A 144,179-nucleotide genomic window follows, 5' to 3' on the forward strand; every position below is an offset into this window, starting at 1 on the left:
GTCGATTTTTGTAGAATTCGTAGCTCTATTACTTCTCTTGATGCGTCATAGAATCCCCCAACCAACCAAAATCTGCCACGTAAACGTACTGGAACTGAATCTGAGGACCGAGCCAAGCTATCATGGAACAGAGCCAAACTCAAGGACCGAGTCGACCTGGCCGAACCGAGCCAAGGGACTGAATCCGAGGCCGAGCACTGAAGCTGAGGCCAAGGCCAAGCATTGAGGCCATGGCTGCCCGAGGCCGAGGCCGAGCACTGAGGCCGTGATAGGGCATAAAATCACCTCACCAATTAGAAGCTGCCACGTGGCCGACCTAAGGTCAGTCCAAGAACCGAACTGAGCTGAGCAGGAAATCGGGTCGCCCTGGTCTCCGATAGGTCACCTGATAGAGCCGAGCTCACACAAGTCAGCCATAAACTCCTGACCTAGCATACACAAGACAGCCTAGGCCGAGCTGACTGCCGAGACTGACCTAATAGGACGACCTCTCATGCCGACCTCCCAGGCCGAAGTGACTGCTTAGACTGACCTACCAGGCCGACCTTCGAGGCTGAGCCCTCCTCCACAGAAGCTACTATAACGCCCCACCAGGGATCACGGGGCCACGTCAGCACATCCCGAGAATCACGGGATAAGGATCAAGCCACGATCCCAACGCAATACGAAATCACACTTTACATGGACTCTTACCTTAATAAGAGCCTGACCCCGAAAATAGCTCTCCACTCCGCTCTACGCGAGAGAGCCTTCCAAAAGAAGGACTCCTACCATACTAGGACTCTCCCAACCGCCTCATCTCATCCTCACTCTATAAATACCCAGGTATGCAGCACCATTCCTCATCTTGCTTTCACTATGCAGTTATGCTGTTGCATTGTAGACCTGACTTGAGTGTCGGAGAGTCCTTGGCCGGAGCCACACAGGCTCTCTTGTGCTCATCGCTTGGTTTTTACAGGCTTGTCCGTGGGCGAACCGGGCATTAGAAGTTTTCACCCGCAACAGATTTGGAGTCGTCTATGGGAACAACATCAGCAAGTCATCATCGTTTCTACCAACCTCAAGAGCAGCAACAATGGTGCACACGAGATCAGGTCAACATGGCTCAACCTCTCGAGGAGATGGGCTGCAACCTAATAGGCAGGCGAGACAATCGCTACCCCCGGAGACGTCGCGGCAAGGGCCGGCAGGAAGACCCCCATGAGGGGAAGGTGCTTCGCGCAATGTGGGTACCGCTGTCAATCCCAAGCCCCCAGTGAATGGGGGCAATGGGGGAAGTGTACTAGACACGGCGGCGGTAGACCAGACTCAGGCCTAGCCGAATGGGCTGAACTTTGCAATTGCAGATGCTTCAAACTAACGAGATGCTGCAAACCTTCATGACTCAGATGGCTCAGGGTGGGCTGATGGGTTAGCCACCGGTAGTGCCCCGGCTGGCACCCGCGTGTGTCATAGATCAACAACAGCAAGGTGGTCGGCAGAGGGTGGAGCTGAGCCGAGCTGCGTCATCTCATCTCTGGGGCCGAAAAACTCCCCCTCCCTGAGCTAGCGGGGGAAATCGGCGGGACTAGTGAGGGCACCGTCGAAGCCCGAGGGCCGCAGAGGACATCGAGCCAGTCGGGTCGGCTGCACGGAGATCGGTCTTTTCTGGGCAACTCGGTGACAGTGAAGGACCGAGGAGACACCAAGACTGGCATGAAGAGCCCTAAGGGCAATGCACTACAAGGGAAGAAGAGGATTCTCGCCATAGCCCCGGGCGACAAAGTCCACTTCGCCGGAAAGATGGACAAAGGAGCCCACATGAGTCTGACCACAAAGATGACAGGCGCGCGAGGAGAAGTGATGTTGGTCGAGCAGACCATAATGGCCGGCCTTGTCAACACGAGCGAGAGGATCAGGTTGGACGACCTCATCAGGATGAGCTGGCCGACCAGAACGACCGACTTCAGCAGGAAAAAGCGCAAGATCCTATCCGAGCTGAGGAACAAAATGGCCGAGCTCAAGAGTCTGAAATGGAGAAAAAGCTAAAGGAGTTGACTGAGCAAGTTGAAGGGCTTAAGAAACAAGCAACTCCGGATGCCTACTCACTGGTCGGGCGTCACCCCTATCAGCCTGAGATCATGACAGCACCGCTTCCGGTAGGGTTCAAACCACCTCCCTTTGACCGGTATGATGGGACTACCGACCCAACCGACCACATCAACTACTTCAACGCAATGATGACCATGTACGATGGGACTGAGATTGTTTCTTGCCGAGCTTTTCCCTCGTCCCTAAAGGGAGCGGCAACTTCTTGGTTCTCATGGCTACCGTCGAACTCTATTACAAGCTTTGTCCAACTTTATCGAGCCTTCGTCACACGTTTCCAAAGTAGCATGAAGCATAAGAAGACGACAGTGAACCTCCTCAGCGTGAAACAGAGGTCGGACGAGTCGATCCGATCATACGTCTGCCGATTCAATAAAGAATCCCTGGATGTTAGAGACCTGAATGAGGCCACAACTCACACCGCGATGAGCAATGGACTTACACATGAAGACCTGATCAAGGACTTGGCTCGAAAGCGGACCAAAAGTATGGCCGAGCTCTTTGACAGGTGTAACGAGTTTGCGAACATGGAAGACGTTCTCCAAGCACGCAAGGGGAATGAAAACGAGGGAGAGAAGAAAAGGTCAGCGATCGATGACCGAAGGGATGAAAAGCGGACCAAGATTGACCGCAGAGTCGAGAGCTCAGACCGAGCTCAGAGTCCCGAGTATACTCCCTTAAACACGTCGTGGAAGGAAATTTTGATGCAAATTTAAGACGATGGGTACATACCCCGACCTTGACCGATGCAAGCCAAGTCATCCCGAATCCCCAACAAGTACTGCCTATTCCACAAGGACGAAGGCCACGACACCGAGGAGTGCTACCAGCTGAAACGAGATATCGAAGAGCTGACCAGAGCAGGGCACTTAAAGTGGTACATCAAGGGGAGCCGAGAAGAACGTGGAAGTTGACGACCCGAAGACCACGATCAAAGGAAGTCCGAGCCGAGGTCTGAGAGCCAGAGGACTGAGCGCGACGAGGACAAGATCCTAGCCGAAAAGAAGGATGACGGATCCGGGCCAAGCAATGAGAAAGGAGCTCCCATAGACACCATCCTCGAAGGGCCCGGACATAAATCCACCCGAAAAGCTAAGGCGAATGCGTTATTCGTCGGAGTCGCGGAGATGCCGAGCAAAAGACTGAAGGCGACGATCTCCTTCTCTGAGGCCGACCTCGAAGGTATAAGTTTACCTCACGATGATGCTTTGGTGGTACAGGTAGAAATAGTGAGGAGACCTGTTCAACGGGTATTGATCGATACGGGAGCATCCGTGGATCTTATGTCGCTGGACGCTTATCGACAGTTCTGCTTCGGGGATGAGGCGCTCAAATCGGAAGGCACCTCACTCCATGGATTCTTGGGGGCCGTCGCCATGATCAAAGGGTTGATAGACCTCCTGGTCACGTTCAGGCAAGCTCCATACCAAGAGACGATCCAAGTCAAGTTCATGGTGGTACGGTCGGTGGTGGCCTACAACGCCATACTTGGTCGCCCATCGCTCATCGCCCTCCAAGCTATCATCTCGCCAATACACTTGAAGATGAAATTCCCCATGGAGAACGGCATAGGAGAAATCCGAGGTGATCAAAGAGAGCTCAAGAGTGCTACGCCACCTTTGTCAAGCAAAACAAAGGAAATGTTCGAGGAATGGCTATGTGCATTGAGCACCTCCCTGAAGACTAGCGGGATGAGCTCACCGAAAGGTGCGAAAAGCTCGTGGAAGACCACATCCCGTTCTCCCTTAAGTGACGAAGACCCAACAAAGACGGTACCGAGGCCTTGGAACTCAAAAAATTTGAAGAAATTTTTTTAGTAATTTTCTTAAGTATTCTGCTCGGCACAGCTCATGACAAGCATTTATATATTCGGCTTCGGCCTCGACATTCTTAATTCAATGAAATAAAGTTTTTTCTCCACTTGCTTAGCGCACTTGCAACATGTCGGGTGGACCAAGTCGTAAGACCGATCCTCATAGATCTGGCTGACCTCAAAGACCGACCCTCATAGGTCGACAACCAAGTCGTAAGACCGGTCCTCATAGACCTGGCCGACCTCAAAGACCAACCCTCATAGGACGGACGGCAACCAAGTCGTAAGACCGGTCCTCATAGACTTGGCCGACCTCAAAGACCGACCCTCATAGGTCGGCAACCAAGTTGTAAGACCGGTCCTCATAGACCTGGCCGACCTCAAAGACCAACCCTCATAGGACGGACGACAACCAATTCGTCGGCAACCAAGTCGTAAGACCGGTCCTCATAGACCTGGCCGACCTCTAAGACCGACCCTCATAGGTCGGCAACCAAGTCGTAAGACAGGTCCTCATAGACCTAGCCGACCTCAAAGACCGACCCTCATAGATCAGCAATCAAGTCTTAAGACCAGCCCACAAAGACTGGCTGACGTCTGAACCAACAAGAGCAAACTCTCCCCATGGCCGAGCTGAACAAAGTCTAAGACTAAGCTAAGGCATTACGCTCAGCTATGGAGGCTGCTCGGCCATAACATCAAATGGAACAACATACACAAGGAAAAGAAGACTAAAATTGCCGAGCTAAAACAGTTAGACAAATTTTGAGAAACGAAATTTTCATTAATTAAAGAGCCGACTGCTCGGCACAGTACATAGAGAGGCAGCTCGGCCCGGTACATACCAAAAAAAAAAAGGAAGAGTTCAGCGTGATTCAACGATCCAAATCAAAAGACGGTCCAAAATCCCGAGCATCATCATTACGCCGAGTAATGTGGCACTGACACCCCAACTGACAGACCGTACAACGTCAAATCGCCGAAGGAAAAGAGCTCAGACTTAGCCTCGAAACAGAACCGTTAAGCGAACTGAAAGATGACACTCATCAAGGACGAGCCGAGCCTTAATGAGTGGGGGGGCCTGTGATACGTCATAGAATCCCCCAACCAACCAAAAGCTGCCACGTAAACGTACTAGAACTGAATCCGAGGACCGAGCCGAGCTATCATGGAACCGAGCCAAACTCAAGGACCGAGCCGACCTGGCCAAACCGAGCCAAGGGATTGAATCCGAGACCGAGGCCGAGCACTGAAGCCGAGGCCAAGGCCAAGCACTGAGGCCACGGCTGCCCGAGGCTGAGGCCGAGCACTGAGGCCGTGATAGGGCATAAAATCACCTCACCAATTAGAAGCTGCCACGTGGCCGACCTGAGATCAGTCCAAGAACCGAACTGAGCTGAGCAGGAAACAGGGCCGACCCGGTCTCCGATAGGTCACCTGACAGAGCCGAGCTCACACAAGTCAGCCATAAACTCCTGACCGAGCATACATAGGACAGCCTAGGCTGAGCTGACTACCGAGACCGACCTAACAGGCTGACCTCTCATGCCGACCTCCCAGGCCGAGGTGACTGCCGAGACCGACCTACCAGGCCGACCTCCGAGGCCGACCTCCGAGGCCGAGCCCTCCTCCACAGAAGCTACCATAATGCCCCACCAGGGATCACGGGGCCATGTCAGCACATCTCGAGAATCACAAGATAAGGATCGAGCCAGGATCCCAGCGCAATACGAATCACACTTTACATGGACTCTTACCTTAATAAGAGCCCGACCCCGAAAATAGCTCTCCACTCCGCTCTACGCGAGAGAGCCTTCCAAAAGAAGGACTCCTACCATACTAGGACTCTCCCAACCGCCTCATCTCATCCTCACTCTATAAATACCTAGTTATGGAGCACCATTCCTCATCTTGCTTTCACTACGCAGTTATGCTGTTGCATTGGAGACCTGACTTGAGCGTTGGAGAGTCCTTGGCCGGAGCCACACCGGCTCTCTTGTACTCATCGCCTGGTTTTTGCAGGCTCATCCGTGGGCAAACCGGGTATCAGAGGTTTTCACCCGCAAGAGTCAATATTGTTTGGTAGTTCTACACATGTTTATGCTCGATTCGTTGTGGAGAAGAACAGTATCAGTATTCTCGCACCAGAGAAGCTCCGTTCCAACCACGATGGATCGATTGGAAATTTCTGCGTTCCTGACTATGGCGGTAGCTTGATGGGATCCGTTGTTTATCCTAAAATGGGTACCAAAGGCTGTAGTTCCTTCGAAGGCAACAACAGTTTTAAGTCTCGGTCTTACCTTCCTAATATTGTTCTTCTCGATCGTGGAGGTAATTAGTTGATTTCTATTCCACTTTCTGGTAATCTGGATTTTAGTGATGAACTGGGCAGTAATCATGACGGGAAGTTGTTGGTGTTTGGGCTGCCGTTGAACACACGTTTTTTTTTTTTATTCCAGTGATTGTTTGTTGTTTATTTCTGAATTTCTATTTTGATTTGTTATCAGTCATGGAGTATCAAGTAATGGGTAGATTTTTTTTTTTTCCCAATGACTTTTGTAGGATTGTCTATTTCTAGCATTATCTTTTGGATAACCTGCCTAGAGTTAACTCCTCTGTTTTTCTGTTCTTTCTTTCTATTTTTTTCTCCTCATTTGGATTCTCTCTTTTCTCTCCATATTTTGCGATTGATTTGATTGTCTGTTGACCACTAATTTATTTTTTTGGGATTTGCAATTCATAATCATGCAAAGTTCATGTTCTTCCGTGGTAATTTGTTAATTTAAGATATATAATAGAACATCTCCGTAACTGATCATGTTAGTTTTCATAGGATACAGTAGTTTTGTATTAGATTTCTTATATGTTTCTTCCCCCCTGTATATTCTTTCCTTTTCTGCAAGTTCCTTGTACATCAAGATACTAGTACTGAAATTCTATTTATTGAGAACACTTTACCAACAGAAGGTACGGTGGAATTCCTGCAATTTGCATCAGTTTCTAATTCTTGCATAGAAAGAAACCTTCCATATTGAGTATCTCCTAATAATTTGTTGGTGTCTGCTATTTCTTAATTTCCCAAAGTGAGTCTTATTGATTTGTTCCATTTTTACCCTGCAGAGTGCTACTTTGCTTTGAAGGTATGGCATGGTCAAGAGGCCGGAGCTGCTGCTGTTTTAGTTGTTGACAACATAGATGAGCCTTTGATAACCATGGATTCTCCGGAAGAGAACATTGATTCCGATGGTTACATAGAAAAGATCAAAATCCCATCAGCTTTGGAAAGTCGGTCCTTTGGCGAGAGCTTGAAGAAAGCCTTGCAGAATGGTGATGAGGTTGTCATAAAATTAGATTGGACAGAATCGATGCCCCACCCTGATGAGAGAGTTGAATATGAATTCTGGACCAATAGCAATGATGAGTGTGGGGCCCGATGTGATAAGCAGATGAACTTTGTTAAGAATTTCAAGGGTCATGCTCAGATTCTTGAGAGGGGTGGTTATACCCTATTCACACCCCACTACATAACTTGGTACTCTCCAGAAGCCTTCATTCTCACCAGACAATGCACATCTCAGTGCATAAACCACGGGAGGTACTGTGCACCTGACCCGGAGTAGGATCTTGCTGCAGGGTATGATGGGAGATGCGGTCTTTGAAAACTTGAGACAGCTTTGTGTACACAGAGTTGCCAATGCGAGCAATCGGTCTTGGGTTTGGTGGGATTTTGTGGCAGATTTTCATATCAGGTGTTCAATGAAGGAGAAGAGATACAGCAAAGAATGTGCTGAGGATGTCATGAAATCACTTGGTGGGTGCTGATATCAGTTATATTGGTGCACAAATAGTTTTATTTTTTCTTCCAACTATTTCCTTTTTAATGTCTGTCATGCTAATGGTTTTAAGCTTATGCATCAGATTTGCCAATTGAAAAGATTAAAAAATGCATGGGTGATCCCAATGCTGATGTGGAGAATGAAGTTTTGAAGACAGAGCAAGACCTCCAGGTATTTTTCTTTTCTGTAACTGTTCTACTTTTCATTTATTTCCCCTATCAAAAATGGAAGAGGTTCTCATTAACTTTCATCTTGTATGAAATGTATTTCAGAAAGTAATACTTGAGTTTAGATTTTCTGTCTAAAGCATAGTAGACTTATGAATTTATTATTTGCATTTCAAGAAATATCTCAGCTGAACATGTCCGCTGTGTCTTAAGACATACCATACTCATAAATTTGATATTTTCATTTGAATGATAATTAGTCTCATTGCCTTTCTTCTTTTTACATAATCTTAGGTTGGTCGAGGATCTCGGGGTGATGTTACCATCTTGCCAACCCTAGTCATTAACAATGTTCAATATCGAGGTTTGTTATGCATCATTCATGTTGAGCTAAATTATATTATTTTATGGTGTTATCCTCCTTGTTTCTTCCCCATTCATGATGCATGCATGAGGATCATATTCAGAAATGTTATGGAAGACTTTTTTTGGATTATGAACTTATCTGTAAAAATGAACAAGTTGATTGTAATGAGTAAATACAAAATCATGCCAGACTGGGTTATGAATTTATCAATGTTTTTTTAGTTGTTAGAAAATTTTCATAATTCAGTTCATCAAGTTTCATGAAGTTGATTTTGATTTAGTCTTCTTTTGGTTGGGTGAGGGTGAGAGTTACGCTGAGGCTGAGCTGAAGACAGTGTTTCTGCCCATACCTGTGATGTTAAGATTCATGGTCTGTAACAACTAATCACAATATTTGCCCAAAATTTTTTTATCTCCATGTTGCTTCATGTCTCAGAGAAGCCACAGACAAATGCATTATTCGTTAACATATTTGATATTTACTTCTTGCTTCTGCTTTCTATGTTTCAGTAGATTTTCATCAATTTGCTTGACTTTCCAAGTAGACTAGTGTATTTAATTGTGATATGTTAATATTAGTTTTCATACTTATGGTACAAACTTTTTATATTTGAACAACATATCAGGATTATTTTGCTTGGTGTGCAGGACGACTGGAGAGAACTGATGTGCTGAAGGCAATATGTGCGGGATTTAAAGAGACTACTGAACCTGCAGTTTGTTTGAGTGGAGGTCAACAATTCTATTCCTTTTTTTAGTCAATACTGATCCCTGAAGCTTATCTTTGGATCTACGCGTTGACATTTTATTGGCTTTCTATATTTATACAGATATCGAGACTAATCAATGTCTTGAAAGAAATGGTGGTTGTTGGGAGGATCTGAAATCTAATATTAGTGCTTGCAAGGTATTCAAGTTAGATTGTCACATGCATGTTGGTTTGTTTGGTTCTCAAAGTTGTGTAGTGTCCATTGGAACAAAATTTAGTGGTGTTTGGTTCTAATTTGATTCTGGAGATTTCACATACTGTGATTATATGCTCTGCTTCCCAACACACCTAATTCCACTTGCATGAACACCTTTCTAGATTAAATTCTAACAAAAATTTCGTTCACTTCCACTTGTTAAACAGATATGGTATCTCTTTTCTATTATATGTTGTAGCCAAAGTGTGTCTCTGTATAAGTTATGAGCTTCTGATTTTGGGTCAATTTTCTTTGATTAGGATACTTTCAGGGGCAGAGTTTGTGAGTGCCCTGTGGCTAATGGTGTTCAATATCATGGAGATGGTTACACATCTTGTCAAGGTACTATTATTCCTTCTGTTGGTGTCCCATTATGGTAGTCTAACCTAGGCAGTATATATATTTGTTATTTTCAATTCAAACAATGACCAGTATATTGATACATTGTGCAAGGGTTTCTCTTATGAAATGGACATAACATATTAATTGTAGCCTCTATTTTGTTGTTATTGGTCTCCCATGGCAGCATTAAAATGTTCTTCATATTTATCCTCTACATGGATAACATAAATCTGTTTCCTTTATGGTCACAATAAGAGTTTGCACAAAATTTGAGTCATCATCACTCATCACTCATCATTGTATTATCGCTAGAACTCTTGAATCATATGTTTGGAGTCAGCTATGCAAATTCTGTCCCGCTATACTGTAATAGCTAGACAAATTCCATTAACATGTCGGTTGAGATATTCCATAACTACCAGGGTGGTGTCTCTCCACCTTTCTTCATCTTCCTAGAGCCTACAACCTGCACCAAAAATCTGATTTTATAAATCTATCAAGGTTTTTGTTGCATAGGGTCATACTACTTCAATCAACTGTCATCATTTTTTTTCTTGGGCAACTCAGATTTCAGTTAGACATGCTTAATCATAATGGTTTGGTGTTTTCTGAGACTTGCCACTTATCCATATCATTGTCCACATCTCAACTTATTTCATTCTCTCTCTACATTTCTTGGTTGCCCAACATTGTACTCCCTAAAGTACCCAATAATGTGGTCTTCCTATAAAACTTCCTCTTTGTTTGATTTATATGCATTGATCACATATGGCTTTGGGAATTTCCTCCTCAGCTTCTCCCCATGGATGATCAAAATTATGTGGTGAAAATGATTGTTTTCGGGTGGTGTCATATCCTTTTAATTGTTATAGCTTCTTCTTTCTCTTCTAAATGCTATTTTTGCGCCTCTTATTTAATGAAGTGTATTTTCTTTCAGGAATAAAAACCCAGGATCCAAATTCCCGTAGGCACTAGTAGTACTTCCTGACTTTAACTGTGATTTGAAAATTCAATATTGCTCTATTATTTCCATCACTTGGATAAAAGATACGAGTCTAATTAAGGCTTTTCCAGGATTACTACCCACTTTAGTCTGTATTATTTGAATGGTGATACTCATTAACTACTATATAAACACAAACAATGGAACTAACTTTGTTTTTTTTTTCTCCTTAACAGCGGTAGGACCTGGAAGGTGTGCTGTCAATAATGGTGGTTGCTGGTCGGATAGTAAAAATGGAAAAACCGTTTCAGCTTGTTCAGTTCTGTGTCATTTTCCCTCATCTTTTTCTCTTTATTTTTTTAATGGTCCCTGCATATTTTAGTTAATTAAACATCAGTCAAGTTCTATGCATGATTAATTATACTCCAAGATATCTGATTCCTTCCTCTCCCTATCTTACATAAATCTCTTGTTTTCCTAAAATAGGATTCCGAGTTAACAGGGTGCCAGTGCCCATTAGGCTTCCCCGGGGATGGTCATACATGTGAAGGTACTTTTCTGATTTTCATCTATCTTACAGGATAGTTCTGTCTCTTTGACATACCATTTCTCTCATCTTTTATCCAAGTATTCATTATATCCCCCTTTCCATTGTGTAGATATTAACGAATGCAAGGAAGGTCTTGGTTGTCAGTGTGATGGTTGCACTTGTACGAACACATGGGGTGGATATGACTGCAAGTGCAAAGGGGACCTTCTTTACATAAAGGAACAGGACACATGTATTGGTAAGGAGAAAGCAGTCAAGTGGGAAAACCATAGCTGCAGGGATAGATTATATGTTATAGCAGCTAGTTTATTATGCACTCCAGATCTAAATTTATACTGGAACTAGGATTCCAGATCTCATGGTCCCGAAAAATCTGAAGGTTCTTGTGTTTTTCTTCTTTTTGTGTGTGTGTGTTTAATTTGAGTATGTGATTTAACCTCACTGTAAGTGCTGTTGGGCCTAGCATCTTTGGGCTGCATGTAAAATATCTCATGATGCCTTTTCCTCTATTTGACAGCTAAAAACACATCAAAGTTTGGATGGTTCGTTTCTATTTCTGTCCTAGCTGCTGTTGTGGGGGCTGGTATAGCAGGTTACATGTTCTACAAATACAGGCTCCAGGTATGTCAGAAGAGATTTAAGAGGATATGAGTTAATGTTATATCCCATTCAAGACTCTTGATGAGATATTTGATTCTTGGTCCTTATTTTTTTCTCTTTTAAATGCAGTCATACATGGACTCGGAGATCATGGCTATCATGTCACAGTACATGCCAATTGACAACCAACAGAACGAAGTCGAAACCCTACGGCAAGGTTCGTCAGTATAGTGAGGTAATGCCTTTTTCATTACACTATATGATGTTTTCTTTTGGCTGGACACAGTATCATGTCATGGCTCTTATCTTCTAAATTAATTTTCATGTCCATTGCTATTTCCCTCACATTGAAATGTTTGCAAATGGTGGGATGTTTGTAGAAAGAAGAGTTGAGGCAACTTTGAAACGGGTATTGGAATGTGTGGGGGAATGGATGATGCAGCGGCCAAACATTATGATTGATCTACCATCATTAGCTGCACCAGGAAGGCAAGACTGTTCTTCCTTCACCAAATCTATACAGGGAAGATATTGTGCATTACCCTGCATACAGGAAAAAAAATTCCACTCTTCATAGAAGTATTTTTTGTTCTTTTTGTGTAGATGAAACAAAATAAATCCAATGTTAATGGTAGGAATAAGGAATTTTATGGTTTTTTAATAGCAAGAAATTTTACAGGAAAAGTGGGGAGAAAAATGAATGAGGTTACAGTTTGCTTTGTGTCCAAGTCTGAAAGTGGATTGATTGAGACACTGATGAGTGATGAATGAAGAACAATGCATCTCAGCTTTGGCTTTCATTCACTTCTTATCTTCATGTCTTTTCGTGTTTTTCAAGTTTAAACTGGGCTCCAGTGACCATAAAAAAGAAGCTAATGTTTCATCTTCATGAAAGCAATTGATGACAGCCAGAATGTCACCTGCTGTCAAATGGGTTTGCTTAAAAACTTGGACACAGACCACAGGTTCTTGGATCAGAGGTTACCTGAGAATTAGTTCTATGGTAACGTAATGTTTGAGGCAACCATTCAGACTTTTCTCTGTAACATGATGACAAGGTAAAATACAAACCACAGAACCTGTCAAGTTTGACCAAAAGTCAAAAAAGAAAAGGCCAAAAAAAAAAAAAAAAAAAAAAAACCAGATAACCCATGAGGTCTCTATCAATTTAGAGAAAAATAAAAAGAAGAAGGTTCTTCCACAACAAGATATTCTTTTCAATATAAGACTTAGTATATTTTCCCTTTATACACGATGAAGAGAGAATCCCTTAATCCATGGGATTTGATCCTCCAATTAGATTTGGTAAAGGATATTTTGCTTGGACGTTTGTAAAAGGAGTTAGAGTTATTGATAACATTCACCATTTTAGAAGTTCAATCAAAACATCAAATCACCTTGAAAGAAGAGATTCTTTCTTCACCCGAGGAAACTTTTTTTTGGTGGGGGGGGGGGGGAGTGGGGGGGAACTTTCTCTTTCAATACAAGTGCCTTGCAACACTGTAAATTTTGTTGATGAAGAAAAATACAGAATGGGGATCCAATTGGATATATCTCAGATCTGGCACCTAGACCATTCTTTGGTTCTGATAAAATTGCCACATGTCTTCGTAATCCACTATTTAGGTGGGTTCCATCTAAGAGGTCAGGTGGAACAAAATTCAAGTATGAAAGGAGGATTCAAACATCTATTTTCTTATTTATTTATATGGGTTTTAGATGGTTTTGAAAATTAACAGTTATGGTTAAAAATCATCTCATTGTGGGAAAATTATCCTAACCTCCTTTTTAAGAAAGTGGCCTCCTTTTTTTTTAAAAGTGACTTAGAGAATCGATTAACTTTTCAAAAAGTTAAAAGGTTCTGAAGAGGAGAAAATAAGATCACCAATAACTCTCCATTTCAATAGTGGTACAAATGGGGTACTTTTTTAAAGAAAGAAAACTTTGGATCAGATCATTAATATCTAAAAAAGCTTCATAACATATTACACACTCCCTATAAACCATCACTTGATTGAACATGAGAGATGGTTTTATGATGTCAACCTGATCTACCATATCTTTAGTAATAACAGTACATAAGTTATCAACTCCGACTCCCCAATTATATATAGATCACATGGGATTCCATATTAAGCGTAATTGTCACGGCATCTAGGTGAACCTAAGTGTTGGAAGGGATCTGAATGTCAAGACGACACAAATAACACGTCTTTCAAGTTAAGGATACTTGGGCGATACATTGACAACTATGATATTAAGTTCTAGCTTTTAAAACAAATCTCATGTTCTAATGTTGGTATCCTTCATGAAGGATGTATACATGAAACGTTAAAGAACATTCAAAGAAAGTATGCAATGCCGATTCTCATTTGCAATCCATCTTTTAGTACTTTCCACACAAAAAATTCTTAAAATGAGGCAAGATTGCAAATTTTCATAGAGTTTTCCAAATTATCTGTTTTCATACATATTTTATGAAATCAATTTTCTTTGGATTGTGTTAGAAAACTGAAATAAAAAAGGAAGAGGAAAGAGAGATGGCCTGAGTCAAACTAAGTCGTTCTGTCCTTAAGACAGTATTTTCACTAAAAAATTATTGGAATTTTCTAATAATAGTGTGGGACTTTAGTCCTACATCGGTTATGGAGAAAGAGTTTATCTTAGCTTATATGTGATAATAGTCTTTTATCATATGTTTTGATTAGAAAAGATTATATGGTGCACTTGCGAGCGAGAACGATGACCGTCTGAGCGCATCCGTTGAAGGCAACCTGTTTTATCTTAAGAGGCAGGTTTGTTGTAACCCTTTGCACTAATAAGATGTAAATACTATCTTAAGAACAGAACGACCTCGTTCGACTCAGGCCATCTCTCTATCCTCTTCCTTTTTTGTCTCAATTTTCTAACAGATTGCATTCAAGTGAAAAATAACTGATTAGTGCTTAAGGACCTACTTCTAGACTTTGGGCTAATCCATGAGTTAGCACAGTCATTGTGGAATGAAGATTTTTTGTTTTTTTTTTCAGAAACAATATTAGTTTACAAACTCTCAAATAAATTTTTTTTTTCATGTTTTAGGTTAGCCCTCATATGAATAATGTCGCTCACCCACTCCATCTTTAAACTCTTGACTACAACCATCTGTTTTAAAATCAGCAATACATTAATCGTAAGTCATCATTTGGGGAATATCTAGATTTGACAACAATCTAGTTTGTTGATAACTCTGTCAGCGTTTGTTGTTGGTCCCAAGCCAGATAAAAGGAGGAGAGCTGTTGCGTGTCGACAACCAATTCAAAAAACTCTAACCAAACCCTTTTTCTATCAAAAAAACAAAAAAAAAAACCCCAAACCCTTTTAAAACAGACTCTAGAACTTTATATTATCAATTATGAATTCAAATACAACTCATCGAAGGGTAAAGATCCATATAGCTAATCCCATTTAGTTGGGCTAAGGATATTAAGTTATTATTTTTCTAAATATAATCTTTAAGGTGGAATCTAATCATGTGTAGGTCCGGAACCTTTTAGTGTATCATACATTACAATTTTTTGGTGCTTCAAACTTTTACTGGACAGTTTAAATTGATATAACGAGAGAGAGAGAGAGAAGGGGGGGGGGGGGTGGAGGAGGTAGAGCGAATAATAGTGTATACCAATTTAAGCCCCTTCAGTTTACCACTACAAAAAATTAAAATTTTAAGCCCTTTCAGTGCTGATCTATTAAGTTGGACCCACCTGAGACTAGGCGCTTTTTTTTTTTGTTGGTAGAAACCTGAGACTAGGTGCGTATGTTATCATGAAACACGTATTACGTCTCATTCAGCCCAAGATATTTGCCTTTCAGAAAATGATGGCATAGAGAGATTAAAAATAATGCGACTCCCAAACAGAAAAACTAGGGCTGCGTTTGGTATGCATTTGCCTTCCAAGAAATCAGACGAAACGCAATCTTAATCATCCACCCATGACCAATTATTTATTTAACGTATATTTATCATCTATATTCTCAACCTCATATGGGTACCGGAGACACCACCCCCTAAGATCTAAGCCCCAAATCTTGGTTAAAGAGAATGGACCATATAGCTATACTTTGAAAGTGTTTGAAATTATATAGTGGACATTTTGAAATTAACGTTGTGGTTAGTAGGATTTCTTAGAATGCATACCAAACCCAGCATAGAAGATGCTTTCAACTAAATAACTCATAAGAATAATGCGACTCCTAAACAGGAAAACTGGCTGTAGATGCTTTCATCTAAATAACTCATATACAGAGTAACTTGTGTGATCGATGAGACAACTCACTTTAGCTTTCAGACTTCTACGCCACAAAATTGTCTGAAGCACTAAGCTGCAATCCTTTGAAACTTAATATTGCCTTCTTCAACGAGAGCCAATTGTTTCCTTTTCTTGGACAACTTAGTTGGGTTCTGAAACCCATTTTGCTCATCAGTGAACTGTGCAGCAGTTCTAGCCCGTAGTTCTTCCAAACTCTCACCTTCTTTTGCTCGTTCCAATACCTAAAAATAATAATAGGGAGTTGTAACCATGGTCCTGTGGTAACCAAGCAGATGAACATACATATTGCAAAAATTTTTAACAGCCTTACCAGATGGCGACCATATAGATGGGTGCTTGCAAGAGCTTGAAGTGCATTCTGCGCCTCTTGCTTTGTGACATACTCCACAAATGCAAAGCCTCTATGGCTTCCCAACTTCATCGGCAGCCTTAAACTTTTAATCTACCACATATCGCAATAAATGAGTAGAAACAATTGGACAAATCAAAATGAGTTAACAGTGGGATCATCTCATGGTTCTTAGCAGTAATACAGTTAATCTATGCGCAGATGCAGTGACAAAATTTATCCCGACTCAAAGACAATTGTATATTAAATAGAACGCATGATCAAAGGAAAACTTGATGAATGATCGAGTCAAATGAATAAGGATCCATGCATATAGGACCTAAAACAAATTCTTTTTTTTCTTGGGTTTGGTGGGGGGGAGGGGGGGAGTGGGGAAGGGAGGAAAGGTATTAAGAGCATCTAAAAAATTACTTCAGTCCATAGAAATTTATGTAATCTGAAAGGATTTGGCTTCTAGAGGATTGGTTCCTTACATGGGAGATTTAAAGAACATGAAGTTTGCAGCAACAGACATCAATCATGAATTCAGAAAGATCCTCAATTACAAAGACGGATCAAATAAAAGGCTGCATGGAAGAGGAATCTCAGAATATTGAATCCAGAGAATGCGTCCCATGTACATTCAGGCAGAAAATAAAATGCCAAATGATCTCAATCCTCAGATTGCATTTTAGAAGTACAAGAAACTTCCTGCTTAGCTAAAGTGAGTAAAAGTCACTCAGTTTCAAGACAAAACCAACGTTGTGCAAAAAAATAATAATGCCACTGAATTACTAGAAAAAGAAAACTATCACACATACTTGGGACTGGTCTTAATGAGACATGGGAATGACTGAACCCCAACAAGGGTCTGAGAACTTGGTCTTACATTGAAAGATCACACTCTCTTGCCATGTGGTAGATATGGAAGAAAGATGCAGGTGGATTAATTTTATAAGAGAACCTCTTGTTGTAGTTGCATAAATTACAACAATGGTACTTCATTATAATGAAATATTGTCGCATTATTGTAACTTCCAATCATTTTGCATTCAGTTTCAGGGCACTTCCCTACTTGTTTGGGGCTGGAACTTGACCAGTTGAGCTGTCTGTGAGTTGCTCTATCACATGGAGCCACCCATATTTGCCACATACTAAGTTGCAATGAAGGCAAAACTCAACTTTTGTGATGTTCAATATCCCCTGATTTGACACTGGTCACATCACTAAGGCAGTAAAATAGAATTAGATGGAACTGGTATGAGTTGCAAATAATTCCTAAACATTTTATAAAGAAGAATCTAAATGTCCTCACAAGTTCATACGCCCAAGGAACGAGATTATTGGATACTGAAACTATCCATAACTTTCTCATTTCTTAGTTGTCCCCTGGATGTTATATTGTGTCTGCCTCTTGATCTTTGCAGGGCAATTCATAAGACATTATCTCAATCCTGAAGTAGATGGAATTGGTTGGAGGGTTGCAAATAATCTTTTGTTGAATTTCTAGAAAAAAGGATCTAACTTGATGCCCTCAAAAGTTCGTATGTCCATAGAACAAGAGAACTGGAAACTGAATTCATCCACAACTTTGCACAGAATTATTAGCCTGTCTGTTTCTATCTGTGCCTGTCTCTCGATCTTTAAAGAGTGATTTGTAAGACATTGATCTCAAACTAAGTTGTGCATTAACGAATAACTTTCCAACTAAGACCTTCAAGTTATTTACTTTACTTGTGTGCGCTTACCTCTTCCCAGAAGGTAAAGGGGGTAAACATGTTAAAGCATCTATTTATCATTCATTACATGATCTAAGAACAGGTTAGAACTAATGAGTACCTGGCCAAATGGACTAAATAGTTGCCTTAGTTCTTTTTCTGTAGCCTCAAAAGCAACATTCCTCACAATTAATTTTGTTGAACTCCTATCTTTATCAACTTTTTTTGCCACTTGCCCATCCTTCTTGGCATGACAAAGTTGCAAAATAAGAGCATGTCCATCCAAAACAGTTCCCTGAAATAGACAAGACAAGTGTTTCATTACCTAACTAAAATTACAGAAAGACACATGATACTCTTGAGGAGTTACTATCACAAGTTATAACCTGTAAATCCCTGCACACATTTGTCCCAGTTTCTACAGAATCAAACTCAATAAAACCAAAACCCATTGAGAGAGTGTTCCCATTTTTCAGGTGCTTCTTTATCTGCACAATGACAGAACTGAAACATGAGAGAAGAATAAGATAAAAAAAATATAAAATGATAAAGACGTCCAGTGCCAAAAAATTACCCTGATACTCTGGATCTTTCCTTCCTTCACATTTTCACTAAAATGCTTTCTCAGACTCTCATCAGATGTTTTGAAATTCAGATTCTTGACAAATAGAGATCGAGACTGTAACCCAAAGAGAGGTATTGTTAACAGATCAATGGAAATATCATCTGCAGTGAAATGCATGTAATCATTTCCAATGAGTGTGTAAATTGACAGTTTTTTCAGTGATCAGCAAAAGTAGCACTCATGGATAGTGCCCAAAAGTAGCATATATGGATTTTACTGAAACTTCAACAATAAATTTGATTTGTGCTCCCCACCCCACCACCCAAAGGTTATGTAAGGGTGTCAAATACATAGAGCAGGCACTGTTTTGTGTAGTTTGGAAGTAGCCATTAGTGATTTGTATAATTTTGTTAAGGGAAGTAGTTTTCTGTCCGGCAGTGTGGCCTACGCCAGCACTCCCATGTGTCTATCTCTCTCCTCCTTAAAACAAGGGGGCAGAGGTGTCTTTTCACATCGGGAGGAGAGAGATAGACTCATGGGAGTGCTGGCGCAGGCCACACTCCTGGACAGAACTTTTTCCCTTTTGTTAATTTTTAAACTTCTACATAGATTGGCAAATGCAGCCACTATCTTGTAACTTTCCCTAAATATTATGGGTAGTGCAGGTAACATGATAAATTTATTGAAGGAAAAGGTGGATGCATACAAGCCTTGCCAAAAGAGCTTACGAAAAGCTGTAAAAGGCAATCCCCACACACCACAGGGTGGGTGATGTAGATAAAACACAAGGGCTAATTTTAATGGAGAAATGTAACAAGCTTTGGATTGGGTTATGTATGTGTTGGGCCTTTGAACCAATATGTTTTCATTGCAATGGGCCACTTTAATGGGCCTATAATATGGGTAGAAGCTAGGCCTATGAAAATAGTTAAGTGTCTTTATTTCTATATTTTAATTGTTATTAAGTGTTAGGTTGGATTAGGATTCTATAAGTCCAATCCAGTTTTGAGTTAGGTTCCTTCATTATTTTAGTTTCCTAGTCAGTTTATGCTACTTAATTAATTAAGGATTGGTTTAGACCTTTCTTTTTTAGTGTTTTAGTCTTCAATGTAAGTTTGTAAGGGGGTCCAGCCTTGTACATGGATTTTATTAATGAATGAAGATGGCTTTTTACTGCTCTTTTCTTTGGGACTCAGAATCTGATTTTGGGATTCAACTATTCTATAGGAGAGACTCCAATATTGCTGGTGGGATTCCAGCAAGGCTAGGTGAGAAGCCTGGTCATATCCTCCTATTCTATTCTTCTTCTCTTCTCTAATCTTTCCATCAATTCTAATTAAGTAGCATAAACTTAACTTTTCTTTCATTCATATCTTTTTGTTGCTGAATCTGTTACTAGTTAATGGTCTAAAATTGCTATCCAGTTGTTTAAACTTCCATTAATGTTCTGGTTCTGATCTTTGCATAAAACCCAGTTTCATTCAAGTTTTTCCAGTTTCATTCAAGTTTTTTGAATTCCTATTCCAACAAGGAATTCCTGAGACTCAATTTTAACCGTTGGAATTCAAATCTGATTTCACATTAAGCTTTCGGTTTCTGTTCTAAAGTTCTGCTGTCGTTTGGAACTTAAAAAATCCAATTTTTACACTGATTTCCAGAAATCCTTCTCACACTAGGATTTTCTGGATTCTTCAGTTTTGTGGCTGGTCTTTCAGATTTGATTACTGTTTTCTGTTATAGTTTCAAGCCACTGTTTATCCATCGAATCCGTTCATTATTCTTCTCCATTATTCTGACCTTCAACCAGAATATTAGCCCATTCTGATTCTTGGATTAATTGTTATTCAATTTCTTCTGAAATCTGGTTTCCAAACCTCACTGCGATTCTGGTTTTCAACTGAGTTTCTAAACGTAATCCTTTAGTCTTCTAGAAACCCATCAGTGGTAGGGAGGAACCTTCATACTACACACAGGAAAACAAGAGCCCAGTCAGCACAGGCCATACCCTCTTTACCACCAGTAAAACAGCATCAAATCAACCATCCCTGATGGATGTCCCAGCCATAAAACTCCACTTTCACACATTTACGGGTAAAGAGAAGGATAAAGAGAACAAGGGGGCAAAAAGCTGCAAATAGGCTATATAATTATTCTATTACTAAGCTGAAAGATTTCAGATTTCTCTTACTCAGAGATGTCCTGGACATGGATTCCTTTTCGTCAAGGGTAGTCATTTGGTGTGTCACTATATCCTTCAGGAGGAGAATCACTTTGAAGATTTGATAGTTGTGGCATCCACAAACACCCTTACTGATGCAGATCAGAGGTAATCTATCAAGTACGAACGCAGTTGGAGAATCAGACCAGAAAAACCTAATGTAGAATAGCTAGGCTGCAACTAATTCTACAGGAGGATCGTAAACTCTTCAATGAAGAAGAGCATCCACAGCGTATTTTGAGGCTTTCTTCAATCAGCAACTAAGGTAGCAAGAAATCTTCTATTGAATGAATGAATCCCAGCAATAGATTGGAACCTCGGTTGATCTCAGATTTGCAGGGATTGAAATATTAAAAAAAAAAAAAAAAAAAAAAAAAAAGAGACAAAAAAAGAGAAAAAATAGAGAAGGAAATAAGGATAGAAGGGGGGGCCTCTCACCGTACCTGTCTCTCACAGCCATTAATGGCTTTAACCAAGCTCATTCTTTCTTTTTTTCTCAAACTCGACTTGGCTGGTTAACAGCCTGTTCCTTTATTTAAAATTCCAACTGATTACATCCTAGGTTCTTCCAGAAATATCTCAGAACAAAAGTCCAATTAAAGTAAAACTTCCATTCCTAATCTGGAAAATAACTAAAACAATAAAACTCTAAAACCCCACGCAAGGCAGCAACCTTTTTGGATTCAAAGTACTCTACACAAGCTGTCATGTGGACCCACCAAATCTGAGAAAATACCTCCACTTTAGTCTTTACCGCATTAAGGGAAATAATCCTAAATTATCTCTAACTCCAATTACATCAAATAACTGAATAATATCCTAATGAAAAACCTATCTAAAACAGCTGTAGGAGTCCTCCACGCATTGCCAATTGAGTCTTCAAACTGTTCGCATCCAGCTGGCTATGGGGCCCACCAGATCTACTAAAAAGTATTCCCAAACTGAGCAAATATAGGCTGTGACACAATTCACGTGAACAGTGTTTTGGTCTTTTCTTCTTCCTGTTTCTCCACGCAATCTGGACTTGGGCTGCCTTATGAGATGCTCCATCGAACTAACAAAAACCAGGCTGCCTCTCACAGCAGTTGAATCCCATACACTCGGCTGGTTTTGGGGCTTGTTCCTGCGGCTACACATGGGCCTGTGATCTACATCAAAACCTCTTGTGGTTCTGGTTTGAACCAGTTTTTCCTGATTCAGAACTGGCTCGTGGATTAAGTTTCTGGTTCACCTAAAGCGTCTCCATGATTTTACTAGTTGAATAAAGATTGGCTTTCTGCCTCTATGTGGTTGCTGTGAGATGCAGCAGCACCCTTGGTGAGATGCCAAGGTAAGGCTGTTGGGATTCCAGTCCAGGTTCAACTGAGAAGCTTGATTCATATCCTTCCCTTCTACTCTTTTTATTAATTCCTTCATCAAAATCAGGTTAGTACTCTGAACTTGGATTTTCATGAGTTTGTTATTTTCTCATTCTCCTAAACCATACCTGAAATTCTGTTACTACTTACTATTTGATAATTTGATCATTAAAAATCCAACCTTTTCACTGAAACGAAAAGTCCTTTTTCCACTAGAACTTCCTGACAACTTGAGTTTCAGATCTGATATTTCAAATCTGTTTTCAGATTTCATGAACCGGGTTTGGTTCTCAAGGCATCCCTGATTTCAAAATCTGAACTTGCTGTTGATTTCTTAGAATCCCATTTCAAGTCTGATTTTATTCAACTCAGTTTCGAAAATCTGTTTTCAAGTTCTGGTTTCAGATTTCTGTCTTACTATTAAATCTCAAGTAGGATTCTTCAGATTCTGGAATCCGATATTCGAATTGGGCCCAACTTTTGGTATTTTATTATCCATTTATCATAATACCTGAATAGAAGGCTTGACCAGATTTTGGAACAGATCAGAGTCTTTGATTTTCTGATATTAAAGATCTACAGAAATCTGGTTTTTGACTAGTCTGCCATTCTGGTTTCTTTGTGTCTCTATAACTAACCATAGGTGATTAGAAACCCATTCATCCTTACTACGTGGGCAACTCGTGTTAGAATGACTTTGTCAAAGAGGAATTGCTGACAAAGTTAGATTTACACCAAGGAGCACTGATTCTTGCATCTCTTTGCCGTAATTATGAGTGAGAAGAAAAGGCAAATGCAGGACAAGATCCCATGGCGTGCATTGTTTGTTGACGCGATTACTTTTGTCAACAATGCTAGATAAGGGAGAAATGTGTTTATGAATACAAAGGGAAGTTTAAAATGAAATGGTTTTCAGATAAACTGGACTAAAAAAGAACATGTGTGTAAGAGAAAAACAAAAGGGATCACTATAGATAGATGACCTACAGATCCTGCAAGGCAACCACTTATATCACCTTGTTTCATTTTGTCATATGAGGGGAGCTATTGAAAATGACGACAATGCAAAGAAGCTTCTGAGATACTTGATCAACAGTCCATATCATTAAAATAAATAGAACAGTATAAAGAAAGCAATAAAACCAGCTATGTTATTTGTACCAAAATGTTGGGCAGCGCAGCTTATCAACAAGCCTTCAGTTGCCTAGCTTGTGAATTCCTCTGGTTCGGTAGGCCTTATCAATTTTATATTTCATTTTAATAAAGAAAACTAAAAGAAAAATAGCCACATACGCAAGTTTAGAAAGAAATTTTTTTTGTCAAACCTCAATTCTATCAGGATCAATATCCACTTCTGATAATCCTTCCACACGCTGCTCTAGTAACACTCTCTTGACATCTTTTTCACCAACAATGGCATTACTTTGTGACTTGGTCTCTGATGTTGCACTCAAACTAAGAACGTCGTTGGGGGCCCATTCCAAATATAATGGAGCATCTCTGAGAAAGGAGAAAATGAAGATAAAACTCCATTCCAAATGAAATAGAGCAAGCATCCATAAAAAGAGGGGGGGGGGGGGGGATGAAGATGAATTCAATCTCGATAATGTAAAACAGCTAATGCTTTCAATGTAAACTGTGACAGCAAGCATATTAGACTAAAAAAATAAATAAATGAAATAGCAGTGACATAGACATTCAAGCAAGAAATTGTGGCTGGATGGTTCAGAAATTGTCCATGGAGAACGTCTCACATTGTCGTCAAATCTGTCATTTGGTGTTCATCCCTGTTTCCTTCAACTAGAAGCCAAGGGCCCAAGACTAGACAAAGTGAATTGAGGTCTAGAAATGTTGAGGGGATTGATATTCCTCTTTGGTGTTTGTATCAGCTTAGTCTTACTGCAGTCTTGTATTTGGTCCTGTTTTTAGGGGATTCTGGTCCGCCTGTGTTGTTGTTGTTGTACACTATTCTATATCTTTCAATAAAACCTGTTATTTAGCCCCACCCCACCCCCAACCCAAAAACAAAAACACAAACTAACTTACTTGTAACGTTTATATGCTAAGCCTTTGAAAGCTGCACGTGCTTCAGCTGCTTCAAGGAAAACAACCTGAAATAACCATTCACAGGACATCATCAATTAGATAAAAGAAACAATGCTGTGTTAAATATGTAAAAAAAAAACTAACTAGCAATTCACAACCACATAAAGTAACATAACTTTAAGAAGCTCAATTACATATGTTCAGAAATCAAATCCATTTCCACTAGGAATGTTTTTTTTGACTTTGCAGTGACGAAAATTGCTTGTGAGATGTAAAAAATTTATATATCAAAACACAGGAAAGATGACATACATATTTTATAAATGAAAATCAGAATACTTCAAGATACATGTTGGCATAGGATCATGGTATTAGAGCCACAAATCTAGTTATTCGAGATAGACCGGATGGACCGGCATGAAGGCTGATTGCCACAATCTTGCAGTTAGCTGGAAATGTTTACACGAGTTGACAAACGTCACCTCTACTAAGCTTCTTCCTCCTCCCGATAAAAAATTCGTGGAGCTTTTTGAACCTCGACCCTTTGAATCAGAAATTCAACCTCGAGTTCTCAATTGGCAGGATATTAAATTATCAAAAGAATGGTTAATTACCGATATCCTTGACACCCCCCAGCGTCTTAGGTTGGAACAAAATCCCACCTTTGAACTACAATCCTCTGGCAACAACCTCTACATGAAACGGAGAAATTCCATTTCAGGCCCCTCTTCTTCTTCTTCTTCAACTCCACCTACCTCTTTCGGTCCCACTTCCTCTTCTTTTGGTGAAGGAACACGCGCCCTTTACCACATCCTCCCCCTACTGGTCCCCCTTATATACCTCCTAGATTCTACAAAAGTAATCAACCGGCAGATGAGCCAACAGAAGAATTTGGTGTCATCTTGTGACTTATCTGAATCTTAACGCAAGTATGAACCCATATAAGCCCCCTTGTTACGCAGAACAGGACCATCCGTATTTACATAGTGCACATGCATCTTCTAATACAACCCTTAGCAGTACTTTAAATTTTCTTGTCGATTTAAATATTTTGCAAAATGAAAAAATCACAAAAAAATTAGCTAATATTGAACGTCTTTTATCGGAGTCGGTTGACACACAACCAATCCCTGATATTCCCCCACGGGCAACGTTCTTATGCATAAGCACACTCACTGAAGAAACTGCGTCTGATGATGATTTTCTTTATCTTAAGGAAATTATTAACATAGCAAGCCCCAAACCTTACAAGAATAGGGCAACCATGCTTTCTGGTCTCTACTGTTGATATAGAAATCAAACATAGAACTTTGAAACTATTTAGGAGTTCATACAAGGAATCAGATTAGGGAATTTGCAGAACAAATCAGAAGCAAAAGAATATACCAAACTGTAAATTAAGCAAAGAAGCAAAAAGAAGAATAATAACAGTAGATATGACTGCAATTGATAAAGCAAAAGAGAGCCCCAATACAGGGTATCACAGCAAGGAAGAAGCGCAAAACTGTCCTGAAATATGAAGATTCCGATGATTCCAGCCCCTTGCTATCCAAATCGGGGCACCAAGCACACAGAAAACTCCAAAGCTCAACTCCATTCCATTCCATAAAATTCCCAATCTCAGATAGATAGATAGATAGATATAAAGACCAACTTTCCTTATGCTATTCGAACTCTAAGGAGATAAAACAGAGGTCAACTCTAAACAATGAAAGGGTTAACAATGACTTGGGCTGAAGTAGTAAATAAAAACATGATTGCTTACTGTTCGACAGAGATACATAGCCCCATAGTGGCAAAACAGGCTTTATAATCACCACCAACTAGACTTAATTTTTGGTGAGCATGGATAAGTGTTATTGGCTTAATTTTTAAAACAGTATCATATACAATGAAACTACTTTGAAGTAAGTCGCAAAAGTCCAAATGATCTTTCAGTGGGTCACCCTCATTATTCCACATGGACAGATGATGTGGCTATCCAACATGATTTGGATTAGCCATGTGTCAAATTTTAGAGCCTAATTCAATCCAAATACTGATGGAGATGCACCACAACCTAAAAGGGCCAGCACAAGAGGCCAGATCAAGACAACTCAGCGCTGGCCCACGGCTTAGCCTGGCCAGGCTATTCTCAGCCTTGCCGTAGACCTATTTGGGCATCCAAGATCCAGCCAGCACTCCCTAAAAGCTGACTGTTCAATTTGTGCCTTTCTAATTTGTCTTTTCATGTTCCTAGGTTAATTGATGTAGTGGGTTTTACTTTTCTAGGTAGTATTAATTAGTCTTTTAGTTTTCCTAACTAAGTAGTTATTATTGCTTGATTGTACTTTTACATGTCTAGGAATTGTTATCTATGTTTGGGGAATTCTGAATTCTAAGTCTCTTTAATGTTATTTTGCTGTACTCAAGGCTTTCACCTCTACATAATGCAAATCTTGGCTGCTTTCAAAGCCAGCCATCGAATTTTACAGCATACTATCTGAGTATTTACTTGTGTGACTCAAGTGGGCTTAGGTAAGACTTACACAGCGGGGCAACTAGTGGGACTCTGGCTTGCCAGGGTTATCTATTATCTTCTACATTCAGTTATCAACCCTCCATCACCATTTGCACCAACACCTCCTTCATCTTTAAATGCCAATACGGTAGATCAGAACAGAACTCAACCTGAACTTAACCTGCACCTATCTCTATTCTCTACCAGCCTTCGATCTTGGCATGCTCGCATTTATAGGTCAGCATCAAATACACCCCCTAGTGTATTGGCATGCATCCCCATGTATGTCCATGCACGTCTATGGTACTTTGACCATATTATTATATAGTCCCCCAAAACTCTATTTTCGAAGCTCTGTTTTCCCACTTGGCAAACACTATTTGGGAAGGAATTTGATACGTGAGCACTGAGCAGGGGATGTTGGTGTCTACCTGTCCACAAAATTTGTGCCGCAACTAAACTGCCACATAACAGATATTTGGGTCATACAAAAAGGCCTTCATATGTGGACTGCCAGGAAACAGGCCCTCAAAATTAAAAGGAAAAGAAAAATGAAATCTAATTACTGTAAGATAACAAGATAAAGGTGACAGATAACAAGATAAAGATGATATTCAGAACATTTTTTCGTAATAAAACACAAATACAAGAAACACCACCACCAAATAAGCAAAATGATAACACACATACCAGGGCCAATGTTTTTGTCGGGGGTAAAATAATTTTATCCAAACTCCCAAACTTTCCAAACATCTTAGCAAGATCTCCTTCAGAAGAACCATATGGTAAATTTTTCACTAAAATAACATGGCTGCTTCTTCTAGTGCCAACAGTTTTACCAACAGCTAATGCTTCCAATGCAGTAACGTTTACTCCCAAATTATTCAGAGCATTTTTGGTCTCTGCAATCACTTGGGTTTCTCCCAAAGCAATACGCACAGCAAGATCATCTGCTTCACGGTCAAGCAGATCACTTTTATCGACACCAAGTGTCCTGGCAATGTTTTCAACAACCTATGCAAATGAATAAGAACAAATTAGAATAATTTTGGAAGTAGGCCAATCAAGAAAGTTGAGTTCAAGTATACGCCCATGTAAGGCCACAAAAAGAAGATTAAGAAGTAATAAATCAGAGAACCAAGCACGAATCAACATAAATTTCTATGGACGCAACTTTGAGATCTCATTCAAGACTCCGAAGTCCGAATAGTTAAGTGGTACATAGTACATATTTACACCAATCAAGTCAAGATGCATTAAAATTAGGTAAGGATGTACAAAAAGAACAACCATATTACACAGGGAGAAACCACACAACCCACCCCCTGCGTAAATCAACATTTAAAAAGGAAAGACTTATCTCTCTGTTGCTAGACTTGAATGATTTCACAGCACTGGATACCCCTTCAGAAAGGCTTCCAATCCCTGAAATTCTTTGATGGGCACAGTCCAGTGCCCTCCCCCCATCAGCTTGAGCCAGCCTCTAGATTTATTTCAAATATATGGTCATTCTTTTTCTTCCAAAGAACCCCATGAGATGACATAAGGAATGAACCCCCAAAAAATTGAAGCTATTTAGATCCAACTGTATTCAGGAAGTATAACATAGTTAAAAAAACTCAAAATTTCAGTGATTTCAACGAGGCTGAGATGAAATTACAGACAAATTAAGGACTTGGCAATATTTTGGTCGAATTTCCGGTGTTTTGCCGAAATTTTGGTGATGAAAATGATTTGGGGAATAATAACTTGTTCCACAAGGGAGCAGAGTCATATTCTATTTATAATAAGAGGAGAGAAAGAGCAAATTACAAGGACACCCTCAGAACAATACATAATTACAAGGGTACCCAAAACACCCTTTTAACTCTGCATTACAACATTTGGTCATGTCTACATTGTAGACAAAAATGCACGGTTTCAGTGAAATTTCGGTTATTTCGATCGTTTTCCCCCTGAAATGGCCAACTGACACTCAAGGCAAAAACTGTAGTGTTTCAGCAAAATTTCGGTTATTTTGGTCATTTCAGTCAGGCCGAAACGAGACCAAGACCCAAGTTTTCGAATTATGGTATAAACATCTTCTACTGGGAAGAGAGAAGCCACTCAAAACTAATTATTTGCTCAAAACCTCAGGGTCATATTAAAATGTAGAAATAAAGGTTCAGTCATTCCCAACTTAATCTTGCTGTCCAATTTGAATCGTCTGTTTTGCAGCAACTCCAAAGTAAGAACTGAGCAAAAATAAATGGCCTGAAGGAAATACCTGAACCTTGGGTGGAGCTTGATAACTTTTATTTTTTTTGGTTCTATCCTATCTAGCTGCCTAATGGTACTTTAACTACCAACTACAAGAGATTTCTAACCACTACAAGGGGGGAGGGGGGAGGCAAACCACCGACCAACAAAGCAAGCAGTTGTTCACAGCTTGACAACTTCAATTGAGAGCTCTATCCCTATGATCAGGCCTCGGAAAATACACTTCAATCAAGAACCTTTAGCATCATTCTTCCACAATCTTTGATTGTAATGTTGTACACGAAACATTCTTCTCCAGGACTAAACTATTTTTTTTTGTAAAATCCAGGACTAAAATATAGAGCCTAGGATAAGCTGAAGCAAGATGTACAAACACCTCTTCTATCTGCACCCAATATAACAGTTAACCCAACCTCGTTCCAAGACCAGCACATCACATTTTGATGAAAATCGGTCAAACTAGTAATTGAGATTTCTATTGTAGGGAAAGGTCTATTATTCTTACTAAACACCTTGTGAAACCTCGTACTGCAATGTCTTCATTTCCAGCAAACTTGCAAGGAAAATCCGTCAGTCACTGAATACAATCACTAGTCGAGTTAGTTTCAGCATAATGTTTTGCCAGCAGAAAAGAATAGCTAAAATGGACAGGCCATGTTTAGCATTAGGCACAGTCTCCACTCATATCAACTGAATTATAAAAAAAATAGGCAACGGAATTAATTACCTCATCCAAGTGCATATAGATATGTTATTATTTAATGAACAGTTTAGCCTCCTTAGCCACCTACAATCTCAGTGATGAAAACAAATATATAATTGAAATTTTTTGTACTGGGGCAAACCGTATCAGCGCGCGTGAACAAGCTGTTCCATGCTTGTGTATCTCCACTAGCTTCAGATGCTTTCCTCTGTTCCTCCCTCTGTTGCTTAAAAGTTTTTGAAGCTTGACCAGCAGCAACACTAGACCTGAAAAATCAGCATACCCAAAAGGTAATGGTCTCTATTTAATCAACACAGGATTTAAAGAATAGTTCTAAAATCCATGAACAATCAAAATGCAGAAACATAACATAAGCTGTAAGAGCTTAGCACTACTGACTCTTGCTTCTCAGAAGGATTTTGTTGTTTTGCCGGCATAATGTGCAGCAATCTGCCTTGGAAAATAGAATTGTCTAATTCTTCCAATGCCCTGAAGAAAAAGAAATTAAATCAACAATGACTATAAAATGACATCAGTGGAAGTATTTTTCATGTCGATAGGTTATACATATCCAAGACATTCATGAAAAAGTCATCATCATTGGGAAACAAGAAGCAGGCATGATCTAGAGTTTAGACCTCAGAAGGTACGGGGAAAAGAAAAACAATAGTCTACATTTGCATCTTGGCTCATTACCCCACAGCAAATGATTCACAAAGTTCAAAGCTTGACGGGATCCTTAACCTTTATGAGGGAAGCAAACAAGGAAAGAAACCTAAATCCTTTTTGCAGATAAACAAAGTTTCATATCAAAATTTTCTCAACCTCTAAATAAGTCATTCTATAAAACATGAAAAACGCATCATATAGAATTATTAGAAATAGCTACCTAAGAGCAGATTCTGGAAGTGTATAAAGAACATAAGCAAATCCTTTAGACCGCTTGGTGTCTTTATCAACTACTAGATGGACCTGTGAGACATTGCCAAATTTGCTGAAGAGCTCTGCCAAATCATCCTCACTGAATTCCAACAGAAACATAACAGACCAATCAGAACAACCAATTGGAATTCCCAACTCCCTAATTAGGCTGCACTCAGATTTATTTCTATTATATTGAAAGAAGACTTGCTTGAAATAGAACATACGTTGCACTATATGGAAGATTGCGAACAAAGAGACGGCCAGTCTCTAGAACTTCTTCTCTTGCATCTTTTAGTCCTGATGATAGGTCTCCTTCACCATCAAAGTTTTCAGAAGAGGCCCCCTTTTTAACCTTATCTTTTGGCAGTTCATTTTGATTGGCTTCACATTGCTCCTCCATATCTAACTCCTCACTAGCATGATCATTGTTTGCAATGGGTGAATCATCATCACTTTCTGAATCCGACCATTGTCTCTTAACTCTGCTCTTGAAATAATCCATGTCTGAGACAACCTCGTCATTGAGTGCATTATCTGACTGCTTTGCTGCATGAGCATTCGATGACCCATTTTCTCTTTTATCATTTTCATCATATTCAACCTGATTTGAACCCGATTGTTGTACTTCTGCCTCATCCAACCGTTTCTGTTTTGTGCCAGCCTTACCACCTGGTTCAAGAAGGGGAACTCCCACAGAATCATTTGCCCACAACTTTGACTTAATTCGAGGCTGCATAACCTGAAGAAACTCCTGAAGCTGTGGGTCATTATTTTCGCTGCTTCTTTTAGAATTCTGAACAATTCCCTTGGTATCCACATGGCTTAAGCTTTTGGAACCAATGTTTTCCTTTTTCTCTTGGGCCACTTTCTCTTGCTTTGTTGCAGAATACTGACTCCATGGTCGAGGCATATTTGGATCCCCAACTTTACGAGCAACCTAAAGTAACAAACGGCAGGTATTTTCAGTTCAATTAAGTAAGCGTTCCAGTTACAATCATGCAGTGTTTGCTTTTAAGAGACTACGAACATTCTTTTTCTCCAATCTACCGCTTAAACCAATTACAGAACAGATATTAAATTCATAAATTCTCCAAGTGGCAAGTTACACACCTCACATGTAAGTCTACTGTTATCCAGGTATGAGTTATTGAAGAACTTGAGAGCTTCTTCAGCTTCTCCTTCAGTTCGAAAACCGATGAAAGCGAATTGCCTACTCTTACCATCTCTGAGAGTACCCACAGAACGGGGGAAAAAATCAATTTAAGACCAAATAGAACCTGACACAACAAAGGAACAGAACATAAATTTAGATGCTTTACTTGGTTCGCATGAGTTTGGCGTCGGTTACTTCTCCCTTCTGAGAGAAGAACTCTCTGAGACGATCCTCTGCAACATATTTAGGTAAATTCTTGACACAAACGCGAGACCTGAAAATACATCCATCCGATTAAATAAAGAAAAAAAATCCCAAGGAAAACAATTCTTATAATAAAGGAAGATAAAATACTCACATACTCCCTCAGCTTCAATGGCGGAATAGCAGAAGATCAAATTTTGAGATGATGCAATGTTATAGACACCTCAAGTGAGTGAAGAGTTCAAAAAACACAGGGGGAAGGAGAGATAAATATATGAACAGCACTTAGTGTTGCTCAAAGCCCAATAAGAATTGTCGAGAGAGCTCTGTTAGCTAAGCAGCGAATGGAACTAGATGGCACTTCAATGCCTCATAAAAATATGACACAAAAGAAAGAACACGGCGCTTTAGCGGATAAAGATCCTCTCCAATTCTTTAATCTGCAATTCCCGGTAATGCCACCTTCCCTATGCGACACATGGCACAAACAAATCTAATGGCCAAGAATGGTTTACAGCATTTCATGAAACTCTACACATTTTGACTGCATATGGACAAAAAAAAAAAAAAACCCCAGAAAGCAGAAACCCTGTTGGACCCTAACAATCCGAGAGGATTTTTATGCCCTTCCCTCCCAATCAAATGAAAGACTGGTTCGAACTGGATTGCTTTCTCCCTGGAGATCCAATCGAATTGGGGTTTTAGGTGGAGATTGTTTACTCACAAACCAATGGATTCCACGTAATAATCTCTCGATTCAGCAAGGTGAGAACTATTACAAAGAATCTGAAACAAATGGATTTCATACCTACAATTGACCCCACCCACTACTCCCCCACACTGTGAATCCCCCTCCCCTCCTGATGACTATGGCTCTCACCCTTCTAACCAACTTCCTATGCTTGAATTCCCTGTTTTAATTTGTGCAGGACACAATAGTTCTGGATTGACAACAGTAAGATGGGCTTTTAGTATTATGCTTCATGGAAGAGTTCTGTTTTTGTTGGACAAGTGTGTGTCCATCAAACTCGGTTCGATCCGGTTCAACCTGATTCACCTTTGTATTGAACATTTATACATTTTAGTTTAATATTATCACATGCAATATAAACTTTTTGAGCATTATGTGTCCGTAAGTTTTACTTAAAATGGTAGTCACGACTAGGGTTTGGGTTGGGCACCCTTATCATATGGTCGTCGCATTGGGTATGCCTAGACATGTGATGTCAGGGTACGAATACGAGTGCTCACATGTTTGATGTGTGCATTGGCGAAGAATCTACTTTGTCGATTCCCTCATGTATTACTATCAGATGTAGGAAGGGATAGACATGTGTCACCGACACCCTATACCTGAGGGAACCCTGTCACTGCAAAGTGTGATCGCATGCTTTGGTTCATCAATGACTAAGACTCAAGCGAGTCGAAGCCGATGTTTTGGGAATGCGTGAACATTTTATGAGTGAAGGAGTTATCCAACATGGTCACCACTGTCCGATTGGGGAACACCAAGATTGAAACTATCTGTGCATGGTCGGATCGGAATCTGGATCCAGTGCCGTTTTGGAAATGGTTTTGCAAAATTTATTTTACATAAAATGATACGTTATATATATTTATTTGAACAAAGTGTTTAATCAAATTTTGTGGGACCCGATCAGATGCACAGATGCTCTTATATGGATATGTACTATGGATTGGGGTTTAGCAGTACATGTGTACATGCCCTAGATTCCATAATGATGGTGTTGATTAGTGGGGGGTTGTATATGATAAATAGTTATCATATAGGGAGTTATTTGGAATTTGCTATTTTAATTAGTATTTTATTTAATTAATGGATATGGTGCTAATTATAATTATCCATTAAATATTAAATAAAGTAATTAATTAATACTTTCCCTATTATATTCTGTTTGTTCACCTGTGTAGCACTTTGAGTTTAAACAAAACTGCCAAACAAAGAAATAGAGAGAGTCAGACTCTCACAGGGGTTCTATTAAATCCTACTAGGATTTAATTAAATCCAAATAATATATATAGGGAACCAAAATGCAGAAGGGAGGAGAGCTCTCCACGTTTTTGGCAGACACCCTCTCTCCTGCTTTTTGGTCTCTCTCTCTCTCTCTCCCTCATGTGATCTCTCTTCTTCTTCTTCTTGCTTCTCTCATCTGTGTTTGAGAGTTAGGGTTTTAGAAACCCAGATCTGTGCTGAAGAGTTTGAGAGCATCTGGGATTGGCTTAAAAACCCTTGGTAGCATCATTGGAGGTTCAGATCTGTTTACTTGGAGTGCTCACTGGAGGAAAAACCACTGTCTATTGGAGGAGCAACACTTGAGGCTCACCTGGTTAGCAGTTCTTTGTTAATTCCTTCAGTTATTTAATTATTAATATATATGGGATGCGGAAGAAACTCGAATCAATTTATTTCCACTGCGCATTCGAGTATGGGATGGATCCCTCTTGCCATGTGATGGACTAGAGATGAATTTCTTCGTCCCTATTGTGATGGAAAAATTTATGGGACACAATAGGGAAGGAGAAACGCTAATAGGGATGCACCAGGGTTCCCATGGGCGACCATGGGACACCCTAAAAATTAAATGGGACACCATGGGATAGCCCAGGGCGTGCAAAACCCTAATTTTGTAGTATATTGGTTTTCCTAAGGAACCATGGCTTGATCCTTGGACCGTAGTTTGACCTACAATTTTTTGATGCAGGTCAACTAACTCCAACTAATGACTTGGAACCTGATCTGTTTTGTATAAAAAAGGGGTTAATATATGCTAAGGGTATGGGTATCGTTGTGAAGGAAATATGGGTTTCTAATCCACGTATTACCGAGTTGCTGCCTTCTCCAACCACTAAGTCATGGCTTTGGGATATGCTCATGGATCTTCTGTTTATTGTAAATACAACTCCTAATGTTAACTACTACTGTAAAAATACTGATCCGGTAAGGTTTGTAAAAGGCCTAACTAAAGCCAAGCAACGTAACCACTATGTACATTTTTCTACTACTTAACGCGTACTTATTGTGTGTTTTCATAAAAAAAAAAGAATCTGAAACTGGACTCTGCGGAAACCAGCGAACCAAATTTGCAACTGGTAGTGCTACTCACAATGGGGTTTGATTTGGGGGGTGAAATCCAAGGGGCTAGATCTCCCTAGAGTAGGGATGTTAACTCCCAAGGTCTGAGGAAGAAGGAAACGAGGTGGAAGAGAGATCGAACCGATTGTTAGGGTCCAACAATATTTCTTGAGCAGGGTAACGTGAGAAGAAGAAGAAGATGAGAAAAATAAAGAAAGGAAAAAACTTAAATTGAGTGGGAGGGAAGGGGATAAAAATCCTCTCTGATTGTTAGGGCCCAACAGTAACATGAGAGAGAGAGAAAGATTAGTTGGTCTGGAGGGCTGAACCAGAGCTTTATAGGTGGCGTTGAAGGAGGATCATCTGCTTCTTAACCTGATGCTGAAGAAGAAGAAGAAAAAGAAGAATCCTGTGGAGTGGGTTGGTCGGGCTTGCAGTCTTGCTTTTGTGGAGAAGCCTCAGAGGTGGGCTCAATGCCCAGACACTTGAGAAAGTCCCTAATAGCTCACTGTAAGAAATCACCGGGGTGGCTGCATCTGTATTAACTTGAAGAAGAAGAAGTTGCTCTGCTTTTCTCTTGGCGTTTCAGTTTCACTGTCTTTTGAGAAACGACCCTCCATTTTTTTTCTCCTGGGGAGCTTTCTGCGTTTTTTGGATTTACCATCTACACGGGTTGAGAAGATCCGGCTACCAAAACAGGTAGAGTTTCATGAAATGGTGCAAATCATTCTGGACCATTAGATCTGTTTATGTCACGTGTCGTGCAGGGAAGGTGGTATTGCCAAGAATTGTCAGATTAAAGAATTGGAGAGGATCTTTATCCCGGTTTAGTAGTTAAATCTGAACACCGAACGTCCCTGTTTGCCTGGTTAGGGCGCAAAATACGAATTGAAATTAGAACCAGGAAAATCGATTTCAGCAAATCGACAATAACCGATTCTGTCCCCGATCCATTCTCTAGAACAATGAACCTTGGTGTGAGGCCTTCTGTAAATTAGAACGAGCCAACTATCCAAGTTGGTCATTCAAGAGCGTGTCTCAACCAATTGAGTGACTGAGTGACCGATTCTGAGCAGGGATATAGGAATCGATATCGGATAACATCAGTCTCGCAGATACCTATCCGGAATAAAATACATACCCTAAAGACCTAAATCCTTTGCATAGGACCATGAGTGTAGAACCAACCTTTGCCCCTTCATCTTCTCTGTCTCTAACAGCTATTGCCGCATGGTCTATTCACTAGATATCATGATATTTCCACAACTTTGAAGTTGTTTGTTTTTTATTAAAGTGTAATCACACAAATCATACACCAATTTTTAGGACCACGGAATGACAGATATACATAACACACACCACACTCTCACATCCTATATGGGACTAAACCCACATTACCCTTCTCTTTTTTTTGTTTCCAAGCTTCATAGGTTAAATTGGAAAGGGTTTCCCTCGGTCCGATAAGGACTAAATGCGTTGGAATGTGGATTTCCATTGGATCCTCTCCCTATGTGATCGTGTAGAATACTTCTAATTAAGCACTATTTTACCTCAGGATTGGTATTTTTAAGCTTAAATTCATGGAGCATGATCAGGTGTATAATTTGTGGTGAAAAATCAATCATTTTATATCATACAAAATCTCTTGTATTTTCAATGGTTCATGTTTGTCCAAAGTTATATTTTGCCATTTTCTTTGCTTAATTTTGATCATGGATTTAGTTCACGGTAGAGTTATGATATCGGTCATCGTAGATACAAATACATATTGGTCGTATTGAGAGAACGCTATCTGGTTTTGTGCAATGTCTAGACCCTATGTTCAGACATAGGTTCATGCAAAAAAACCTCCATATCCCAAAGGATATTTGTCTTTCCATGAGGATGTATCAATCATTTTGCACAACCCTATATCTGGGTGCACACACATTGTATGCGACCCGACTAGATAACGTTCTCTCCCCAAAACAATTTTTTTTTCTTCATAAGAATATCATATCCATACCATATTGGTGGATTCATATCGGCCAAGTATCGACCGATATCAATATGAATCAACTAATATGGCTGATCCATTACTGATTCCTAAAACCGTGATTTTGATATTTGTCTAGTAAAAATAGGCGTTCCACACAAGTAGGAGAGGGAGACCACCATCTATGTGATAGATATAATAAGCATGTGCTAGCTACTCCATTGATTTGCAATTGCTCTCCTCCCTGAATAATTTTGTCTCATTTATAGAACTTATAAAATATAAAAAACGGTAGTTATTGGTGTTGTAATTGTTTGTGACGTTTTGAGAAGTCAAAACATATTTGAGCCATCAATTTTCATATATTTTCTATGGGAAGAAGAATGTTGTTCGATCGCATGACCTTTGCATTAGCATGGGGGCCAATGAGGAGACACACATGAGCCTCCAATAGGATGAGCGGTGCGATCAAACACCCCTCCTTGTGTGTGGCTGCAGGGAATACAACCGAACAATGTTCTTTTTCCTTCTATCTAAAGGCCGATATTATTTGCTCATATTCTTACTAAATCATTGTTGTGACAAAATATGTATTTGAGGTCCTTCACAAATTTTTTCTAAGACAAAGGATGACGAAAAGAAGATAACAATTTCTCAGTTCAACACCTCGGTACCAACAAGATGCACCCTTTACAAAATCCTCATATGATATAACAAGGAACAAAATTCAAGAGTAGAACGAAAAACAACAAAGCCTTCTAGTTTTATCAGGTTTGCTGGTGTATGTGTTTTTTTTTTTTGATGAAACCACAACAAAGTAAAGTGTAATCACACAAACCACACACCAGCCCCAAACGGTTAACCGACTTTTGGAACCGTGGAATGGCGGATATACACAATAAATTACATACTTGACTCTAATCTCAAAACAACACAATGCAAAACATGTCATAGAATTTAGACCAATAAGTTTATGTACTATATTGTCTAAAATGCCTTGTATATTTTATAAAAATAAAATAAAACACTAGACATGTTCAAATTCAGAAAAAGAAAAAAAAAGCAAAACTGAAATTTTAGCAGCAGAAAGAAATGTCAAAGGCCTATGACCAAATGAAACTCTCTGATTCCCATCTTTTAATGGCTGAGTTTTGCTAAAAGGGTAAAACTGTTTGTAACCGAGGTGGTTGCAATATAAGTTGTAACCTCTCTTTTATACCCTATGTCTAATAGGTATAACTTCTGGTTATATAGGGATAAAAATGTCATTTTAGTACCCATCAGCAAAAACTAAGAATTACATCACTAATTGTCCTTGGAGGGTAATAGAGTCATTAGGTTGGAAGCATGGTATCCCCCTTCTCAAGCAATTCGACGGCATTAGACTCGTTCAGGGAGGGCAACGGTAGTGTCACTCTCAACCGAGCTCACTGGGTCGAAGTTGAGAAGAGCAGAGCAATAATCAGGTTGATTTATAGTGGGAAGGAGGAGAAGAAGAGTGGAAGCGATGGGGAGAGAGGAGCAGCAAACACCTCCTCCTTGATAGAGTAGCGGAGAAATATTTTACGCCATTACCCATGAAGTGCCTTGCCCAAGAAAAATCTACCAGTCTTTGCACAAGCCGGGAAAACACTGAAAATTGTAGCTAAATCCATCTTTAACTCCCAAAAAGTTGCATCTGCCTGAAAATTTCGAGTCACTCTTCTGCAAGATGATTGGTTACGTTCCCACAATTGTTGAATTCCACGATAACACATCGACCCCGATCAATCAAATCGGCAAATAATTTACTAGCACTTTCTATTTCGTACATTCGGCGTAGAAAAAAATTATATAAACATGACCCTTTTCACGGCACCTTCTACTGCACTTCCCAGAGAACCAAAACACAAGAAAATGTATAAGAATTTGCATCGATTAATCCTATATCGTGCATTTGCTTGAATAGATAATGCTTTTCCCTGAACTCCCCCTCTATTTCTCCTTCTTGATCAATCTCTCTCTCTCTCCACTAGTTTCCTGATAGAGAGAGAGAATTGAAGAAGAATTTCTCTCCAATAACATTATTTCTCGTACCATAGTCCGAATCAGAAGCCGTTTCGGGCGCTGGAGCATAGGGGTGACCTGGGTGCATTGAAGGTGCCAGCTTGGTGGCTAGGGATCATATCTTTGGAACAGGGGTTGGTTGCGCTGTAATATCAGTGGACCTTTCACGCAGAGATCTTTCATAGGGGTTCTCCCATATAATACAACAGAGGCAAGTGCTTTTTTCTTTCAACCGAAGCTACATTCTAAATCGATGGGAATCCCCCTCCGTCACCTCGCTCGCCCTCTCTTCCTTGTCCACCATCCCACCCATTTTGTCCATTTCAAACCTCCAAAGAACAAATCCTACAAATATATTCTGTAAAATCGTTGAGATCCCAAGATCAGTGGCATTGGTACTGCTTCTCATGGATATATTCGCAAAAACCGAACTGAGATTCATCAACTATTTCAGCAATAATAGATGTAACAATTTTACCATTAGAGATTAATTCGCAAAACAGTGCCCATTTTGGGTTGGAAGGAAACTTATAAACCTGTTCAACTGCAGTAAAGTTGGAGCAATGCGTTCTATTACTTCAGATAAATTTTTTTATCACCTTTGTTTTTCCTGGGTTGATGGAAAAATAAATGAGAGGCTCCCTAATGGACACAACAAAATTAATTGACTCCATGGATTGAAGCCGGTTGGGGAATCTGAATTGTGCATTATCTAAGAATCTGCATTCTAACCTGTCGCAGATTCTTGAAGAGGTCAAGATGAAGGTAACCCATATAAGAATCCCCAGCCAATTCCACAGAGAAACTCATCTACTATGACATTGTAATTCTAAAAGAGCTAACAGCATTCTCAGAGAGGCAGAAGACAGACCCAAAAGCTGAAATTTCAGCCAAGTCTAACCCACTATCTTACCAGATCATACAGCCGTAGGTGGAGAATAACGGGTTCCAGTAATACCCACTACTAAGCCATTTTTTTATTTTTTATTTTTTGATAACATCTACTATGCCATTCATTACCTCCCCTGAAGCCTTGTACACACTCAAAATTTACAGACAACTTTCCAGGGAGAACAAAACTCGATCAACAGACTTAAATAATTGGTATCATCCAAACTTTTTTTTTTTTTCTTTTTTTGGTGTGAATACAAAACATTGTCCAAGCTAACTCAACATGAAAACCGCATTCCTTTACAAATCCTAAGAAGCAGGCTTTACCATTCAGCCAAAACAAAAAAGCAGCTTCTTCACTATTCAGCCAAAAATAAATAAAAAAGAAGCAGCTTCACCAGTATTAGTACTGAAAGCCATACAATTTAAGGAAGAAAATGGTTGTCATGAAAAGAAACCACCAAATCATATCCACAAAACAGTTATCGAATAGGGGATTAGAGAGATAAAAGCTCCCAAGCATGCATCACCCATCCACATCAACTGATATTCGAGCAACGAATCTAAATTCCAATAAACAACCCAAGGAACACACTTCAGAACAGGTAGCATCAGTATCTCCTCCTAGGACTCCTTGAACGGTGCCCACGTGGTGATCTGCAAACAAACAATTAAGACAAACAGTTTTCCTAAGGTATTTGCTTTCACTTATATAGGAGGAAAAAGTAAAGCTAAAGACCAAAGAGCCACTTACACGTACTATTGAAATTATTGAACTAAACTGTAAATTCAAATATATCAATAAAAATGGCAATATATATCTATTTTTGGGTGAAAAAAATGGTAATATATTGTGCATGGTGTTCAGGAAACATATCTTCTTGTCGTCGTATTCCAAGCAATGGAGAAATTTAAGTTGTAGTTCACTGCACCAGAACAGATGGAAAACCTAGGATTCTTAACTCATTGTTATAGTTACCCTCCCCCTTTTTAACAACTCATATGATGGTTACGTAGGGGAAGTTAAAACACACAGCCAAAAGAAACAGGGCAATCAAATTCACCAACTTGATAACAAGAAAGAAGTCCTAACTCGCAGACCAGAATAACAGATCTGGCTTCTGGCCTCAGGGAAATAAATTATCAAAAGAAACGTAGATTCTTTTCAGTGGATACAATATCTCATCTCTAACACATTGAAAAAAGATAACTTGTTCTATGTACAAGTTCTCTCAATTCTTTCTTATTCACAAGAAGCTTTTCTTTTCTTGAGCTTCAGAAATTTGCAACAGGATATCAAACCACTAAAAGTTTCCTGAATATCGCTTCCACAACATGAATATTTAAGAGGTAAAGAAAAATTAAGATAGGACATGGGAAGGGCTAGACATTCATTGGAAAATGAATTGACAACAGTTAACACAAAGTCCAGATAAAAGCAACAGAAATCTACAGTACATGTAAAAACTAACAGCAGAGCATCTGCCAACACAATAATAATGTTAATGAAAATTAACAAACCTCCTCTTCATGGTTCTCCTTTTGAAAGGTCCATTGCTGAAAGCCCAATCAGCTGAGATGATCTGAGTAAGGAGCTCAGCACCATTCATTTCAGATACTGCAGCCTGTGCTTCTTCAAAGTTCTCGTATTCAATCAGTGCATATCCCTGAATAACAAATTACAGTATTTTAATGTTTCATAACTAAGCGAGGAACCCAGATTCATAACTATCCAGCACTTTCGAAGGAAAGTATAAAAAATGCAAACCATGCAAGAGAGAATTTTGAATAACAGACCATTGCCTTGCAGTTTTCTCCCATATTTTATTTCTCAATCAACACTATGAAGAGTAAAACATTTGATCACTTTGTGGCTCCCCCCCCCCCCCCCCAAAAAAAAAAAAAGAACATATTTCTAAACAAAAGCAAAACTCAAAGTTATAGTTATCAAGCTAGACAGCTAGGCGGGCGCCTTGCCGCCTTGCCGCCTTGTTGGTGTCACCTTGATTTTTTACCCTCTCCAACACCTTGGTCGCCTTTCCGCCTTGATAACTATGCTGAAAGTACACCACCCAACACACACATACACACACACACACATGACACAACCAGAACCCAAAGTAGAGATGCAATAACCCTTCCTGCTCTAACACTAACATATCTCCTAGAGACCAACTGGGTCCGAAGAAATGAATGCTGAAATCCAAGGAAAAAGCAAACCCTATTACTTCTTTCCTGCACTACATCGTTAAACCACTATTACCACAGCCGATCTCAGACTTACAAGGATCTAACATCCTTTCAAAGTCCCACCAATCCCATTAGTATTTAAGGAGATCAATGTCCCTTTGAGATTTCCCCAGACCTTCCTAAAATGGAATTTTAGATAAGTTATAAATCAATTGTCCTTAAAAAAAAATGGGTTGCCATTACTAGGAGAGTTCACCAATATCTAGAGTCACATGCCCATCCAGAGAGCAACCTTCCATCAAATACAGGCTAAAGTTAATCAAAGTCACAAACATTGCAGAATTCAACAGCACGACTAATGCTAAAAGATGTATGCTGAGAAAATCATTTTTTTACCTATTAACCATCATTTTCAACTATAAATTTTAACCATTTTAAAAAATTACATAAGCAGAACCCCTGGGATTCAGGGATACAAGATTCATCCACAGATCTGAGAGACCCTTAAAGCCTGCCACATGCTTTAGGTTCAACAGATTAAGACATACAACTTATTGCTAACATTCTAAAGATTGATTACATGACAAATTATCTTCTTGAATGATTTTAGTCATCTTAAGAGCTTTTCAAAGCAATAAGGAACCCCCCCCCTTCACTATGCAATTAAACAAAGTAAAATAAATATTCTGGACCACCCGGGGGGGGGGGGTGAGGTCAATGAAGGTTTACCATCTTTTAGCGTACCTCATGGCCCATTGGTGTTTCTTCGCTTCTAGTTATAGATTGGATGGTATTAGTATCGAATATAGTGATCCTTTTCCTCCTTTTTCCCCTTGATACACAATGGATACACTCTGATCTTAGAAGATACTCCAACCTCACCACAACTGCAGCCCATTACATCTTCCCAGGAACATCTCATTCCCTGATATTAACGGCGTGGACTTAAATGACTTTAAGTTGAAAAGTAGGGGGGTGTACGTGGAATTCTCAAGGGGCGCATGCAGAATATTGGGTCCATTTTAGGGGGGTATGTGTATTTAACCCATCTTTATATGTATTTTTGTCTTAAATTCTTGATAGTATTTTTTTTAGATTTTTAGGTGTTCTTGGTGAATCGCATCCATAATTCTAGCACTTTGATGATCTTTCTTCTTAGTAGTATAGACATCATACTATCATAGTATTTCTTTCTCCTAAACCCTAATACATTCTATCCATTCACTTATTTTATTCTCAAATCCTATAATCCTATTGGCAACCCTATATTGCTATGGGGCTACATCCTGAGCCAATATCCACCGGCATACAAAGGTTTCTACACCTGTCCTGAATCAGAAGTGCACGCTTTAGATGGAGGTTCTTACGGTTGTAGGCAATTGTTTTTTACTTTTTGCCAAAAATATATGCCATTGGACAAGATTATAGCCTGCCAACGCAGGAGATTTGCTGCTTATGCAAAGGGTGCATCTTAGGGGACCAGAAATATTCCACATGACAGCAGCATTGCCATCTCTAAAGACCCCATCACATAGTTATAAAAATTTTTAGAGTCACCAATGAATTTTCCTTCTCTTCAACAACTCAGAACTAACTTATATGAACAGTATTACCCACCAATTACAGCTATAATTATATTTCATTTTTTCCCCAGCTCAAGAACCAGATCAGCAAAAGGTTTTAAGTATTTGAGAAGCAAATTCCTAACCTCCAATACATTAACGATCGACGCTGATGCAAGTACTCACATACTCATATATGACGGTTCTACTTACCTTGACAAATCCAGTGCGTCGATCTAGATTCAGATGCAAATTCCTAATCTCCCCAAATTCACCAAAAGTGTTATGGAGATCATCTTCCTGCGCCTCCTCGTGTATACCAGTCACCAAGATAATCCATCCCTCAATAGCTGCACAAATCAAACGACACAACAAAATAAAGCCTTAGAACAAAAAACCTACCCACCAAGAAACCCATGAGTAGCAAAAGAACGAAATCTGAAAGTGATAAAACAGAAACAATGTTCAGAGAAAAAAAAAACAAGAGAAGGAGACTAGAAACTGACATCGTTGGGGGCCAGGGCCGCCATTGGAATCCAAGGAATCGAAATCCTTAGAGGCAAACCGATTGTTGCGTTCGGCATCAGTTTCTTCTCGAAAGCCTCTGCCTTTGGTCTTCTTAGGGCCAGGCAAGGAAGAGGAGCCACCGGTGATGGTGGATTTGAGCTTTCGAGGAGGAGCAAGAGGCGAAGCTTCGACTTCGATGGCACCGTCTTCGTCCATGAGATCATCGTCCTCTGGCTCGAAATCAACAGCTTCCACATCTGCACTCGCCATATTTCTCCTTCCTTTCCTTCCTCTGCACTGTGCGCTTAGGTTTCCTTTGTTTCTTCTCTTTCCCCTGTTAGCATTACAGTTAGCATTACAGTAGAGCAGAGACGGAGCGAAGGCTCTTTCTGCCTTTGTGTTGTCGGAATTGATAAGCTCTATGACCACCTATATTGCTGCGCACGGAAACCGTTAGATAAAAATCTTTGTTTCTATGCACAATGACAAAGATTTCTATCAATTGATTTCTCTTTTTGGGATCTCTAAACTTCACGGTGTCTAGTGTCGTTTGCTTTTGTCACTACGTCACTTCAACTAGCCCCAACCTTGTTTAGCCTTAATCTTACCACAAAAAAAACAAAAACCTTGTTTAGCCTTAAGAAGTAGGGCTGCAACAGGGTCGGGTTGGGCCGGGCTTTATAGAACCCTAGCCCGACCCTAAGTCCCCTTAGCTGGGCCCAGGCCCGACCCGACCCTAACTCAGGGCCAGAAAAATCCAACCCTGACCCGCCCCGGCCCGACCCTAATTGGCCCTGATCATCGGGAGAGGAAAAGAAATACATGGGCTGGAATGGACCGGGAAGCACATTATCAATTTTACATAAAATAATGATATAATAAAATATATTATAACATTTACTGTCTTCATATATAATATATTATAGAAAAAAATGTGGGTGAAATTTAAAGTTTATAATGTATAAATTATATCAATATATATTTTATAATATAACTTAAATCACGGGCGGGCCGGGCCGGGCCAAGCTTAGCTCAAGGCCTCAACCCTAACCGACCCGACCCCAACTCAGGGCCAGAAATTTCCAGCCCTAACCCGCCCTTAGGGCCAAAATCTCAACCCAGGCCCTGTTCAGGCTCAGGGCGAGCTAGGGCGGGTTCGGGCCGATAGGACCAAACTTGCACCCCTATTTAGAAGTTTGTCTAAGTGATAAAATAAAATTTTAAAAATAAATAGACCACTGGAGGGTGCATGGAAACATGGCGATACGAATAAAAATACAAAAAAAGTGCATGGACATACATGGGAGCATGGTTCAAAGCATCGTATGATATCGATCATGTAAATATCATTGGTACATGATATTGATACTTGACTGATATCATAACGATATATCGGTCCGTACTAAGGGATAAATGATCTAAAAAAAAAAAAATCTTCAAAAATTGATGGCAAAACTCTCCAATACAAACCTGTATCAGTTGAATCCCAATACGACTATATTTTTTTGATATATGATTATTAATAAAAAATAACTAATGTTATCTACAAATAAAAATAAATATAAAATATATAATTAAATATGATTTTATTCGGATTAAAAGAGCGAAAAGAACTAGGGGCATGCCTAAAATAACCTTAGAAGAGGTGGTGAAAAAAGACATGCATATGACTTCAAATAGAACCGAGTGGAGGGCAAGGATCCATGTAGCCGACCCATTTAGTTGGGATAAGGCTTTGTTGTTGTTATTGTTGTTGTATAATTAAATTAAGAATAAATTCTTGAATAACACGATTGTGATGGAAATTATCAATGCAGATCATCAATATCTAAATTCATATGCAATATCCGATTATCTAGATAAATATCCAAATTGAATTCAGATTTTCGACTCTCCATTTTACTTCTCTAAAATGTTCAAGTGGACAACTTGTATTAAAAAAGCTTACATAAAGTAAATACTTCAAAAGAGTTTTGGATTCACTTTTGAGTTGATTCAACTTCTTAAGTAAATCTGATCTCTTAAAATTTTTTATTTAATACATTTCTCAACCATAAATTACTTCCAAAGTTTTTTTTTTTAACCTAAGAGATGTTGAGTTTCCCACAATCATAAGCAGCCCTCTTCAAAAGCAACCCAGCTAAGAATGGTGACAACAACTTATCTCTTAAGAAAGTAAGAAATTTTCCATCACTTTGTTGTATGAAGCCCACCATATAAGCTGTACTAATAAGTTCAAAGCTTCTCCATCTCCTTTCCTTAGCAAATTTCTCTAAACCCTTCTTTATCCTATTGCATTCTTCTTCTTCTTTTTCTTATACTTTCATGGATTCTGTTCTTGTCTCTTCCAATAGAGACTCAGCAAGGCACCTAGCAAGAACAACACCATCTTCTAATGCTGAACACCCACCTTGACCAATATCTGGTGTCATTGGTGTTGGACAAGTGTGTGTCCATCAAACCCGGTTCGGTCCGATTCAACCCGGTTCACCTTTGTATTGAACATTTATACATTTTAGTTTAATATTGTCACATGCGATATAAACTTTTTGAGCATTATGTGTCCGTAAGTTATACTTAAAATGGTAGTCACGACTAGGGTTTGGGCTGGGCACCCTTCTCATATGGTCATCGCATTAGGTATGCCTAGACATGTGATGTTAGGGTACGAATGCGAGTGCTCACATGTTTGATGTGTGCATTGGCGAAGAACCTACTTTGTCGATTCCCTCATGTATTACTGCCAGATGTAGGAAGGGATAGACATGTGTCACCGACACCCTGTACCTGAGGGAACCCTGTCACTGCAAAGTGTGATCGCATTCTTTGGTTCATCAATGATTGAGACTCAAGCGAGTCAAAGCCGGTGTTCTGGGAATGCGTGAACACTTTGTGAGTGAAGGAGTTATCCAACACGGTCACCACTGCCCGATTGGGGAACACCAAGATAGAGACTGTCTGTGCGTGGTCGGATCAGAATCTGGATCCAGTACCGTTTTGGAAATGGTTTTGCAAAATTTATTTTACATAAAATAATACATTATTTATAGTTATTTCAAATAAAGTGTTTTATCGAGTTTTACGGGACCCGATCGGATGCACAGACGCTCTTATATCGACATGTACTATGGATTGGGGTTTGGCAATACATGTGTACATGCCCTAGATTCCATAATGATGGTGTTGATTAGTGGGGGGGTTGTATATGATAAATTGTTATCATATAGGAAGTTATTTGAAATTTTCTAATTTAATTGGCTCTTTATTTAATTAATGCATTTGGTGCTAATTGTAATTATCCATTAATAGTTAAATAAAGAATCTAATTAATACTTTCCTTATTAGATTCTGCTTCTTCACCTATGTAGCACTTTGAGTTTAAACAGAACTGTCAGACTGACAGAGAGAGAGTCAGACTCTCACTAGGGCTCTATTAAATCTATCTAGGATTTAATTAGACCCTATTATTATAAATAGGGGACCATAAAATGCAGAAGAGGGAGCTCTCCACGTTTTTGGAGCAGACACTCTCTCTCCTACATTTTTGGTTTCTCTCTCTCCCTCTTGTGATCTCTCTTCTTCTTCTTGCTTCTCTCACCTGTGTTTGAGAGTTAGGGTTTGTGAAACCCTAGATCTGTGCTGAGGAGTTTGAGGACATCTGGGACTGACGTGTAAAACCTTGGTAGCACCATTGGAGGTTCAGATCTGTTTGCTTGGAGCACTCGCTGGAGGAAGAACCACTGTCAATTGGAGGAGCAACACTTGAGGCTCACCAGGTTAGCAGTTCTTTATTAATTCCTTCTGTTCATTGATTATTAATATTTATGGGATGGGAAAGAAACTCGAATCGACCTTTTCTGTTGCGCATTCGAGTTAGGGATTGTGAAACCCTACTTCTATATGTTTGGTCCTCTCATAGAAGACAGGATTGGAAGCGATGTGAGTTGCTGCTTGGTTGTCACAAAATAGTTTCATGGGAGCACTGGAAATTTCAAGCCCTAATTCGCGCAACAACAGATGAAGCCAAACTAACTCACTAGTGGCGGAAGCCATTGCTCTATATTCGGCCTCAGCACTTGATTGGGCAACAACACTTTATTTTTTGCTCTTCCATGTAACAAGATTTCCTCCTACGAAAGTACAGAAACCAGTAGTTGATCTTCTATCAATGGGGTTTCCTGCCAAATCGGCATCGGCGTATCCCACAATATTGGTTCTTCCATTTCTCTTCATCCAAATACCTCTACCAGGGTAGGATTTGAGATAACATAAAATACGGTCAACCAGCTTCATATGTCCCTCAGTAGAGGCATGCATGAATTGACTAACATAGCTGATAGCATAGGTGATATCAGGTCTAGTAAAGATTCACCTGGTCAATTTTTATTAAAAAAAAATCTCCTGATACCCACTGATTGCGATTGGTGACTTTCAATGCTACTGTAATGTCCTATACTAGCTACAAAGGGAGTATAGTTATTCCCAATCCACCAAACTTCAAGTGGTGTACTAAGTGGAAGGTATTTGAATTATTAAATGAACGCCATTGCACCTGAACAATACTGAGGGTCACGGATGTCACAGGATCTGAGAAATCTCCACCTGGAGGAGAAACAGCACCAACAATTGTGACACTACCAGTGCATTCTGGAGAACCAAGGCACTTCACTTTACCTGCCCGTTCATAGAAAGAGGCTAAATGTGCTGCCAGATAACCACTATCTGCAGGCATTTCTGCCGGGGGAAAAAGAAAAAAGTTCCAACATTAGAGTAAGGCAAGGATATCTAAAGCATTAAGTGCCAGTCAAGTAGCTAGAAGTATAAGAAGAATTATCAAAATAAATAATTTTAAGAATGGCTAAGCAAAATTAAAATGAGTAGTGCACCTAAGATCAGAAAACACAGCCATACTTTCACGATTCAGATATTATTCAAGCAATTATGGCCAAATTAGAATGCCCACTAGTTAATAATTCTTTTGGGAATTGCCTTGACTTTCAAAATCGAATCAACAATAATAACAGATTTAGACTTTAATCTTTGCTTATATGCTATCAAAGCCGATAATTGTGATTCGAATGGTTGTATTTTTCAATCTATGAGTGCACATTGCAGTGGGTCTCGCTATCCATCTTCCGCGGTATATAGGGAATCTGTTCAAAGTATTCTCATTGACCCCACTGAGTAGAGTGATGCTCCACAGTGTTCCTGGTTGCCTGGTCAGGGGTTCCTGTCCTTCAATCAAAACTCCAGCCAGTCAGGGGCAGGGTTTGACAACTTTCTTACTCTTGAGTCTGGTTGACTCTAAACGAGTAAGGTGTGTTTACATTTTCCTAGACTGTACTTAGGTTTTGTAAGAGATTCTCTTATCCTTAAAAGATTGTGGGATTCTGTTATCCTTAAAAGATTGTAGGTTCTTCTTATCCTGGTAAAAAAAATTTTAAAGGTGTTTTCCCCAGCTATTGTACTAAAAGAGAAAGATTAGTGGAATTCTCTCAAGGTTGAGAGGAGTGGGCGTAGACTCAAGGTTGAGTTGAACCACTATAAATGCTTATGTTTCTCTTGTTTTAATTTGCTTTGAATTACATTGTCTTGAAACTCAGGTATATTTTTAAAAAAAATAAAAATTCCACTAAGGTACCCCCTAGGTTATCCAACACTTGGTATTAAAGCGAGAGCTCACTTTAACAGTCTAATGTCACACCCCAAACCACCCCTGGGAGGATTAGGTAGGTGACCCGAATTGCACGATAGAAATCCGCCAAACCCAGAGGATCCAGAAGCTGTTAATATCATTCCCAAATACACACACACACACACCCATAATGATGGATAAGAATTTAAATACAGAGTGCAGCGGAAACTAATATTTACATTAACTATCAAGTTTCGATACACACCATACTGTCACTGTTTACACATACACCACCAACCGGGCAGTCATTACACCTCCAACCAATAGCTTCATAAAATAACAGAAGGGGTAAGACAACAGAAGCCCCACACAAGCAATACAAAAGGGAAAGTTAGTAGATCCCTATCTACAACAAAAGAATTCCCTAGGTTAGATGAGGTAAGCTGCTCGCCCTTCATGGGTCATCTTCAACTGTCACCGTAATCACCCATACTAGAGGGATAACCTTCGACCAGATCCACACCCACACTGTCATAATCAACATCACCCTCCTGCTCAAGATGAGACTCCCAGTCATCATAACGTCCACCTGCAATATCATCTAAAAAGAGCTATACAAGAGTGTGAGCTCCACCGAGCCCGTGAATGAAATACAAACCATGTATGCACATGCAAGCACAACCAAATGAGTCCTATATGAAATGAGGTTCTTTATCATTATTAAGCCACCTAGCGTCACAACTAAGGCAGGTAAAAGTGCTACTACAATCCCCAATACATGTATCCCTGGTACGGGCTTCTAACCCCTTCCCGCGATACACCAATTGAGTTGTCAGAGAAGACCGGTTGGCTCCAGCATTCTCTCCATGGTCATCCCGACCAGCCCTCTAAGATTAGCCTGTGATACCAACTTACTAGAAGATTGGATACCCACCTAGTAGATACCTTTTGGTATAAGTTCTCTTACTGGACATCCAACACCTTAACCCCCTGTTGGCAAGGGTTCATAGCACGGGTCCTAGGCCTACAGTGCTGATTCAACAAGCTAGAATTATTTTAGACCTAGAACATAAACGGACGTTTCACCGGACGTTCGAGGTCAAACGCCTGATGCATCATCCAGTCCATGTTGGACACGGGTTTTCTTGCTCATAACCTAGTTTTGGTTCTTGAATTCTTCCCATCTTTGAATTGGGATGATTTCAGAGGGTAGCGTAGCTTATAATTAAGCTAATACAATGGTTTTGGGGATTTCTAAACTGGATTTACCCATTGGTTGATGGGTTGGGTTCAAATACCAAGCAAATCAAGCCAGCAAGGCTGAGATCAAATATGCAGCCTCTCAAACTTCTATAATTCACACAATAGCAGACATGTATAAGCATTACAGCCAAGATCCTAAGCCCTAGCATGCAAAACACATCATGCATGCAGAGATCCATGCTCCTAGCTCATCATCTATGAGTTACATGCATGATCAGGCATGAGATCTAACTAGAGGCATGGCTGGAATTCAAGATATATATATTATCAAGCTGAAACAGTGTAGAATCACATAAACTTCCTAGAACTAGGCATGCATGGATGATCCAAGATGTCCTGGAGCTCCAGGTGGTGATTCCATATAAAATCCTACAGAGATAGGCTATATGGCTATGATTCTTGGGTTCAAAATCAAAGAACATGTTTGAGTTAGGAGCATGGATTTTTTTTTTCCTTCTGTTCATTGATTATTAATATTTATGGGATGGGAAAGAAACTCGAATCGACCTTTTCTGTTGCGCATTCGAGTTAGGGATGGATCCCCCTTGCCATGTGATGGACTAGGGATGAGTTACTTCGTCCCTACTGTGATAATAAATTTTATGGGACACATGAGGGAAGGAGAAACCCTAACAGGGATGCACCAGGGTTCCCATGGGCGACCATGGGAAGCCTTAAAATTTAAATGGGGCACCCATGGGACACCATGGGCTAACCCAGGGCGTGCAAAACCTTAAGGATAAATATCTTGGTCTCCCCAGGGAACCATGGTTTGATCTCTGGACCGTTGTTTGGCCAACATTGTGGTATCAGAGCCACCTTTCCCACCCATGAATATTAGATAATTAATAGTTTAATATAATTATCATGAGTGGGATGCAAGTTGGCACATGGGTGGTTAGAATATGGTTGTTGTAACAACCTTCCCATGTGCACATGGGTAGTTACAAGGTTGTTAGTGTAACAACCTACCCATGTGATGATGGATTTGGTTTGTTTTATTTATTCCAATTATTAAAGCATGTATCCAATTAGGTTGTGATTATTAATTTTTAATTTTAAAATTTTTTAATCATATTCTATATGCGGGGGGGAGCGCATGCTGCCAAGCCTCTGCGCACGCCTACCCCCATGAACCTACCCTTGTGCGCATCCCCTTGAGGGCTGCGGGCCTGCAGGCTGCTGTTCGTGGGCTTTAGCCTACAGGCTGCAGGCCGCCAAGGCTACTGTCCGTGGGCCTTGTGCCTATGGGCTGCGCAGGGAGTGCTTGCAGCCTGCGCAAGTGGGCTGCATGCACCCCCCTTGTTTTCCCTCCAGTTTAACAATAAAAATTTAAAAAAAACAGATTTTTCAAAACAGAATTTTATTATTTTGTTTGGTTTTTGGAGGATGATGATGGGTGAAGAGATTCCATCTTTACCCACTTGCAATTAAAATGCGATTTTTATTTTATGGGCTTGGATACATGTTATCACATACGATGTGGTGGTTCAATAATTGAAGGAATCCATGTTTTAATTTTTGGTTTACTTGCTTTAATGCCCATGCATGAAATTATATTATGATGTGATTATGGGAATGACATTCTAATAAATGGATGGATTGTTTATGTATGTTATACATGGGGTTATGGGTGGATGTGATGCTTCTCTCTCTTTCTCTCTCTCCCCCTATCTTTTTTATAAACAAATGTACTCCACCCCATGGGCAGCCCAAATGGTGGGTTGGTTTCTTCATGCGGGATTTCTTTATTATTATGGAAAGGAAAGTGTACAGAATTTTTTCTAGGTTTTCATTGTAATTTTAGAGGAGTTAGGACTCCCAGGGCATGTTGATGGTGATCCACATATGGTGCTCAAAGCTTATGGAGATGCAAGTCACCTACTTTAAAGACGTAATCGGGTGGAGGAGATGATCGAGGCGTTGGATTCATGGCATGATAAATGCACCCAAAGTTATTAGTTTTATTTTTATTGGGAGGGTTCTTTAATTGATTCTGATAAAAATGCCGCCATCCCATAATCACTTTTAATTAATGTTGATTAATTATGTTGTTTAAATCTATCCATGTATATGAGAGTTAATTAATCCCTCTTTATTCACAATACATGTATGATATGGCCTAGTCTTAATTGGTAGACATGTCCATGGCCTCCTATTGAAGATAAATGTAGAAAGTGTGTGACATGACCCCGCATAAGCCAACAGGACATTGCCAGGACCTCTGTCACACATTTATCTATATTTACCTCTATCTAGATATGTTAGGGTATGGATAGTGAGAGGGCACTGCGACAGTGGGCCATCTTTCATGATTCCATGATTCTAACTAATGCAATAGGTAAGTACATGACTTGGGTATATGTCAGCCGATAGGATCTAGACATGACACCCATGTGGCCAAAAATATTGGAAGCCCATGAGGTGGACAGCTTAGTCCACAATACATGGTGCGTATAATGACTTCCGACATGGTAAGTTATACATGCAAGGGTTGTAGGTATCCAATTTATCTTTTGGGTTATGAGGAAAACCCAAATCATGAAAGACCATTAATGTGTGTGTGCTCAATTTATTATTTTCAATGGTCATTAATTAGCATGTGGTTATTTACTTGTGCATGTGTAGATTAATATACGATGGCTACCGTTAATTCCAATCTGTTAACACTCATTAGCGAATACAAACTTAATGGTACAAACTATGTCGATTGGTACCGGAGCATTAAGTTGCTCCTGACTGCTGAAGGACTGTACACAATTCTAGATGAACAAGTTCCGCCTCAACCCGACCCGAACGATTTTGAGGCAAATGAAGAGATGCAAGAGTTCCTCATGAGGGATTCCAAGGCATTACTCTATATCCTAGGATCTTTGGAAAAGTCAGTTGTTGTAGACTCAGTCAAGGATATACGCACTGCTGGGGGTAAATTGGATAAGCTTGCTGAATTGTTCAACAGGCAGTTGACACACGCACATTCTGATGCGGTGAGTCAAATCCATAACTCTAAGATGTCCTAGGGGACTCCAGTGATGGATCACGTAATGAAAATGATCAATCTATTTGAAAAATTGGAATCCATGGGGACTGATTTCAGCCTACGATACAAGACTGATGTGATCTTAGCGTCACTCACTTCTGCCTACGCACCTTTTAGGATGTCCTACAGGATGTCCAAGAAGGAGATGGAGCTCACCGAGCTTGCTAATGCGCTAGTAGAGGCTAAAGCGTCCTTAAAAAAGGACAAGGCTGAGGTCAATGCAACTGAGGCAAAGCCTTCTTCAAATGGGAAGAAGAAGAAAAAGGGAAGTAAAAGCAAGACCCTGAAAGCCAAGGGTGGGAAGTCTGGCAATAAAGGTAAAGGTAAGTGTTTCTATTGCAAGAAGGAGGGTCACTGGAAAAGAAACTGTCGTGCTTACCTGACAACTTTGAAAGACAAGAAGCCGGATGAAACAGAGACTGCTAAAGAAGGTACATGTGATGTTCATGTTCTTTATGAGTCTAATTTATCTTTTGAACCGATCAATTCTTGGTTGGTGGATAGTGGATCCATTGTTCACATTTTTTATAATTTGCAGGGGTTCAAGGAGACAAGGAACCTGGAAAGAAATAAAGTGCGTCTTCGGATGGGCACTAGAGCTGAAACCATGGCGTTGGCTGTGGGAACTTTTATTTTAAATTTTAGTTCTGTTAGTTTAGTTTTAAAGGATTGCTATTATGTACCCTCTTTCAAGAGGAAGATAATTTCAGTTTTAAAACTTATTTTGGACGAATATAGTTTTTTCTTTAATTCTAAATTGATTATTCGTTTTAATAATTCCTTTGTGGCATCCGAATATATGCAAAGTGGTTTGTATTTTCTAGATTGTCCTATTAGAACGAATGTTGTTTCAAATGTTGATTTGAAGCAGCGACTCGATGAACTCAACATATCTGTGGCATCTAAGATCGGGTCACATAAATATGGACCAAATCAGTAGATTGGTGAGGGATGAGCCCTTAGAGAGTCTGAGGGTGGAACCATTCTCCACCTGTGAGTCTTGCCTTCAGGGTAATATGACCAAGAAACCCTTTAGCAATAAAGGTGCTAGAGCCACAGATCTGTTGGAGTTTATACACACTGACGTGTGTGAACCCATAAACATACAAGCAAGATATGGGTATGAGTACTTTATCACGTTCACTGATGATTACTCTAGATATGGTTACATATACTTGATGCGTAGGAAATCGGAAGCCTTTGATAAATTCAAAGAATTCAAAGCCGAGGTCGAATGACAGCTCGATAAACGCATCAAGTCCTTACAATCAGATCGTGGAGGGGAATATCTATCGGATGAGTTTAAAGAACATCTCATATCCCAAGGGATAGTTAGTCAGCTAACTAATCCAGGCACACCACAACAAAATGGTGTATCCGAAGCACTAATCGGACCCTATTGGATATGGTCGGGACGATGCTCACTTATAGTGAGTTGCCTCTTTCTTTACGGGGTATGCTTTAGAGACGGCGATATATATCCTGAGTAGGGTTCCATCTAAGTCGTAGCCAAGACACCCTTTGAGTTGTGGAAGGGGCGAAAGCCCAGTATTCAACACCTTAGGGTATGGGGTTGCATAGCACATGTGCAAAAGCAACAGACAGACAAGTTAGAATCCAGGACTTCGAGATGCTATTTCTTAGGCTACCCCAAAGGCACGATAGGCTATTATTTCTATGACCCAGTTGACCAAAAGGTCATTGTAAGTAAACATGTCACATTTTTGGAGGAAGAAATGATGACCCAGAGGTCCGAACCAGTAGTCATAAAAGAGCTATCAGATGGCTCAGAAACCTCACTTCCAGAAGTGAGACCAACTGATATACTCGCTGAAATACCAACACCTAGGGACCCTCGAAGCAGTGGGAGGACTATTAGACCACCCACCAGGCTAACTCTTCTAACCGAAGAGGAAACAGTGGAAGAGTTCCACATGGTATCGGTTGAATCGGATGATGATCCGATGACATACTCTGAGGCTCTAAAGGATGTTGATGCCACTAGGTGGCTGGAAGCAATGCGCTCTGAAATCAATTCGATGCATTCCAACAAGGTCTGGACTCTAGTCGATCTACCACTTGGCGTCAAGTCGATTGGATGTAAATGGATCTTCAAGAGGAAGAAGGGCGCAGATGGAAAGGTCGAGAGATTCAAAGCGAGACTGGTGGCAAAGGGTTATACCCAGAAAGAGGGTATAGACTATGAGGAAACCTTTTCACCAGTAGCGATGATGAAATCCATCAGGATTTTATTGGCTATCGCAGCACACTTTGATTATGAGATCCGGCAGATGGATGTGCATATTGCATTTCTAAATGGGTTCCTTCAAGAGAAAATCTACATGGAACAGCCAGAGGGGTTCTCTTCCTTGGAGGAAGAAAGAAAGGTGTGCAAATTATAGAGGTCCATTTATGGGCTGAAGCAGGCTTCCAAGAGCTGGAACATCAGGTTTGATCAATCAATCAAATCATTTGGTTTTGATCAAAACATGGATGAACCATGCGTTTACAAGAAGATCAGTGGGAGGGCAGTATGTTTTCTTATTTTATACGTAGATAACATATTGCTGATTGGTAACGATGTAGGATTCCTTTCATTAGTAAAACAGTGGTTATCCATAACGTTTTCGATGAAAGACCTTGGTGAAGCTAGCTATATCCTTGGGATCAAACTCGTAAGAGATCGCCAGAAAAGGATGCTAGGCTTGTCACAGGCTACCTATATAGACAAAGTCCTGGCCAGATTTAGTATGGAGAACTCCAAGAGGGGAAGAGTTCCCTTCAAACATGTAGTCAGTCTTTCCAGATCTCGATGTCCTTAGTCTCAGACGGACATTGAAGAGATGAAGAGGATTTCCTATGCCTCAACAGTAGGAAGTCTAATGTACGCTATATTACGCACGAGGCCGGACGTCGGCTATGCAGTAGGTATTGTGAGTCATTACAAGTTTAATGAGTGGAGGTGCCATTGTATAGAGGAGTACAAAATAGAAATCTACAGCCGATCCCTATTTTTATGAACACCTTGCATCATGTGATGCGGCTAATAAGGTGTTTGGGTTAGGAAGTTCCTAACATTTCTGGAGTAGTCCCTGATCTTGTCAAGGGCCCTATTCCCCTGTTATGTGATAATAGAGGGGCCATTGCACAAGCTAAGGAGCCTAGGGCTCATCAGAGGAACAAGCACGTGCGTGAAGTATCACCTCATCGGAGAGATTATCTAGCGAGTGACGTGAGTATCTCCAAAGTGGACACAATCGAAAATGTGTCTGATGCCATAACAAAGGGTTTGTCACCAGGAGTGTTTGAGAAACATATGGAGGGCATGGGTTTAAAATGTATGGGGAATTGGCTTTGATGTAAAAGTGGGAGATTGTTGGACAAGTGTGTGTCCATCAAACCCGGTTCGGTCCGGTTCAACCCGGTTCACCTTTGTATTGAACATTTATACATTTTAGTTTAATATTGTCACATGCGATATAAACTTTTTGAGCATTATGTGTCCGTAAGTTATACTTAAAATGGTACTCACGACTAGGGTTTGGGCTGGGCACCCTTATCATATGGTTGTCGCATTGGGTATGCCTAGACATGTGATGACAGGGTACGAATGCGAGTGCTCACATGTTTGATGTGCGCATTGGCGAAGAATCTACTTTGTCGATTCCCTCATGTATTACTGCCAGATGTAGGAAGGGATAGACATGTCACCGACACCTGTACCTGAGGGAACCCTGTCACTGCAAAGTATGATCGTATTCTTTGGTTCATCAATGACTGAGACTCAAGCGAGTCAAAGCCGATGTTCTGGGAATGCGAGAACACTTTGTGAGTGAAGGAGTTATCCAACACGGTCACCACTGCCTGATTGGGGAACACCAAGATAGAGACTGTCTGTGCATGGTCGGATCAGAATCTGGATCTAGTACCGTTTTGGAAATGGTTTTGCAAAATTTATTTTACATAAAATGATACATGATTTATAGTTATTTCAAATAAAGTGTTTTATTGAGTTTTGCGGGACCCGATCGGATGCACAGACGCTCTTATATGGACATGTACTATGGATTGGGGTTTGGCAGTACATGTGTACATGCCCTAGATTCTATAATGATGGTGTTGATTAGTGGGGGGGGTTGTATATGATAAATTGTTATCATATAGGGAGTTATTTGGAATTTGCTAATTTTATTGGCTCTTTATTTAATTAATGGATTTGGTGCTAATTGTAATTATCCATTAATAATTAAATAAAGAATCTAATTAATACTTTCCCTATTAGATTCTGCTCCTTCACCTGTGTAGCACTTTGAGTTTAAACAGAACTGCCAGACTGAGAGAGAGAGAGTCAGACTCTCACTAGGGCTCTATTAAATCTATCTAGGATTTGATTAAATCCTATTATTATAAATAGGGGACCATAAAACGCAAAAGATGAAGCTCTCCATGTTTTTGGAGCAAACACTCTCTCTCCTACATTTTTGGTTTCTCTCCCTCTTGTGATCTCTCTTCTTCTTCTTGCTTCTCTCACCTGTGTTTGAGAGTTGGGGTTTATGAAACCCTAGATATGTGCTGAGAAGTTTGAGGGCATCTAGGATTGGCGTGTAGAACCTTGGTAGCACCATTGGAGGTTCAGATTTGTTTGCTTGGAGCGCTCACTGGAGGAAGAACCACTGTCTATTGGAGGAGCAACATTTGAGGCTCACTAGGTTAGCAATTCTTTATTAATTCCTTCTGTTCATTGATTATTATAATATTTATGGGATGCAAAAGAAACTCGAATCGATTAATTTTCGCTGCGCATTCGAGTATGGGATGGGTCCCTCTTGCCATGTGATGGACTAGAGACGAATTTCTCCGTCCCTATTGTGATAATTAATTTTATGGGACGCAATAGGGAAGGAGAAACCCTAATAGGGATGCACCAGGGTTCCCATGGGAAACCATGGGAAGCCTTAAAAATTAAAATGGGACACCATGGGATAACCCAGGGCGTGCAATACCCTAATTGGTTTATAATTGGTTTCCCTACGGAACCATGGTTTGATCCCTGGACCGTTGTTTGACCAACAGTTGTTTCCTCCCCTAGACTTATATGACTTGTAGTCACATAAGTCACTATGGATTAATTCCAAGAGATTACTCTTCCTATCCATAGTCTTGTGAGGTTTTTTGGTTAACTTTGCCTCTACACAAGTTATGCACTTGTTCACGGGGGATTCCACCTTATCGGTGATCACGCCTAACTTGCATAGTTTTGTGATATATTTCACACTACTATGACCCAACCTACCATGCCACAAATCAAAAAAATTAGAAGAGATAATCATGTAAGCAGAAGAAGTACTAGTTTTTTCAATTACAATATTTCCAACACTTAGTACAAACAACCCCTTACTAAGGTATCCCTCCCCCACAAAAACATTGTTTTTAGTGATAACCGCCTTATCACTTTCAAAAGCCAATTTCATTCCTACTTTATTAAGCAAAGGAACTGAAATTAAATTGCGCCTAATATTCGGCACATGAAGAACATTGGTGAGAACCATAGTCTTCGTTGAAGTGAGTTTCAAAGTCACTTTTTCTTTTCCCATAACAGGAGCGCTTTGGGAATTCCCCATAAATACCTTTTCATCCTCTGTATTCATGGAATAAGAGGAAAACATCTTCAGATCACCACAAATATATCTTGTGGCACCAATATCTAATACCCAATCTTTTAGTTTTTCAACCAAATTTGCTTCCGTGACCATAGCAATAAAGACGTTGTCTTCAACTAGGTTCACCTTATCAGAATTTTTCTTCCTGAACCGACAATCTTTCTTAAAGTGTCCTAGCTTACCACACACAAAACAAGAAAGTTTCTTCTTCTTGAAAGAAGGCTCATCATTGTCTTAACGATTCTTTCTTTTCTTGTTTTGTTTGTTGGTCTCTACCAAGTTCACTTTTAGGCGTCTTTCCCCAAGGTCTTTTTCACCCTTGTCCTTGTGCCGTTTCTTCTCCTCAATTTTGATCCTTACAATCAATTGGTCTAGAGTCAACTCCGCCTTCTTGTGTTTCATAGACGCCTTAAAGGCATCCCAAGAAGATGAAAGTTTTTCAATCAAGGCACCGGTCACAAATTCTTTCGGTAGAACCATCTTTTCCTTTGCTAGCTTTCCAACCAAAATTTGAAATTGATCAATTTGGTTTGAGACGGTGTCACTATCTTTCATAGCAAAATTTAGAAAGTTAGCCACTAAGTACTTCCTTGAACCAGCATCCTCAAGAGAATATTTTTTTACCAAGGCATTCCAAATCGAACACGCATACTCTAAAGAACTATACATATGGTATAGGTCATTTGATAATGCGTTCAAGATCCGATTCTTGCACTGGTAATCCGCTTGAATCCAAACCACCCTTTTGCCCTCCTTTTTAGGATCATTACTTTTTTTCGGCATAGGTTCAGTCAAGGCAAATACCACCCCAATTTGGACTAATGCAAACAACATCATTTGCCTCCATCGTTTGAAGTTTTGACCTCCAAACTGTTCGATCTTGTCAAATTCAGAGATAATCCTCATCTTACCCAAATCTGAGATAACATTGATGGGAATTGGGTCAATGGTAGGAAAAAGAGGAATCTCTTTACCATTGCGGCTAACAGGAACTCCGCCTTCTTAGTTGTTGATTGCTCATTCAATACTGGTGTTTGAAGGATTTCCTTCATTGGCAGCTCCATCAGCGGTGTTATTGTTTGAAGCATCACCCTTGTTGCTTACAACTCCAAGATCAGCCATGAGATCTTATAATATCAATTATCTTAAATTTGTTGGGTAATTGTATTACAACTCCTTACAAATAATTGAAACAACACAAATTGTAATACAATAGATTGAGCAGTAGAAACTAGACTTAACCTTTGATTGAAATGAGAAGACTAAAGCTTGAATTTGATGTAGAAACACACCCGCAATAACTTGAATAAGCTGGAGGTTGAGTCACATTTGTGGTGCTGCCTTTAAGGTAATTGATGCTTCCTACTGCCAAGGAGTGTCCTGCATCACTACCCCAAGATAAAACAACCTCCAACTAGAAGATGAAGCAGTCCTTCTAGTTCCTTGAAGGAGCTAAGAGCTTCAACACAGTAACCCTTTAACACACTTAAAAGAAAAAAGAGAGAAAGAGAAAATAATACTCTTAGTGATTGCTAAGTATGGGCATGAACATGTATCCAAAGATGTATCTTACAATGCAATTGGTTGGGTTTATATAGGCCCAAGACCAATCCTTATACTCCCTTGGAATTTCCAAGAATAACCATCTACTTATGACCAAATTGAAGAATGAGATTTATGGACATGAATATGGACATGAATTGGAGGTTAATTCCAAATTCATGGCCATTCCCCACTAAGGGTCATGAATGGCCTTAAAATTCATTCATTCTCCACTAAGACCATAACGGCCTTAAAACCCTATAAATGGTCATCCTTCACTAAGGACCATAAATGCGTTAATACCCTATAAAAGGAGAGACATCACCTATGACCATGAATTGAGAAATTAATCTCATTCAATATCCTTGACCCACCTTCCCACTCATGATAGTGACCATGAATAGACTTTAGGGTACCCATAGGATGTTACAACCTTTGGAATTCAACCATTACTTCTTTGATCACATTGGTCCCACACCATAGCAAAACAATCAAAATATTTTGAAACTTAAAGAATAAAATAAAATATATATTAAATATATTTTAAATCTAACAAAAACCAATCTACAGTCTTCTCATCACAAGGAATCATACCACAGCGAGAGCCATTACCAAAGCACTGAAAGAAATTACGTTCAAGGCCATGGCCACCCAAGTATTCTACAATACCTCTAAATGCCCATCTCTCAGAAAAGACTGGCGTTTCAAGACCCAACCATTTTGCAATAATTGAATTCACTCCATCACACCCAATTAATGCCTGAAATTGGAAAACAATGTTTCAGGAATTGGTAGATTATATGGTAGTGAGTCACAATTGGGTCCAATGATTCCAAACCCAGAATCGGGATCCGAATCAGTCTCAGTTAAGGATTTTAAACTTGGAATTGGGGTTGAAAATCAGATGAACTAATCTGTGATGGGTTTTTTTTTTTACCTTGGTCTTTAGGAAGGATCCATCAGCTAAATGTAGTAGTTTTAAGTTGCTTGATTCCTCAATGGAAACAAGCTTGGAAGAGAACCTAATGGTGCCTGGTGGTAGATCCTTTACAAGGGCATCTAGCAAAAGTTTCCTTCTCACAGCACGAACTTCATTCCCTTTACTTCATTTGTAAGCCCACAATTATAAGCCATACAATTAATTCATGCCAAACTATACAACCGAAGTGTTTATGTAATTATAGGTTTAATTAAAAGAACCATCCAAGGGTGCACATGAGCCAGGGTCCAGCCCTTGCATTTCTTATATTTCAAGTAGGACCAGCCTAGGGATGTCAATTGATCGGTTCGGTTCGATTCGGTCCTATTTCAATTGACTGATCCAGTTTTTGGGTAATAATGGGTCAAATAAAAACAAAATTGTTAAGCCACAGTTCGGTCTCTATCCGGTTCAATTTTTACCAGGTTGGCTTAACTGGCTTGTATAGGGCTGTTATCATATTGTTACTGGTTTTGGTTTTTCAAATACATACATCTACAAAATCCCCAAAATAAAACCCCAAGCGGAAACAAGCCAATAAGGGTTCGGTTCAACCTGAACTGAACGATTTCAATCGGTCCGAGTGATTCAGGCTGGAAACTAACAACCCCAAGGACAGCCCTAGAACTGATTCAATATCATTCAGACTAAGAGCATAATTTTTAAAAACAGACCATAATAACCAATCAAAATGCACTAAACTAAACAAGTCACCCAATGGGAGCCCTAGTTTTCCTGTTAGATTTCCAGTTTTATATGAAAACCCGTGGTTAAATACCCAGAAAAAAAATGGCATTGGAACCTCAAAACAGTTTTGATGTTTAGTCCTATTTTCAAAACTATGATCTAAAAACCCAAGTAATTTTAAAAAACAGACCATAATAACCAATCAAAATGCACTAAACTAAACAAGTCACCTAATGGGAGCCCTAGTTTTCCTGTTAGATTTCCAGTTTTTTATGAAAACCCGTGGTTAAATACCCAGAAAAAAAATGGCATTGGAACCTGAAAACAGTTTTGATGTTTAGTCCTATTTTCAAAACTATGATCTAAAAACCCAAGTTACCCATGAATTAGAGTTAATAGTTGGGCAAGATTCCTGGTACATCCTTGGCTGAGAATTTGAGATTACACATATGATTAATCTTACATTGGAATATAAAATTAGTAGTTAGTTACTTAGGCTGCGTTTGGTAAGCAGTCGAACAAAGAATGCTCGTTCTTGACTAGAAACGCTCTTTTGCATTCTTGGTCTAGAATGGCATTTTGAGACCGAAAATGACCGTCTGGTAACGGTCTCAAGAACGCCGTTCAGAACGAAAATGGTGTTTGGTAAAACCTGTTCTTTCCTATTTGATATTAATTACAATAATGTCATTTCTTTGTCAATTATACCAAAGAAAAAAAGACTTGTAAAATCCTTTTCACTTACCAACCTTAGCATAAAATTAAAATATCTCATTAATAACCAAAGTATAAAAATATGTCAAATTTCAAAGATGCCATTAAAATTGGGTTCTTGTATGGATTAGTAGCATGACTGACTATGCTATGAATAGTTGAATAAAGAAGGCCTTAGTGGACTCGAACCACCATCCTCTTGGAACATGCTCATGTTCCAAGTGCTCTACCAATTTGAGCTAAAGACCCATCAAGTTGTCAATGAATTAACACAACTGATTAAACCAAATTATATTCTCCATTCTTTTTTTGAATTAATTTGCAATGAATGAATTTTAGTGGCCTAAGAAGCACCAAAAGAAATCACTCAACGAACCTGTGGAAAGGGAAAGCGTTTTTACCCCATCAAGTTGATGAGAGAAGTGAGACCCACCAGATAAGGCGATGGCAAAGAACCCCCTCTCCTTCATTGATATCTCACATAATTCAGCTATATAGTCCGCCAAATCAGTGGCAAGTTCCTCCACATCTTCATGAACTCTCAACTCCCTTCCCTCCTTGGGACCCCAGACATTGCCATTGTTCTTCAGAAGTCTATAAATCAAAAGCTGATCCTGCAGTGTGGAAAACAAAAATGTTTACCTGACAAAAATCTAGTTAAGAAAATTTTATAGTTTGAAATCAAAGGCAAATAAGAATCAAAACCAATCTTCAAACAAATTTAGCAGAAAAGTTGATGATTGTTAGATAGTGAAAGAAATGCTAGAAAGGCTAAAACTTCAAAACCACCACTGGATTTATTGAAATAGAGAAAGAGACAGCCATAGTCTTTCGACCCACAAAGTGAAACCAAATTGAAAAGGCTTATTCCACAAACTCAAAATAAGATAAACCCCTAAGAAACACCAATATCTCTTCTAACTTTTCTCTTTCACCCTACCTTCCCTTCCATGTCCTTACTCCCAAGTGTTAGACATGCATGTAACTTGAGAGACATTGTCCACAAGAATGTGTGTGTGTGTGTGTGTGTGAGAGAGAGAGAGAGAGAGAGAGAGAGAGAGAGAGAGAGAGAGAGAGATTGGCTTTTAGTATTTTTAGTATCAATTTGGTAATGGAGAAGGAACTAAAAATATAACTTGAACAGTATTCCCTTTTTGTATCAATTTGGTAATGGAGAAGACATTACAATGTAAGTTGAACAGTATTCAAATAAGTAAGTTGAATTTGGAATATAAAGGGTGCCCACTAGTAGCAGAGTCTAATAGGTCTACTTCCCAGTTTTTTCTGGGTACAACCTTGTCATGAAGTGGTGCATACTCCTGCAAATAGCAATAAAAAACAGCAACAAATCATTCCCTGCCACTTCTTGCAACTTTTCTTCTTTACAGAATCCAATAAATTAACAACCAACTCTAACGTAAATTTATATATATATTGTTTGCCACGCTATGAAATAATGATATTTACTTTTGAAAGAAGAGAAAGAATGTCTTCATCTTACTTCCATTTTCCTGATTAGCTCTCACTGTATATGCCGAGACTACAATCTGTCTTGTTGAATCCTCTATAAAACCTTCCTCCACTCCTTTGAAAGTGCAAGTAAGTTGTCATAATATTTTATCAACATTCAACAAGCCCACCTGTCTCAAATTTCAGAGGAAGAGAGAATAAGAACCCAGTTGCCAAATTCAGTGCAAGAAACATAAGAGGAAAGTAACCTGGATTAAAGGGCACCCCATCTTACTGGTTTCTCATGAATCCTAGTTGAGACCATGTTATCATCTCCAACAGTTCTTCCATAGTACCATAACCACCTAAACAGGTTTAAAAAGCAAGACATGAATATGGAACCAAGACATGAAAAGCAAACCAGCAAAGTGAAAACTAATACCCAAGAACATGACAACCACCATTAGGAACAGAAGTGTAGTACAAACCAATAACTTGAAAGAGGGTTAAAACCAACTTACTACAAATTAAGACTGTGCAAAGAAATCAAAAACAAAGCCCAAGAAAAATAGGTCAGGATTACAAATTAAATCTCAGGAAAAAAGATTGGCGCATTTAGCAACTAATAAAACGACCTGATGGATAAGAGAAACACCCACTACCATGATACAATCCAAAAAAAGAAGAAAAAACCATTTCCCTATAGAACACAGCAGAGCATCAAAATTGATCGATATCATAAAGAGAAGAAAAAACAGAACAGTTGCCTGAACAAATACATAATCTGAAAAAGAAAACCCAATTAATTCGTTCATTCTATAGAATAACCTTATAGCAATTGAAAGCTCTGCAAAACCAACCAGATCAAGAAAATAAAAACGGAAGATCGACATAATATGAAGCAAAATCCTAATTATAAGCTTAAACAGAGAGCGAATGCGGGACGTAAATAGAGAGAAAACTGACTGCGAAAATTTTGAAGATGAGAACGGTCAAATCTGGCAACTGGAGTGAGATCAGATATTTCGCAGCTTTCACCCTCAACACCTCAATAGGCAACACCTCCCACGGATTCAAATAAACCTTCCGAAGCCCTCTGTTTATACACTAGAAACTCAGCCGAAAATCCCAATTAATCCAGTACAATCAGTGACGCAGAATCGGTAGGAAGAGGGAGAGGGCAAGCGAAATAGACGCTGGGAGAAAGACCTCAACTAGGGTTTCAATAGGTTCGCACACAGAGAGAAGGAGAGAGTGAGACAGAGAAAGGGAAAGAGCGAGAGAGAGGTGCAGAGAGTGCGAGAGATAGAGAGGGAGAGAGAGAAACAGAGAGAGGGAAACAACGTTACCAGAGCATGAGAGAGATAGAGAGGGAGAGAGAGCGAGAGAGAGAGAGATCTCACCTAGGGTTGCAGAGCGAGCCCTTCGTCATCTCCCAAATTCGTGGTAGCAGAGCGAGAGAGATGTGAGTTTCGTGATTTCTCTCAAAAAATCACGGGTTTGTGACTTTGGTCCGTTGCTCGTTCGTTCTTTGTTCTTTTGGTGCTCAAGACCTCCGGTTCGTTCTAAAAGAACAAAAAAACGAACCGCAAAGCCAAACACTTTTTCATGTTTTTTTGTTCTTTTTGAACAAAAGAACTGTTCAGAACGCTGTTCTAAACGTTACCAAACGCACTCTTACTGTTGCCCTTCAGCCTTAAATGACATATAAGAGGAAGAGAGGCCAGAAATGGTTGATACAATCTCTAACCTGCAAACACATACTCAAATTTCTGAGTCAATAGATACTCCCATTCTTCAACTTATATGAATTATTAACCATACCTCATTCAGCCCTACAAGTATTGTGTCTGGAAGCAGAGAAGATCCTGTAATTGCCCATCAAGCTGAACATGGTCTTCTCTTAGGGTATCACCAATGCCTACAGCATCCAAAGCCTTCCATGCATTAGTCCATGTCAGAAATGCAAACCCAGTAACCCTCAAACTTTCTGATGATTCCAACACCAAGCTTCGCAGTCCCATCCTAGAAAAATTAGTATTTTTTCATCTTCGCTCTTGTCCAAATCAAACTGAAAAATATAATAGTAAAACAGTAAACCCTTAATAAAGGAGGAGAAAGTAGTAGTAGTATACCTGTGAAGTCCTAAGGCTGTAGTGAGCCCTGCAATTCCAGCACCAACTGCTGCTGCTACTCTTCCTCCTCCCACCGTAAGGTCATTGCAGAACAACTTTATTTATATAGCAATCAGAGAAAAAGGGGAAAGGGGAACAAAGGAGAAGACGATTATGGATTAGGCGTATATGGACATACATGTAGATCCGCACCAACTTTGTTTTTATAGTATTTTAACAGGAAAAGAAGAAGAAATAAGATTGAAGAACTTTGTTTACAGTACCGAGAGAGAAAAGAGGAGTTGGGGTTTGAATGGAGGAGAAGAAGTCAAACAGAGTGGTTGAAGCCTTGTCGGACAGCCGCCATGAATGACTGCTGATGATGGGCCTTACGTCTCATATCTTCATAGTGGCCCTCTTTGGGATTGTGCAAGATAATGACTCCATGGAAGTTCATCCTTTTCCTTTCTAAGTCTAAAGCCTAACGCAATGGCACCCAAGAAATGAGACAACAAACAATCATTTTCAAATTTTTTTTTTTATGGATAAAGATAGGAATTTACACGCCGAGAGGGAAAGAGTGTCATTTTAATGAGACAAATGTAATCAAATGGATCGGGAGAATCGAACCCATGAACCTCGTCATCCCAAGAGCATGCACTCCAACTGGCAAACCTCCAATCAACCAAGCTAGCTGCTGTTCACAACTTATTCATTGATGGGTGCAGTTTGTTAGATAGACTGTAATAAAATGAGAGATTAAATAAATACTTTGTTATTTTTGGAAAAAGTGCTTTAGTCCACATGGGAAAACTACCAGAGTTATAAATGGTATTTATTATATTACCTTCCTTAACTCTTAAATTAAATCGGAAAAGAGAGACATTCTACGGTGTATATGCAAGGACGGCGTAGCCGCATGTGCATGTGCACGTGCACGTGCACGCGCGGCGTGGGTAGTGGACTATAGAGGCGTTAGTGACGTATGCACACACTTAGCACTTTGCACGCTTGCATCGTGCGATCTGATCTGGTACGTTGATTTTTTGTAATGATCGGATTTGTCGGATTAGAAGATCCTACGGTCACTTTTAATAGGACAAGACTATTGTGAACAGGTTCATCTCTGGTTTGATCTGGACCGTTAGATCGAATGACAATCGATCTAATGGATACAGAATGAATAGATATGTCTATTCAGAAGAGGTGCTCCACTTCTATAAAATAGAAGTCCTGTATCCAAACGAATTAACTCTTTCTCTTGCAATTCAGTATCTCTAAGTGGAGTTCTGTGTTTTATTTTTTGCTTTGTTGATTCTTGAAGGTGAATTTGCCGTGTGAGGCAAATATCTCCTTTAAGATAGCGAGATCGCGTTCAAAGCAGTTTGAAGTTTCTTTTTTCAAACAGAGTTTTTCTAACACTTCTTGTCACCAAAGTGGTGAACTATGACTAACCTTTTCGGCTTGGCAATTGGCATGTGGTTTGTGTGATTATTATAAGATAATAGAAAAAAAAAATGGTGAACTATTAATTTAGATATGGGTGGGAAATCGCTGTGTAATACATGGCCCCAATGCCTTTAGGGAAGGTGAAATGACCACCCTGCTCCCGTGGGCCCACCCCAATGGGATGCCTGTGTGCACGTTTCCGTTGGCCCCCTCACTGGCCCAGGGGCTATGTGACCTGGCATCCTTTTTTTCCCATAGATATAATAATATTATTTATTTGGAAAACAGAACGTTGTCTCGTCATGCTCCCATGTGCCCATACACAAGAGGGCGAAATAACCGCCCCACCCTTCTTATTGGATGCCCTTGAGTGCCCCCTCCTTGCGCCCCCCCCCCCCAATGCTAGTGCAGGGACCACAGGACCGAGCAGCAAACCATTCCCCTAATTATTTTTTTGTAGTTATGAATTACAATTTTAATGACTCGAAAGTATAGTTCGAAAACCATGTTTTTTGACTCGACTCTCCTTTTCAAAACTTGGTGAGTCAGATGAAGGGTATTAAAACACGAAATCGAAGACGGAATCGATTAGTTGCAATTTTGATTTGGATCTGATCGGAATCGGTCAATGGTGAATACAATTCGGAACGAATCAGAATCGGTGCTCAAAAACCCTAGAATCAGTCCTCAAATCCAAAAAAAAAACATAGGGAATGTCTGGGGTTTTGGGTGTGAATCGATCGTGCCAAATCAATGGACATCGGGATCAACCACAGACGATTCACCGATCTGATTCCCCATTCTTAAAACCCTGGTCAGATGAGTCAAACCTAGTCGGACAGAACGTCATTTCCCACACCCGAAACACTCTTGCAAACCAAACAACACACCCCCCTCCCCGCTTTTTTATTACGGGAATCCCTTCAAACAAGGGGGATTATGGGAATCCCCAACCGTTTCCCTCAGTGATAATCACAATAGAATTGTCAAGCCCAGTCTCCTCCCCCTCTTTGAACCAATGTAATAAGTTAGTAAACAATGAGCAGATGGTAAGATTACTATCGGGATTGGTTGTGGGGCTTCCTTATGCCACAAATTTTGCATCTGCCTCGATTATACCTGTATGCATAAGTAAAGTGGACTACCATTTAGAGGAAAATCAAAGGAATATAGATTAAAATTTGATAAACAATGGTCACCACACAAGATTCTTTGAGAACTGAATTCACTGACGCCATTTTGTGCAAACAGATTTAGATTCTATGAACTGAACCATATCTAAAATACAAGGACATCATATATGAATTAAACAGTGTCTCTTATTCTAGATAAACAACTATTCTAGGCAAAAAGAGAAAGCACACCCAAATTTAATTTAAACACATTGCACAAACGCTGACTACAAAAGTCACCACAACATGGACCCATCATAGTGTGGCTCAGGCATGTTACAAATGCCGAAAGAGACCAGTGTCCTAGCTGCAGATCAGCATTTCCACTGAGAAATGATTTACACAAAACCAAGTCGAGATACTTGATCATCGAGTTTCATCCTCGAGGTTGCGGAAACCTGCAGTCAGATCTTCATGTACCTTACTAAATTTTGCCACCAGAGCAGCCTCCCCTTCTGCTGGATCCTCAAATTTCTGAGACCTGTGGTGTGGAAGTGTATTAGTTTAGTTACTATACGCTTCTGACCCTTTAAGTTTCCTACTGTTTACTTACACTAATCGGTAAAAGAGATCTCCCACCTTGTGTTTGATAAGACTGTATGTTATTTTCTGCCCATCCATGCCAGCACCTCGCTCCACGGCGTGCAGAAATCCATCATCAGTAGTGGAACCACAAGGATTTTACATCATTTTAATCATCAATATAGTTACATGCTGTTTTGGACCAGACTGTTTCAGTTACTAATCTGAAATATTTTCATCATAAAATTCTACTAAAATAACATTAAGACTTGTGGCAGTAACCAGATCACATAGTAGACATTGATGCTTAAAACCATCTTATAATTTTCAAAAAATGGAACTGGCTTCCAAAGGATTCAAACTCTCAATGGTACAGGTAACTACACCTCATCACATAGACTAGGATTTAGAGTACTGGTCCTTTCCAGTAGGGAACGAGCTTTTATTTCAGAAGAAAGAGAAAAATTGAATTTCTTTTTGTGGATATAAGTGAAAAGTGTTGGTCCCATAGTAAAAGAAAAAAAAAAAAAAATGGGAATTCAAATGACACAGAAAGACATATCCTGAGGATCAGCAATAATAGATTAATTGTTCACAAACTTCAGAAAGAAGTAGAGGGTCCTACCTGATTGGCCAAATTGGAGAAATGGATAATGTTGCGCATCATCCAAACCGACTTGTAAAATGGGCAAAATTTATCGTATCTGTTACAGCCATGTAAAATAAATAGGTGAGGACATACAAGCAAGGTATAAATAATGTAAGAACTGCATAATATTATCCATGAAGTGAACCCAACAGTTATAAAATTGTAGAGCCTGTTACTTAACCGGGTAAATGGATTCTGGGCAAGGTAGTCCTCCCTCAGAAGTTTAGCAGTCTCCAAGGTAATCTTATCTGTTTCTGCCAAAGCATCTTTGCCCACAAGTTGCAATGTCATAAGCACAGACATAAGCCCAATGGGGAGCTAAAACAATGATAAGAGAAGTACCCTGTCTTATGCTTCAGATACTTGGCCCGGGCAGAGATATTAAGTTATCTGACCATATATTTTGTTTTTCTTGATCAGCAATAAATAAATGTTTATTGAAGAGAATGGAAAACAAGGATACATTAACCACCCCAGGATGAAGAAAAAGGACACTAAAACCACACAGGATATCTAACCATATCTATTTAGCCCCACAAAGATATTAGAGAGACCAAAAATAAACATCCAACCAATGGGCCCTATACCCGGCCTCTTATCATTTCCCTAAATCCAGGAAAAAGAAACTTAATCATCGCACCCCCCCTACAAGAGGTGAAATTCCAGAGTACTTCAAAATCTAAGACTTCAATCTGCTTCATTTTTTGTTTCCTGATAAAAAGCATACTTACAATAATCATTATGTTGGACAGTCAAGTACGATTAGTTTAGTCCAGATTTGTGAGGTCTTTGTGCTTGTTTTCTTTTCAATTCTGTTACTGCCTGGCTGGATTAGGTAAGATGTTACATTTCCAGCATATCTCAACTTCAAGAGAGTCTCCTAGTGGAATAGGTTAATGAAGTGTTTTATTCCATTTAACTGCTGTTTTTTATTATTTTCTTTTGGATAAGATTCTGTAAACAATTCCTATGCTATCCTACTTTAGGTTAAAAGGAACTATAAATACATGTAAGGTTTTATGGCCTATCCATCAATTTGAGAAGTAATATAGTTCAGTTTTTCTGAACTTTTTCCGTTGTGGATTCAATAGTTGCCCCAGTAGGTGAATTCCTTAGTAAAAGTGGATTCACTGCACTGGTTTTGGTGGATTCCAAAATCAGTGCATGTGCACTCCTGCCTTAGTATCCTTCTATCTTTCGATCTCTTATTTAAGTTCACAGGTTAAATTCTGTCAAGTTAGAATACTTAATGCTCGCTGATGAGACCTTTCCATTATGTGACTAAATATAATAATACAAAGAGAATCATGCTCAGAATCATTGAGCATGCCTATGGACTGGCCGTTACAATTGACAGCTTTCCTGTCCTATACAATTACAGGTGTACAAGAAGACAAATACAGTGAATGAATACACTGAGCCTCATGCTGAAGGCATGATATCCTTAACATCCCCCGCAAAGTCAACGTGCACTTGTGGATGTTGAGTTTGGAGCGTAAAGAGTGAAACCGGGTAGTAGATAGTCCCTTGGTAAGGATGTCGGCCAATTGATCTTGAGAGGGAATAAAACGAACACAAAGAGCACCGTTAGAAACACGATCGCGTACAAAATGGAAGTCGATCTCGATGTGCTTGATACGAACATAAAATTAAAGACCAGGTTGGCTGTGAGATATGTGACGCCAATATTATCACACCATAGGATAGGTGGCGAAGATAACGGGAAGCCAAGCTCATGGAGGAGAGACTGGAGCCATGTTAACTCAGCAGTGGCTAAGGCGAGAGCCTGATACTCACTCTCAGTACTAGAACGGGCCACGGTTTACTGTTTGCGAGACTGCCACGATATGAGATTGCGCCCAAGGAAGGCCAAATAGCCACCGGTGGATTTTCGATTGTCAGGGCAGCTTGCCCAGTCAGCATCGGAGTAGGCCGAGAGGATCCAAGGTGAGGAGTGATAAAGTTGAAGACCGTGGAGGATGGTGCCTTTGAGGTATCGCAAGATCCGTTTAATGGATTGCCAATGCAACTCAGTTGGTTGGGCAAGGAACTGACAAGCTTTGTTGACGGCATAAGATATGTCGGGGCGGATAAGCGTAGCATACTGAAGGGCCCCTACAATACTTCGATAGGTTGTAGGATCAGCCAATGGGGCACCCGAGGTTTTAGAAAGACGCTCGGTGGAAGAAATAGGTGTAGAGATGGGTTTAGCACCATCCATGTGAGCCCGAACAAGGAGATCATAAATATATTTCTGTTGGGAGAGTGAGACCCCATCCCTGTTGGGGATCAACTCAATGCCGAGGAAAAAACGTGCTGGGCCTAAGTCTTGGATGGCAAATTCCTTGGCCAATGCAGCAAGCACCGTGGAGATGGCACGCGGACTATTACCGGTGAGTAAAATGTCGTCAACATAAATAAGTATGAAAATGGTAATCTCGCCAGCCCGGTAAGTAAATAGTGAACTGTTAGTTTTAGAACCATTGAAGCCAAGGCAATGAGAAAGCCACTCAACTGCTGAAACCAGGCTCTAGGGGCCTGTTTCAGGCCGTAAAGGGAACGTTGCAATTTGCAGACATGGTTGGGAAATTGTGGGTCTTGAAAGCCCGAGGGTTGTTGCATGTAAATATCGTCGGTGAGGCGGCCATGCAAAAAAACATTGCTTACATCCAATTGTCGTATAGTCCACTGCGAAGACACGGCAATGGACGGAATTGTATGAATGGTGGTCGCCTTAATAACCGGGCTAAAGGTTTCCCAATAGTCCAAACCATGAGATTGGGTGAATCCCTTAGCCACTATGCGTGCCTTGTGGCGATCAACAGTACCATCAGATTTCCTTTTTAATTTAAATATCCATTTGTAACCAATGATAGGTCTGTCCCTGGAGGGGGAGTGAGAATCCATGTGCCATTACTAATTAAGGCGTTGAATTCACTGGTCATAGCAACACGCCATAGGGGATGCTTGGAGGCCTTAGTAAAACAGGTGGGCTCAGCTGGAGCCGAAAGGGAAGCATGAAGAGCAGCTGGAAGGGGATGCTTGGTGGTATGGAAACTGAAAGGAAGTTTAGGAACCCAAGTGCCATCTTTAGACCTGGTGACCATAGGGTGACTGGGAACGGCAGGCTGAGCCGAACTAGAGGTGGAATCCACAGGACTAGGACTAGGTGGAGGAGATGAAGTGGGAGGAGAGGCCGTGGGTGGTTGGGGCACCACGGGATCAGTGGAAACAGATGCGGAAGGAGAGGAAAGAGGTGGAGCATCAGACGAAGGCACATGATCAACACCGGCAGGGGAAGAAGACTGTGGAACAGCAAGTAAAGGAACATGAGAGAGTAGAGGAGTGCTGACCCAAGGAGACTGCGATGACGCAGGAGAGGGAGAGAGGGGAACAACACGTGATGGGAAGCAGCTCTCATCGAAGACCACATGACGAGAGATAAGGACCTTGCCGGTGAGAGGATTGAAGCATTTGTAGCCTTTGTGGTCGGAGGGATACCCGAGGAAGATGCATTGAGCAGAACGGGCCTGAAATTTATGACTATTGAAAGGCCGAAGTAAAGGGTAGCAGGTACAACCGTAGGTTTTGAAATTCTCATAGGAGGGATGACGATGAAACAGCTTATGGAGAGGTGTGTCATGAGAGAGCACCGGAGTTGGAAGGCTGTTAATCAGAAAACAGCAGTCTGAAACGCATGATTCCAGAAGGATAGAGGAAGGCCACTGTGGTGGAGGAGAGTCAGACCGGTCTCGACCACATGGCGGTACTTGCGCTGGGCAGAGCCATTTTGTTCTGAGGTGTGTGGACATGTAATTCGATGGGCAATGCCACAGGAAGAAAGAAAACGAGACAGATTTCTGTACTCCCCTCCCCAGTCAGATTGGAAATATTTGATGGTGGTGCCAAAGAGATTTTCAAACAAAAGATTGAAAAACTGATAAAACATCCGATTTATTTGCTATCGGATACAGCCTTGTAAACTTAGAAAAACCATCTATAAATAAAACATAATATCTATGGCCATTAACAGAGAGAAGGGGAGTAGGGCCCCATAAGTCCGAAAATATAACCTCTAAAGGAGAAGAAATTGCAGTACTAGATGGAAGAAATGGAAATTTATGAGACTTACCCACTTGACAAGACGGACACACCGCAGGAACGAAGGATGAGCTGTAGGGAAGACCAAAGCGAGAGAGGATACGATCGACGGTCTGGAGAAAAGGATGGCCCCAGCGTGAGTGCCATTGAGTCAAAGAAGAGCAAACAGCAGACAGAGCAGTGGGTGACTTGCATGGCAGAGAGAGGGGAAGCTGATATAAGCCATCCTTAGTAGTGCCTGTTAGAAGGACCTTCCCCGATCAGTGATCCTTAATGGAAAAAGAGGAGTCAGAAAACTCAAAAGTAACATGATTATCAGCAGCAAATTGGCGAACAGAGAGAAGATTAGCTCGTATAGCAGGTACATGAAGAATGTTGTTGAACTTAAAGGAATGAGAATCATGTGTAAGAGTAGAAGAACCAGAGTGACGAATACTCAGACCTGTGCCATTCCCAACACAAACCGATTCGCCACCGTGATACTCCGATGGAGCAGAAATGGTCTGAAGATCCGGTGTGATGTGATGACTGGCCCCAGTATCAGGGTACCAAAGTTGAGAACCAGGAGCTGTACCAATCACATTGGCCTGAGGAGTTGGAGAGGAGAAGCGCTGATAGCAAGTGGAAGCAAGGTGGCCGAAGCAATTGCAAATTTGACAGGTAGCGCCACGGGCTGACTGATGCGCAGGGGGGGGTGGAGCCAGAGGTAGGACGACCACCATTACCGGAGTAAGAACGGCCACGACCACGACGATAAGAAGCAGGGCGACCAGATTCAGCCGTGCGAGGTGTGGGCTCAGTAGAGCGATCAGAGGCACCAACAGATGGAGAGGACTGAGCAGATTGTTTGGAAGCAAGATTAGCAGAAGCAGGACTGATGTTGAGAAGAGAAACAGAGGTGCGTATCTCCTCGGTGAGAAGAAGGCCAAGAAGATCACGCATGGGAAAAAGGTTTGTCACGGATGGTAACAGAGGTGACAAAGGCAGAGTATTCGGTGCTGAGACCACCAAGAATGTAAAGAGCAAGATCATCGTCAGGAACGGGACGGCCGGCAACAGCGAGCTCATCGGAGATGGACTTGACCCTGGCCAGATATTGAGCCATGGAGTCACCACCCTTTTGGAGGTTGTGAAGACTCAGCTTTAACTGCATAACGCGAGTCTGAGAGTGAGAGGCAAACATAGCAGCCAGGTGTTGCCAGACGACAAACGAAGTGGAGAGGCCAACAACTTGAGCAAGAGCACCCTCAGTGAGAGAGGAGAGGATCCAACTGAGAAGGAGTTGATCCTGGCGCTGCCAGAGGGAATAAGCTGGATTCACGGAGGGTGTAGAAGCGACGGTGGAACCCTCGGTGGAAAGAAACTGAGGACAAGGTTTGCTGCCATCGACGAAGCCCATGAGGTCATGGCCCTTAAGCAGGGGAAGAAACTGAGACCTCCAAATAAGATAGTTAGTGGGAGAGATTTTCACAGAAAGAAAATGATGAAGATTGGAATAGCTGGAAGAGCTATTAAGGGAGGGAGCAGTAGACTGAGCAGTGGCTGACGAAATCATGACGAAAAAGGCCAGGAGAAGGGCAGAAAAAACAAAAAGGCCTGGCGCTCTGGATACCAAGTTAGAACACTTAACGCTCGCTGATGAGACCTTTCCATTATGTGACTATATATAATAATACAAAGAGAATCATGCTCAGAATCATTGAGCATGCCTAAGGACTGGCTGTTACAATTGACAGCTTTCCTGTCCTATACAATTACAGGTGTACAAGAAGACAAATACAGTGAATGAATACACTGATGCTCATGCTGAAGGCATGATATCCTTAACATGTCATATACTTCACCCAGTGGCACCCCTGTTTTCTGTTCACTTTCCATTTTATTAGAGTGCGTTTGGTAATGTTCAGAACAGTATTTTGAATAGTTATTTTTGTTCAAAAAGAACAAAAAAACATGAAAAAGTGTTTAGTTTTGCAGTTTATTTTTTTGTTCCTTTAAAATGAATCGGAGGTTATTAACACCCAAAGAACATTAGACGGTCTGTAAAGAACAAGAACGACTAATGAAGGCGTAAAACGAGGAAAACTAATAAAAAGAGCAAAGGCATCTACAACTCTTGGAGAGAAAAAGGGGCTTCACATCAACGAAGAGAAGGGCTTCCGTGCTCAAAGGCATCTGCAAAGGTGAGTTCCAACCGATGTTCTGCAACTCGCTCTCTTTCTCTCTCGCTCTCTTGCTGTCTCTCTCTCTCTCTCTCTGTCTCGCTCTCTCGGTCATCTATGTCCAAATGCATTCTCTGCTACCCTCTCTCTCTCTCTCTCTCTCTCTCTCTCACACACACACACACACACACACACACATGAGTAATGAGTCCTACGCTAGTCTCTCAAAATATGACATTCCTCTCTCGGAGTGTAACAGTTGTTTTGGGGAGGGAGAGAGAGAGAGAGAACCCTTCACTTTCCTCCTTTCTCATTTGAAAAATGAAATCCGCTATACATGTCGCTCTTTCAGGGCATTTGGGGGCTTCAATTCAGTTCTTCTTAGATTTTCGTGAGGAAACTCTCCACTCTCCAGTGCTTAGGGAATAGCACAGGAGTCCCTTCTCAGGCCTGTGTCACACGATGCGCCGTCATAGTCCGAATTTCTCCTGAGAAGTGATGGCATTTCTTCAAAATCATTCTCGAGACCAACATTCTCTCTCTCATATTCTGGTTTTCTATTATGGGTGTGGGTTCTCTATTATTTGATATTTCGGTGTGATCAGCTATTTATGCAGGTATTGATTTGTTGGTTGATCAGCATGAGAATCATTAGTTACAGAGTACTAGGAGGCGGAAATGATTTTTGCTTTGTGTACAGTTTGAAGTTTCAGAAAAGTTTGCAGGATTTTGTCAAATATCACTACATGTGAGAATCACTTGTTAGTTTTCAGATACAATGGGGACTAAAATTTTTATGTTTGTATATTCAATACAACAGCTTCTGAGATAGAATAACCGAAGCTGGTATGTTCTTTAAAATCAGGTTCTTGAATGAATTAGTTCGTTTGTGTAATCATTTTGTCAATAAAATGTAGATTGGTGCACTAGAGACCTTCTCACATCATGGGTCATCAAATGCAGAGGATTCAGTAGCAAAGAAGAGGCCTATTTCTATATAGTTTTTTCTGATTCTGTGGGATTAATTAAGCCATCTGTTGTGGTTGTTTAGAAAGCATTTCTTGAAGGTCCCTAAAAACCACAAATTTGTGGTCATGTCATCAACATTAGGCCTTGAATTTGGACAGAAATGCAAAATTGACTGGAAACATTTGGCTTTGAACATTTCATTACTGTTAAAATCATTCAGGATTTCTACCACAATAACAATAGCAATAACTCTGAAACTTTGTGCATCATTCCAATATCTGTACTTGGAGTGGGAGACCAGGACTAGCAAGTGCTGCTCTGGTTTCACCATCTTCAGCATAGGTTGTGGTATGTGGCACCAAATCAGAGCTGATGATGGGCTCTAAATATTCTGCAGCTGCTCGGTATATATGGACACGTATTCCATCATTATCCTCTGTTCCTTCTTGTATATCATGGTGTTGTATAGTTTTAGTTCTCCTCCTTATATTTTCTTCATTGCAATTGGACAATTTTTGAATATTGGACTTTGTAGGTTAGTAGTATGAGACAAGTCATGTTTGGTCCTATTTGATAAACAACTCATGCTTGTTTATGCAGCTAGGAGGCAGTGGTGCATTTCATGTAGAAAAACAGGGTTTTGGAGGTTCAAAATGAGTTGATTAGCTACGGTTTTGTGGCATTTACTGCTAGGTGCAATACAAGATCGAGATTTGAATATTTGATGATAACTGAAGGATCGGACTACATATGTTGATGGAATTGGATGTGTTTGAGGGGTTATAATGGCCAGCCATATGGGTCTCATGAGATCGTTTTAAAATAAAAGAGAAACCAATTAGAAAATCCATTATTCACCTCAAAAAGCTTTAACTCAACTATTTCTATGAAATGGGGTCGTGGGTATATAACTTTGATGGATTTTTGAAATCTGACTTTTCTCTATTAATTTTCTTGCTTTAGAATTTTGGAATGTTGTAGATTCAGATTCTTTTCTTAGAAAGCTAGCATACCAAACACAACATGAGATTTGTGGATCTTCACTATATATAATTGTATGAGATATATATCTAGGGTATGGCATGCATGTCCATGTTTAATTGTTGAACAATTGTAAATAGCTAATGTGTATTTGGGTTTAAAACCACCGTGGCATGTATGATCTAATCAATTTCATGCTTTTCATGTCCTCCTTATATATCCGTATATATACTGGAAACTTGCACTCCTCTTACGCCTGCCACATGTGAATGAACAAATTTTAAAGTCAACTTATTTCTACCAATTACCATGTCCTCCTTTTCATGCTTTTCATGTCCTCCTTATATATCTTGATGTATTTCTGTTTTAGACCTTCGCTCATTGCATTCCTCATGTAGAGATTCATGCTACTGTGTCTTTTTTTTGTTGTATTTCTGTTTTGGATCTCTACTTGATGGGTCTTTAGCTCAAATTGGTAGAGCACTTGGAACATGAGCATGTTCCAAGAGGATGGTGGTTCGAGTCCACCAAGGCCCTCTTTATTCAACTGTCCATAGCATAGTTAGTTATGCCACTAATCCACACATGAACCCAATTTTAATGGCATCTTTGAAATTTGACATCTTTTTATACTTACTTTGGTTATGTTAATGAGATATTTCAATTTTATGCTAAGGTTGGTAAGAGAAAAGGATTTTACAAGTCTTTTTTTGGTATAATTGACAAAGAAATGGTATTATTGTAATTAATATCAATAGGGAAGAATAGATTTTACCAAACACCATTTTCGTTCTGAACAGTATTCTTGAGAACGTTACCAAACGGTCATTTTTGGTCTCAGAACGCCGTTCTAGACCAAGAACGCAAAAGAACGTTTCTAGTCAAGAACGGGTGTTCTTTGTTCAGACCGTTACCAAACGCGGCCTTAGTCATATCATACAAAGTTCTGTTCTGTTTGAGCTCAGATTTCATGCTACAGTCCCTGTCATATTGCTCTTTGAAATTCTATTCTCAGATCTGATTCTTTTGTTCGATTAGTACTGTTCTGCAACTTCTATTTACATTCCTAATAACTCTAGCACTCTACTGGATCTCCCTATTCGTATCGATTTGGATCAAATTCTATAGGCTGATTCTGTTAGTAGAATAGACCATTCGATCAAGTTTGATTCTGTTCGAACTGTCTTCAAGTTATAAAGCTTCTCCCAAATTTGGTTGATCTCGTGATCCTTCACGATTCGGTTCTGAATTATCTATCTTAAGTTATAAAGTTTCCCCCAAATCTGGTTGCTGTGATCCTTCTGTGGACTAGTTTTTGCTAAGCTATACTGGCCTAGAGACTAGTTTACATTATAAACTTTTGTTTTGAAACAAGTATATTCATCCAACAAGTAGGGAAGCGTATTTAAAGCAAAATTGACTACATACTTGGACAATTTCATTCAGGTCATCTTCTCTCTGCAACACCTCACGTGCTTTTGTCCTGATTCCGATAAAATCTGAATCAAATTGCTCATAGAAAGACTCCAAGGCCTGGAATGCGGGGAAGGATATGTGAGAATGCCAAACAATCCAATGAAAAAGCAGGGAGCATCATATGCATAGTAGAGTATCTCTTTTAATAATTGATTGTGGAATATGGAACACACTGGAACTTTTAATCACAGACCTGAGAGTATTTTCCTCTGAGCAAGTTTTTTGTCCAGACCGGTTTTTAAACTCACACACACACAAACAAGAGAATATAACGTGGTTCAGCCATTGAAGCCTACATCCACGATCAGAAGCCCCAGTTCCTCTTAGACTCGTGGGGTGATTATGTTACTCTTAAATAGAGGATTACAATAGAGAATTGATACATCAAGATTCCTATGATTTTGCTCCTTTGATTTATCTCCTACTATAGATAGAATATTATCTTGCATAACAAGGAAAGAACATCTTTGTACCGTTGGAATCCTTATTGGATTACCATCGGCAGGAGCGAGTGACGCTGGCGACCTTATTGTTCAACACTCCCCCTCCAAGTTGGAGCGAAGATATCTTCAGGGGTCAACTTGGATAGCATGTTTTGGAACATACCCTTAGGTAGGGCTTTAGTAAAGACATCAGCCAGTTGGTCTTCACTTCTGATATAAGGGGTCTCAATAGTCTTGTCTTGAACCTTTTCTTGAACAAAGTGACAATCTACTTCTATATGTTTGGTCCTCTCATAGAAGACAGGATTGGAAGCGATGTGAGTTGCTGCTTGGTTGTCACAAAATAGTTTCATGGGAGCACTGGAAATTTCAAGCCCTAATTCGCGCAACAACAGATGAAGCCAAACTAACTCACTAGTGGCGGAAGCCATTGCTCTATATTCGGCCTCAAGACTTGATTGGGCAACAACACTTTATTTTTGCTCTTCCATGTAACAAGATTTCCTCCTACGAAAGTACGTAAACCAAAGAGTTGATCTTCTATCAATGGGGTTTCGCCAAATCGGCATCGGCGTATCCCACAATATTGGTTCTTCCATTTCTCTTCATCCAAATACCTCTACCAGGGTAGGATTTGAGATAACATAAAATACGGTCAACCAGCTTCATATGTCCCTCAGTAGAGGCATGCATGAATTGACTAACATAGCTGATAGCATAGGTGATATCAGGTCTAGTAAAGATTCACCTGGTCAATTTTTATTAAAAAAAAATCTCCCGATACCCACCGATTGCGATTGGTGACTTTCAATGCTACTGTAATGTCCTATACTAGCTACAAAGGGAGTATAGTTATTCCCAATCCACCAAACTTCAAGTGGTGTACTAAGTGGAAGGTATTTGAATTATTAAATGAACGCCATTGCACCGAACAATACCGAGGGTCACGGATGTCACAGATCTCGAGAAATCTCCACCTGGAGGAGAAACAAGACCAACAATTGTGACACTACCAAGGCATTCTGGAGAACCAAGGCACTTCACTTTACCTCGCCCGTTCATAGAAAGAGGCTAAATGTGCCGCCGGATAACCACTATCTCGCAGCATTTACGGGGAAAAAGAAAAAGTTCCAACATTAGAGTAAGGCAAGGATATCTAAAGCATTAAGTGCCGGTCAAGTAGCTAGAAGTATAAGAAGAATTATCAAAATAAATAATTTTAAGAATGGCTAAGCAAAATTAAAATGAGTAGTGCACCTAAGATCGTAAAAAACACAACCATACTTTCACGATTCAGATATTATTCAAGCAATTATGGCCAAATTAGAATGCCCACTAGTTAATAATTCTTTTGGGAATTGCCTTGACTTTCAAAATCTGAATCAACATTAATAACACGTTTAGACTTTAATCTTTGCTTATATGCTATCAAAGCCGAATTGTGATTCGAATGGTTGTATTTTTCAATCTATGAGTCACATCGCAGTGGGTCCTGCTATCCATCTTCCTGACAGTATATAGGGAATCCTGTTCAAAGTATTCTCATTGACCCCACCGAGTAGAGTGATGCTCCACAGTGTTCCTGGTTGCCTGGTCGGGGTTCCTGTCCTTCAATCAAAACTCCACCAAAGGTGGTTTGACAACTTTCTTACTCTTGAGTCCGGTTGACTCTAAACGAGTAAGGTGTGTTTACATTTTCCTAGACTGTACTTAGGTTTTGTAAGAGATTCTCTTATCCTTAAAAGATTGTGGGATTCTCGTTATCCTTAAAAGATTGTAGGTTCTTCTTATCCTGGTAAAAAAATTTTAAAGGTGTTTTCCCACTATTGTACTAAAAGAGAAAGATTAGTGGAATTCTCTCAAGGTTGAGAGGAGTGGGCGAGACTCAAGGTTGAGTTGAACCACTATAAATGCTTATGTTTCTCTTGTTTTAATTTGCTTTGAATTACATTGTCTTGAAACTCAGGTATATTTTTAAAAAAAATAAAAATTCCACTAAGGTACCCCCTAGGTTATCCAACACTTGGTATTAAAGCGAGAGCTCACTTTAACAGTCTAATGTCACACCCCAAACCACCCCTGGGAGGATTAGGTAGGTGACCCAAATTGCACGATAGAAATCCGCCAAACCCAGAGGATCCAGAAGCTGTTAATATCATTCCCAAATACACACACACACACACCCATAATGATGGATAAGAATTTAAATACAGAGTGCAGCGGAAACTAATATTTACATTAACTATCAAGTTTCGATACACACACCATCTCATCACTTGTTACACATACACCACCAACCGGGCAGTCATTACACCTCCAACCAATAGCTTCATAAAATAAAGAAGGGGTAAGACAACAGAAGCCCCACACAAGCAATACAAAAGGGAAAGTTAGTAGATCCCTATCTACAACAAAAGAATTCCCTAGGTTAGATGAGGTAAGCTGCTCGCCCTTCATGGGTCATCTTCAACTGTCACCGTAATCACCCATACTAGAGGGATAACCTTCGACCAGATCCACACCCACACTGTCATAATCAACATCACCCTCCTGCTCAAGATGAGACTCCCAGTCATCATAACGTCCACCTGCAATATCATCTAAAAAGAGCTATACAAGAGTGTGAGCTCCACCGAGCCCGTGAATGAAATACAAACCATGTATGCACATGCAAGCACAACCAAATGAGTCCTATATGAAATGAGGTTCTTTATCATTATTAAGCCACCTAGCGTCACAACTAAGGCAGGTAAAAGTGCTACTACAATCCCCAATACATGTATCCCTGGTACGGGCTTCTAACCCCTTCCCGCGATACACCAATTGAGTTGTCAGAGAAGACCGGTTGGCTCCAGCATTCTCTCCATGGTCAGCCCGACCAGCCCTCTAAGATTAGCCTGTGATACCAACTTACTAGAAGATGGATACCCAGCCTAGTAGATACCTTTTTGGTATAAGTTCTCTTACAGACATCCAACACCTTAACCCCTGTTGGCAAGGGTTCATAGCACGGGTCCTAGGCCTACGGTGCTGATTCAACAAGCTAGAATTATTTTAGACCTAGAACAGTAACATGGACGTTTCACCGGACGTTGGTCAAACGCCCAGATGCATCATCCACCCATGTTGGACACGGGTTTTCTTGCTCATAACCTAGTTTTGGTTGTTGAATTCTTCCCATCTTTGAATTGGGATGATTTCAGAGGGTAGCGTAGCTTATAATTAAGCTAATACAATGGTTTTGGGGATTTCTAAACTGGATTTACCCATTGGTTGATGGGTTGGGTTCAAATACCAAGCAAATCAAGCCAGCAAGGTTGAGATCAAATATGCACCTCTCAAACTTCTATAATTCACACAATTGAGACATGTATAAGCATTACAGCCAAGATCCTAAGCCCTAGCATGCAAAACACATCATGCATGCAGAGATCCATGCTCCTAGCTCATCATCTATGAGTTACATGCATGATCAGGCATGAGATCTAACTAGAGGCATGGCTGGAATTCAAGATATATATATTATCAAGCTGAAACAAGTGTAGAATCACATAAACTTCCTAGAACTAGGCATGCATGGATGATCCAAGATGTCCTGGAGCTCCAGGTGGTGATTCCATATAAAATCCTACAGAGATAGGCTATATGGCTATGATTCTTGGGTTCAAAATCAAAGAACATGTTTGAGTTAGGAGCATGGATTTTTTTTTTCCTTCTGTTCATTGATTATTAATATTTATGGGATGGGAAAGAAACTCGAATCGACCTTTTCTGTTGCGCATTCGAGTTAGGGATGGATCCCCCTTGCCATGTGATGGACTAGGGATGAGTTACTTCGTCCCTACTGTGATAATAAATTTTATGGGACACATGAGGGAAGGAGAAACCCTAACAGGGATGCACCAGGGTTCCCATGGGCGACCATGGGAAGCCTTAAAATTTAAATGGGGCACCCATGGGACACCATGGGCTAACCCAGGGCGTGCAAAACCTTAAGGATAAATATCTTGGTCTCCCCAGGGAACCATGGTTTGATCTCTGGACCGTTGTTTGGCCAACATTGTGGTATCAGAGCCACCTTTCCCACCCATGAATATTAGATAATTAATAGTTTAATATAATTATCATGAGTGGGATGCAAGTTGGCACATGGGTGGTTAGAATATGGTTGTTGTAACAACCTTCCCATGTGCACATGGGTAGTTACAAGGTTGTTAGTGTAACAACCTACCCATGTGATGATGGATTTGGTTTGTTTTATTTATTCCAATTATTAAAGCATGTATCCAATTAGGTTGTGATTATTAATTTTTAATTTTAAAATTTTTTAATCATATTCTATATGCGGGGGGGAGCGCATGCTGCCAAGCCTCTGCGCACGCCTACCCCCATGAACCTACCCTTGTGCGCATCCCCTTGAGTGGGCTGCGGCCCGCAGTTCTTGTTCGTGGGCTTTAGCCTACAAAGTGCAGCCGCCAAGGCTCTCGTCCGTGGGCCTTGTGCCTATGGGCTGCGCAGGGAGTGCTTGCAGCCTGCGCAAGTGGGCTGCATGCACCCCCCTTGTTTTCCCTCCAGTTTAACAATAAAAATTTAAAAAAAACAGATTTTTCAAAACAGAATTTTATTATTTTGTTTGGTTTTTGGAGGATGATGATGGGTGAAGAGATTCCATCTTTACCCACTTGCAATTAAAATGCGATTTTTATTTTATGGGCTTGGATACATGTTATCACATACGATGTGGTGGTTCAATAATTGAAGGAATCCATGTTTTAATTTTTGGTTTACTTGCTTTAATGCCCATGCATGAAATTATATTATGATGTGATTATGGGAATGACATTCTAATAAATGGATGGATTGTTTATGTATGTTATACATGGGGTTATGGGTGGATGTGATGCTTCTCTCTCTTTCTCTCTCTCCCCCTATCTTTTTTATAAACAAATGTACTCCACCCCATGGGCAGCCCAAATGGTGGGTTGGTTTCTTCATGCGGGATTTCTTTATTATTATGGAAAGGAAAGTGTACAGAATTTTTTCTAGGTTTTCATTGTAATTTTAGAGGAGTTAGGACTCCCAGGGCATGTTGATGGTGATCCACATATGGTGCTCAAAGCTTATGGAGATGCAAGTCACCTACTTTAAAGACGTAATCGGGTGGAGGAGATGATCGAGGCGTTGGATTCATGGCATGATAAATGCACCCAAAGTTATTAGTTTTATTTTTATTGGGAGGGTTCTTTAATTGATTCTGATAAAAATGCCGCCATCCCATAATCACTTTTAATTAATGTTGATTAATTATGTTGTTTAAATCTATCCATGTATATGAGAGTTAATTAATCCCTCTTTATTCACAATACATGTATGATATGGCCTAGTCTTAATTGGTAGACATGTCCATGGCCTCCTATTGAAGATAAATGTAGAAAGTGTGTGACATGACCCCGCATAAGCCAACAGGACATTGCCAGGACCTCTGTCACACATTTATCTATATTTACCTCTATCTAGATATGTTAGGGTATGGATAGTGAGAGGGCACTGCGACAGTGGGCCATCTTTCATGATTCCATGATTCTAACTAATGCAATAGGTAAGTACATGACTTGGGTATATGTCAGCCGATAGGATCTAGACATGACACCCATGTGGCCAAAAATATTGGAAGCCCATGAGGTGGACAGCTTAGTCCACAATACATGGTGCGTATAATGACTTCCGACATGGTAAGTTATACATGCAAGGGTTGTAGGTATCCAATTTATCTTTTGGGTTATGAGGAAAACCCAAATCATGAAAGACCATTAATGTGTGTGTGCTCAATTTATTATTTTCAATGGTCATTAATTAGCATGTGGTTATTTACTTGTGCATGTGTAGATTAATATACGATGGCTACCGTTAATTCCAATCTGTTAACACTCATTAGCGAATACAAACTTAATGGTACAAACTATGTCGATTGGTACCGGAGCATTAAGTTGCTCCGATCGCGAAGGATCGTACACAATTCTAGATGAACAAGTTCCGCCTCAACCCGACCCGAACGATTTTGAGGCAAATGAAGAGATGCAAGAGTTCCTCATGAGGGATTCCAAGGCATTACTCTATATCCTAGGATCTTTGGAAAAGTCAGTTGTTGTAGACTCAGTCAAGGATATACGCACTGCTGGGGGTAAAATGGATAAGCTTGCTGAATTGTTCAACAGGCAGTTGACACACGCACATTCTGATGCGGTGAGTCAAATCCATAACTCTAAGATGTCCTAGGGGACTCCAGTGATGGATCACGTAATGAAAATGATCAATCTATTTGAAAAATTGGAATCCATGGGGACTGATTTCAGCCTACGATACAAGACTGATGTGATCTTAGCGTCACTCACTTCTGCCTACGCACCTTTTAGGATGTCCTACAGGATGTCCAAGAAGGAGATGGAGCTCACCGAGCTTGCTAATGCGCTAGTAGAGGCTAAAGCGTCCTTAAAAAAGGACAAGGCTGAGGTCAATGCAACTGAGGCAAAGCCTTCTTCAAATGGGAAGAAGAAGAAAAAGGGAAGTAAAAGCAAGACCCTGAAAGCCAAGGGTGGGAAGTCTGGCAATAAAGGTAAAGGTAAGTGTTTCTATTGCAAGAAGGAGGGTCACTGGAAAAGAAACTGTCGTGCTTACCTGACAACTTTGAAAGACAAGAAGCCGGATGAAACAGAGACTGCTAAAGAAGGTACATGTGATGTTCATGTTCTTTATGAGTCTAATTTATCTTTTGAACCGATCAATTCTTGGTTGGTGGATAGTGGATCCATTGTTCACATTTTTTATAATTTGCAGGGGTTCAAGGAGACAAGGAACCTGGAAAGAAATAAAGTGCGTCTTCGGATGGGCACTAGAGCTGAAACCATGGCGTTGGCTGTGGGAACTTTTATTTTAAATTTTAGTTCTGTTAGTTTAGTTTTAAAGGATTGCTATTATGTACCCTCTTTCAAGAGGAAGATAATTTCAGTTTTAAAACTTATTTTGGACGAATATAGTTTTTTCTTTAATTCTAAATTGATTATTCGTTTTAATAATTCCTTTGTGGCATCCGAATATATGCAAAGTGGTTTGTATTTTCTAGATTGTCCTATTAGAACGAATGTTGTTTCAAATGTTGATTTGAAACGAAAAGCAGCTCCAGTGAACTCAACATATCTGTGGCATCTAAGATCGGGTCACATAAATATGGACCAAATCAGTAGATTGGTGAGGGATGAGCCCTTAGAGAGTCTGAGGGTGGAACCATTCTCCACCTGTGAGTCTTGCCTTCAGGGTAATATGACCAAGAAACCCTTTAGCAATAAAGGTGCTAGAGCCACAGATCTGTTGGAGTTTATACACACTGACGTGTGTGAACCCATAAACATACAAGCAAGATATGGGTATGAGTACTTTATCACGTTCACTGATGATTACTCTAGATATGGTTACATATACTTGATGCGTAGGAAATCGGAAGCCTTTGATAAATTCAAAGAATTCAAAGCCGAGGTCGAATGACAGCTCGATAAACGCATCAAGTCCTTACAATCAGATCGTGGAGGGGAATATCTATCGGATGAGTTTAAAGAACATCTCATATCCCAAGGGATAGTTAGTCAGCTAACTAATCCAGGCACACCACAACAAAATGGTGTATCCGAACGACGCAATCGGACCCTATTGGATATGGTCAGGACGATGCTCACTTATAGTGAGTTGCCTCTTTCTTTCTGGGGGTATGCTTTAGAGACGGCGATATATATCCTGAGTAGGGTTCCATCTAAGTCTGTAGCCAAGACACCCTTTGAGTTGTGGAAGGGGCGAAAGCCCAGTATTCAACACCTTAGGGTATGGGGTTGCATAGCACATGTGCAAAAGCAACAGACAGACAAGTTAGAATCCAGGACTTCGAGATGCTATTTCTTAGGCTACCCCAAAGGCACGATAGGCTATTATTTCTATGACCCAGTTGACCAAAAGGTCATTGTAAGTAAACATGTCACATTTTTGGAGGAAGAAATGATGACCCAGAGGTCCGAACCAGTAGTCATAAAAGAGCTATCAGATGGCTCAGAAACCTCACTTCCAGAAGTGAGACCAACTGATATACTCGCTGAAATACCAACACCTAGGGACCCTCGAAGCAGTGGGAGGACTATTAGACCACCCACCAGGCTAACTCTTCTAACCGAAGAGGAAACAGTGGAAGAGTTCCACATGGTATCGGTTGAATCGGATGATGATCCGATGACATACTCTGAGGCTCTAAAGGATGTTGATGCCACTAGGTGGCTGGAAGCAATGCGCTCTGAAATCAATTCGATGCATTCCAACAAGGTCTGGACTCTAGTCGATCTACCACTTGGCGTCAAGTCGATTGGATGTAAATGGATCTTCAAGAGGAAGAAGGGCGCAGATGGAAAGGTCGAGAGATTCAAAGCGAGACTGGTGGCAAAGGGTTATACCCAGAAAGAGGGTATAGACTATGAGGAAACCTTTTCACCAGTAGCGATGATGAAATCCATCAGGATTTTATTGGCTATCGCAGCACACTTTGATTATGAGATCTGGCAGATGGATGTGCATACTGCATTTCTAAATGGGTTCCTTCAAGAGAAAATCTACATGGAACAGCCAGAGGGGTTCTCTTCCTTGGAGGAAGAAAGAAAGGTGTGCAAATTATAGAGGTCCATTTATGGGCTGAAGCAGGCTTCCAAGAGCTGGAACATCAGGTTTGATCAATCAATCAAATCATTTGGTTTTGATCAAAACATGGATGAACCATGCGTTTACAAGAAGATCAGTGGGAGGGCAGTATGTTTTCTTATTTTATACGTAGATAACATATTGCTGATTGGTAACGATGTAGGATTCCTTTCATTAGTAAAACAGTGGTTATCCATAACGTTTTCGATGAAAGACCTTGGTGAAGCTAGCTATATCCTTGGGATCAAACTCGTAAGAGATCGCCAGAAAAGGATGCTAGGCTTGTCACAGGCTACCTATATAGACAAAGTCCTGGCCAGATTTAGTATGGAGAACTCCAAGAGGGGAAGAGTTCCCTTCAAACATGTAGTCAGTCTTTCCAGATCTCGATGTCCTTAGTCTCAGACGGACATTGAAGAGATGAAGAGGATTTCCTATGCCTCAACAGTAGGAAGTCTAATGTACGCTATATTACGCACGAGGCCGGACGTCGGCTATGCAGTAGGTATTGTGAGTCATTACAAGTTTAATGAGTGGAGGTGCCATTGTATAGAGGAGTACAAAATAGAAATCTACAGCCGATCCCTATTTTTATGAACACCTTGCATCATGTGATGCGGCTAATAAGGTGTTTGGGTTAGGAAGTTCCTAACATTTCTGGAGTAGTCCCTGATCTTGTCAAGGGCCCTATTCCCCTGTTATGTGATAATAGAGGGGCCATTGCACAAGCTAAGGAGCCTAGGGCTCATCAGAGGAACAAGCACGTGCAGCGGAAGTATCACCTCATCAGAGAGATTATCTAGCAGAGTGACGTGAGTATCTCCAAAGTGGACACAACTGAAAATGTGTCTGATGCCATAACAAAGGGTTTGTCACCAGGAGTGTTTGAGAAACATATGGAGGGCATGGGTTTAAAATGTATGGGGAATTGGCTTTGATGTAAAAGTGGGAGATTGTTGGACAAGTGTGTGTCCATCAAACCCGGTTCGGTCCGGTTCAACCCGGTTCACCTTTGTATTGAACATTTATACATTTTAGTTTAATATTGTCACATGCGATATAAACTTTTTGAGCATTATGTGTCCGTAAGTTATACTTAAAATGGTACTCACGACTAGGGTTTGGGCTGGGCACCCTTATCATATGGTTGTCGCATTGGGTATGCCTAGACATGTGATGACAGGGTACGAATGCGAGTGCTCACATGTTTGATGTGCGCATTGGCGAAGAATCTACTTTGTCGATTCCCTCATGTATTACTGCCAGATGTAGGAAGGGATAGACATGTCACCGACACCCTGTACCTGAGGGAACCCTGTCACTGCAAAGTATGATCGTATTCTTTGGTTCATCAATGACTGAGACTCAAGCGAGTCAAAGCCGATGTTCTGGGAATGCGAGAACACTTTGTGAGTGAAGGAGTTATCCAACACGGTCACCACTGCCTGATTGGGGAACACCAAGATAGAGACTGCCTCGTGCATGGTCGGATCGGAACTGGATCTAGTACCGTTTTGGAAATGGTTTTGCAAAATTTATTTTACATAAAATGATACATGATTTATAGTTATTTCAAATAAAGTGTTTTATTGAGTTTTGCGGGACCCGATCGGATGCACAGACGCTCTTATATGGACATGTACTATGGATTGGGGTTTGGCAGTACATGTGTACATGCCCTAGATTCTATAATGATGGTGTTGATTAGTGGGGGGGGTTGTATATGATAAATTGTTATCATATAGGGAGTTATTTGGAATTTGCTAATTTTATTGGCTCTTTATTTAATTAATGGATTTGGTGCTAATTGTAATTATCCATTAATAATTAAATAAAGAATCTAATTAATACTTTCCCTATTAGATTCTGCTCCTTCACCTGTGTAGCACTTTGAGTTTAAACAGAACTGCCAGACTGAGAGAGAGAGAGTCAGACTCTCACTAGGGCTCTATTAAATCTATCTAGGATTTGATTAAATCCTATTATTATAAATAGGGGACCATAAAACGCAAAAGATGAAGCTCTCCATGTTTTTGGAGCAAACACTCTCTCTCCTACATTTTTGGTTTCTCTCCCTCTTGTGATCTCTCTTCTTCTTCTTGCTTCTCTCACCTGTGTTTGAGAGTTGGGGTTTATGAAACCCTAGATATGTGCTGAGAAGTTTGAGGGCATCTAGGATTGGCATGTAGAACCTTGGTAGCACCATTGGAGGTTCAGATTTGTTTGCTTGGAGCGCTCACTGGAGGAAGAACCACTGTCTATTGGAGGAGCAACATTTGAGGCTCACTAGGTTAGCAATTCTTTATTAATTCCTTCTGTTCATTGATTATTATAATATTTATGGGATGCAAAAGAAACTCGAATCGATTAATTTTCGCTGCGCATTCGAGTATGGGATGGGTCCCTCTTGCCATGTGATGGACTAGAGACGAATTTCTCCGTCCCTATTGTGATAATTAATTTTATGGGACGCAATAGGGAAGGAGAAACCCTAATAGGGATGCACCAGGGTTCCCATGGGAAACCATGGGAAGCCTTAAAAATTAAAATGGGACACCATGGGATAACCCAGGGCGTGCAATACCCTAATTGGTTTATAATTGGTTTCCCTACGGAACCATGGTTTGATCCCTGGACCGTTGTTTGACCAACAGTTGTTTCCTCCCCTAGACTTATATGACTTGTAGTCACATAAGTCACTATGGATTAATTCCAAGAGATTACTCTTCCTATCCATAGTCTTGTGAGGTTTTTTGGTTAACTTTGCCTCTACACAAGTTATGCACTTGTTCACGGGGGATTCCACCTTATCGGTGATCACGCCTAACTTGCATAGTTTTGTGATATATTTCACACTACTATGACCCAACCTACCATGCCACAAATCAAAAAAATTAGAAGAGATAATCATGTAAGCAGAAGAAGTACTAGTTTTTTCAATTACAATATTTCCAACACTTAGTACAAACAACCCCTTACTAAGGTATCCCTCCCCCACAAAAACATTGTTTTTAGTGATAACCGCCTTATCACTTTCAAAAGCCAATTTCATTCCTACTTTATTAAGCAAAGGAACTGAAATTAAATTGCGCCTAATATTCGGCACATGAAGAACATTGGTGAGAACCATAGTCTTCGTTGAAGTGAGTTTCAAAGTCACTTTTTCTTTTCCCATAACAGAGCGCTTTGGGAATTCCCCATAAATACCTTTTCATCCCTCTGTATTCATGGAATAAGAGGAAAACATCTTCAGATCACCACAAATATATCTTGTGGCACCAATATCTAATACCCAATCTTTTAGTTTTTCAACCAAATTTGCTTCCGTGACCATAGCAATAAAGACGTTGTCTTCAACTAGGTTCACCTTATCGAATTTTTCTTCCTGAACCGACAATCTTTCTTAAAGTGTCCTAGCTTACCACACACAAAACAAGAAAGTTTCTTCTTCTTGAAAGAAGGCTCATCATTGTCTTAACGATTCTTTCTTTTCTTGTTTTGTTTGTTGGTCTCTACCAAGTTCACTTTTAGGCGTCTTTCCCCAAGGTCTTTTTCACCCTTGTCCTTGTGCCGTTTCTTCTCCTCAATTTTGATCCTTACAATCAATTGGTCTAGAGTCAACTCCGCCTTCTTGTGTTTCATAGACGCCTTAAAGGCATCCCAAGAAGATGAAAGTTTTTCAATCAAGGCACCGGTCACAAATTCTTTCGGTAGAACCATCTTTTCCTTTGCTAGCTTTCCAACCAAAATTTGAAATTGATCAATTTGGTTTGAGACGGTGTCACTATCTTTCATAGCAAAATTTAGAAAGTTAGCCACTAAGTACTTCCTTGAACCAGCATCCTCAAGAGAATATTTTTTTACCAAGGCATTCCAAATCGAACACGCATACTCTAAAGAACTATACATATGGTATAGGTCATTTGATAATGCGTTCAAGATCCGATTCTTGCACTGGTAATCCGCTTGAATCCAAACCACCCTTTTGCCCTCCTTTTTAGGATCATTACTTTTTTTCGGCATAGGTTCAGTCAAGGCAAATACCACCCCAATTTGGACTAATGCAAACAACATCATTTGCCTCCATCGTTTGAAGTTTTGACCTCCAAACTGTTCGATCTTGTCAAATTCAGAGATAATCCTCATCTTACCCAAATCTGAGATAACATTGATGGGAATTGGGTCAATGGTAGGAAAAAGAGGAATCTCTTTACCATTGCGGCTAACAGGAACTCCGCCTTCTTAGTTGTTGATTGCTCATTCAATACTGGTGTTTGAAGGATTTCCTTCATTGGCAGCTCCATCAGCGGTGTTATTGTTTGAAGCATCACCCTTGTTGCTTACAACTCCAAGATCAGCCATGAGATCTTATAATATCAATTATCTTAAACTTGTTGGGTAATTGTATTACAACTCCTTACAAATAATTGAAACAACACAAATTGTAATACAATAGATTGAGCAGTAGAAACTAGACTTAACCTTTGATTGAAATGAGAAGACTAAAGCTTGAATTTGATGTAGAAACACACCCGCAATAACTTGAATAAGCTGGAGGTTGAGTCACATTTGTGGTGCTGCCTTTAAGGTAATTGATGCTTCCTCGCCAAGGAGTGTCCCGCATCACTACCCCAAGATAAAACAACCTCCAACTAGAAGATGAAGCAGTCCTTCTAGTTCCTTGAAGGAGCTAAGAGCTTCAACACAGTAACCCTTTAACACACTTAAAAGAAAAAAGAGAGAAAGAGAAAATAATACTCTTAGTGATTGCTAAGTATGGGCATGAACATGTATCCAAAGATGTATCTTACAATGCAATTGGTTGGGTTTATATAGGCCCAAGACCAATCCTTATACTCCCTTGGAATTTCCAAGAATAACCATCTACTTATGACCAAATTGAAGAATGAGATTTATGGACATGAATATGGACATGAATTGGAGGTTAATTCCAAATTCATGGCCATTCCCCACTAAGGGTCATGAATGGCCTTAAAATTCATTCATTCTCCACTAAGACCATAAAGGCCTTAAAACCCTATAAATGGTCATCCTTCACTAAGGACCATAAATGCGTTAATACCCTATAAAAGGAGAGACATCACCTATGACCATGAATTGAGAAATTAATCTCATTCAATATCCTTGACCCACCTTCCCACTCATGATAGTGACCATGAATAGACTTTAGGGTACCCATAGGATGTTACAACCTTTGGAATTCAACCATTACTTCTTTGATCACATTGGTCCCACACCATAGCAAAACAATCAAAATATTTTGAAACTTAAAGAATAAAATAAAATATATATTAAATATATTTTAAATCTAACAAAAACCAATCTACAGTCTTCTCATCACAAGGAATCATACCACAGCGAGAGCCATTACCAAAGCACTGAAAGAAATTACGTTCAAGGCCATGGCCACCCAAGTATTCTACAATACCTCTAAATGCCCATCTCTCAGAAAAGACTGGCGTTTCAAGACCCAACCATTTTGCAATAATTGAATTCACTCCATCACACCCAATTAATGCCTGAAATTGGAAAACAATGTTTCAGGAATTGGTAGATTATATGGTAGTGAGTCACAATTGGGTCCAATGATTCCAAACCCGAATCGGGATCCGAATCGAGTCTCGATTAAGGATTTTAAACTTGGAATTGGGGTTGAAAATCGGATGAACTAATCGTGATGGGTTTTTTTTTACCTTGGTCTTTAGGAAGGATCCATCCTAAATGTAGTAGTTTTAAGTTGCTTGATTCCTCAATGGAAACAAGCTTGGAAGAGAACCTAATGGTGCCTGGTGGTAGATCCTTTACAAGGGCATCTAGCAAAAGTTTCCTTCTCACAGCACGAACTTCATTCCCTTTACTTCATTTGTAAGCCCACAATTATAAGCCATACAATTAATTCATGCCAAACTATACAACCGAAGTGTTTATGTAATTATAGGTTTAATTAAAAGAACCATCCAAGGGTGCACATGAGCCAGGGTCCAGCCCTTGCATTTCTTATATTTCAAGTAGGACCAGCCTAGGGATGTCAATTGATCGGTTCGGTTTGATTCGGTCCTATTTCAATTGACTGATCCAGTTTTTGGGTAATAATGGGTCAAATAAAAACAAAATTGTTAAGCCACAGTTCGGTCTCTATCCGGTTCAATTTTTACCAGGTTGGCTTAACTGGCTTGTATAGGGCTGTTATCATATTGTTACTGGTTTTGGTTTTTCAAATACATACATCTACAAAATCCCCAAAATAAAACCCCAAGCGTAAACAAGCCAATAAGGGTTCGGTTCAACCTGAATTGAACGATTTCAATCGGTCCGAGTGATTCAGGCTGGAAACTAACAACCCCAAGGACAGCCCTAGAACTGATTCAATATCATTCAGACTAAGAGCATAATTTTTAAAAACAGACCATAATAACCAATCAAAATGCACTAAACTAAACAAGTCACCCAATGGGAGCCCTAGTTTTCCTGTTAGATTTCCAGTTTTATATGAAAACCCGTGGTTAAATACCCAGAAAAAAAATGGCATTGGAACCTCAAAACAGTTTTGATGTTTAGTCCTATTTTCAAAACTATGATCTAAAAACCCAAGTAATTTTAAAAAACAGACCATAATAACCAATCAAAATGCACTAAACTAAACAAGTCACCTAATGGGAGCCCTAGTTTTCCTGTTAGATTTCCAGTTTTTTATGAAAACCCGTGGTTAAATACCCAGAAAAAAAATGGCATTGGAACCTGAAAACAGTTTTGATGTTTAGTCCTATTTTCAAAACTATGATCTAAAAACCCAAGTTACCCATGAATTAGAGTTAATAGTTGGGCAAGATTCCTGGTACATCCTTGGCTGAGAATTTGAGATTACACATATGATTAATCTTACATTGGAATATAAAATTAGTAGTTAGTTACTTAGGCTGCGTTTGGTAACGGTCTGAACAAAGAATGCTCGTTCTTGACTAGAAACGCTCTTTTGCATTCTTGGTCTAGAATGGCATTTTGAGACCGAAAATGACCGTCTGATAACGGTCTCAAGAACGCCGTTCAGAACGAAAATGGTGTTTGGTAAAACCTGTTCTTTCCTATTTGATATTAATTACAATAATGTCATTTCTTTGTCAATTATACCAAAGAAAAAAAGACTTGTAAAATCCTTTTCACTTACCAACCTTAGCATAAAATTAAAATATCTCATTAATAACCAAAGTATAAAAATATGTCAAATTTCAAAGATGCCATTAAAATTGGGTTCTTGTATGGATTAGTAGCATGACTGACTATGCTATGAATAGTTGAATAAAGAAGGCCTTAGTGGACTCGAACCACCATCCTCTTGGAACATGCTCATGTTCCAAGTGCTCTACCAATTTGAGCTAAAGACCCATCAAGTTGTCAATGAATTAACACAACAGATTAAACCAAATTATATTCTCCATTCTTTTTTTGAATTAATTTGCAATGAATGAATTTTAGTGGCCTAAGAAGCACCAAAAGAAATCACTCAACGAACCTGTGGAAAGGGAAAGCGTTTTTACCCCATCAAGTTGATGAGAGAAGTGAGACCCACCAGATAAGGCGATGGCAAAGAACCCCCTCTCCTTCATTGATATCTCACATAATTCAGCTATATAGTCCGCCAAATCAGTGGCAAGTTCCTCCACATCTTCATGAACTCTCAACTCCCTTCCCTCCTTGGGACCCCAGACATTGCCATTGTTCTTCAGAAGTCTATAAATCAAAAGCTGATCCTGCAGTGTGGAAAACAAAAATGTTTACCTGACAAAAATCTAGTTAAGAAAATTTTATAGTTTGAAATCAAAGGCAAATAAGAATCAAAACCAATCTTCAAACAAATTTAGCAGAAAAGTTGATGATTGTTAGATAGTGAAAGAAATGCTAGAAAGGCTAAAACTTCAAAACCACCACTGGATTTATTGAAATAGAGAAAGAGACAGCCATAGTCTTTCGACCCACAAAGTGAAACCAAATTGAAAAGGCTTATTCCACAAACTCAAAATAAGATAAACCCCTAAGAAACACCAATATCTCTTCTAACTTTTCTCTTTCACCCTACCTTCCCTTCCATGTCCTTACTCCCAAGTGTTAGACATGCATGTAACTTGAGAGACATTGTCCACAAGAATGTGTGTGTGTGTGTGTGTGTGTGAGAGAGAGAGAGAGAGAGAGAGAGAGAGAGAGAGAGAGAGATTGGCTTTTAGTATTTTTAGTATCAATTTGGTAATGGAGAAGGAACTAAAAATATAACTTGAACAGTATTCCCTTTTTGTATCAATTTGGTAATGGAGAAGACATTACAATGTAAGTTGAACAGTATTCAAATAAGTAAGTTGAATTTGGAATATAAAGGGTGCCCACTAGTAGCAGAGTCTAATAGGTCTACTTCCCAGTTTTTTCTGGGTACAACCTTGTCATGAAGTGGTGCATACTCCTGCAAATAGCAATAAAAAACAGCAACAAATCATTCCCTGCCACTTCTTGCAACTTTTCTTCTTTACAGAATCCAATAAATTAACAACCAACTCTAACGTAAATTTATATATATATTGTTTGCCACGCTATGAAATAATGATATTTACTTTTGAAAGAAGAGAAAGAATGTCTTCATCTTACTTCCATTTTCCTGATTAGCTCTTCTGCTGTATATGCTGAGACTACAATCTGTCTTGTTGAATCCTCTATAAAACCTTCCTCCACTCCTTTGAAAGTGCAAGTAAGTTGTCATAATATTTTATCAACATTCAACAAGCCCACCTGTCTCAAATTTCAGAGGAAGAGAGAATAAGAACCCAGTTGCCAAATTCAGTGCAAGAAACATAAGAGGAAAGTAACCTGGATTAAAGGGCACCCCATCTTACTGGTTTCTCATGAATCCTAGTTGAGACCATGTTATCATCTCCAACAGTTCTTCCATAGTACCATAACCACCTAAACAGGTTTAAAAAGCAAGACATGAATATGGAACCAAGACATGAAAAGCAAACCAACAAAGTGAAAACTAATACCCAAGAACATGACAACCACCATTAGGAATGTAGTGTAGTACAAACCAATAACTTGAAAGAGGGTTAAAACCAACTTACTACAAATTAAGATGTGCAAAGAAATCAAAAACAAAGCCCAAGAAAAATAGGTCGGGATTACAAATTAAATCTCGGGAAAAAGATTGGCGCATTTAGCAACTAATAAAACGACTGATGGATAAGAGAAACACCCACTACCATGATACAATCCAAAAAAGAAGAAAAACCATTTCCCTATAGAACACAAAGCAGAGCATCAAAATTGATCGATATCATAAAGAGAAGAAAAAAACGAGCAGTTTCTGAACAAATACATAATCGAAAAAGAAAACCCAATTAATTCGTTCATTCTATAGAATAACCTTATAGCAATTGAAAGCTCTGCAAAACCAACCAGATCAAGAAAATAAAAACGGAAGATCGACATAATATGAAGCAAAATCCTAATTATAAGCTTAAACAGAGAGCGAATGCGGGACGTAAATAGAGAGAAAACTGACTGCGAAAATTTTGAAGATGAGAACGGTCAAATCTGGCAACTGGAGTGAGATCAGATATTTCGCAGCTTTCACCCTCAACACCTCAATAGGCAACACCTCCCACGGATTCAAATAAACCTTCCGAAGCCCTCTGTTTATACACTAGAAACTCAGCCGAAAATCCCAATTAATCCAGTACAATCAGTGACGCAGAATCGGTAGGAAGAGGGAGAGGGCAAGCGAAATAGACGCTAGGAGAAAGACCTCAACTAGGGTTTCAATAGGTTCGCACACAGAGAGAAGGAGAGAGTGAGACAGAGAAAGGGAAAGAGCGAGAGAGAGGTGCAGAGAGTGCGAGAGATAGAGAGGGAGAGAGAGAAACAGAGAGAGGGAAACAACGTTACCAGAGCATGAGAGAGATAGAGAGGGAGAGAGAGAGATCTCACCTAGGGTTGCACAGCGAGCCCTTCGTCATCTCCCAAATTCGTGGTAGCAGAGCGAGAGAGATGTGAGTTTCGTGATTTCTCTCAAAAAATCACGGGTTTGTGACTTTGGTCCGTTGCTCGTTCGTTCTTTGTTCTTTTGGTGCTCAAGACCTCCGGTTCGTTCTAAAAGAACAAAAAAACGAACTGCAAAGCCAAACACTTTTTCATGTTTTTTTGTTCTTTTTGAACAAAAGAACTGTTCAGAACGCTGTTCTAAACGTTACCAAACGCACTCTTACTGTTGCCCTTCAGCCTTAAATGACATATAAGAGGAAGAGAGGCCAGAAATGGTTGATACAATCTCTAACCTGCAAACACATACTCAAATTTCTGAGTCAATAGATACTCCCATTCTTCAACTTATATGAATTATTAACCATACCTCATTCAGCCCTAAAAGAATTGTGTCTGGAAGCAGAGAAGATCCTGTAATTGCCCATCAAGCTGAACATGGTCTTCTCTTAGGGTATCACCAATGCCTACAGCATCCAAAGCCTTCCATGCATTAGTCCATGTCAGAAATGCAAACCCAGTAACCCTCAAACTTTCTGATGATTCCAACACCAAGCTTCGCAGTCCCATCCTAGAAAAATTAGTATTTTTTCATCTTCGCTCTTGTCCAAATCAAACTGAAAAATATAATAGTAAAACAGTAAACCCTTAATAAAGGAGGAGAAAGTAGTAGTAGTATACCTGTGAAGTCCTAAGGCTGTAGTGAGCCCTGCAATTCCAGCACCAACTGCTGCTGCTACTCTTCCTCCTCCCACCGTAAGGTCATTGCAGAACAACTTTATTTATATAGCAATCAGAGAAAAAGGGGAAAGGGGAACAAAGGAGAAGACGATTATGGATTAGGCGTATATGGACATACATGTAGATCCGCACCAACTTTGTTTTTATAGTATTTTAACAGGAAAAGAAGAAGAAATAAGATTGAAGAACTTTGTTTACAGTACCGAGAGAGAAAAGAGGAGTTGGGGTTTGAATGGAGGAGAAGAAGTCAAACAGAGTGGTTGAAGCCTTGTCGGACAGCCGCCATGAATGACTGCTGATGATGGGCCTTACGTCTCATATCTTCATAGTGGCCCTCTTTGGGATTGTGCAAGATAATGACTCCATGGAAGTTCATCCTTTTCCTTTCTAAGTCTAAAGCCTAACGCAATGGCACCCAAGAAATGAGACAACAAACAATCATTTTCAAATTTTTTTTTTTATGGATAAAGATAGGAATTTACACGCCGAGAGGGAAAGAGTGTCATTTTAATGAGACAAATGTAATCAAATGGATCGGGAGAATCGAACCCATGAACCTCGTCATCCCAAGAGCATGCACTCCAACTGGCAAACCTCCAATCAACCAAGCTAGCTGCTGTTCACAACTTATTCATTGATGGGTGCAGTTTGTTAGATAGACTGTAATAAAATGAGAGATTAAATAAATACTTTGTTATTTTTGGAAAAAGTGCTTTAGTCCACATGGGAAAACTACCAGAGTTATAAATGGTATTTATTATATTACCTTCCTTAACTCTTAAATTAAATCGGAAAAGAGAGACATTCTACGGTGTATATGCAAGGACGGCGTAGCCGCATGTGCATGTGCACGTGCACGTGCACGCGCGGCGTGGGTAGTGGACTATAGAGGCGTTAGTGACGTATGCACACACTTAGCACTTTGCACGCTTGCATCGTGCGATCTGATCTGGTACGTTGATTTTTTGTAATGATCGGATTTGTCGGATTAGAAGATCCTACGGTCACTTTTAATAGGACAAGACTATTGTGAACAGGTTCATCTCTGGTTTGATCTGGACCGTTAGATCGAATGACAATCGATCTAATGGATACAGAATGAATAGATATGTCTATTCAGAAGAGGTGCTCCACTTCTATAAAATAGAAGTCCTGTATCCAAACGAATTAACTCTTTCTCTTGCAATTCAGTATCTCTAAGTGGAGTTCTGTGTTTTATTTTTTGCTTTGTTGATTCTTGAAGGTGAATTTGCCGTGTGAGGCAAATATCTCCTTTAAGATAGCGAGATCGCGTTCAAAGCAGTTTGAAGTTTCTTTTTTCAAACAGAGTTTTTCTAACACTTCTTGTCACCAAAGTGGTGAACTATGACTAACCTTTTCGGCTTGGCAATTGGCATGTGGTTTGTGTGATTATTATAAGATAATAGAAAAAAAAAATGGTGAACTATTAATTTAGATATGGGTGGGAAATCGCTGTGTAATACATGGCCCCAATGCCTTTAGGGAAGGTGAAATGACCACCCTGCTCCCGTGGGCCCACCCCAATGGGATGCCTGTGTGCACGTTTCCGTTGGCCCCCTCACTGGCCCAGGGGCTATGTGACCTGGCATCCTTTTTTTCCCATAGATATAATAATATTATTTATTTGGAAAACAGAACGTTGTCTCGTCATGCTCCCATGTGCCCATACACAAGAGGGCGAAATAACCGCCCCACCCTTCTTATTGGATGCCCTTGAGTGCCCCCTCCTTGCGCCCCCCCCCCCCCCAATGCTAGTGCAGGGACCACAGGACCGAGCAGCAAACCATTCCCCTAATTATTTTTTTGTAGTTATGAATTACAATTTTAATGACTCGAAAGTATAGTTCGAAAACCATGTTTTTTGACTCGACTCTCCTTTTCAAAACTTGGTGAGTCAGATGAAGGGTATTAAAACACGAAATCGAAGACGGAATCGATTAGTTGCAATTTTGATTTGGATCTGATCGAATCGGTCAATGGTGAATACAATTCGAACGAATCAGAATCGGTGCTCAAAAACCCTAGAATCAGTCCTCAAATCCAAAAAAAACATAGGGAATGTCTGGGGTTTTGGGTGTGAATCGATCGTGCCAAATCAATGGACATCGGGATCAACCACAGACGATTCACCGATCTGATTCCCCATTCTTAAAACCCTGGTCAGATGAGTCAAACCTAGTCGGACAGAACGTCATTTCCCACACCCGAAACACTCTTGCAAACCAAACAACACACCCCCTCCCGCTTTTTTATTACGGGAATCCCTTCAAACAAGGGGGATTATGGGAATCCCCAACCGTTTCCCTCAGTGATAATCACAATAGAATTGTCAAGCCCAGTCTCCTCCCCCTCTTTGAACCAATGTAATAAGTTAGTAAACAATGAGCAGATGGTAAGATTACTATCGGGATTGGTTGTGGGGCTTCCTTATGCCACAAATTTTGCATCTGCCTCGATTATACCTGTATGCATAAGTAAAGTGGACTACCATTTAGAGGAAAATCAAAGGAATATAGATTAAAATTTGATAAACAATGGTCACCACACAAGATTCTTTGAGAACTGAATTCACTGACGCCATTTTGTGCAAACAGATTTAGATTCTATGAACTGAACCATATCTAAAATACAAGGACATCATATATGAATTAAACAGTGTCTCTTATTCTAGATAAACAACTATTCTAGGCAAAAAGAGAAAGCACACCCAAATTTAATTTAAACACATTGCACAAACGCTGACTACAAAAGTCACCACAACATGGACCCATCATAGTGTGGCTCAGGCATGTTACAAATGCCGAAAGAGACCAGTGTCCTAGCTGCAGATCAGCATTTCCACTGAGAAATGATTTACACAAAACCAAGTCGAGATACTTGATCATCGAGTTTCATCCTCGAGGTTGCGGAAACCTGCAGTCAGATCTTCATGTACCTTACTAAATTTTGCCACCAGAGCAGCCTCCCCTTCTGCTGGATCCTCAAATTTCTGAGACCTGTGGTGTGGAAGTGTATTAGTTTAGTTACTATACGCTTCTGACCCTTTAAGTTTCCTACTGTTTACTTACACTAATCGGTAAAAGAGATCTCCCACCTTGTGTTTGATAAGACTGTATGTTATTTTCTGCCCATCCATGCCAGCACCTCGCTCCACGGCGTGCAGAAATCCATCATCAGTAGTGGAACCACAAGGATTTTACATCATTTTAATCATCAATATAGTTACATGCTGTTTTGGACCAGACTGTTTCAGTTACTAATCTGAAATATTTTCATCATAAAATTCTACTAAAATAACATTAAGACTTGTGGCAGTAACCAGATCACATAGTAGACATTGATGCTTAAAACCATCTTATAATTTTCAAAAAATGGAACTGGCTTCCAAAGGATTCAAACTCTCAATGGTACAGGTAACTACACCTCATCACATAGACTAGGATTTAGAGTACTGGTCCTTTCCAGTAGGGAACGAGCTTTTATTTCAGAAGAAAGAGAAAAATTGAATTTCTTTTTGTGGATATAAGTGAAAAGTGTTGGTCCCATAGTAAAAGAAAAAAAAAAAAAATGGGAATTCAAATGACACAGAAAGACATATCCTGAGGATCAGCAATAATAGATTAATTGTTCACAAACTTCAGAAAGAAGTAGAGGGTCCTACCTGATTGGCCAAATTGGAGAAATGGATAATGTTGCGCATCATCCAAACCGACTTGTAAAATGGGCAAAATTTATCGTATCTGTTACAGCCATGTAAAATAAATAGGTGAGGACATACAAGCAAGGTATAAATAATGTAAGAACTGCATAATATTATCCATGAAGTGAACCCAACAGTTATAAAATTGTAGAGCCTGTTACTTAACCGGGTAAATGGATTCTGGGCAAGGTAGTCCTCCCTCAGAAGTTTAGCAGTCTCCAAGGTAATCTTATCTGTTTCTGCCAAAGCATCTTTGCCCACAAGTTGCAATGTCATAAGCACAGACATAAGCCCAATGGGGAGCTAAAACAATGATAAGAGAAGTACCCTGTCTTATGCTTCAGATACTTGGCCCGGGCAGAGATATTAAGTTATCTGACCATATATTTTGTTTTTCTTGATCAGCAATAAATAAATGTTTATTGAAGAGAATGGAAAACAAGGATACATTAACCACCCCAGGATGAAGAAAAAGGACACTAAAACCACACAGGATATCTAACCATATCTATTTAGCCCCACAAAGATATTAGAGAGACCAAAAATAAACATCCAACCAATGGGCCCTATACCCGGCCTCTTATCATTTCCCTAAATCCAGGAAAAAGAAACTTAATCATCGCACCCCCCCCTACAAGAGGTGAAATTCCAGAGTACTTCAAAATCTAAGACTTCAATCTGCTTCATTTTTTGTTTCCTGATAAAAAGCATACTTACAATAATCATTATGTTGGACAGTCAAGTACGATTAGTTTAGTCCAGATTTGTGAGGTCTTTGTGCTTGTTTTCTTTTCAATTCTGTTACTGCCTGGCTGGATTAGGTAAGATGTTACATTTCCAGCATATCTCAACTTCAAGAGAGTCTCCTAGTGGAATAGGTTAATGAAGTGTTTTATTCCATTTAACTGCTGTTTTTTATTATTTTCTTTTGGATAAGATTCTGTAAACAATTCCTATGCTATCCTACTTTAGGTTAAAAGGAACTATAAATACATGTAAGGTTTTATGGCCTATCCATCAATTTGAGAAGTAATATAGTTCAGTTTTTCTGAACTTTTTCCGTTGTGGATTCAATAGTTGCCCCAGTAGGTGAATTCCTTAGTAAAAGTGGATTCACTGCACTGGTTTTGGTGGATTCCAAAATCAGTGCATGTGCACTCCTGCCTTAGTATCCTTCTATCTTTCGATCTCTTATTTAAATTCACAGGTTAAATTCTGTCAAGTTAGAATACTTAATGCTCGCTGATGAGACCTTTCCATTATGTGACTAAATATAATAATACAAAGAGAATCATGCTCAGAATCATTGAGCATGCCTATGGACTGGCCGTTACAATTGACAGCTTTCCTGTCCTATACAATTACAGGTGTACAAGAAGACAAATACAGTGAATGAATACACTGAGGCTCATGCTGAAGGCATGATATCCTTAACATCCCCCGCAAAGTCAACGTGCACTTGTGGATGTTGAGTTTGGAGCGTAAAGAGTGAAACCGGGTAGTAGATAGTCCCTTGGTAAGGATGTCGGCCAATTGATCTTGAGAGGGAATAAAACGAACACAAAGAGCACCGTTAGAAACACGATCGCGTACAAAATGGAAGTCGATCTCGATGTGCTTGATACGAACATAAAATTAAAGACCAGGTTGGCTGTGAGATATGTGACGCCAATATTATCACACCATAGGATAGGTGGCGAAGATAACGGGAAGCCAAGCTCATGGAGGAGAGACTGGAGCCATGTTAACTCAGCAGTGGCTAAGGCGAGAGCCTGATACTCACTCTCAGTACTAGAACGGGCCACGGTTTACTGTTTGCGAGACTGCCACGATATGAGATTGCGCCCAAGGAAGGCCAAATAGCCACCGGTGGATTTTCGATTGTCGGGCAGCTTGCCCACAGATCGGAGTAGGCCGAGAGGATCCAAGGTGAGGAGTGATAAAGTTGAAGACCGTGGAGGATGGTGCCTTTGAGGTATCGCAAGATCCGTTTAATGGATTGCCAATGCAACTCAGTTGGTTGGGCAAGGAACTGACAAGCTTTGTTGACGGCATAAGATATGTCGGGGCGGATAAGCGTAGCATACTGAAGGGCCCCTACAATACTTCGATAGGTTGTAGGATCAGCCAATGGGGCACCCGAGGTTTTAGAAAGACGCTCGGTGGAAGAAATAGGTGTAGAGATGGGTTTAGCACCATCCATGTGAGCCCGAACAAGGAGATCATAAATATATTTCTGTTGGGAGAGTGAGACCCCATCCCTGTTGGGGATCAACTCAATGCCGAGGAAAAAACGTGCTGGGCCTAAGTCTTGGATGGCAAATTCCTTGGCCAATGCAGCAAGCACCGTGGAGATGGCACGCGGACTATTACCGGTGAGTGAAATGTCGTCAACATAAATAAGTATGAAAATGGTAATCTCGCCAGCCCGGTAAGTAAATAGTGAACTGTTAGTTTTAGAACCATTGAAGCCAAGGCAATGAGAAAGCCACTCAACTGCTGAAACCAGGCTCTAGGGGCCTGTTTCAGGCCGTAAAGGGAACGTTGCAATTTGCAGACATGGTTGGGAAATTGTGGGTCTTGAAAGCCCGAGGGTTGTTGCATGTAAATATCGTCGGTGAGGCGGCCATGCAAAAAAGCATTGCTTACATCCAATTGTCGTATAGTCCACTGCGAAGACACGGCAATGGACGGAATTGTATGAATGGTGGTCGCCTTAATAACCGGGCTAAAGGTTTCCCAATAGTCCAAACCATGAGATTGGGTGAATCCCTTAGCCACTATGCGTGCCTTGTGGCGATCAACAGTACCATCAGATTTCCTTTTTAATTTAAATATCCATTTGTAACCAATGATAGGTCTGTCCCTGGGAGGGGGAGTGAGAATCCATGTGCCATTACTAATTAAGGCGTTGAATTCACTGGTCATAGCAACACGCCATAGGGGATGCTTGGAGGCCTTAGTAAAACAGGTGGGCTCAGCTGGAGCCGAAAGGGAAGCATGAAGAGCAGCTGGAAGGGGATGCTTGGTGGTATGGAAACTGAAAGGAAGTTTAGGAACCCAAGTGCCATCTTTAGACCTGGTGACCATAGGGTGACTGGGAACGGCAGGCTGAGCCGAACTAGAGGTGGAATCCACAGGACTAGGACTAGGTGGAGGAGATGAAGTGGGAGGAGAGGCCGTGGGTGGTTGGGGCACCACGGGATCAGTGGAAACAGATGCGGAAGGAGAGGAAAGAGGTGGAGCATCAGACGAAGGCACATGATCAACACCGGCAGGGGAAGAAGACTGTGGAACAGCAAGTAAAGGAACATGAGAGAGTAGAGGAGTGCTGACCCAAGGAGACTGCGATGACGCAGGAGAGGGAGAGAGGGGAACAACACGTGATGGGAAGCAGCTCTCATCGAAGACCACATGACGAGAGATAAGGACCTTGCCGGTGAGAGGATTGAAGCATTTGTAGCCTTTGTGGTCGGAGGGATACCCGAGGAAGATGCATTGAGCAGAACGGGCCTGAAATTTATGACTATTGAAAGGCCGAAGTAAAGGGTAGCAGGTACAACCGTAGGTTTTGAAATTCTCATAGGAGGGATGACGATGAAACAGCTTATGGAGAGGTGTGTCATGAGAGAGCACCGGAGTTGGAAGGCTGTTAATCAGAAAACAGCAGTCTGAAACGCATGATTCCAGAAGGATAGAGGAAGGCCACTGTGGTGGAGGAGAGTCAGACCGGTCTCGACCACATGGCGGTACTTGCGCTGGGCAGAGCCATTTTGTTCTGAGGTGTGTGGACATGTAATTCGATGGGCAATGCCACAGGAAGAAAGAAAACGAGACAGATTTCTGTACTCCCCTCCCCAGTCAGATTGGAAATATTTGATGGTGGTGCCAAAGAGATTTTCAAACAAAAGATTGAAAAACTGATAAAACATCCGATTTATTTGCTATCGGATACAGCCTTGTAAACTTAGAAAAACCATCTATAAATAAAACATAATATCTATGGCCATTAACAGAGAGAAGGGGAGTAGGGCCCCATAAGTCCGAAAATATAACCTCTAAAGGAGAAGAAATTGCAGTACTAGATGGAAGAAATGGAAATTTATGAGACTTACCCACTTGACAAGACGGACACACCGCAGGAACGAAGGATGAGCTGTAGGGAAGACCAAAGCGAGAGAGGATACGATCGACGGTCTGGAGAAAAGGATGGCCCCAGCGTGAGTGCCATTGAGTCAAAGAAGAGCAAACAGCAGACAGAGCAGTGGGTGACTTGCATGGCAGAGAGAGGGGAAGCTGATATAAGCCATCCTTAGTAGTGCCTGTTAGAAGGACCTTCCCCGATCAGTGATCCTTAATGGAAAAAGAGGAGTCAGAAAACTCAAAAGTAACATGATTATCAGCAGCAAATTGGCGAACAGAGAGAAGATTAGCTCGTATAGCAGGTACATGAAGAATGTTGTTGAACTTAAAGGAATGAGAATCATGTGTAAGAGTAGAAGAACCAGAGTGACGAATACTCAGACCTGTGCCATTCCCAACACAAACCGATTCGCCACCGTGATACTCCGATGGAGCAGAAATGGTCTGAAGATCCGGTGTGATGTGATGACTGGCCCCAGTATCAGGGTACCAAAGTTGAGAACCAGGAGCTGTACCAATCACATTGGCCTGAGGAGTTGGAGAGGAGAAGCGCTGATAGCAAGTGGAAGCAAGGTGGCCGAAGCAATTGCAAATTTGACAGGTAGCGCCACGGGCTGACTGATGCGCAGGGGGGGTGGAGCCAGAGGTAGGACGACCACCATTACCGGAGTAAGAACGGCCACGACCACGACGATAAGAAGCAGGGCGACCAGATTCAGCCGTGCGAGGTGTGGGCTCAGTAGAGCGATCAGAGGCACCAACAGATGGAGAGGACTGAGCAGATTGTTTGGAAGCAAGATTAGCAGAAGCAGGACTGATGTTGAGAAGAGAAACAGAGGTGCGTATCTCCTCGGTGAGAAGAAGGCCAAGAAGATCACGCATGGGAAAAAGGTTTGTCACGGATGGTAACAGAGGTGACAAAGGCAGAGTATTCGGTGCTGAGACCACCAAGAATGTAAAGAGCAAGATCATCGTCAGGAACGGGACGGCCGGCAACAGCGAGCTCATCGGAGATGGACTTGACCCTGGCCAGATATTGAGCCATGGAGTCACCACCCTTTTGGAGGTTGTGAAGACTCAGCTTTAACTGCATAACGCGAGTCTGAGAGTGAGAGGCAAACATAGCAGCCAGGTGTTGCCAGACGACAAACGAAGTGGAGAGGCCAACAACTTGAGCAAGAGCACCCTCAGTGAGAGAGGAGAGGATCCAACTGAGAAGGAGTTGATCCTGGCGCTGCCAGAGGGAATAAGCTGGATTCACGGAGGGTGTAGAAGCGACGGTGGAACCCTCGGTGGAAAGAAACTGAGGACAAGGTTTGCTGCCATCGACGAAGCCCATGAGGTCATGGCCCTTAAGCAGGGGAAGAAACTGAGACCTCCAAATAAGATAGTTAGTGGGAGAGATTTTCACAGAAAGAAAATGATGAAGATTGGAATAGCTGGAAGAGCTATCAAGGGAGGGAGCAGTAGACTGAGCAGTGGCTGACGAAATCATGACGAAAACGGCCAGGAGAAGGGCAGAAAAAACAAAAAGGCCTGGCGCTCTGGATACCAAGTTAGAATACTTAACGCTCGCTGATGAGACCTTTCCAATATGTGACTATATATAATAATACAAAGAGAATCATGCTCAGAATCATTGAGCATGCCTAAGGACTGGCTGTTACAATTGACAGCTTTCCTGTCCTATACAATTACAGGTGTACAAGAAGACAAATACAGTGAATGAATACACTGATGCTCGAAGGCATGATATCCTTAACATGTCATATACTTCACCCAGTGGCACCCCTGTTTTCTGTTCACTTTCCATTTTATTAGAGTGCGTTTGGTAATGTTCAGAACAGTATTTTGAATAGTTATTTTTATTCAAAAAGAACAAAAAAACATGAAAAAGTGTTTAGTTTTGCAGTTTATTTTTTTGTTCCTTTAAAATGAATCGGAGGTTATTAACACCCAAAGAACATTAGACGGTCTGTAAAGAACAAGAACGACTAATGAAGGCGTAAAACGAGGAAAACTAATAAAAAGAGCAAAGGCATCTACAACTCTTGGAGAGAAAAAGGGGCTTCACATCAACGAAGAGAAGGGCTTCCGTGCTCAAAGGCATCTGCAAAGGTGAGTTCCAACCGATGTTCTGCAACTCGCTCTCTTTCTCTCTCGCTCTCTTGCTGTCTCTCTCTCTCTCTCTCTGTCTCGCTCTCTCGGTCATCTATGTCCAAATGCATTCTCTGCTACCTCTCTCTCTCTCTCTCTCTCTCTCTCTCTCTCTCTCTCTCTCTCACACACACACACACACACACACACACACACACACACACATGAGTAATGAGTCCTACGCTAGTCTCTCAAAATATGACATTCCTCTCTCGGAGTGTAACAGTTGTTTTGGGGAGGGAGAGAGAGAGAGAGAACCCTTCACTTTCCTCCTTTCTCATTTGAAAAATGAAATCCGCTATACATGTCGCTCTTTCAGGGCATTTGGGGGCTTCAATTCAGTTCTTCTTAGATTTTCGTGAGGAAACTCTCCACTCTCCAGTGCTTAGGGAATAGCACAGGAGTCCCTTCTCAGGCCTGTGTCACACGATGCGCCGTCATAGTCTGAATTTCTCCGGAGAAGTGATGGCATTTCTTCAAAATCATTCTCGAGACCAACATTCTCTCTCTCATATTCTGGTTTTCTATTATGGGTGTGGGTTCTCTATTATTTGATATTTCGGTGTGATCAGCTATTTATGCAGGTATTGATTTGTTGGTTGATCAGCATGAGAATCATTAGTTACAGAGTACTAGGAGGCGGAAATGATTTTTGCTTTGTGTACAGTTTGAAGTTTCAGAAAAGTTTGCAGGATTTTGTCAAATATCACTACATGTGAGAATCACTTGTTAGTTTTCAGATACAATGGGGACTAAAATTTTTATGTTTGTATATTCAATACAACAGCTTCTGAGATAGAATAACCGAAGCTGGTATGTTCTTTAAAATCAGGTTCTTGAATGAATTAGTTCGTTTGTGTAATCATTTTGTCAATAAAATGTAGATTGGTGCACTAGAGACCTTCTCACATCATGGGTCATCAAATGCAGAGGATTCAGTAGCAAAGAAGAGGCCTATTTCTATATAGTTTTTTCTGATTCTGTGGGATTAATTAAGCCATCTGTTGTGGTTGTTTAGAAAGCATTTCTTGAAGGTCCCTAAAAACCACAAATTTGTGGTCATGTCATCAACATTAGGCCTTGAATTTGGACAGAAATGCAAAATTGACTGGAAACATTTGGCTTTGAACATTTCATTACTGTTAAAATCATTCAGGATTTCTACCACAATAACAATAGCAATAACTCGAAACTTTGTGCATCATTCCAATATCTCGTACTTGGAGTGGGAGACCAGGACTAGCAAGTGCTGCTCTGGTTTCACCATCTTCAAGATAGGTTGTGGTATGTGGCACCAAATCGAGCCGATGATGGGCTCTAAATATTCCGTCTGCTCGGTATATATGGACACGTATTCCATCATTATCCTCTGTTCCTTCTTGTATATCATGGTGTTGTATAGTTTTAGTTCTCCTCCTTATATTTTCTTCATTGCAATTGGACAATTTTTGAATATTGGACTTTGTAGGTTAGTAGTATGAGACAAGTCATGTTTGGTCCTATTTGATAAACAACTCATGCTTGTTTATGCAGCTAGGAGGCAGTGGTGCATTTCATGTAGAAAAACAGGGTTTTGGAGGTTCAAAATGAGTTGATTAGCTACGGTTTTGTGGCATTTACTGCTAGGTGCAATACAAGATCGAGATTTGAATATTTGATGATAACTGAAGGATCAGACTACATATGTTGATGGAATTGGATGTGTTTGAGGGGTTATAATGGCCAGCCATATGGGTCTGCAGTATCAGGTTTTAAAATAAAAGAGAAACCAATTAGAAAATCCATTATTCACCTCAAAAAGCTTTAACTCAACTATTTCTATGAAATGGGGTCGTGGGTATATAACTTTGATGGATTTTTGAAATCTGACTTTTCTCTATTAATTTTCTTGCTTTAGAATTTTGGAATGTTGTAGATTCAGATTCTTTTCTTAGAAAGCTAGCATACCAAACACAACATGAGATTTGTGGATCTTCACTATATATAATTGTATGAGATATATATCTAGGGTATGGCATGCATGTCCATGTTTAATTGCTGAACAATTGTAAATAGCTAATGTGTATTTGGGTTTAAAACCACTGTGGCATGTATGATCTAATCAATTTCATGCTTTTCATGTCCTCCTTATATATCCAGATATATACTTCTGGAAACTTGCACTCCTCTTACGCCTGCCACATGTGAATGAACAAATTTTAAAGTCAACTTATTTCTACCAATTACCATGTCCTCCTTTTCATGCTTTTCATGTCCTCCTTATATATCTTGATGTATTTCTGTTTTAGACCTTCGCTCATTGCATTCCTCATGTAGAGATTCATGCTACTGTGTCTTTTTTTGTTGTATTTCTGTTTTGGATCTCTACTTGATGGGTCTTTAGCTCAAATTGGTAGAGCACTTGGAACATGAGCATGTTCCAAGAGGATGGTGGTTCGAGTCCACCAAGGCCCTCTTTATTCAACTGTCCATAGCATAGTTAGTTATGCCACTAATCCACACATGAACCCAATTTTAATGGCATCTTTGAAATTTGACATCTTTTTATACTTACTTTGGTTATGTTAATGAGATATTTCAATTTTATGCTAAGGTTGGTAAGAGAAAAGGATTTTACAAGTCTTTTTTTGGTATAATTGACAAAGAAATGGTATTATTGTAATTAATATCAATAGGGAAGAATAGATTTTACCAAACACCATTTTCGTTCTGAACAGTATTCTTGAGAACGTTACCAAACGGTCATTTTTGGTCTCAGAACGCCGTTCTAGACCAAGAACGCAATAGAACGTTTCTAGTCAAGAACGGGTGTTCTTTGTTCAGACCGTTACCAAACGCGGCCTTAGTCATATCATACAAAGTTCTGTTCTGTTTGAGCTCAGATTTCATGCTACAGTCCCTGTCATATTGCTCTTTGAAATTCTATTCTCAGATCTGATTCTTCTGTTCGATTAGTACTGTTCTGCAACTTCTATTTACATTCCTAATAACTCTAGCACTCTACTGGATCTCCCTATTCTGTTATCAGATTTGGATCAAATTCTATAGGCTGATTCTGTTAGTAGAATAGACCATTCGACTGAAGTTTGATTCTGTTCTGAACTGTCTTCAAGTTATAAAGCTTCTCCCAAATTTGGTTGATCTGTGATCCTTCACAGTTCGGTTCTGAATTATCTATCTTAAGTTATAAAGTTTCCCCCAAATCTGGTTGCTGTGATCCTTCTGTGGACTAGTTTTTGCTAAGCTATACTGGCCTAGAGACTAGTTTACATTATAAACTTTTGTTTTGAAACAAGTATATTCATCCAACAAGTAGGGAAGCGTATTTAAAGCAAAATTGACTACATACTTGGACAATTTCATTCAGGTCATCTTCTCTCTGCAACACCTCACGTGCTTTTGTCCTGATTCCGATAAAATCTGAATCAAATTGCTCATAGAAAGACTCCAAGGCCTGGAATGCGGGGAAGGATATGTGAGAATGCCAAACAATCCAATGAAAAAGCAGGGAGCATCATATGCATAGTAGAGTATCTCTTTTAATAATTGATTGTGGAATATGGAACACACTGGAACTTTTAATCACGACACGAGAGTATTTTCCTCTCGAGCAAGTTTTTTGTCCAGACCGGTTTTTAAACTCACACACACACAAACAAGAGAATATAACGTGGTTCAGCCATTGAAGCCTACATCCACGATCAGAAGCCCCAGTTCCTCTTAGACTCGTGGGGTGATTATGTTACTCTTAAATAGAGGATTACAATAGAGAATTGATACATCAAGATTCCTATGATTTTGCTCCTTTGATTTATCTCCTACTATAGATAGAATATTATCTTGCATAACAAGGAAAGAACATCTTTGTACCGTTGGAATCCTTATTGGATTACCATCGGCAGGAGCGAGTGACGCTGGCGACCTTATTGTTCAACACTCCCCCTCCAAGTTGGAGCGAAGATATCTTCAGGGGTCAACTTGGATAGCATGTTTTGGAACATACCCTTAGGTAGGGCTTTAGTAAAGACATCAGCCAGTTGGTCTTCACTTCTGATATAAGGGGTCTCAATAGTCTTGTCTTGAACCTTTTCTTGAACAAAGTGACAATCTACTTCTATATGTTTGGTCCTCTCATAGAAGACAGGATTGGAAGCGATGTGAGTTGCTGCTTGGTTGTCACAAAATAGTTTCATGGGAGCACTGGAAATTTCAAGCCCTAATTCGCGCAACAACAGATGAAGCCAAACTAACTCACTAGTGGCGGAAGCCATTGCTCTATATTCGGCCTCAGCACTTGATTGGGCAACAACACTTTATTTTTGCTCTTCCATGTAACAAGATTTCCTCCTACGAAATACGAAACCAAGAGTTGATCTTCTATCAATGGGGTTTCTGCCAAATCGGCATCGGCGTATCCCACAATATTGGTTCTTCCATTTCTCTTCATCCAAATACCTCTACCAGGGTAGGATTTGAGATAACATAAAATACGGTCAACCAGCTTCATATGTCCCTCAGTAGAGGCATGCATGAATTGACTAACATAGCTGATAGCATAGGTGATATCAGGTCTAGTAAAGATTCACCTGGTCAATTTTTATTAAAAAAAAATCTCCTGATACCCACTGATTGCGATTGGTGACTTTCAATGCTACTGTAATGTCCTATACTAGCTACAAAGGGAGTATAGTTATTCCCAATCCACCAAACTTCAAGTGGTGTACTAAGTGGAAGGTATTTGAATTATTAAATGAACGCCATTGCACCTGAACAATACTGAGGGTCACGGATGTCACAGGATCTGAGAAATCTCCACCTGGAGGAGAAACAGCACCAACAATTGTGACACTACCAGTGCATTCTGGAGAACCAAGGCACTTCACTTTACCTGCCCGTTCATAGAAAGAGGCTAAATGTGCTGCCAGATAACCACTATCTGCAGGCATTTCTGCCGGGGGAAAAAGAAAAAAGTTCCAACATTAGAGTAAGGCAAGGATATCTAAAGCATTAAGTGCCAGTCAAGTAGCTAGAAGTATAAGAAGAATTATCAAAATAAATAATTTTAAGAATGGCTAAGCAAAATTAAAATGAGTAGTGCACCTAAGATCAGAAAACACAGCCATACTTTCACGATTCAGATATTATTCAAGCAATTATGGCCAAATTAGAATGCCCACTAGTTAATAATTCTTTTGGGAATTGCCTTGACTTTCAAAATCTGAATCAACATTAATAACACAGTTTAGACTTTAATCTTTGCTTATATGCTATCAAAGCCAGTAATTGTGATTCTGAATGGTTGTATTTTTCAATCTATGAGCTGCACAGTTGCAGGGGTCTGCTATCCATCTTCTGACAGGTATATAGGGAATCCTGTTCAAAGTATTCTCATTGACCCCACTGAGTAGAGTGATGCTCCACAGTGTTCCTGGTTGCCTGGTCAGGGGTTCCTGTCCTTCAATCAAAACTCCAGCCAGTCAGGGGCAGGGTTTGACAACTTTCTTACTCTTGAGTCTGGTTGACTCTAAACGAGTAAGGTGTGTTTACATTTTCCTAGACTGTACTTAGGTTTTGTAAGAGATTCTCTTATCCTTAAAAGATTGTGGGATTCTGTTATCCTTAAAAGATTGTAGGTTCTTCTTATCCTGGTAAAAAAAATTTTAAAGGTGTTTTCCCCAGCTATTGTACTAAAAGAGAAAGATTAGTGGAATTCTCTCAAGGTTGAGAGGAGTGGGCGTAGACTCAAGGTTGAGTTGAACCACTATAAATGCTTATGTTTCTCTTGTTTTAATTTGCTTTGAATTACATTGTCTTGAAACTCAGGTATATTTTTAAAAAAAATAAAAATTCCACTAAGGTACCCCCTAGGTTATCCAACACTTGGTATTAAAGCGAGAGCTCACTTTAACAGTCTAATGTCACACCCCAAACCACCCCTGGGAGGATTAGGTAGGTGACCCGAATTGCACGATAGAAATCCGCCAAACCCAGAGGATCCAGTTGTTAATATCATTCCCAAATACACACACACACACACCCATAATGATGGATAAGAATTTAAATACAGAGTGCGTGAAACTAATATTTACATTAACTATCAAGTTTCGATACACACCATACTGTCACTGTTTACACATACACCACCAACCGGGCAGTCATTACACCTCCAACCAATAGCTTCATAAAATAACAGAAGGGGTAAGACAACAGAAGCCCCACACAAGCAATACAAAAGGGAAAGTTAGTAGATCCCTATCTACAACAAAAGAATTCCCTAGGTTAGATGAGGTAAGCTGCTCGCCCTTCATGGGTCATCTTCAACTGTCACCGTAATCACCCATACTAGAGGGATAACCTTCGACCAGATCCACACCCACACTGTCATAATCAACATCACCCTCCTGCTCAAGATGAGACTCCCAGTCATCATAACGTCCACCTGCAATATCATCTAAAAAGAGCTATACAAGAGTGTGAGCTTCACCGAGCCCGTGAATGAAATACAAACCATGTATGCACATGCAAGCACAACCAAATGAGTCCTATATGAAATGAGGTTCTTTATCATTATTAAGCCACCTAGCGTCACAACTAAGGCAGGTAAAAGTGCTACTACAATCCCCAATACATGTATCCCTGGTACGGGCTTCTAACCCCTTCCCGCGACACACCAATTGAGTTGTCAGAGAAGACCGGTTGGCTCCAGCATTCTCTCCATGGTCAGCCCGACCAGCCCTCTAAGATTAGCCTGTGATACCAACTTACTAGAAGATGGATACCCAGCCTAGTAGATACCTTTTTGGTATAAGTTCTCTTACAGACATCCAACACCTTAACCCCTGTTGGCAAGGGTTCATAGCACGGGTCCTAGGCCTACAGGTGCTGATTCAACAAGCTAGAATTATTTTAGACCTAGAACAGTAACACTGGACGTTTCACTGGACGTTCAGGTCAAACGCCCAGTGCATCATCCAGTCCATGTTGGACACGGGTTTTCTTGCTCATAACCTAGTTTTGGTTGCTGAATTCTTCCCATCTTTGAATTGGGATGATTTCAGAGGGTAGCGTAGCTTATAATTAAGCTAATACAATGGTTTTGGGGATTTCTAAACTGGATTTACCCATTGGTTGATGGGTTGGGTTCAAATACCAAGCAAATCAAGCCAGCAAGGCTGAGATCAAATATGCAGCCTCTCAAACTTCTATAATTCACACAATAGCAGACATGTATAAGCATTACAGCCAAGATCCTAAGCCCTAGCATGCAAAACACATCATGCATGCAGAGATCCATGCTCCTAGCTCATCATCTATGAGTTACATGCATGATCAGGCATGAGATCTAACTAGAGGCATGGCTGGAATTCAAGATATATATATTATCAAGCTGAAACAGTGTAGAATCACATAAACTTCCTAGAACTAGGCATGCATGGATGATCCAAGATGTCCTGGAGCTCCAGGTGGTGATTCCATATAAAATCCTACAGAGATAGGCTATATGGCTATGATTCTTGGGTTCAAAATCAAAGAACAAAATTGGGTCATGATTATGAGAGTGGTGGTTTTGGAAGATTCGGCCAAGGCTGCACAAGCCTGCAATCCTTCCTTCTCTTCTTCTTCTCCTTCCTTCTTTCTCTCTTTCTTTCTTTCTCTTTTCTTCTCTACTGTTAGGAACTGTAGAGGTCTAAATTCTGAGATGGGGCCCCTATTTATAGTTTTCATGGAACTAAGGCCTGTTTGGCTAGGCAGTCCCATAAGAAAAATTCATTTTTAAAGCGATTCTTACTCAGTTTAGCTATATAGGTGGGGCCCATATGGATTCTAAGATGGGGGATGGTTCCTAAAATTCCAAGGTACATATAGGAGGTGTTTGCAAGCAGTAGATTCAGTTCCCACAAGCTTGGAATAGGAAAATACAGGTTTTGACATCACTGGAGCTTGCACTGGAGCTTTGGGCCAATCATCCAGTGCATCGTCCAGAGAATGCAACACTGTTGAATTTTGCTATAGTTCCCACAGGGGTTTGTTTTTTTTCACATGGTATCTTCTCCACACCCTACTACTCATACAAGGAGGATATATTTAAGAGCATGGCCCCCTTAGTACTCAGGAGAGAAAAATACCTGTGCTCTATGTTATACAACAGGTGATGGGCTGAGCAGCTGCAGGGTGTTGCAACCTACATTCTTACAGGTATGGTGGATGTCATCTATAAGGACTCCCTACTGATTGTAACCACTAGGCTGATACACCATAGATCATTGGTGTGGGTGGCTGCTGATCCCTGTTCTTTAAGCAAAGTTTAAGTCAGATTGGGGCAGGTTTAACACTAAAAGATCAATGGGATCACATCCCCCTACTACACTTGAAGGGCTGAATGTATTAAGACCACCATTATTTAATGCAGACAACTTTCCCTGCTGAAAAATTAGATTCAAGAATTTCACATGTGCCCACAATCTTGATTTGTGGTATGTGATTGAAAATGGACCACACCTATACTCTAAAACAGTAGATGGTGAAACCGTACTAAAGGACACATCTGAACTAACTCCCTTAGAAAAGGAAAAAATTCAATATAATTATAAAGCTATCTCCTGTTTATAATATGCATAGAGTGACTCTGAATTTAACAAGATAGCTATGTGTGCGACGAAAAGTATATCTGGGATACACTTGTGGTTTCATATGAAGGAACCTCACAAGTAAAATAATCTAAAATAGTCAAACTTGTTCATGAATATAAATTGTTTAAGATGTTAGAAAATGAGAATATTGCTAGTATGTTTTTAAGATTTACTAACATTATCAATAAGCTAAAGGGACTTGGAAAAACTTACACCAAATCAGAGAATGCTCGAAAAATATTCAGATCACTACCCCCAAAGAGGAGACTATTGGTAATTGCAATCAAAGAAGCCAAAGATCTTGAAAAGGTAAGTATGGATGAATTATTGGGCTTTCTCCTAACTCACGAAGTTGAGTTGAATGAAGATGAAAAATATGTTGAGACAAAAGAACCTAAGAAGAAAATCATCGCACTTAAAATGTCTAATATATCGGATGATGAGAGTGAGGAGGAAGACAACATCACCTTCTCCGATAAAGAAACGTCCTTGATAACCAAGAAATTTCAACAGTTCCTCAAAAGAAGAGGAGGAAAATCATCCAGCAAAGGAAGCTCTTCCAAGGAACAAAAAGGTAAAATCCCATCGAAAGATAAAACTGAATCTACTAACAAAGGATATTGTTTGCTTTGAATGTAGAAAGTCAGGAGATTTCAAAACTAAATGTCCAAAATATGGAGAAAAGAAGAAAGCCTATGCTGTAGAAATTTTTTGGGACTAGCAAAGAAGAACAAGAAGAGGAGTCCGATGATAAACAAAGCAATCTAACACATATGACACTTACTCAAGAGGAAGAAAATGATGAGGTAACCTTTGGGTATATTACAATATCTAAATATAGTGATCCATGTCATGATATAGATACTGATAAAATTGATGAAAATGACATTGAGAAAGGTTTTGAAGCACTATATGAAGCTAGTCAATGACTAAAAATAATCAAAACCAATCTGAAAAAAGAAGTTATTTTATTACATAGATGACTTTCATTCTAATATTGCAAAGCTTGAAGAGGAGAATGAAAAATTGACGTTTACTCTACATACCTTTACCAAAGGACAAAAGTCCTTAGATGCTCTTTTTGGTACACCACAAAAGGACCTCTGGATAAAGAGGGACTACGCTATAATGGAAGAATCTCATATCAAGCCAAAGACAAAGGAAAAGTTGTGTATTAAGAAGATAAAAGGTTCAATTAGGGTCAGACATCAACCTGTCATGCTCCTCATTCAAGAAATAGAAAAAGAAGTCAAAGGTATGGAAAACAAAACAATTATGCCTTTCAATATGCATCTCAAAGAAGGGACAAACCCCAAAGAAATTTTGCACCTCAAAGGATCTAAAGGCAATACCATCAACCTCAGGCTTAATACATGACGAAAAGAAGACCTGTACCTCAATACACTCATCAGTCGTATATGTCTTATCATCCTGAACCATATGGCTATTATAGATCAAATGTATACCAAAGAACTCAAAGAGGAAAGAGACCTCAAAAATATTTTGACCATCAAAAGCCACAAAAACCAGTAAGGGCACCTTCCCCATTTGACATCTGTGATCCTAGGTATCAACTGTAGGCAAAACTACGGTCCAGGGATAAAATCATGGCTCCCTAGGGAAACCAATTATAAACCAATTAGGGTATTGCATACCCTGGGTTACCCCATGGTGTCCCATTGGTGCCCCATTTTAATTCTAGGGTTTTCCATGGTTGCCCATGGGAACCCTGGTGCATCCCTGTTAGGGTTTCTCCTTCCCTGTTGTGTCCCATGCAATTTTTAAACACAATAGGGACAGAGAAAAACATCTCTAATCCATCACATGGCAAGAGGGATCCATCCCATACTCAAATACGCAGCAGAAATAAATTGATTCGAGTTTCTTTTGCATCCCATAAATATTAAATAATTAAAACTGAAGGAATCAATCAAGAATTGCTAACCTGGTGAGCCTCAAGTGTTGCTCCTCTAATAGACAGTGGTTCTTCCTCCAAGAAGCACTCCAAGCAAACAGATCTGAACCTCCAATGGCGCTACCAAGGTTCTCTAAGCCAATCCAAATATATCTCCAACCAGATCTGGGTTTCTAAAACCCTAGCTCTCAAAACTAGAGAGAACAAAGAAGAAATCACAAGAGAGAGAGAGGGAGAGCCAAAACCGTGGGAGGGGGTGGCTGTGAAATTCGTGGAAGCCTTGCCTCCCTCCTGCATTTTGGGTTCTATTTATAGATGGGTTTCCAAAACCCTGATGGGAAAAATCCCTGTGAGAGTCTGACACTCTCTCTCCTAATTGGCTCTATGTGTTTATCTCCTGATTGGCTTTATGTATTTATCTCAGATTGGCTTTATCTGTTTATCTCAGAGTCCTTTGCTCGGTAAAGAAGCAGAATCTAATAGGGAAAGTATTAATTATTCACTTTATTTAATATCTATGGATAATTACAATTAGCACCATATCCATTAATTAAATAAAGAACCAATTAAAATAACAAATTCTAAATAACTCCCTATATGATAACAATTTATCATATACAACCCCCACTAATCAACACCATCATTATGGAATCTAGGGTATGTACACAAGTATTGCCAAGCCCCATTCTATAGTACATGTCCATATACGAGCGTCTGTGCATCTGATCGGGTCGATAAAACACTTTGTTCAAAATAATCATATATAATCTATTATTTTATGTAAAAAATGATTTTTGCAAAACCATTTCCAAAACGGCACTGGATCTAGATTCTGATCCAACCATACACCAAACAGTCTCAGTCTTGGTGTTCCCCAATTTGGCAGTGGTGACCATGTTGGATAACTCCTTCACTCACAAAGGGTTCATGCATTCCCAGAGCACCGGCTTTGACTCGCTTGAGTCTCAGTCATTGATGAACCAAAGAATGCGATCACACTTTGCAGTGATAGGGTTCCCTTACGCATAGGGTGTCGGTGACACATGTCTATCCCTTCCTACATCTGGCAGTAATACATGAGGGAATCGACAAAGTAGAATCTTCGCCAATGCACACATCAAACATGTGAGCACTCGCATTCGTACCCTGACATCACATGTCTAGGCATACCCAATGCGATGACCATATGATAAGGGTGCCCAGCCTAAACCTAGTCGTGACTACCATTTTAAGTGAAACTTACGGACACATAATGCTCAAAAAGTTTATATCACATGTGACAATATTAAACTAAAATGTATAAAAGTTCAATACAAAGGTGAATCGGGTTGAACAGGACCGAACCGGGTTTGACGGACACACACTTGTCCAACAATCTCCCACTTGTACATCAAATCCAATTCCCCATACATTTTAAACCCATGCCCTCCATGTTTTTCTCAAACACTCCAGAAGACAAACCCTTTGTCATGACATTAGACATATTTTCATATGTGTCTACTTTGGAGATACTCACGTCGCCCTACTGGATAATCTCTCTGATGAGGTGATACTTCCGTTGCACGTGCTTGTTCCTCTGATGAGCCCTAGGCTCCTTAGCTTATGCAATGGCCCCTCTGTTGTCACATAACAGGGGAATAGGGCCTTTGACAAGATCAGGGACTACTCCAAAAATGTTAGGAACTTCCTAACCCAAACACCTTGCAAGATGTTCTTAAAAAATTGAGATCAACTATAGATTTCTATTTTGTACTCCTCTATATAATGGCACCTCCACTCATTAAACTAGTAATGACTCACAATACCTACTGCGTAGCAAATGTCCGGCCTCGTACACAACATAGCGTACATAAGACTCCCTACTATAGAGGCATAGGGAATCCTCTTCATCTCTTCAATGTTCGTCTGAGACTGAGGGCATTGAGATTTGGAAAGATTGACTCCATGTCGAAAAGGAACACTTCCTATCTTGGAGTTCTCCATGCTAAATCTGGCCAGGACTTTGTGTATATAGATAGCCCATGACAAGCCTAGCATCATTCTCTGGCGATCTCTCACGAGTTTGATCCCAAGGATATAGCTAGCTTCACCAAGGTCTTTCATCGAAAACGTTGTGGATAGCCACTGTTTTACTGATTAAAGAAAAACTACATTGTTACCAATCAGTAATATGTCATCTACGTATAAAATAAGAAAACATACTGCCCTCCCATTGATCTTCTTGTAAACGCATGGTTCATCCATGTTTTGATCAAAACCACGATTTGATTGATTCATGAAACCTGATGTTCTAGCCCCTGGAAGCCTGCTTTAGTCCATAAATGGACCTCTACAACTTGCACACCTTTCTTTCTTCCTCCAAGGAAGAGAACCCCTCGGGCTATTTCAGGTAGATTTTCTCTTATAGGAACCCATTCAGAAATGCAGTCTGCACATCCATTTGCTAGATCTCATAATCAAAGTGTGTAGCGATAGCCAATAAAATCCTGATGGATTTCATCATCACCACTGGTGAAAAGGTTTCCTCGTAGTCTATACCCTCTTTTTGGGCATAGCCCTTTGCCACCGATCTTGCTTTGAATCTTTCGACCTTTCCATCTATGCCCTTCTTCCTCTTAAAGATCCATTTGCATCCAATCGGCTTAACGCCAAGTGGTGGATCGACTAGAGTCCAGACTTTATTGGAATGCATCGAATCGATTTCAGAGCGCATTGCCTCCAGCCACCTAGTGGCATCAACATCCTTTAGAGCCTCAGAGTATGTCATCAGATCATCATCCGATTTAACCGATACCATGTGGAACTCTTCCACTGTTTCCTCTTTTCGATTAGAAGAGTAAGCCTGATGGGCGATCTAATAGTCCTCCCACTGCGTCGAGGTTCTTCAGGTGTTGTCAATTGGTCTCACTTCTGGAAGTGACGTTTCTGAGCTATCCGATAGCTCTTTAATGACTATTGGTTCGAACCTCTGGGTCATCATTTCTTCCTCCAGAAATGTGACCTGTTTACTTACAATGACCTTTTGGTCAATCGGATCATAGAAATAATAGCCTATTGTGCCTTTGGGGTAGCCTAAGAAATAACATCTTGAAGTCTTGGATTCCAACTTATCTGTCTGTTGCTTTTGCACATGTGCTATATAACCCCATACCCTAACATGTTGAATACTGGGCTTGCGCCCTTTCCATAACTCAAAGGGTGTCTTGGCTACAAACTTGGATGGAACCCTGTTCAAGATATAAATTGCCATCTCTAAAGTATACCCCCAGAAAGAGAGAGGCATCTTACTATAAGTGAGCATCATCCGGACCATATCCAATAGGGTCCGATTGCATCGTTCAGATACACCATTTTGTTGTGGTGTGCCTAGATTAGTTAGTTGACTAACTATCTCCTGTGATATGAGATATTCTTTAAATTCATCTGATAGATACTCCCCTCCACGATCTGATTGTAAGGACTTGACGCATTTATCGAGCTATCTTTCGACCTCGGCTTGAAATTCTTTGAATTTATCAAAGGCTTCCGATTTCCTATGCATCAAGTATATGTAACTATATCTAGAGTAATCATCGGTGAATGTGATAAAGTACTCATACCCATACCTTGCTTGTATGTTCATTGGTCCACACACATCAGTGTGTATCAACTCTAACAGATCTGTGGCTCTAGTACCTTTATTGCTAAAGGGTTTCTTGGTCATTTTGCCCTGAAGGTATGACTCACATGTGGGGAATGGTTCCACCCTCAGACTCTCTAGGGACTATCCCTCACCAATCTACTGATTCAGTTCAAGTTAATGTGACCTAATCTTAGATGCCACAGGTATGTTGAGTTCACTAGAGCTGCTTTCCATTTTAAATCAATATTTGAAACAACATTCATTCTAATAGGGCAATCTAAAAAATACAAACCACTTTGTATAATAATCTACACATGTACAAGTAAAAATCACATGCTAATTAACAACCATGGAAAAAGATTTGAGCACACACACATTAATGGTCTTTCATGATTTGGGTTTTCCTCATAACCCAAAAGATGAATTGGATACCTACAACCCTTGCATGCATAACTTACCCTATCGGGAGTCATTATACACACCGTGGTAGTGTGGACTAAGCTGTCTGCCTCATGGGCTTCCAATATTTTTGGCCACTTAGGTGTCATGTCCAGATCCTGTTGGCTGACATACACTCAAGTCATGTACTTATCTGCTGCATTAGTTAGAATCATGAAATCATGACAGATGGCCCAATGTCGCAGTGCCCTCTCACTATCCATACCCTAATGTATCTAAATAGAGGTAAATATAGGTAAATGTGTGACAGAGGTCCTGGCAATGTCTTATCGGCTTATGCGGGGTCATGTCACACACTTTCTACATTTATCTTTAATAGGAGGCCATGGATATATCTACCGATTAAGACTAGTCCATATCATACAAGTATTATGAATAAAGAGGGATTAATCAACTCTCACATATCATGTGTCAAACCCTGCTCCTGACTGGTTGGATTTTTTATTTAAGAGCAGGAACCCCTTACCAGGCAACCAGGAACACTATGGAGCATCACTCCACTCAGTAGGATCAATGAGAAGACTTCGAACAGGTTTTCCTATATACCTGTCAAAAGATGGACAGCAGACCCCTGCTCTTGCATAGCTTATAGCCTGATGTATGGTCTGAATCCAAAGTAATCTCTATCCTCCCTATAATGGTAGGACCCACCTCTGTAAACATGTGCAAAAACCCCTAGATGGCATGGGGGGACAATACCCTAACCAAGGGTCAAACCCCAGTGCAGCCCCATTGAATTTTAGCTTGCTGGAATTCTCTGGGCGATGGCACTGGGCGATGCAGCAAGGCCTAGTGACATCGCCCAGTGAGTGATTCTGCATATTTAATTGATTCTTATTTATGGGGACCACCCAATATGAACATGGACACCCTCCATAGATAGAGGGGAGTCTAAGGGAGCACCTCATACCCTTAGCTCACTATGGACCCCACCAGTGTGCCCAGAATCACTCAAAATCAGTTTAAAAATCTATTTGTAAAAGGGGCCTTCACAGCCAAACAAGCCTCAGTGTGGGCTGGGCCTATAAATAGAAAGGTCTTGAGCTCATTTAGAGCCCTTAGCAATTCTGAAACCGTGAGAAGAGAAGGAAGAGAGAAAGGAGAGAAAGAAGAGGAAGGAGAAGAAGAAAGGAGAAGAAGGAAGAAGGGGAAGAAGAAGGAGAGGCTGCCACCCCCATCCAGCCTGAACCCGAGCTCTCTCAGGCTTGCTTAGGTATAAAAATACCTATATATACTTCCTGCCCCTATTCTATCTCTGTGTTTGTGATGTTCTTGCTCCCTGGGCAGCCCTGAATAGCTAGGGTTTGCCCTGGACAGTTCCAGATCTGCCATGCAAGCCTGGCTGTTATACTGTTCTTTGGGCCGAAATCTGGCTGTGCATAGCTGCACTGCCAGTTTGCCCTGTTACTTGTGATTTGGAACCTTGGATGCAAGCTATGGCTGCACAGACCTAACCTTTGATATTGTAGCCATGAATCATCAAATCTCAGGTGTTTCCAGCCTTGCATGTGGCTGAGACTGAGATCTAAGCTTGAAGAAAACCCTATGATACTATTCACTGAGCTGTCTGGGCAGCCATTGGCAGCCTGATGGTGGGCCCAGTGGAGGATCCATTTGGATCAAAATGAAGGCCACCCCTAGGGGTACCCATCACCCTAACATGCATGGGGTGATGTTAAGCATGCTGCCCATGGGGGCCAGCCTTGGAATCTCAGCCCATTTGTCGATCTGCAGCCTTTGGGCGATGCAGACATCGCCCAGAGCCATCGCCCAGTGAATGAAAAGTTACTGGAATGCTGATATGGCTTTGGGAACCTCACCCACTGGCCTTATGACACTATGGGAGGTTGGAAAATGACCAAAAAGCCCTTCCCCACATCTGTCTTTGATGAGGAAATACTTTGGAACCCTAGTGGGCCCCGCAGGTAAAGGAAACCCTGCTGTGCTTGGTGCTATAGCACAGACAAGCTGTGGACAGCACTGTGAACCTGATCTGACCTAGGGTCAGGTACAACTATTGAAAATGACCAATTTACCCTTGTGCCACCAACACTGGATGATGCACTGGGGCATAACCCTAAGGCCCAGTGCAAGGCCTAGTGATTCCAAGTGTGAACCAACTAAACATCGGGTCAACCCAGTAAGCTTAGGTTAACCCTAGGAGTAACAGTGATAGACTGAAAACTTAACATGACAACTTTTGATTTATATCTAGGAATTGATCCCACGCTCGAGGTCAACAACCAAACTGCTGTGGAAACTAAGTTTGCAACTGAAGTCTTAGAACCAAACTCAGGTGAGTGAATAATATTATCATACGTACATGTGTAATTATGATGCTATGCTGGCTATTCTGAATTGAAGTTATAAATGCTGTGTTAATTACTTCTGCTTCAAGTTACTCAAATCACTGCAAAATGACTGTCTGTTGATCAACATTGTGAATTCTTATATGATGATTGTGAATGTTAGACTAGATGCCGTAGTCGGCTTGGAAATGAGGCCTGAGGTAGCCCGTAGAATGGGATGTGGTTGAGAACACCCGACTCATACGATGCCATATAGACATGGGGTTAGAGTTTCATCACCCGTGCTACGCACCCTTGCCAATAGGGGTTAAGGTGTTGGATGCCTATGGGGGCGACCATATATATATGAGAAAAGGAGAAAAAAAATGAAAAGAACACCGGAATGGTGAATGAAATGAAAAGAACACCAGAATGGTGATTATGAGCTATATGCCGGCCTATAAGCCAGAAAAGAAAAGAAAAGAGAAAAGAAATGGATTGTCCCATGGGTTAATCAGAGATGGCTAGTCGGGCTGACCTTGGTGAACGAATGCGGGAGCTGACTAGTCCTCTCCGACAACTCAATGGGTGTATTACGGGAAGGGGTTAGAAGCCTGCACCAGGGATACATGTATTGGGGATTGTAGTAGCATAGACCTGACTTAGTTGTATTGCTAGGTGCCTAATAAATAATCTGGACTTGCATATCATGTAGGATCATATGGATTGTGGTTGTATGTGCATGCATGATGATATGATTTTCTCACGAGCTCAGTGGGGCTCACACTCTGTTATATATGTTTTCTTTAGATGATTTACAGATCGATGCCACTGTGGCATGGAGGCTCATCTCAAGGAGGAGAATCCTGGTTGTTACGATGATGTTGGTGTGGACCCCAATGGAGGTGATACCAATCCCGTGTACTTTCTCGGTGGTCGTTGCGGAAGACCGTTGAAGAGTGCACGTGATGCTTTTTGTCTTGGGGACTCCTTTTTGTTTTGTTAGGAGTTTATCCCCGCTCTGGCTGTGGATCAGTTGTAGTTTCTTTTTACTTCTTTTTCTTTTTAGGGTTGAGTATGCTCACCCTATATATATTTATGTATGTAGTTCGGTTCTTGTCAGCCTTGTTTCTTAGTTGTGGGTTGTGGAGAAATGTATCAAACTTATCTATGTATAAGTTATCACCATTTCCCATATTGCTACGCTTCTTATTTTGTTATTGGAATTGTAGTTTATCTGCAGCACTCTAATCTTGCTTATGGTAAGGTGATGAATGTGGTTCCGTGAATGTAAGCACAACTTCTAGATCCGTGGGATTTGGCAGATTGTCGTTATGCAATTCGGGTCACGTACCTAATCCTCCCAGAGGTGGTTTGGGGTGTGACATCTTGGACAGATTTAAACAATCATAATTAATCAACATTAATTAAAGGTGATTATGGGATGATGACATTTTTATTAGAAGTAATTAAATAACCCTCCCAATAAAAATAAACTAATAACTTGGGTGCATCAATCCTGCCATGGATGCCATGCCTCGATCATCTCCTCCACCCGATCACGTCTTCAAAGTAGGTGATTTGCATCTCCATAAGCTTTGAGCACCACATGTAGATTACTATCAACATGCCTTGGGAGTCCTAGCTCCTCTAAAATTACAATGAAAACCTAGGAAAAATTCTATACACTTTTCTTTCTATAATAATAAAGAAACCCCGTATAGAGAAACCAACCCACCATTTGGGCTGCCCATGGGGTGGAGTACATTTGTTTATAAAAAAGATAGGGGGAGAGAGAGAAAAAGAGAGAAGCATCACATCCATCCATAACCCCATGTATCACATACATAAACAATCCATCCATTTTATTAGAATGCCATTCCCATAATCACATCATAATATAATTTCATGCATGGGCATTAAAACAAGTAAACTAAGAACAACATGGATTTCTTCAATCATTGAACCACCACATCACATGTGATAACATGTATCCAAACCCACAAAATTAAAATCACAATTTTAATTACAAGTGGGTGGAGGGAAGGATCCCTTCATCCATCTTCTTCCTCCAAAAATAAAACAAAATAATAATTCTTTTTTGAAAAAATACCCTTTTTTTTTTAAAAACTGGAGGGCAATCAAGGGGGGTGCATGCAGCCCACATGCGCAGGCTGCAGACACTCCCTGTGTAGCCCATAGGCACAAGGCCCACGGACAGCAGCCCAAGTCTGCAGGCCGCAGGCCTGCTGCCCGTAGGCTATAACCCACGGTCAGTAGCCTGTAGGCTGCAACCGGCAAGCTTGCTGCCTGTAGGCAGCAGCCCAAGTGGGACTTGCGCACATAGGTAGGGTAAGGGGGAAGGGTGTGCGCAGAGGCTTGGCAGCGTGTGCTCCCCCCCCCCCCATATACAATCATGATTAAAAATTAATTTAAAAAAAAAATAATTAATCACATCCTATATGGTTACATGCTTCAATAATTGGAATAAATAAATCAGTAATCAAATCCATCATCACATGGGTAGGTTGTTACACTAACAACCTTATAACTACCCATGTGCACAATGGAAGGTTGTTACAATAACCATAATTTAACCACCCATGTGTTAACTTGCATCCCACTCATGATAATTACATTAACCATTAATTATCTAATATTCATGGGTGGGAAAGGTGGCTCTGATACCACACTGTAAGCAAAACTATGGTCCAGGGATAAAACCATGGCTCCCTAGGGAAACAAATTATAAATCAATTAGGGTATTGCACGCCCTAGGTTACCCCATGGTGTCCCATGGGTGCCCCATTTTAATTTTAGGGTTTCCCATGGTTGCCCATGGGAACTCTGGTGGATCCCTGTTAGGGTTTCTCCTTCCCTGTTGTGTCCCATGTAATTTTTGAACACAATAGGGACAGAGAAAAACATCTCTAATCCATCACATGGCAAAAGGGATCCATCCCATACTCGAATACGCAGCGAAAATAAATCGATTCGAGTTTCTTTCGCATCCCATAAATATTAAATAATTAAAATTGAAGGAATCAATCAAGAATTGGTAACTTGCTGAGCCTCAAGTGTTGCTCCTCCAATAGACAGTGGTTCTTCCTCCAAGAAGCACTCCAAGCAAACAGATTTGAACCTCCAATGGCGCTACCATGGTTCTCCAAGCCAATCCAAATATATCTCCAACCAGATCTAGGTTCCTAAAACCCTAGCTCTCAAAACTAGAGAGCAAGAAGAAGAAATCACAAGAGAGAGAGAGGGAGAGCCAAAATCGTGGGAGGGGGTGGCTGTGAAATTCGTGGAAGCCTTGCCTCGCTCCTGCATTTTGGGTTCTATTTATAGATGGGTTTCCAAAACCCTGATGGGAAAAATCCTTGTGAAAGTCTGACACTCTCTCTCCTAATTGGCTCTATCTGTTTATCTCCTGATTGGCTTTATCTATTTATCTCAGATTGGCTTTATCTGTTTATCTCAGAGTCCTTTGCTCGGTGAAGAAGCAGAATCTAATAGGGAAAGTATTAATTAATCACTTTATTTAATATCTATGGATAATTACAATTAGCACTATATCCATTAATTAAATAAAGAATCAATTAAAATAGCAAATTCCAAATAACTCCCTATATGATAACAATTTATCATATATAACCCCCCACTAATCAACACCATCATTATGGAATCTAGGACATGTACACAAGTACTGCCAAACCCCATTCCATATTACATGTCCATATAAGAGCGTCTGTGCATTTGATCGGGTCCCGCAAAATTCGATAAAACACTTTGTTCAAAATAATCATATATAATCTATTATTTTATGTATAAAATGATTTTTGCAAAATCATTTTCAAAACGGCACTGGATCCAGATTCTGATCCAACCATACACAGACAGTCTCAATCTTGGTGTTCCCCAATTGGGCAGTGGTGACCATGTTGGATAACTCCTTCACTCACAAAGCGTTCATGCATTCTCATAGCACCGGCTTTGACTCGCTTGAGTCTCAGTCATTGATGAACCAAAGAATGCGATCACACTTTGCAGTGATAGGGTTCCCGCAGGCATAGGGTTCGATGACACATGTCTATCCCTTCTTATATCTGACAGTAATACATGAGGGAATCGACAAAGTAGTTTCTTTGCCAATGCACACATCAAACATGTGAGCACTCGCATTCATACCTTGACATCACATGTCTAGGCATACCCAATGCGACAACCATATGATAAGGGTGCCCACCCTAAACCCTAGTCGTGACTACCATTTTAAGTAAAACTTACAGACACATAATGCTCAAAAAGTTTATATCGCATGTGACAATATTAAACTAAAATATATAAAAGTTCAATACAAAGGTGAACCGGGTTGAACCGGACCGAACTGGGTTTGATGGACACACACTTGTCCAACATCAACGACCTAAAGGTTATGTTCCAAATAAGAACAATAACCATAAGAAGATTTGATCCTAACACCGATGGACCCATGAAGATATGGGGACCAAGTTATAATTGACTCTGTTTTGTAGGTATGCTTGAAGAGCAAAAACGAAATTGAATGGTACATCGACAGTGGCTGCTCCAAGTATGACAACAAACTCCAAATTATTCATAGAGCTAAAGAAACAAGAAGGTAGATGGGTGACTTTTGGAGACAAATGGAAAAGAAAAAATTGGAAACATTGAAATCGGAGGTACAATCATTTCAAATGTATGTTTAGTAACTAAAAAAATTATTGGTATTGAAAACATTGAAATCAGAGGTTCAATCATTTCAAATGTATGTTTAGTAACTAAATTAACATATAATTTGCTTAGTATTAGTCAACTATGTAGTGTGGGATATAAAGTAAACTTTGATGCGTTACACTGCTTGGCTGTTAATTCTAAAAATCAAGTAATGTTGAAATGGACTAGAAGAAATAATATTTATACATGCTTGATTGATGACTCTAACCTTAAGAACACTTGTCTTATTTCTAGCACTGAATCTAGTGTATGGCATAGGAAGCTTGGTCATATAAATGTAAAGCTAATCAGAACTATTGCTTCCAAAAATCTAGTTAGAAATCTTCCAAAACTGAATTTTGATAAAAATCATTTTTGTGATGCATGTCAAAGGGGTAAACAGACCAAGGTATCACACAAGGCCAAAAATATAGTGTCAACCAATAGACCTCTGAAACTATTGCATCTAGACTTATTTGGACCAATCACAACACCTAGTCTTGGTGGAAAACACTATACCTTTGTGATAGTTGACGACTATTCACGATTTATATGGACTCTAATTTTGAGTCATAAAAACAATGCCTTTGATGAATTTGCATCATTATGCAAGAAGATTCAAAATAAAAAAGGCTATATGATTTCAACCATTCAAAGTGACCATGGAGGAGAATTCAACAACTAGAATTAATTCAAAATATTTTATGATGATCAAGGGATCACACATAACTTTTCTGCTCCTAGAACTCCCCAGTCTAATGGTGTAGTTGAAAGGAAAAATAGATCTCTCCAAGAGACTGCTAGAACTATGTTAAATGAATACTCTTTACCCAAATACTTCTGGGCTGAAGCTATAAGCACAACTTGTTATATACTAAACCAAGTTTCTAATTAGAAAAATACTCTCAGAGACACCATATGAGCTGTATCATGGAAAAATCCCCAAAGCCAACTATTTTCAAATCTTCGGATGCAAATGTAGTATATTAAATACTAAAGACAAGCATGAAAAATTTAATGAAAAATCTGACGAAGGCATCTTTCTTGGATACTCCTTAAATAGTCGTGCCTATAGGGTATTTAATAAGATAAACTTGGTAGTTGAAGAATCCATGAATGTTAAATTTGATACTTTTTAACCAAAAGAAAAATAGACCCTTAGATGACAATGATGAAGACTTACTAGTAGAAATCAATAAGAAAATTGAAGATACATATCTGGATAAGCCACAAGACCAAACTCAAGAAAGGCCTAAAGAAATTATTTCTGTAAAAGACCATCCCTTGGAACAAATTATTGAAAATCTTGATACAGGTATACAAATAAGATCTAAAATCCAGAACACTTGCAACTATGCTGCTTTTCTATCCAAAATAGAACCCAAAAACATAAAAGAAGCACTTAGTGAAAATGATTGGATTGTTGCTATGCAAGAAGGACTACATCAATTCAAAAGAAATGGTGTTTGGGAATTGGTATCCAAACCAAAAAATAAAACAATATTTGGCACTAAGTGGGTTTTTAGAAATAAACTTGATGAGGATGAAACAATAATAAGGAATAAAGCTAGGTTGGTTAGCCAAGGATATAATCAGCAGAAGGGAATAGATTTCGATGAAACCTATGCCCTGTTGCTAGACTTGAATCCATTAGAATGTAATTGGCTTTTGCATGTCACAAGAACTTCAAATTATTTCAAATGGATGTCAAAAGTATATTCCTGAATGGATTCATAATAGAAGAAGTATTTGTTGCACAACCTCCTGGATTTGAAGATTCAAATTTTCCATCTCACGTTTTCAAATTAAAGAACGCATTATATGATCTTAAACAGGCTCCTCGAGCATGGTATGGTAGATTAAGTAAATTTTGCTTGAAAATAATTTTTCTATGGAAAAAATAGATACTACATTATTTATAAACACAAGAATTCTGATTTAATCATAGTTCAGATTTATGTGGATGATATAATCATCGGTGTAACAAATGACTTATTATGTGTTGAATTTAGTACTTGTATGAGCAATGAATTCGAAATAAATCTGATGGGAGAGTTAAATTTCTTTTTAGGACTACAAATAAAACAAACTTCTAAAGAAATATTTTTGAATCAATCCAAATATGTGAAGGAACTATTAAAGAAATTTGATATCAATTTACAAAAATCATCCAGCACTCCAATGAGCACATCCCTAAAACTATCAAAGGATGAGAATGGTATATCAACTCATGCAACTAGATATAGAGGAATGATTGGAAGCTTATTATACTTAACTGCTAGCAGACCTGATATCATGTTTAGTGTCTATGTTTGTGCTAGATTTCAAGCAAATCCCATGTAATCACATGTTAGTGCAGTAAAATGAATTTTCAAATACTTAAAAGGCATGATTGACGTTGGATTATGTTATCCTATGCATAATGACTTTGATCTTATAAGCTTCTCTAATGTTGATTTCGCTGGGTGTCACATTGATTGGAAGAGCACTAGTGGTACGTGTCACTCCCTTGGTTCTTGCCTTGTTTCTTGGTTTAGCAAGAAACAAAATTTTGTTGCCCTCTCCACCACTGAAGCTGAATACATTGCTGCTGGAAGGTGTTGTGCCCCAAGTCCTTTGGATGAGACAAACTCTTATGGACTATGGAATATCCTTTCCGCTATCAATAATTCATTGTGACAACATAAGTGTTATAAATCTCAGTAAGAATCCCATTCTTCACTCACGAGCAAAAATACATTGATATCAGACACACATTTTTTAAGGGATACAATTCAAAAAGGTGATGTGACTCTTAGCTACATAGAAATTGAAAAACAGCTAGCCGATATCTTCACAAAACCCTTGCCAGAAGATAGATTTTGTACTCTTAAGAGAGAATTAGGGATTTGCAATCCATTTGAATAAAATCTCTGTAATATTTCTCTAAAGATAACCCTAGAACAAATCTAGGTCAAAAATCTCTATTTTAGGCAAATCCGTGGGTCCATTGGCTAACTTGTCTTTTCCTATTTTTGGAACTCTCCTCTTCTAAAACCCTAGGGCGAATAAACTAGGGCATATATCCCCCAAAACCCCTTGATTCCTTATCACTATTCCATCAAATCCTACCACACTCAGTCAAAACCCTCATTTTCTCCATCCAAATGGCCCCCAAAGAAGGCGCTCCAAGAAAGAAAAGAAAGACTCTTGCCAACAAAGGCAAAACCTCCTTCAATCATGCCCTCTTTTCATCCTTGGAGGCCTCAATCTTTTGGCCAAAGTACTTGGAGAGAAAAGTCATTCAAGAACGACATGTGAGGACGTCAGAACTCCAAACTGGTAATATCTCTTGAGTTTTACTCCTTCCTTGGTTAGGATGCCACTCTTTATCACAATAATCTTTGCTATACCAATCTTGTCAAATATTTTTATTGTAATCTACGAGTTGTTCAAGAGGATGGTGACATTATAATTAATTCTTTTGTCAAAGGCACTCCCATCTCCTTTACCTTGGATGATCTTGAAGGCATCCTAAATATTAGGGCTTTTGGTGAGAATTAGTTTCTCAAGACCAAACAAAACTTTGAGGATTTTATTAACAAGGCTGAAGTTTATGGAAAAATTGTGATTAATTACCATGGGGACTCACATAACCTCAAAGCTGTCCAACTTCATAACACTCCTAGGATCATGTGTCTAATTAACTCCTACAACACTCTTCCTTAAGGAGGTCATAGGGATGCTGTCAAGCCTTTTGAGGCCTTTCTTGCTTGGTGTCTTGTTATCGGGAATCAAATTAGTTTACCATATCTCATGATGCGAGTTATGGAGACTGCATCTCGAAGAACTACCAAGGATAGTCTACCATATGGTCGATCTCTCACCACTATTTTTCATTCTTTTAAAGATGATTTTTCTGGTGAAATTCCTGATGACAAGCCATGTGATATTGATGCCACTACCTTGAAGAAAGTGAACCTTTCTATGGTTCCTCCCCTTGTCGATACCTATCAAACTCGAAGAAAGAGGGCTACTCAAAACAATGCCTTCAACATTGAAGATGAGGATTATGATGAAAGCGATGAGGAGGATGAGGACTACAATCCTGAGATAAGTGAAGGATCCTCTCGTGCATCTGGAGACAGGAAGATTATGATGTTACATGGAGAAGACAACTAGGAGGCTCGATGAGATGGACAAGAAGCTTGACTCCATTGCATTTGATCTTGCCCGAATCATAAGCTACTTCAACTTGCCTCCTCGTCCTACTCCTTAGTTCTTATTCCATCTTTTGAAAACTTTAAACAAGTATCAATTGGGTTGTAATAACTTTAGATTTGATCTCTTTACTTTTCTTTCAGTCTGTAGTACTCTCTAAGACTTTAAGTATTTTTGCTGCTATGGATTATATGCATTTAATCTTATTTCGATAATTATAGTTTGCCATTCTTCTTACATGCATATGTTTAGGGGGAGCATGCTTATGGATATGCAGATTTTATTTGCAGGGGGAGCTTCTTTGAGGTTTTCTGTTTTTCCTGTTGACAAAGGGGGAGAAGGAATCATGATTTGAGTTTACTTACAATGTCTTTTTGTGCCTTTTGTTTATGTTTATAAGGATTCTTAGGATTCTTTATGATTATACATGAGTTGCTTGTCCTATTTATTATCATTATTCTATACCTGTTATTTGCAAATCATATAGTTGTCATCATAAAAAAGGGGGAGACTGTTGGGAAAATTCTTCCCTCCCTCAATAAATGTTTTGATGATAACAAATGAGTTGGCATAAGCCTTCGTGTTCTACTATGTTAACGGTTCTAATGCAATAAAGAACTGGTCAAGGCTCAATTCATAAGGAAGCTTAATACAAAGCCTAAATAGATTAAGCCTATAAAGAATTTTCAAGATAAATAGTTCTAGAAGAAAAGACTATTCGAAGATTGAAGATCATCTTGTAAAGAAGAAATCAAGTTGAAGATGCTCCTATGCACATTCACACACTTGCATAATTGTGATTGTATATGTATAAATAAAATTGCATATGCATCATATAGACTCTAGTAAGGTACTTAAAGACCCTAGAAGTCCTTAGCATTTGTTGGGAAAAGACTGGACAAAAAACAAGCTAACAAAATGCCTAAAAACCCCTACCGATCGGACAACCAATCGATCGACTGCAGAGCTAAATTGACCACTGGAAACAGTGAGCAATTGGTTTCAATTGGTTCTCCAAAATGGTTGCCCAACACCTTCTGGTCGCTCAATCGGATGATCGGCTATCGACCACTTTGACTTAAGAGTCCTAACAACTCTATTTTCCCCAACGGCTATATCTAATGGTCGATCGATAAAACCAAGTGGTCAACCGATTGAGCTAAAAACTAGCTATTTTATAGCCGTTAAAGCAATTTTGACACATGATTTTTGAGCATTAAATTATGCCTATAAATAACAATCGTGTCAGACCTTTTGACCATCACTGTAGTCCAAAAAAAATACTTTACTGGGAAGTGAAAAGGTCAAGTCAGGCTTTTAATGCTAGTATTTGAAGTCAAGAAGAAAGCTTAGTTACTCAAGCTACTTTACTGGGAAGTGAAAAGGTCAAGTCAGGGTTTTAATGCTAGTATTTGAAGTCAAGAAGAAAGCTTAGTTACTCAAGCTCAACATCATCATTCGAAGATTTATCTTCTTCTGGTTTGAAGCTCTAGAATCTTCATATTTGTCGTTGCATATTCACATTTGCACTACGTGAAGTAAGTTGGAACACTTCCACTTAGGTAATACTTTACTTTTCATCTCTCTCATTAATTGCTTTCTTACTTTTGAGTCAGGTTGACTCTAGACAAGTAAGGCGTGCTTACATTTTCCTAGACTATACTTAAGTTTTGTAAGGGATTCTCTTATCCTTAAAAGATTATGGGATTTTCTTATCCTTAAAAGATTGTAGGATCCTCTTATCTTGGTAAAAAGATTTGTAAAGATGTTTTCCCCACCTATTGTATTAAAAAAGAAAGATTAGTGGAATTCTCTTAAGATTGAGAGGAGTGGATGTAGACTCAAGGTTGAGTCGAACCATTATAAATGCTTATGTTTCTCTTGTTTTAATTTGCTTTGGATTACATTATCCTGAAACTTGGATATATTTTTTAAAAGAATAAAAATTCCACTAAGATAACCTATTCACCCCCTCTAGGTTATCTAACATGTGTGTGGTGAATGGACATGATTATGTGTTGGGATATGAGAATATGTGGTGAATGTGAGATATATGAGATTGATGTGACCTACGTGCCATAGTGTGCGCCGAACTTGGGATTGATAATTGAAAATAACTGTATGTGCATGTGTAAGCTAGAGGGGGTGAGAGGATAGCGAGCCCGATGTAGGGACTATGGACTCGACCTCTGGCCTATTCGTGTACGTACCCTAATATGCATTTATATTTATGCTAGATAGGATGACACTATACCCAATGCTATGATCCTTACCAACAGGGGTTTAGGTGTTGGATAATCCTCCACGGGAAAACCAGTGGGACCGATGTGAGGTACTGGGAGTGGCAATTCCAACGAGAGGACCGAAATTGTGGTAGTGGGATTAACCTTGGGGGTTTGCTAGGTAAACTAGTGATTCTAACGGGAGGATCGATATCGACAGCTCCCAGTGCAACTCGGGTTTGACATCGTCGGATAGACCATCCGTGTGTGAGTGGTAGAGGGCTAGGGATGCTACCTAGGGTATTGCAGTAGCACTAGACTTGACATACAATGTGATGTTAGGTGGAAAAATAACTAATGCATTCCTGCATCATGATATTTGTCATTCATAAATGTATGTGTTTGCTTATATGGTTTGATTTTCTCATTGGGCTCAGTGGAGCTCATTCCTCTAGGATACCCCTTTTTAGATGTTGATGCAGGTGTGGTAGAGCATGGTGGTTCTGAGTATGTGATTCTCGAGGGTAGTAGAGATGATTGGTGAACTCCTAAGGCCGAGGACCATGGACTAGACTACTATTATGAGATATGCTACCAGGGAGAGTAGCAATGTTGGGCCGGGTGGCCTTATTTTGGAACTTATATTATTCCTTTTGATTTCCGTCATGAATGATTTAGTATTTAGATATTATGTAATACCTAAGTCTTGATGGGGTTGGATGATAACTTATGATAACTTGATGGTGTAGAATGGTAACCTTTGATAAATTGCTACAGTTAATGTATTTATGATATAATATAGCTTTCGCTACTCTAATTATGGTTATTATATATTCCATCTTCTCCTCTTGATCTATCTTATGTGGTGTGGATGGGTTAGCTTAAATCCTGCATCAGTGATTCTGGTGGGGTTATGGAACGTGTGTGTATACTCCAGTCATGTGTCCCTGTAGTACAGGAATTGGGGTATGATAGCAATGGAAGAAGAAAAGGAAGAACATTGAAAATGAATTGATAACTTACTAATAACATAGCCGTTGAAAACACTTACACCTAGCCATCTACTGACTTTTGAATACATACAACTTGGTGTTGAACTACACTAAACTACACTAAACACACAAAAACTTTTGTTACCAATAGCAGATCCATTGAAGTTCTCGCATCTTACCTAGCAATGAACTGTTGAGGTTTCCTAAGTGATGTAGAGCTGTTTTATTGATGTTGACTATATGGCTAGTTGTACCATTGATGATGTCAACTCTGGATTGGAAAGAACAAGTATTCTATTGAGTTCAATACTAGTGCATTCAAAGAATATACCATTGAGAGAAATCAAAAGCCAGGCTTGATCTATAGGAAGACCAAATGGTTAAGGTAAAAATTACATTAAGAAAAGAAAAGTAAAAGATAAATTGTAATGTAAAGACATGCTTGTGTTGGCTGGGGCCTATTCATCTTCGCATTCTCTTCTTTTATAGTTGCTCCCTTGGTAATTGTGGGTAGTTTCAACAACATCCATTCCTTTTTTAATTTTAAATTTGACATATCTAGTGGTTAAGTAACTGTCCACAACCTTCTACACCACCTTCCCACTTTGTTGTTTAAATTAAGAAAAAAAACCCCTTTTATGGCATGTGCAATGCATGGCCTTAAAGGATGCATGGTGTTTCGGTCAATGATCGAAAGTAGGGTGTAAAATTTATAAATTAGTGTGTAAAATATTCTCTTTACAACCACTATGGGCAATGATCATAAAGTCCATTTGTGGTTGCAAAAGAATTATTGTTCCTATTCGCTCGGTCTCCTTTTGACGATTCCCTTTTCTAGGGACTCATTTTTTAGATCCATACCGAGCTCCAACTTATCTCTTCAACGTTGCTAATCTGAGGCTTAAGACCGATCCAAACAACATCATCATTTATTCACACACTACCATCGTCATCCCCATTATCAATCCAAGTATAAACTGAGAAACCGATCCTATCTTGTGGACATTCACATTTGACCGGCCATATTCGATCAGGGAGGCCAGGGCTGTGCCCATGTGCGGGGTGGAGCTATCCCATGTGGGCGTGCCAATTTTATAGACCAAAATAAAATTCGTTTGGTCTATATTCTCCCTTATTTTTATTCAATTTAAGCCTAAGATCGATCTTATTATAAGGTAAGTTACATTCCACTCGTGGTCGATCACATACTTCTTTACCGAACAAATAATGCATGTAGCACAGAAGAAAGTCTAATAAGGCTGCCACTTTTTTTTTATTATCTTTTCCATGATCAAACTTATGGATTGGCACACCTCCATGGATTATAATGGAAACTTGGGCCCACATAGCACTTATTCTATACGAGAAGGAACATCACATAGTAATTCCAAGATCATCATTTAACATAATTTGAAGACCATCATCTCCATCAATTTCCATGATGTCATCCGGATCAACCTGGTTACGTTTTAGAGGCTTGGTAGCTGATGCCTTGATATGGAATTCGCTGGAATTCCATATTGAATCACAGTCGGTTTCCCTTTCTTCTTGTAGGTACTTGATGGGTACTTGGAATGGACAAAAAAGCAACAGAAAATTAGCACTTGGCAGAGGGCACCCACATCTTCTTGGCATTTTTGTGCCGCTCCTCATTTGCAACAATGCTACCACATATGCGTACCAACACCGTGTCCCCATGCTCTTTTGCTAGTCGGGCTATGTTGCCATGAGAAACAAACATGGGCTTATCTTGGAACGATGTGTAGACACATATCCCAAGTAAGGGTCTTAGTAGAAGATAAAGCTCCCACTAGAGTATTTAACAGAGAAAAATGAAAGCCAAAGCGAACTTGCAAGTTCGATAATCAGTGGATTAGTTGAGTCAGCTTTGTAGGTCCCCCATGGCATGAAGTAGTTCCATGGATATTATTGTATGTCACTTGGCTGACTTTAACGAAACCGTTACTAAGTTCCCCATGTTTTGATTCTAAAACTGTTTTGGGTTCAACTAAGAGTAACGGTTTGAATAAACTTCGGAGTTACCTAACATGGCATAGTAGGCCTTCCAAAGTTCAAAATCAAAGCTTAGAGACTCTGAAGCATCAACGCAAGAGAACATGAATGACACAGAGCTGTTGAGATCATAGCGAGGAACAAAGAGAGCCTTGCACCCTTCAATGTCAAAAACCTTATCGGCTTCTCTACTTATGCCTCTTTGAAGACTTTATCGAAGTTTTTTCTGGAAAACTTTTATCGTCGTCAGAGAATCTCTTCATGCTTGATCTTGAACATCTCTGAATGTTTTTGTTTTGTATGAAATTAATGGAGCCTCTAGTTCCACCACCATCACTGATAAGAATGCTTCGGATGATCGAATACAAGAGATCTCAATAAAAACATCCTATGGTCGGTTCTCTTTAATCAAATTTCCCCTTTGCCATACGAGCACAGAGCACAACATTCTTGAAACGAGAGAATTCACGTTTGAGAAAGATTTTTTCTTCTTTTATTTTGTCTCAAATGTTTTAGGCTGTGTCAATCATACGCTTGCAGTTACAAGTGAATACAGAATGAGAAACAGAGTCACAACGTTCGTCATCTCCATCCACTCGTCTCCTTCCTTGGGTGCATATTAGTGTAATTTATAGGATTTGCCCCTAGTTGGTGGCTGCCAACGAGGGTTTGGTTATTGGCCAGAAAATAAACTGTCGGCGATCCAAAACAATAGCTTCAAGACTGGTACATTAATCGTGCCCCTTGTCAATGGGTTACAGTTTCTCGGTGCTCATTTACAACAGGATTTTCCCCTGAGCACCTTTCAATGCCTGATTTGGGACTGGATTCCCTTCATTGACATTTCTTCTTCCTCGAACCATCATGATTTTGCTTTTTGGTGTCCCACTGGACATGACAAAAATTATTTGGATCTTTTTTCGATCGCTTAAGTAATCGGTCTACTGTTTGATCAGCCAACTGTAATGGGTGATATGTGACGGAGAGTACGGGTGTGCAACTCGTATGACTCAATGAAATGTGATGGAATAAAATTCAACTTCTAACCAGGAGGAAAATGAAATCTTTCCAGTGCCTTGATTACTCCAAGGACTTTAAGGAAAAGAAAATCGCAATGGAAGAAGAGGTAGAATATTGAAAATCAAATTGATAACTTGTCAGTAACATTGCCGTTGAAAACGCTTACACTTGACCGTCTATGGACTGTTGAACTACACTAAACTATACTAAACTACATTAAATTACACTAATCACACCAAATCTTTTTTCCAGTAGCACATCTGTTGAAGGGCTCGCATCTTGCCTAACGAAGAACTGTTGAAGTTTCCTAACTTGTGTAGAATTATACTGTTGATGTTGACAACATGGCTAGTTATAGATTTCAACCATTGATGATGTCAACTCTGGATTGGGATGGAACAAGTATTCTATTAAATTCAATACTAGTATAATGAAAGAACATAACATTGAGAGAAATCAAAAGAGAAGCTTGATCGATAGGAAGACCAAATGGTCAAGGTAAAGATTACACTAACAAAAGTAAAGTAAAAGATAAATTATAATGTAAAGACATGTTTGTGTTGGATGGGGCCTGTTCTTCTTCGTATTCTCTTCTTTTATAGTTTTTCTCTAGGTAGTTGTGGGTAGTTTAAAAAACTTCTACTCCTTTTTGAATTTTAAATTTCAACATCTCTAAGTGGTTGAGCAACTGTCTACAACCCTCTACACCACCTTGCCATTTTGCTAATCAAATTTAAAAAAGAACCCCTTTTATGGCACGTTCAATGCACGACCTTAAAGCATGCATGGTGTTTCGATCAATGATCGAAAGTAGGGGTAAAATATGTAAATTATGGTATAAATAGTTTATTTTTCAATTGCTTCTCTAGACTTTCAGGAAGTGTGGTGTGATGTGCTTCTAATGGAGGCATGTTATTTGATTCTTGTCCACCACTAGTAGCAAAAAAGTGAGGCAATCCAAGATGGTAAAAAATAATACATGCTCATTTATTTATAACGATAAGAAACTTGTTTTAGCACCTTCAAAGGAACCCTTTAGAACCCCCTTACTTGAGGATGTTTCATCTTCAATTTTGAATAATTTGAAAGATTTTATTGATGAGAATGATATTATATGTGAGTTGTTAAATAACAATCCGCCTTCAAAAGAGGCTTCTTATATGTCTTTAAAGGGTGATAAATTGATGAATGATAGCCTCAATGAACAAGTTGATGCTAATGCTGAAAAACAAGTTGATTGGAGTTCAAGTCTAATATTTGACGAGTATCAAGATGAAGAAGATAACAAATCAGATTTTTTTTGAAAGTGCACTAAAAAATCTGTCCATT

At 40.0% G+C, this 144,179-nt stretch overlaps 3 protein-coding genes and 4 pseudogenes across 4 annotated transcripts; 1 reads left to right on the plus strand and 6 right to left on the minus strand.

Moving 5' to 3' along the window:
* The window catches only part of LOC122638359, a 12,474-nt pseudogene extending 263 nt beyond the window's left edge, over positions 1 to 12,211 (plus strand).
* Positions 12,212 to 15,898: 3,687 nt separating this feature from the next.
* On the minus strand, positions 15,899 to 32,296 carry LOC122671598 (multiple RNA-binding domain-containing protein 1-like). 2 transcript variants are annotated; one of them, XM_043868907.1, is made up of 15 exons: positions 32,111 to 32,296; positions 31,919 to 32,026; positions 31,710 to 31,824; positions 30,824 to 31,536; positions 30,565 to 30,696; positions 30,075 to 30,164; positions 29,818 to 29,935; positions 27,404 to 27,727; positions 24,214 to 24,278; positions 23,493 to 23,667; positions 18,601 to 18,705; positions 18,413 to 18,514; positions 18,148 to 18,321; positions 16,291 to 16,422; positions 15,899 to 16,201 (listed from the first exon to the last, which is right to left on the minus strand). In XM_043868907.1, coding segments are annotated over exons 1-15 (2,529 nt in total). In that variant the 5' UTR covers positions 32,113 to 32,296; the 3' UTR covers positions 15,899 to 16,027. The 2 variants fall into 2 exon arrangements, with proteins under 2 accessions (XP_043724842.1, XP_043724841.1); XM_043868906.1 differs by having other exon boundaries at positions 29,818 to 29,941; positions 32,111 to 32,295.
* Positions 32,297 to 40,378: 8,082 nt separating this feature from the next.
* Positions 40,379 to 44,540, minus strand: LOC122671599 (RNA-binding protein Y14A-like). Its single transcript, XM_043868908.1, has 4 exons — positions 44,221 to 44,540; positions 43,928 to 44,064; positions 41,484 to 41,629; positions 40,379 to 40,619 (listed from the first exon to the last, which is right to left on the minus strand). The coding sequence occupies exons 1-4, from the start codon at positions 44,489 to 44,491 to the stop codon at positions 40,574 to 40,576; spliced, it is 600 nt and encodes a 199-aa protein (XP_043724843.1). The 5' UTR covers positions 44,492 to 44,540; the 3' UTR covers positions 40,379 to 40,573.
* Positions 44,541 to 46,253: 1,713 nt separating this feature from the next.
* Positions 46,254 to 67,761, minus strand: LOC122672278 (annotated as a pseudogene).
* Positions 67,762 to 69,936: 2,175 nt separating this feature from the next.
* On the minus strand, positions 69,937 to 82,336 carry LOC122672279 (annotated as a pseudogene).
* Positions 82,337 to 95,267: 12,931 nt separating this feature from the next.
* LOC122672280 lies at positions 95,268 to 101,110 on the minus strand (annotated as a pseudogene).
* Positions 101,111 to 103,281: 2,171 nt separating this feature from the next.
* LOC122672281 (V-type proton ATPase catalytic subunit A-like) lies at positions 103,282 to 120,933 on the minus strand. The gene is made up of 8 exons (XM_043869777.1): positions 120,738 to 120,933; positions 117,111 to 117,194; positions 115,522 to 115,703; positions 114,108 to 114,257; positions 104,622 to 104,722; positions 104,417 to 104,495; positions 103,824 to 103,912; positions 103,282 to 103,751 (listed from the first exon to the last, which is right to left on the minus strand). The coding sequence occupies exons 1-8, from the start codon at positions 120,931 to 120,933 to the stop codon at positions 103,637 to 103,639; spliced, it is 996 nt and encodes a 331-aa protein (XP_043725712.1). The 3' UTR covers positions 103,282 to 103,636.
* Positions 120,934 to 144,179: the final 23,246 nt, after the last annotated feature.

Source organism: Telopea speciosissima, chromosome 8 (genome assembly GCF_018873765.1).
Source record: "Telopea speciosissima isolate NSW1024214 ecotype Mountain lineage chromosome 8, Tspe_v1, whole genome shotgun sequence".
Taxonomy (NCBI): Eukaryota; Viridiplantae; Streptophyta; class Magnoliopsida; order Proteales; family Proteaceae; genus Telopea; species Telopea speciosissima.

Coding starts and splice junctions, on each gene's coding strand:
- LOC122671598 (XM_043868906.1), bottom strand. Junction 30,697..30,823: donor AATCTTCCATATAGTGCAAC/GTATGTTCTATT, acceptor GTTGGAATTCAG/TGAGGATGATTTGGCAGAGC. Junction 23,668..24,213: donor TTAGCATATAAACGTTACAA/GTAAGTTAGTTT, acceptor CTCCTTTCTCAG/AGATGCTCCATTATATTTGG.
- LOC122671599 (XM_043868908.1), bottom strand. CDS start 44,491: ATGGCGAGTGCAGATGTGGAAGCTGTTGATTTCGAGCCAGAGGACGAT. Junction 41,630..43,927: donor GACGCACTGGATTTGTCAAG/GTAAGTAGAACC, acceptor TTTGTTATTCAG/GGATATGCACTGATTGAATA. Junction 40,620..41,483: donor AGGAGAACCATGAAGAGGAG/GTTTGTTAATTT, acceptor GTTTGTTTGCAG/ATCACCACGTGGGCACCGTT.
- LOC122672281 (XM_043869777.1), bottom strand. CDS start 120,933: ATGGGGAAGGTGCCCTTACTGGTTTTTGTGGCTTTTGATGGTCAAAAT. Junction 117,195..120,737: donor TATTAAGCCTGAGGTTGATG/GTATTGCCTTTA, acceptor ATGATATTGCAG/GTGGACGTTATGATGACTGG. Junction 103,752..103,823: donor GATCTCTTTTACCGATTAGT/GTAAGTAAACAG, acceptor TCCACACCACAG/GTCTCAGAAATTTGAGGATC.